General features: G+C 38.3%; 2 protein-coding genes and 1 pseudogene across 2 annotated transcripts in view; all 3 read right to left on the minus strand.

The window, feature by feature from the left end:
- The window catches only part of Rab39b (RAB39B, member RAS oncogene family), a 6,572-nt gene extending 4,824 nt beyond the window's left edge, over positions 1-1,748 (minus strand). The window contains exon 1 of the mRNA XM_052742918.1: positions 1,319-1,748. Within this exon, the coding sequence (XP_052598878.1) occupies positions 1,319-1,533 (215 nt within the window). The 5' untranslated portion in view covers positions 1,534-1,748. The remainder of the gene's footprint in view (positions 1-1,318) is intronic.
- A 591-nt stretch (positions 1,749-2,339) lies between these two features.
- On the minus strand, positions 2,340-2,483 carry LOC128118358 (uncharacterized; annotated as a pseudogene).
- Positions 2,484-59,775: 57,292 nt separating this feature from the next.
- Clic2 (chloride intracellular channel 2) lies at positions 59,776-121,547 on the minus strand. Its single transcript, XM_052750414.1, is given in 7 exon segments — positions 59,776-59,931; positions 60,191-60,257; positions 60,259-60,372; positions 61,169-61,273; positions 64,817-64,951; positions 65,076-65,185; positions 121,344-121,547. Coding segments are annotated over 7 exon segments (891 nt in total).
- Between the last annotated feature and the right edge of the window lie 2,647 nt (positions 121,548-124,194).

Consider the following 124,194-nt stretch of genomic DNA (forward strand, 5'->3'; position numbering starts at 1 on the left):
AATCAATACTGCATAATACATAATGAGTAGTAAGTATGAACAAGCTGTTCAAACAAAGACCCCAGCAAACATATACAACATACTATTCTTTATTTATGAGAACTTGTATAAAGTATTTGCCAAAGCTTTGTACAAGTGGGAAGTTAGAGGCAACTTAAGTTTGTATTTATTGCCTGTATCCTTCTTCAACGACCTAACCAGTATCTTCTATGCTCAACTAATGTTCACTGGAGAATGAATGAAAGATCATAAATATGGGGTATAGAGTCCTTTTGTTCTGGTTCCTGCTGCTCTACCATACTTTAGTTCAAACTGTTCTCTGCAAAGTTTTTTATGTAATTTTGTTTCTGTCACTTCTGTTTTTTTTATGCTCTTTCCCATCTCTGGGCATTTCCTATCTTTGCTTGAGCTTCATCTTCTCCAGTTAAACTTCTCTCCTCTGTATCCATACATAAAATCACAAATACATACTAAAAGGAAGAACAAAGGATTGTGAGAGAAAAATAAACATACTCACTGATTACCCAATAAGTGCCCAGTGGTACAGTAGGGAGTGGCATATAAATACAAACAACAAAACACTCTTTTGTGTGTTGCCTCTGTATGTGTTTCTTCCGACCATACTAGTACTGAAGTTCCAAGAGGTTAGGGGCTCTGTCTATTTAAATTATATGGCATTCCCTTTGTGAGTAACCTCACACTGTTTCCTCAGAAACAATTCCACTCTCTGGCAACTTGGTGGTTCCAAGAGAGAATCAATTAATCAGTCTCTAGTTCCTTTATATTGGGGCATATTTCCTTCTCTCTCTCTCTCTCTCTCTCTCTCTCTCTCTCTCTCTCTCTCTCTCTCTCTCTCTCTCTCTCTCTCTCTCTCTCTCTCTCTCTTTCCAAATATAAACAGAGATATAGCAAGAAGTCAATATACATCTATCTAGTTTATCTACTTACCTACCTACCTATAACTTTCAGTTACATTAAGATGACTGGGAAATATTTTTTAAACTATAGAACATAGGCTCTGATTTTGATGAATTATATAGTAGTCAATTCCAGATGATTTATTGGCTACCAAAAAGCAGGTTGATGGAGTTGTGGTGCAAACAATGTGTTAATGAATGGCCTTCCCCTGCCTGGGCGATTCTTTTCCTGCACTAAACTCCTAGCTAGCTCAAAGTGAGCTTGAGCAAAAGCCCCAGACCCTTGTTTGTCACCTGGGTGGCATCACGAAAAAGAACCAAGGAAGTCCTTTTCCCCCCAGAGACCGGATAAGCCCCAAAGACCCTCCCACTGCTCGCGCGGGCCCGTGCTGCACTCCCACCTGAACCTCTCTTGACCCGCTGTATCCCAGATCTGGAGCTTGATGCGTTTTCCTGGCTCGATCTCCACCAAGCGGGAGAAAAAATCTACCCCCACGGTGGGGTCTGAAACCTGAGCAAAGCGGCCCTCGGTGAAGCGGCGGATCAGGCAGGACTTGCCCACCGTGGAATCGCCGATGACAATGAGCCGGAACTGGTACAGCCAGATGGCCTCCATGGCCGTGGCCTGGCAGGACTCTTCGGCCCGGGCCTGGGGAGGCGGAAGGGGGCGCCCCACCAAGGCCTTAGCTCCGATCAGCCCTTATCTGGCTCAGCCGTGAGCTCATCACTGGCCTGGTAGACTGAAGCAAGGTAGGCCCAGGCGCTGGGGGAGCAGAGGGATGGATGCCGTGCTCGCAAAGGTGATGAAATGGCAGCAGCATCAGCACCACGCACTCTGACTCATCACCAAAAAACCGGGTTACTGTAATTCTTCGCGTAGATGCGACACTATCTCCACCACACTGTTTGTAAGAGGAGCGCATACAAAAACGTACAGGAAACTAGTGTATTCCTTTCTTAATTACATCAAACACTCTCCTCTTAATTTAAATATTTCTCTGCATTAAAATTGCAAATACAATTCATTTTCATTAAAGCTAGAAAAACAATACAAAAAAGTCCGTAATTAAATAATTGTCTACATGTTTCTATGCTCAAACATGCAAATATTATTATTCATGCATATTCACGTGCATTTATTACTATTTCTTTCTTGAAAAACAGACAAAAATTTACTTTTAATTTGATACTTTTTGTGCAAATAGCAAAGTATCATAGACATCTCTCCATTTCCAACTCATTTTTTAAAAACCATCCACACTGTTTTCCCTAATAGCTCTCCTAATTTAAACTGTAACCAACAGGGTGCAAGGGTTCCCCTTTCTCTACATCGGCATAGGCACTTATTATCTTTAGTTTTGTTCTACCCTTCCCCCCGCCCCCCACTATGGAAGAATGTGAACTCAGTGCTCCCATTACCGCAAATCATTACCACAAATTATGCAGTTGAGTTTCCCAGCATTTGAGGAAATCACAGGGGGTCAGCACATCCTGAGTGCCAATTGATAAGCCTCATCTGGGTAGACCCCCACAGTGATCATGGTATCTCCTCTGCCATGTAAGTATCTCTTTATCTTTTTGATAATAGTACTTCCTACCTTGATGAGGTGATATTCTGTTTTGATTAGCATTTTCTTTGTGATTAATGATATTGAATATTTTTCATATTCCTTTCATGACCATTTGCATAAATTTTGAGACACATCTGTTGGATTTAATGCTTATTTTTGAGTAGTTTTTTATTTTGCTATTGAGTTTTTGAAATTCCTCCTGTGTTTTGAATATCAACTCTTTGTCAGACGTATGCATTATAAATATTTTTTCTATTCTACATGCTGTCTTTGCACTCTGTTGAATGTTTCCTTTCTTATGAACACTCTTTAATTTTACATAACTGTTCTGTCTGTTTTTATTTTTATTTTCTGTTCTTTTGGAGGCTTTAAAGAAAAACATTGTTCACTGCAATGTTCTGAAGCATTTTTCTTGTATTTTCTTCAAGGAGATTAATAATTTCAGGTGCTTCATGTCAGTATTTAATACATCTCTGTAATGTGTGAGGAACTGGAGACTAGCTTCATTCTTTTGCATTTGAATATCTAATATTTCAGCACCAGTTATTGGGAAAAAATCTTTTTTTCCAGTGTATGTCCTTACCATCTTTGTCAAAATCATTTGGCTTCAGATGCTGGGTTTACATCTCAGCTCTCTTTTGTTCTGTTGCTGTATGTGTTTGTATTTAAGACAATACCATGGTGTTTTAATCATTACAAACTTTTCAAAATCAGGTAGCATTACACTTCCTGCTTCGTTCCTTTTGCAAAAAGTTATTTGTCCTATTCTTTTTGTGGTTCCATATAAAATTTAGATATTTTTTGAAATTTGTGAAGAATGTCATTGATATTTTAATTTTTTTTCTTTATGTGTATGTGTGTATCTCTGAGAGTGAATGGCACATGTGTGTAGGTGCTCAAGGAGGCTGGAAGCTCCTTAGGAGCTGGAGTAACAGGCACCCAATGTGGGTTCTTGGAAGTGAAATTCAAGTCCTTTGGAAGAGCAACAAGTACTCTTAACCACTGGGTCATCTCTTCAGATACTTAGAATGTCATTAGTATTTTGATGAAGATTACATTCAATCTGTAAATCTCTTTGGTTAATGTAAACATTTTAACAATACTGATTCTTTCAATCCAGGAAGGTAAGATGGCTTTCCAATTTTGTGTTCCATGTCAACTTCTTTCACTAATGTTTTATAATTTTCAGTTTAGAGCTCTTTCACCTAAATTTGTTACTAGGTATTTTACTTTGTGTAGATATTGTAAATAAGATTTCTTTCTTAATTTCTATTTCAAGCAATTTACCATTGGTATGTGATAATTTTGATTGTCAATTTGATTGGGTTGAGAATTACCTAGGAGATTAATGAAACATATTTTAGAGTAAGTTGGAAGGGTATTTTCAGGCAGGGCTAACTAGGAGAAAAACCAGCCATGAATGCAGACAGTACTACTCAATGGTTGGTGATAAACAGAAGATCTTCTAATAGAAAATTTCATCTCAATTGCTAAAGCTGAGGAGGTCACAGAGAAAGGCCATGGTAGGGAGCTCTCTGGGTCAGAGAAGGGCCATGAAGCCTCAAGACTTGTGGGCTTTGTGCCTTATTGTTTCCCATGGAAACCGTTCTGAGGAAGTTCAGGAGAAAAGCACTTTAGAGCTTGCAGCTTTTCCTGTTTAGGAACCAATACACATAGTATGAGCTCTAATAATTTGTACCTTCTTTTAGAGGGAAGAATTCGCCCAAATGCTTCTTTGAGTCTTTCCAAAGTATTTTAAAAGATGAATGAGATGGCTTCTGTTAGTTATTTAGCGGCGCTCTTACCCTGTGAGGAAATGTCACGAAACACGACAGAATCCACTAACAAGAGTTTTATTAAGATAAAGGGACAGACGAGTGCCCAGGCCTGTGGAAAAGACACGTGTGTGAAGAAGAAGAAGAAGAAGAAGAAGAAGAAGAAGAAGAAGAAGAAGAAGAAGAAGAAGAAGAAGAAGAAGAAGAAGAAGAAGAAGAAGAAGAAAGCCGGGAATATGGTGCCGGTTTATAAAGGCTGGGTGGCGTACGCACGTACACAGGTCAATGTAACTACTCCACACCTGTGCAGATCACATGGCTACGTTGTGCACACTTACACAACCATGCAAAGTCACGGATCCTGGTCACGCGAGACGCCTTGACCTGGAAGTGGCTATTTTGACCTGGAACTGGCTAGGCGGAAGTGTCCAGGTCTGCCGGGCATGCGCAAACACGCCCAACCGTGGGAGCATGTTGTGAACCCATCAGCTTCAAGTGCTTGTTTCTCAATGTCAAATGTATTGATTGGCTCTCATTCAGTTCAGCCGTTTTCTGCAGTGTCTCGCTGGTCCATCTTTGTGAGTCACAGGGTTTATGGGTGCCTCTGTAAGTTATGTTTTTCTTGTGTACTGAATTTTAACATCTGAGTGATGAAGATGATTGAAGAGCCCCATCCATCATTGAAGATTTTGCTTTTCTTCATTAGTTCTTCTTTAGTGCTGCTTCAGCACGGGCTTTGTAGTGTTTTAGAGTGCTGCGTACAAATTATATATCACTTTGATATTTAAATCAATGAATTTAAACTACTGCATAATGATTGCTTTCAATTTGCCTTCACTTGAGAAAGATGATGTAATTAAAAATGTTCATTTGATCAGGTCTTGAAAAATGAACCCATACATTTGCATTATCTCCCTATGAAATAAATTAATTCTCTTGAGATTTTTATTATTTATTGTGGTGCTACTTACCAAATACAAGGACTTACATATCCTAGGCACTCTACCACTGGCCTACAACTCTAGCACATTTTGACCTTCAAAACCATTGGAAGAAGCTATCAATTGTGACTAAGAAAATAATTTTCCCACTATTCTCATATCATCCTTTCTTTAAACTTTCTTCCATTTTTATACTTCTTTTGTTATCTTTATTCTTACATCTACTTTCCACTCCCACATCAAGAATGCTGCTAAATGTGAGAATAAAACATTAAATAACTAAAAAAAAAAGAAAGAAAATTTCATCTCTTCTCCTGTCTCCTCCCATTCCCCTTCTCCTCTTCTCTTCTCATCTCTTTTCTCTCTTATTTTCCTGGTCATCTCAATGTTGCTCTGCACTGCCACCCCACCCTCAACATGATGGAATGGAGAAACTTCTGTAACTACAAGACAGAATAAATCTTTCCTCCCCCTTTTCTTCCATCAGATAGTTGTTAAAGCAATGAAAAGTGTGACTAACACTATATAACAACACCACCATTTTTGTATACTGATTTTATATCCTACAACTGTTGGGCCCTGACCCCATTCCTTGAGTAGCTGTTGCCTTGCTTGCTGACCTTGATCAGATGTCCTCCCTATGCTAATTCCCTGCCGCTTTCCTTCCTCCTAAAACAGCTTACTGGAGGTTCCTTGTTTGTGTATCCTGCTTTTGGTGTAAATAGCTAGGATGCAAGAATGTAAAACATCTGTAGAGAACTTCTGCCCTCGGGGTTTTCCCACTGTGCTCTAAGCCTGTATGTATTTAAGGCCTCCTCCCTCCTTTAATAAACAGCATTCGGCATTCTACTGAGACAAATGACCCACTGTCTTGTCTCTGTTTTTAATCCTCAGCCCCTCGCTCGGACATGGTGAGCATGGTAGTGTGGGCCCTACATACAACTTTGATGAATTCATTTATTGCTTATAATTTTGGCTGATCTATAAACAGGGGGCAGTTTGACTTGTTTTCCAATTTGGATGACACCCCCCTATTCCTGATTGATCTGGCTAGGCCTTCAAGCACTATGCTGAAAAAAAGTGAAAGTAGGTATTTTCATTTTGTTCCAGGTCTCATAAAGAAAGCTTTCAACTTTTTTCCAATTCAATATAATATTATCTGTTGGCTTGTTCTAAAATGGCCCTAATCATGTTAAAGTATATTACTTGTATACCAAATTTGTTCAACAGTTTTATAATGAAGATGTTGAATTTTATTGGGTAACTTTTCAATTGAGATGAGCATGTAGTTTTTGATTTTCAATCTGTGGATGTTGTTTTTGTGTCCATTGATCTATATATATCTGTATATGTATCTGTATATATATATATATATATATATATATATATATCTGTATCTGTATATAATGTATATCTGTATATATTAGTTGTCTGTAGCTGGACCCTCCTTGCATTTTTGAATGAATCCTATTTAGTTATGGTGAATAATCTTTAAATTCAGTCCACAAGACTGGATGTCTCAGCTGGTCTTCAGTATATGCCAGAATCCCAAAGAAGTAGGCTCCAATACCAGTAAATGAATGGACTTGCCATCTAGAGTGAGGGCAAGCAGAAAAAGGACAAAGAATTTCCTTCTTCTATATCCTCTATATAAGTGTGGCAGAGATTAAATGTGGGTCTTCCCACCTCAAAAGATACAGTTTAAAGGTGGGTCTTCCTATTTCAAACTATTTAATTAAGAAAAAAAATCCCCCACAGGTGTTCCCAGATGCTTAGATTTTAGTTAATTCCAGATATAGTCAAATTGACACCAAGAATAGGCATCACACTTTCATTCAGTTCCTTCCATGCTCCCCCACTCTCAAATTTGTAGCCTCTTTTGTTATTATTGTTACACATATACAAATACAACTTGCTTAGTCCATTTTTGTTGTTTGTGTTTATGACTTTAGGTCTGACCACTTTATGTTGGATAAACAACAAGAAGGCTCAGTCCTGGGAGAAGCTAGTTCTTCCATTCCCAGCAGTCATTAGTTGTCTATAGTTCTTTGTCTAAAGGTGAGATGCCATGAAAATTTCCTCCTTCCAAATTAGGATGTCTATTGATATTATCACTGTTCTATTCATGTTTATGCAGCTGATTTTAGTAGAGTCTGTTCTACATTAGACTTCCTAGTATTCTGGCAGGTTTTTTGTTCACTTGTTTTTTTTAAGGTTTCTGGTAATCTAGATTTTAAAAAAATTAATATACTTTTTATTTAATATTTTATACAATATATATTTGTCATATTTTTTCCTTCCCCGGATCCTCCCCACCTCCCCACTCAACTTCAGCATCTCCCCCACTCTCTCTCCAAAACAAAATAAAAATTCAAAACAAACAAAAACCCTAAACAAAGAAACTGAGAAACAAAAAACCCAATAAGACAAAAAATACCAAAGCAAAATAAAAGCACACCAAAAGCCATGAAGTGTGTTTTGTTTTGGCCAAATTCTCCTTGGCATGGATCCTTCCCTGGAGTATGGTTGATATACCCAGTGACATTCCATTGGAGACAACTAATTTTTCTTTCCCAGCAGGTATCAATTGCAAACACCTTCTTGGTTAGGCATGGAACTTTGTTTCATATCCCCTTCTCAGTGCTGATTTTTTTGTCTACTTTGAACTCATGCAGGTTTTGTTCATGCTGTAGCAGTTCGTATATATGAGTTCATATATGTGTGTGTGTGTGTGTGTGTGTGTGTGTGTGTGTGTGTGTGTGTGTATATATATATATATGTGGCTTGTTGCTGGAGAATTTCTCTCCAGCTCTTGCCGCCAAGTCCCGCCAGTCCCAGAGCCCACTTATAAAATAAACACACAGACTCTTACATTATTTAAACTGCCTGGCCATTAGCTCAGGCCTATCATTGTCTAGCTCTTACTCTTATATTTAGCCCATTTCTATTAATCTTTACTTTGCCACGTGGCTCATGGCTTACCGGTACTTTACATCTTCCTTGTCCTGGCAGTGGCTCCAGGCAATCTCCCTTCTCCTTCCTGTTTCCTCTTTTCTCCTCTCTGTTAGTCCCGCCTATACTTCCTGCCTGGCCACTGGTCAATCAGTGTTTATTTATACAGAGTGATATCCACAGCACTTCCCCTTTTTTTTTCTTTTTCAAAAAGGAAGCTTTTAACTTTAGCATAGTAAAATTACATATAACAAAACAATTATCGAGAAAGAATTACAGTTACAATATTAAAGAAGATATCTTATCCATCTTATATTTGTGAGTTTAAGGTTTTATATCTAACTTATCTTTTATCATAACTAAGGAAAATTGTAACTATCTAGTTTTAACTACATCAAAGACCTCAGAAGGATATAATATTGCCTGAGAAATGGGAGAAGGATGCAAGCAACTTTTGGGAGTCTTGCAAGGTAGACAGAGACAGCTGGCAGCCTGGACAGTCACCTCATGTTCCTTTGTAAAGTTGGGGCATCTGTCTTTAGCCCACAGGGCTAGAGTCTCTCGGTCATTCCTTTTAGTGTCTTATAGAATGTCTGGCAGTCTCCTCTGTGAAGCAGGAAACTGAAGGACCATCTTGTCAAGCAAAGTTTAGTGGTCATCCTTCCATGGGTCCTGTATATCCAGTCAATCAAGCAGTCCAGGCAAGAACAGTTTCTTGCCCAAATGGCTATCTTTGCCAAGATGAAGATAAACTCCATATGGAGTGTCTTCAATGCCCATCCTCTTCTCTGAAGTAAATCCAGTGCTGCCAGGAGCAGACATGTCTCACTGTCCAGAAAGTCTGAATTTTTAAAAATATTTTAAATGCCATATTCTGTAGGTTTTTGAAGTATTTGAAGATTGTATACCTAGAAGACTTAACTAACATGGCCATAAGTATGATTATCATAGATGACTAATTATTAATCTACTTAATTATCCATTTTAATCTAAATGAGTTACATAAACATAATACCTTAAACTAGAATAGAAATATATATACAGTATAACAAAATTAAGTTTAAACTTGTATCAATAAACTAAAACCTATACCAATGTAAAACATTTTAAACATAAACTAAAATCTATACCAAATGTAAAACATTTTAAACAAGTTGTTGTTCTTTAATAGTAGGTTTATTAATTTACCTTTCATCTTATCATATCTATGTCCTATATATTTATATCATATCTCCTTTTCTTTAGAAAGAGATTGTATTTATAATCAACCTGTTTTAAATAAAAATATTGGTTTTTCTCTGTCCCACACCAGAGGGCTCTTTTGATATGGGACAAAAGAATCTTTTAACCTTTTATTTTAGGAATATGTCTGGGTTTAGAGAGGGAGTGAGCCGATTCCATCTCCAAAGCCACCTTGGTATATTTGGGAATTTGGGCTTAGCTTCTCTTACTACTTCCTGATGGAAGGGGGCACTGTATCTTATGGGGACACAAAGAAAATTTTAGGATTATGGAATAGTCCGTGAGGCTGTATCGTCTGAGCCAGTCGCCTTGAAACAGTTCTGGATGTTGGATCATCTGGGCCATGGTGTCATCAGAGACCTTTCAGGGGGACTTGGCTGGTCAAACCTGGTGTATCTTAATCTGGAACAAATCCATAGCCTCTGGCTTTCTGTGGAAACAAAAGCAGAGCCTCCTTTCCAAAGTAACATATCATTACATCCAAATTTTGAAGTCAAGGTACCTTTAAAATATACATATTAGTTTAATTCAACAGCTTTTACAAAAAATATTTTTCTGTAGTTAAAAATCTCAAAGACAACACAATCCAGATTCTCTGTGTAATATTCATCTTTACGTGGCTTTTTTATATTAATTTACCTTTTTTTGTCTCTTTCAAGCCTACGTATATTTTACACACATTGTAAACTATTTTATCTGAATCAGTCTTATTGTGAACCTATTGCTTTAAACTGCAGCATTTTAAGACTGAAAAGGCACTGTGGCTGCTGGCTCCACCCACTTTAGCTTCCCAACATGGTGGTGTTATGTTTTCTGCCAGCTCTGGGAGTCATCAAGTCTCAGAAATAGTGGGTCTACGCTTTTATCAAAGTAGCGTGTAGCCCAGAAACCTCTTTTTTTTAATACTAGTAAAGACTAAATCTACCACACAGCGTAATGTGCCACTGGCACACGCCTCATTCTCACCATACTGGCGGTCAAATGCACACACCAGGAACCTGCCGTAGTTGAAACCTGCGTTTTGCGGTGTCTAGCTGTCCCTATGAGACATGAAGAAGGAACCTGTTTTTGGCTCTGTTGAGAATTGTTTATTAAATATTTTAGGTTTAAGGTGGAAACTCGAGCCGTTGGGCACCATTTCTCAGGTACCATTATATTCCTTCTCAGGTCTTTGATGGGATTGAAGATTATCAATTATAGTTACAACTTAATTAATATATATATATACATATATATACATATATATAATATCTTAGATAGAACATATTAAGTATTAGATTCAGGTTCTTTAGGATACGATACCCTTTGGAATGATCTTTGTAACATACCATTTACCTATGCTCTAGACTTCTCTGGATTTTAGTATGTGTTTCTTGCTTGATATTGTTCACATTGATTGTAGTTCCATCTTATCTAGGTCATTATCCCTCATTACTCCTAGACAATATTTGATAACCATTCCTTTGTATATAGTCTTGTATTAAGTTAGAACCTTCTTATTTAGACAAAAAGGGGGAGATGTAGTGGGTAGCCATTCCAGCTTTGGTCTGGAAGTTCCAACCCCCATTGAGGTTTTGGTAACTATCACACCCACAAGGCGGGGCCAAGGGAGGGCCCTGAAGACCTGAAATCGGGACGTGCTGCACTCTCTTGCGGCTGGGAGCCCGGATGCTAGAGGTGGACAGAGGAGAGTTCTCCAGAGAACATCGCCAGACTACTGCTGCATCTTTCCCAGAACTCTCAACCTACCTATCCCTTCATTTGTAAGTTACGCCATTAAAAAAATCTCCTTTTAACTACGTGGAGTGGCCTTAATAATTTCACCAATAGTGGCTGGATGATGTTTCCTTGGAGTCATCCACCACTTCTGGCTCTCACAGTCTTTCCACCTCCTTCTGGATAGATTCCTGAGTCTGGAGGGGAAGGGTTTGATAAAGGTATCCAATTTTAGAATGACCACTCCAAAGTCTCTCCTTTGCTTTACATTGTCCAGTTGTGGGTCTCTGTATTAATTACCATCTACTCCATAAAGACACTTCTCTGATGTGGAATGAGGGAGGTACTGATCTGTGACCATGGCAATATGTCATTAGGGGTTATTTATTGCTATATTCCGTTATCAGACTAATAGTGCTAGGTTTTCCCTTAGTCCAATGACTCATCTGGTTTCAGGTTTTTGGCCACTTTAACAGTGTTAGATATGGGTTCCATCTCATAGAATGGGCCTTAAGTTCAATAAAAAGTAGTTAGCTATTCCCATAAATAACATTTGTGCCACTGTTACACCAGTATATCTTACAGACAGGTTGCTGCTGTAGGTTGCAATGTTGATACTGATGATTACCTTTCTCCTCTGGTAGCATGCAGAGTACCTTCCAGCATCATGAACTCTAATCAGTAGAAGTGAAGCTTCTAGTTAGGTACCAGCTCAACTTCTCTGTGTTTGATGACATAAGTGTTGTCATCTTTAGCAATAGGGCATTACCATCAGGTTGTGAAGAGCAACCAACACCCTTTGACATAGCCTGTAATAGTTGGGGGTTCTATGGGACCCCTTTGATGTACAACTCAACAAGATGTGACACATTCCTATCACTAGAGGTTTTATTAGTTGGGGCATTGTCTCCCCCATTGTGAGAGGTCACTGCAGGCTTTATAGCTGGCAGGGAAAATGATCCAAGTGAGGGAAGAATGAAACTTGGTTCAGCCCAATTTAGGTAACTGGTGGTGGGGCAAGACTTCTTGCAGTCAGACATCAGCTCATTTATTTTTACACATTTAAACATACCAAAGTTTTGGGAAAAAAGTTTTCAGATAACAATTAACTCAGTCCCATGAGTACAACAAAGCTTAAGACATGTTTACATTGAAGCTCTTTACAAAGTATATGTGGCTTCATCCATAAGATGGGTTATTGTTGGCTTAGAAACAGCGCTCAATATAAGGGTCTAGGGAGAATGACTGAGGTAAACATAATCCCCATGGGAGTCAGGATTTGGCCTGGTCCTAAAATAACAAAGAAGTCACTTAGGCTGATGTAAAGTACAAATGACATCTCTCACAAGGATGAGTTTTATGGACTAGAAGTAATGCTCAAGGTTTTAGGGGAAAGGGGTCTGAAGAAGTAAAACAAATTCTGTAAGATACAGGTGGAGCCTTGTTCATCAGACAGCAAGCGGTCACCAGGTTGTAATCTACATCCATTCCCAGCATTATAACACAAATCTTAAAATGGACTTTTAATCAAAAAAAAAAAAAAAAAACCTGGAGCCTGATATTGGGGTAAATGCTGAAAGATCAGAGGGACAAAGGAACAAGCCATTTACCTTTAGGACTCCTCAACCCGAAAAGCCTCTAGTTCCTGTCTCCTCATGCCTTATATACCTTTCTCTGCCCAGCCATCACTTCCTGGGATTAAAGGTGTGTGTGCTTCCCAAGCAAAGGCATGAGATCTCAAGTGCTGGGATTAAAGGTGTGTGCCACCACTGCCTGGCTCAGTTTCTCCTAGACTGAGTCAATCTTATGTAGTCCAGGATGGCTTTGAACTTACAGAGATCCAGACAAATCTCTGCCTCCTGAGTGCTAGGATTAAAGGTGTGTGCCACTACTGCCAGCTTCTATGTTTAATCTAGTGGCTTGTTCTGTTCTCTGATCTTCAGGCAAGCTTTATTTGTTATACAATATATCACCACACAGCATTCCAGGAGGAGTACAGGTTAAATATCTCTTTCCTTTGAAGGATGCCTGCTAGTTTAATATTTCTTGCTTCTCAAGTGCTTATCTGTGTACACAAGAACTTTTTGACCTCTACACTCCATATATTCTGACTCCATTTAAATTAATTTTGTATATGTATATAGTTCAAGAAGCTTCTAAGAGTTCCATATGGCTTTTCAAAAGGCCTTTAGTGTTAGTTATCCCTCTGCATATTCCCTCTTTTACTCTTCTTTCCCACCCCTTCCCCATTTAATCCTCACATTGTAGTTTCCCTTTTATCTCTTTATACACTAGTATGGTGGTATTTTATTTGTACTGAAATGTGATTTTAATTGTATGTTAATAAATAAAGTTGCCCAGGGGTCAGAGCTATTAGAGCCATAGCAGAAGCTGGGCGTTGGTGGTGCATGCCTTTAATCCCAGCACTTGGGAGGCAGAGCTAGGTAGATCTCTGTGTGGTCAAGGATACAGCCAGCATTGGAGGCACATGCCTTTAATCTCAATACCAACCATAGAAGACCTGGAGGGCTGTACAACAGACAGTGACAAGGCAGTCATGTGGTTGGTTTTACAACCAATGAGAAGGCAGAACAGAAAGTCTATATAAAGACAAACAGACAGGAAGTAGCTCTCTTTCGGAGAGGTCTCTTGGCTGAAGAGGCTAGCTGCAGCAGGCTGGTAAGGTGCTTAGCTCTGATCTCTTGGCTTTCTTCTTTGCATTGGTTCTGTGTTTCTTATTTAATAAGATGGTTGGTTACATCTACACACTAGATTCTATTTTCCATTCTTGGGAAGATTCCCCCACTGCCCCCAGTCCCTTACTGGCTGACTAACCTCTGTAGTTATTTGGATTGAAACGTTCATATCTAAATCATAAAAAGCTAACATCCTTGGGGGGTGGGCTGGGGGAAAGGTGAGGGGGCGGGAGGGGGGAGAACAAGGGAATCCATGGCTGATATGTAGAACTGAATTGTATTGCAAAATAAAAAAAATGAACTCAAAAAAAAGCTAACATCCATATATAATAGAAAATATGCAATATTTGTCTTTTGGGATCTGAGTTACCTCACTCAGGATGATTGTATCTAGTCCCATACACTTACCTGCAAGTTTTATTGTTCATAACAGCTGCACAATGTTGCATTGTGTAAATGTACCACATTTTCATTATCCATTCATCAGATGAGGGACATTTATATCGCTTTCAATTTCTGGCTATTATGAATAGAGCAACAATGAACATGGATAAGCAAATGTCTCTGTAGTAAGATGTAGAGTCGTTTCAATATATGCCCAAGAATGTGTAGCTGTATCTTGCTGTAGATGGATTTTCTGCTTTTTGAGGAACCCCTTGACTGATTTCTATAGTGGTTGTACCAATTTGTACTCTTACCAGCAAAGAATAAGTGTCCCATTTCCCTATAACCTTGCCAGCATGTGTTGTCATTGGTTTTACTGATCTTGGCCAATCTGACAGGGGTAAGATGAAATCTTAAAGTGGTTTTAATTTGATTTTCGTAATGGCTGAGGATGCTGAACACTTTTTAAGTGTTTCTCAGCCATTTATATTTCATCTTTTGAGAATTCTCTATTTAGTTCTATATCCAATTTTTAGTTGAGCTATTTGTTTTCCTGATGGTCAGTTCCTTTAGTTCTTTATATATTCTAGATGCTAACACTTTATCAGATATATGACTGGTAACTTTTTTTTACCATTGTGTATGTTCCTGCTTCGCACACATTTTGGTATCCTTTGCTATATAGAAGCTTTTTAGTTTCATGAGATCACATTTATTAATTGTTAGTCTTAATGCTTGTATTATTGATGTTCAGTTCAGAAAGTCCTTTTTTATGTCAATGAGTTCAAGCATATTCCTTACTTTCTCTTCTATCACATTCAGGGTATCTTGGCCTTATGTTGAGGTCCTTGATCCATTTGGAGTTTTGTTTTGTTTTGTTTTTCAGGGAGATAGATGTAGGTCTCCTTTTATTCTTCTATATGCAGCCATTCAGTTTGATCAGTGCCATTTGTTGAAAATGCCATTTTTTCCCTCGTGTGTGTGTGTGTGTGTGTGTGTGTGTGTGTGTGTGTGTGTGTGGTGTTGTTGCTTCTTTGTCAAAAAGTCAGAGATCTGAAGGTGTGTGGGATTATGTATGGGTTCTTCAATTCTATTTTATTGACCACTGTGTTTGTTTTTATATCAATATCATGTTATTTTTATTAATATATCTCTGTAATACAACTTGAAATCTGGAATGATCATTCCTCTAGCAGTTCTTTTATTATTTGGGATTGTTCTAGATATCATCCTATTTTGTTTGTTTGTTTTGTTTTGTTTCCATGTGAAGTTGAAGATTGTCCTTTTTTCAATTTCTGTGAAGAATTGTGTTGGAATTTTGATTGTATTGAATCTGTAGATTGTTTTTGGTAGGATGGCAATTTTGACAATATTCATCCTACTGACCTATGAGCATAGGAGATCTTTCCATCTTCTGGTGTCTTCTTTAACTTTTCTTCAATGTCTTAAAGTTTTTGTTACAAAAGTATTTCACTTGTTAGGTTAGAGAGTTGTCTTAAGGTATTTTATATTTTTGAGACTACTGTGAAAGTTACTGTTTCCATGACTTCTTTCTTAATATGTTTATTATGTCTATACAGGAAGGAAACTGGTTTTTGTATTAATTTCATATCCTGCTACTTTGCTGAAGTTGTTCATCAGCTATAGAATTTTCCTGGTGGAGTCGTTAGTGTCTTTTATGCATAAAGCCATATCACCTGAAAATAAAGATACTTGGACTTCTTCTTTTCCTATTTGAATACACTTAATATCCCTCAGTTGTCTTATTGCTCCAGCTAAGACTTCACATACTATGTTGAGTAGGTATGGAGAGGGTTGACCCTCTTGTCTCATTCCTGATTTTAGTGGAAATGCTTTGAATTTGTCTCAGTTTAGGGTGATGTTGAAGATTTTCTATTCATTTTACATATCAACCACAGATTCCCCTGTCCTCCCTCCTCCCACCCCCCAGCCTTCCCCCCTAACACTCCCCCCATTCCCAGCTCCTCCAAGGCAAAGTCTCCCATGGGGAGTCAGCAGATCCTGGTACATTCAGTTGAGGCAGGTCTAAGCTCCTCCTCCCTGCACCAAGGCTGCACAAAGTGTCTCACTGTAGGCACTAGGATCCAAAAAGCTGGCTCATGCACTAGGGACAGGTCCTGGTCTCACTGCCTGGGGGCCCCCTAAACAGGTCAAGCTAAACAATTGTCTCACTTATCCAGAGGGCCTAGACCAGTACCATGGGGGCTCCTCAGCTATTGGTCCACAGTTCATGTGTTGCCACTAGTTTGGCTAGTTGTCTCTGTACTTTTTCCAATCATGGTCTCGATATCTCTTGCTCATAGATAGAATCCCTCCTCTCTCAGTTGGACTCCTGGAGCTCTGCCTGGGACCTCGCCATGGATCTCTGCATCTGGTTCCATCAGTTACTGGATGAGGGTTCTATGATGACCGTTAGGGTATTCAGCCATCCGATTACCAGAGTAGGTCAGTTCAGGCACCCTCTTGACCTTTACCAGTAGTCTATGGTGGAGTCATCTTTGTGGATTCTTGGGAACTTCCCTAGCAGGACTTTTATCATGAAGAGTTGTTGGAGTTTATCAAAGGCTTTTTAGAAATCTAATGAGTTAATCTTATGGTTTTTATTTTTAGTCTGTTTATGTGGTGAATTAATTTTATGGATTTATGTATGTTGGACCATGCCTGCATCTCTGAAATGAAACCAACTTGTTCCTGGTGGATAATTTTTGATATGTTCTTGAATTCAGTTTGTATGTGTTTTAGTGAGAAGTTTTTCATCTCTGTTCATAAGAAATATTGTTCTATAATTTTCTTTTTTTATATGGTATTCTTTGTGTGGTTTTGATAAGAGTGGCTTGGTAAAAAGAACTAGGGAATGTTCCCTCAGTTTCTATTTTGTGGTACAATTTGAGGAGTATTGGTGTTAGTTCTTTGATGTTCTGGTAGAATTCTATGCTGAATCTATATGGCCAATGCCTTGTTTTGGTTGGGAGAATTTTAATTAATTCCTCTTTTTCAGTGGGGGTTATTAGTCTATTCATCTTGTTTATTTCATCTTGACTCAATTTTGATATGTCACATATATCAGTAAATTCATCCATTCCTGTTAGATTTTCCAGTTTGGTGGAATACAGATTTGTAAAGCATGTCCCTATGAGTCTCTCTCCTACTTTTGGTTAGTTTTATTTAAAGTTTGTCAATTTTGTTGATTTTCTCAAAAAATCAACTTTTCATTTCATTGATTCTTTGTACTTTTTGTTCTTGTTTGTTTGTTTCATTTCATTGATTTCAGCACTGAGTCTGAAAATTTATTCCCATCCACTCTTCTGGGGCATTATTTCATCTTATTTTTCTAGAGCTTTCTAGTATGTTACTAAGTTATCAGTATGAGATTTCTCCAGGGTTTTTTTTTTGTGTTGTTGTTGTTGTTGTTTGTTTTTGTGTAAACATTTAGTGCTACAAACTTGCTTCTTAGAACTGCTTTCATTGTGCCCCATGGGTTTGGGTATGTTATGTTTTCATTTTAGTTAAATTCTAAAAAGTTTTTAATTTACTTCTTGATTTCTGTCTTGACCAAATTTTCATTCAGTGGTGAGATTTTCAGCTTCCTGAGTTTGCATATTTTCTACCATTTATATTTTGTTGGTATCCAGCTTTATTCCATGATACTCATACAGGGTTCAGGGTGTTATTTCAATTTTCTTATTTCTGTTGAGACTTGCTTTGTGTCCTAATATGCGGTCAATTTTGGAGAAAGTTCCATGAGCTCCTGAGAAGATAGTTTATTCTTTAGTTTGGGGGTAGTTCTATAGATGCCCATTAGGTCCATTTTATTTAAGTGGCTATTTAATTTCAGCATTTCTTTGTTTAGTTTTTGCCTTGATACCTGTCTATTGACTATAGAATGAGTTATTAAAGTCACCCACTATCACTGTGTTAGTGTCAATATGTGATTTTTAGCTGTAGTAGTCTTTCTTTTATTAACTTGGTTACCCTTGTGTTTGGTACATGAATATTTAGAATTGCAATATCCTAGTGGTGAATTTTTCCTTTAATGAATATATAGTGTCCTTCCCTATCTCTTCTTATTAGTTATGATTTGAAGTCTATTTTGTCAGGTATTAAAATAGCCACACTGGCTTGCTTCTTGGTTCTTATCCATTTGCTTAGAATTCCTTTTGCATCCTTTTACCCTGAGGTGATGTCTATTCCTGATAGTAAGGTGTATTTCTTGTATGCAGCAGAAAGATGGATTTTGTTTTCTGATCCAGTCTGTTAGTCTGTGTCATTATTGGGGAATTGAGAATATTAATATTGAGTTATTATTGAGCAGTGCTTATAAATTCATATTTTTATTGTTATGGTGTGTGTTTCCTCCACTCTTTTGATTAAATATTTTGGGATTATTTATTTCTTGTGTATCTTTGAGTATCATTAACCTTCTCTTCAGACTGAAGTTTTACTTCTAGTGCCATCTAGTCTGGAGTGGTAGGCAGAAATTGCTTAAATGTGTTTTATTGTAAAGTACTTTTCTTTCTCTGTTGATTGTGATAGATAGTTTCACTATGCATAGTATTCTGGGCTGGCATCTGTGGTCTTTCAGAGTTTGCAGAACATCTGTCCCTACCCTTCTGGCTCCTAGAGTCTCCATTGAAAAGTCAGGTGTTATTCTAATGGGCCTGCCTTTATATGTGGCTTGGTCTTTTTCCCCCTTGGCACTTTTAGTATCCTTTCTTTGTTCTTTATACTTATTTGATTATAATATTTGATTATTATGTGTTGTGGGAAAGTTTCTTTCTGGTCCTATGTGGTGGTATTTTATATGAATAAATAAAGTTGCCTGGGGTCAGAGCTATTAGAGCCATAGCAAGTGCGTGGCAGGGGTGGCATACGCCTTTAAGGACCTGGAGGGCGGTACATACAGGCAGTGACGAGGCAGTCACATGATTGGGTTTACAACCAATCAGAAGCCAGAACAGAGAGATTAGAGACAGACACACAGGAAGGAGGGCTCTCTCTTTCGGAGAGCTCTCTTGATTGAGGAGGATCCCTGAATCAGGAAGGGTGAGGCTCTTGGCTCTGACTTCTTGGTTTTCTTCTCTAAATCGGCTCTGTGTTTCTTGTCTGATATCTACACTGAATTACATCTACATTTGGCGCCCAACGTGACAAGAATCCATTAAAAACCATTTAATTGCTGAGCTGGATTCACACCTCGGACACTAGGTGGCTGTTTTGAAATTCCCTCGGATTTGTACTGTTCTACGAGGACTTAGTTATCCAATATTTTAAAGGAAACTATTTAAAAGAGAAAATTTTTTCCACATTTAAAAAAAAAATGGGTTTTCTATGTTCATTGGAAGAAAATTGGGCTTTGTTTGCAATTTTAGACAGTCTAACAATGGAACAGCTATATGAGAAGATTAATGTTGATAGAATTATGCATTTTATTACTATATTTATTCTTATTTTACTATTTAAGAAGATAGTCAATTTAAGTGCCAGGGTGACAGCTTTAGAAAAACTTGATACACCTGTAAAAACTCAGACAGAAGAAACTAACAGTGAAGTTGCTTCAAGATTGGATCATAGGGTTACAGAAAGAAAGCCTGTTTTTACACAGTCACCTTTGGTTTGTCCAGTAACAGTACAGCAGTTGCCTGATCAAATGACTACACAAAATATTTGGGCTCCAATCGAAATGTTGGATTTACGAAGGTTTAAGGAGGCAATAGTATCTTATGGCATGCATTCCCCATATGTAAAGCAAATGTTAAACTCTTGGTCAACATATAATAGGATTGTACCACAGGATTGGCGGGAGCTGGCACAAGCTGTTCTGGAACCCAGTCAAAGGCTTCAGTGGCTAACTTGGTTCAAGGATGAAGCTAAAAACATAGAAAAACAGTGGAGGGATAAAGGAATACAAGTCTGCCAGGATCAGCTTATTGGAGAAGGTCAATATGTTTCAGACCAGCACAATGTTTATATGATGTCCAAACCCTAATTTTATGTCGAACAGCAGCCTTGAATGCATGGGACAGAGTTGAGGAACCAGGAAAAAAACTGAGTCATTTACAAAGGTTGTACAAGGCCCAAAAGAATCTTTCACAGATTTTTTACAAAGACTGGCTTCAACAGTAAAGAGAATGGTCCTGGATTCAGAAGCTGGTAAGATAATAATTGAATCTTTGGCCTTTGAGAATGCGAATGCAGCATGCAAAACAATAATCAGGCCATCAAAGGCAAGATCTGCACCTTTGGAAGATTGGATTAGAGACACGGTTAATGTTGAAGCTCATGAGCATGATGATACATGGGTAGGAGAAGCAATTTCAAGAGGTTTGAGGAATGTTAGATGTTTTGGATGTGGAAGGCAAGGACATTTGAGAAGGGACTGTAAACAGGTCATTCCTAGAAACAATGTTTCCTCAAGGAACAATGGCAACAGAATTCCCTTCCTTCTGGAGTATGCAGAAGGTGTGGTAAGGGAAAACACTGGACCAACGAATGTAGATCAACAAGGGACAGACAGGGTAATCCTTTGCCTCAGTCTTCGGGAAACTCCCAGAGGGGCCTCATGCAGGCCCCAATAGCAAATCCAGTTCAAACCTTTCCTGCAGTCGTAGAGGAAACCCCTATTCAGAGCAATTAAATAACCAAATGCCTATTGGAATAAGTCATGCTGGTCAGGATGATGAAACAGAGAGAATAGAAAATTCAGGAGAAAACATAAAGAAAATTTTTTGGCAAACTTCTATTAATGAACAAAGACCAAAATTATCGATAAAAATAAATGATGTTTTGTTGTCTGGTCTGGTAGACACAGGTGCGGACGTTACCATAATTGCATCAGAATTTTGGCATCCAACTTGGCCTCTTCAGGAGGTAAACGTTCAACTGTTAGGTATTGGGACATTATCTCAGGTGAAACAGAATGCAAGATGGCTCGAATGTATAGGTCCAGAAGGACAGAGAGGAAAATTGAAACCATATGTAGCTAACATAGCTATGAACCTGTGGGGCCGAGACTTGTTGCAACAATGGAATACTCAGATTAACATCCCTCCAATCTCAGAAACAAATCATAAACTAGCACATGTTTCTGAGAGAAATATTAGAAGGCGATATTCTGAATGGTCACCAACCATCCATGTTATTCAAGAACAGGGCACAACAACCGATAATCTTCCAAAGACATCAACAGCTCTACCTTTAAAATGGTTGACAGACAAGCCTGTATGGGTCCAGCAATGGCCTTTAACAACAGAGAAACTTCAGGCTTTAGAAGAGCTGGTAGAAGAACAGTTAAATGCTCAGCATATTGAGGAATCAACCAGCCCTTGGAATTCTCCTGTATTTGTTATTAAAAAGAAATCAGGTAAATGGAGAATGGTAACAGATCTTAGAGCAATTAACAAAGTAATTCAGCCAATGGGCTCTCTACAATCTGGAATTCCTTTGCCTACACTGTTACCAAAAGGATGGCCTCTCATAGTTATTGATTTAAAAGACTGTTTCTTTTCAATACCCTTACAAGAAATAGACAGAGAAAGATTTGCTTTCACAGTACCTACTTATAATAATTCTCAACCGGTTAAAAGATTTCAATGGAGGGTCCTCCCACAAGGAATGTTGAATAGCCCAACTCTGTGCCAATATTTTGTACAACAGCCATTGGAAGTGATATGTAAAAAATTTCCTAAATCTATAATTTATCATTATATGGATGATATTTTACTAGCTGACTCAAATGCAGATACTTTAGAAAGAATGTTTGAAGAAGTAAAGAAAATTTTGCCTTGCTGGGGATTACAAATTGCTCCTGAAAAAGATACAAAGAGGAGATTCTATTAATTATTTAGGATATAAAATAGAGCTACAAAAAAATTAGACCCCAAAATGTGCAAATTAGGAGAGATAGACTACAGACTCTTAATGACTTTCAAAGATTATTTGGAGATATTTCTCATCTAAGAACTATTGTTGGGTTAAAAAATGATGAACTGCATAATTTGTTCAAAACCTTAGAACGTGACAAGGACTTAAATAGTCCAAGAGAATTATCACCTGAAGCTGAGAAAGAATTGGCCTTGGTAGAAAAGAAAGTACATGAAGAACACTGGACAAATGAGACAACTGATCAGCTTTGAACTACAAGGTGCTCAGAGTAATTTTGAGATGACTAGCTGAGATGATCCAGTCTCAAAGACTACTTGAATAAGGACTTGAGATAAACCCTGAACTTTGGCATTATACACAGACTGGATAATGAAGGATATGGTTACCTTTCCTAGAATTTGACAATTAACCTAAAATTTTTCTTTCAGGATAAAGATAACTTCGCCCATACCCAGCAGGAAGCAATTTTAAGAATACAACGCCCACATTCCCAAAGAGGTGGAGTGGGGCGGGTGGTTTTTTGGTCTTTTTAATGGGTTTTGGGTCTGGGATAATTTTCATTGTTTAGGGGTTTGGTTACAAGTTGTTGTCAAGGGTTAGGAAAAAGGCTAAGCAAAGGAGATTAGATTTAAGGTTCTTGTTAAAAAAAAGAGAGAAAGAAAGAAAGAAGAAGAAAAAGACAATTACTAGTTTTAAGTATTTTACATTGGATTGGATTGTTTTATATTGTATACAAGTTATATATATTGGAATTCATATTGTTAGAAAATGCTATATGTATATTTCTTATTGTACTTATACCGTTCATTTAACAATGCAATTTTCTGATCCTTGAATGTTATTATTACCAACTATTAGGATATAAAGAAATGAAAGTTAGTTAGTTATAGTTGAAGATTAGTTAGTTATAGTTGAAAGTTAGTTAGTTATAGTTGAAGATTAGTTAGTTATAGTTGAAGATTAATTAGGATAGAAAGTGAATTAGATACATTTTGGACTTAACAAAATAAGATAAATAATGAAATTATTTTCTCTGAATTTGTCAAATACAAATGGACTAGAAATTATTTAGACATTTATTACTTGTATATATTGTATAAAGTTATTGTACTTTTGTATGTAGTTTTTCTTTTGTTAGTTATAACCTTTTTCTTTTTCTTTTTCCTTTTTATTAAATTAGAAAAGGGGAAATGTGGTGGTATTTTATATGAATAAATAAAGTTGCCTGGGGTCAGAGCTATTAGAGCCATAGCAAGTGCGTGGCAGTGGTGGCATACGCCTTTAAGGACCTGGAGGGCGGTACATACAGGCAGTGACGAGGCAGTCACATGATTGGGTTTACAACCAATCAGAAGCCAGAACAGAGAGATTAGAGACAGACACACAGGAAGGAGGGCTCTCTCTTTCGGAGAGCTCTCTTGGCTGAGGAGGATCCCTGAATCAGGAAGGGTGAGGCTCTTGGCTCTGACCTCTTGGTTTTCTTCTCTAAATCGGCTCTGTGTTTCTTGTCTGATATCTACACTGAATTACATATACAGTCCTATTTGGTGTTCTTTATACCTCTTGCACCTTGATAGACATCTCTTTAGATTGGAGATTTTTTCTTCTGTGATTTTATTAAACATATTTTCTGTGCCTTTAACCTGGGTTTCTTCTCCTTCCCCTATACCTATTATTTGTAGGTCTGTCCTTTTCACAATGTCTCAGATTTCCTAAAGCTTTTATACCTGTGTCTTTTTAAAAAGGATTTAACATTTCCTTTGATTGTGCTATCCCTTTCTTCTTCCTTTAAATCTTGTCTTTATTTCTTTTTTGTTAGACTTACTTCTAAGCTTTTTATTTGACTTCCTGAATTTTTCATTTCCAGTTTTATTTCAGTTTAGCTTTTCTTTAGTAATTCTATTTCTTTGCTAAATTCCATTTTCATATCTTGAATTGTTTTCATTATTTTACTCAACTATTAGTTTTTGTTTTAATGGTCTTCAATGAAGCATTTATTCATATCCTCTTTAAGGTCCTTGAACATATTCATAAGTGATATTTTGAAGTTGTTGTCTTGGACTTTAGCTAAATTGCCTTTCTCAGGGCCTATTACAATAAGGTTGCTGACTTCTAGTGGAGGCATATTATATTGGTTGTTCGTGGTTTTGTTTGTTCTGTGATCTAGGTAATGGAGTTATGATGTTTGAAGTGTTTATTAATATAAATATCTGTTCCAGTATTATTTGGATGGGTATTCATTCTATTCTTGGTTGCTGTTGCCCACTCTGGGTCTTCACCAAGTGTGGCAGCAGTGGAATCCCAGAGTCCCAGCCAAATGCGGTGGCTGTAGGGTCCCTGGTAGAAAGCTGTTCTGTCAGTTGCCAGAACAAAGGAATGGAGATGGGCTAGAAGAAAGTCTGAGAGAGGTGGTGGGGAAGAGTTAAAGAGGCCCTGGATTGTAGGGAAAAGGGGCCAGCCAAAGAATCCACCCTGGTCCTGAAACCAGGGCTAGTGAAAGAAACACACCCTGGCCCTGAGACCCAAACCAGTGAAAGAAATACTTTATCCCTGAACCCAGAACCAAAGAAACATGCCCTGACCATGAAACCAGAGCCAAAGAAACACACTTTGTCCCTAGAATCAGAGCCAGTGAAAGAAATATGTCCTGGCCCTAAAACTAAAGCCAAAAAGCTAAGAAGGGCCAGTGAAAGAAACATAGTTTGGCCCTGAAATCAGACTCTGTCCTGACCAACAAAACTAACCAATCCCTGAACAGGAAAACTAAGCAATCCCTGAGCAGAAAATCTTCTCCCTGGAGAAATTCTGCCCCTAAGAAGCCCTCTATAAGTCCCTCTGCCTGTTCAGTTGTTGGCTGTGCTTTCCCATCCTGGCAGAAGCAGGCACTCTCCTGGACTCCTCCTTCCTAAATAAATCTCTTTCTTAAAAGAGTTTTAGGTGAAGATCTTCATTTGCTGGCAGAACCGAAGAACAGAAAAAACCTTGGGGGGCTGAGCAAGGTAGTAACAACTTTTTACTGGAGCCTGAGGAGATTGCTACATTTCTGCAGGGGTTACCCCTTTAGCAGAGTGCAGTGGAAGAAGCAACATCTTGGGCCAGAGAGAACAAGCAGAGCTCTGCTGAGAAACCCCCTTAAGGCGTGGAGGGGCGGATCAAAGCTCAGCTGTAATGGCTCTGTCCAGGAGAGGAGCAGGATTGCTATATCCTGTGGGGAGACCATCCCCCACCACAACCCAGCTTCAGGTATTGCCTGGCTTCCTGACAAGTCATGATACCTTTCCCTCCAGAGCTGTCTTATTGCAGCTCTAGGTATAGCCTGGCTTCCCAACAAGTCAGAATACCTTTCCCTCCATAGCTCCAACCTCCAGAGCAGCCCTATTGAGGTTCCACCCTCCAGAGCTGTCTCCATGGACTGAAATCACAAAGGAATGGAGATGGGCTGAAAGAAAAGTCTGTGAGAGGTGGTAGGGAAGAGTTAAGGAGACCCTGAGTACGTACCAAGAGGTCAAGTCTCTAGGGGGTGGAAGTAGGCTGGGAGCTGGGGTTCCTGCCTGCAGGGCACAGTAGGACTAAGAGTAAGTCTGGAGAGACTAGATTGGAGAACAAGAAGAAGAATAAAGGTCACCTATCAGGATCCAGACAAATGTGATAACTATATGTTTCTGGTAGAGAGTGATTCTGCAGGTTACCAGAGTAACAAAGGAGTGGAAATGGCCTAGAAAGTAAGGCCGAAAAGGGTCTCAGAAAAGAACTAGGGGGATCTTGTATTCTGGCTCTTACACTCTTCCCACCCACTCTTCTGCAATGTTCCCTGAGGCATAGATACAGGAGCTGTGATGTAGTTGTATCCATAGGGGCTGGGTCCTTGTGATTGGTTAATTTCTGCATTGTGTATAGTTGTAGTGTTTTGTGATGGTCTCCATTTAATCTGAAGTTTTAGAACTAGGAGTTGTAGGTGTGAGAGAATTTGTGGCATTTGTCTGGGGTTTGGGTTACCTTGCTCAATATAATATTTTCATCCATTTACCTGTAATTTTTATGATTTCACTTTTCTTTACAGCTGAATAGTATCCCATTGTGTGTATGTACCATATTATTCACTATTCTTTCATCTGTTATAGGGTATTTAGGTTGTTTCTATTTTCTGTCTATTGTGAATAGGGCAGCAATGATCATTGCTAAGCAAGTACCAGTGGAGTAACATGTCAAGTTCTTTGGGCATATGCTAAGGAGTGGCTGGATCAGATGGTAGATTTATTTTTAGATTTTTGAAAATTCTTCGTACTGATTTCCAGAATGGCAGCACCAATTTGTATTCCCACCAACAATGAATGAGGGTTCCTCTTTCCCTACAACATCACCTTACCAGCATTTGTTGTCAATTGTTTTGTTAATATTAGCCATTCTGAGTGGGAGCAAGATGTAATCTCAAGTTTGTTTGAATTCTCATTTCCCTAATTGTTAAGGGTGATGAACATTTGAAAAAGTATTTGCTAGCCATTTTGTTTCTTCCATTAAAAACTCTGTTTACATCCTTAGCCCATTTCTTAATTGGGTCATTTGTTTCCTTGACTCTTTGGGGTTTTTTTGTTGTTGTTGTTCTTTGTGTGGTCTGAATATTAATCCTCTGTGAGATATATAGCATGCAAAACATGTCTTTTTGCAACACATCTCTCCATACTTTGGCTCTTACATTTTTTTTTTTGCCATTCTCTTTTAAGAGATTCCCTGAGATTTTAAGTGTGATATTGATGTCCCATTTAGGGCCAAGTACCCCACCATCACTTATTTTATATTTAGAAGGCAATTTGACCATACATTTATTTAGAAAACAACAGTGTCTTAGTTACTCTTCTGCTGCTGTGACAAGGCACTGTGACCAAGGCAACTTATAAAATGAAGCAATTAATTGAAGACTTGCTTACAGTTTTAGAGGATGAATACATGCCATCATGGTGGGGAGCAGGCAGCAGGCAGGAAGGCATGGTGCTGGAGCAGTAACTTAGAGCTTACATCTTGAGACAACAGCCATGGGCAGAGTAGGAAGGGAAGGAGGGAAAGAGGAGAGAGAGAGAGAGAAAGAAAGAGAGAGAGAAGAGAGAAGGAGGAAGGGAGGGAAAAAGGGAGGGAGGGAGGGAGAGAGAGAGAGAGAGAGAGAGAGAGAGAGAGAGAGAGAGAGAGAGAGAACGAGAACACACAGTATTTGGGAATGGCATGGGATTTTGAAACCTCAAAGCCTAAAGTGACAAACCTCCTACAACAAGACCACAACTCTTAATCCTTTCAAAATAATTCCATCAACAGGGGACCAAGCATTCAAACACATGAACCTATGGGAGCTATACTCATTCAAATCACCACAAACAGTACTTGGTTCCTCTCTAGGGACTATGACCCCCATTACTATGAAAGCCAGATAGCATGGAAGAAGCTTTCAGATCAATTCCAGCTTGCTATCACCATGTTTTTTTAAGAAAAGTGTGTGGTGTTTTCATCAACAGGATCACATTTTTTCAGGTTTTTTTTGTTGTTGTTGTTGCTGTTGCTGTTTATGTTGGGAGGTTATGTAGAATAATGTACCATTATGATCAGAAGTAGATGTTCCGATCCTTCAAGACCACACCTGCTCCCTGAGACACAGACTCTGCCAGCTCCCATTGGACGAAGAGCTCCCACTGAACCAAGTGCTCCCATTGGACCAAGAGCTCCCAAGGAGTGCCAGTTGGACCAAAAGAAACTTCCTCAGACACAGACACCTTTTACACTGATTGGAGGAAGAGATGGGTAGATGTCAGTACAAAAATACATCCAACAACATAAAGAGCAATATGGTACCACCAGAACCTAGTGATTCTACATCAGTAAGACCTTAAAAATGACTTTAAGAAAATGATAGAGGCTTGTAAAGAGGAAATGAAAAATTCCCTTAAAGAAATCGAGGAAAACACAAACAAAAAATTGGAAGAAATCAATAAATCCCTTAAAGAAAGCAAAAAAAAAAAACAAGAAAAAGCAATTAAACAGGTGAAGGAAACAGTGCAAGATTTGAAAACTGAAATAGAAACAATGAAGAAGACACAAACTGAGGGACTGCTGGAAAAAAATCTGAGTAAATGAACAGGAACTACAGATGCAAGCATAACCAACAGAATCCAAGAGATAGAAGAGAGAATCTCTGGCATTGAAGATACAATAGAGGAAATAGATTCATCAGTCAAAGAAAACATTAAAGCCAACAAAGTCATAACACAAAAGGTCAAGGAAATCTGGGCCACCATGAAAAGATCAAACCTAGGAATAATATGGATAGAAGAAGAAGAATACCAGCTCAAAGGCACAGAGAATGTATTCAACAAGATCATAGAATAAAACTTTCCAAACTTAAAGAAGGAAATGCCTATGAAGACACAAGAAGCTTACAGAATACTAATTAGACTGGACCCCAAAACAAAAAATTCCCCTCCCCACATAATAATCAAACCACTAAACATACAGAATAAAGAAAAATATTAAGAGCTGCAAAGGAAAAGGTCAAGTAGCATATGAAGGCAGACCCATCAGATTAACAACTTACTTCTCAATAGAGACTCTGAAAGCCAGAAGGCCCTAGACAGACATTATGCACTAAGAGACTATGGATTTCAACCCAGACTGTTACACCTAGCAAAACTCTCAATCACCATAGATGGAGTAAACAAAATATTCCATGATAAAACCAGATTTAAACAATATCTATCCACAAATCAAGCCCTACAGAAAGCACTAGAAGGAAAAATCCAACTCACGGAAGGTAGATGCACCCATTAAAACATGGGCAATAGATAATCCCACACTAACAAATACCAAAGAAGGGAAACACAAAACACTACCACCAAAAAATAACAAGAATTAACAGTCACTGGTCATTAATATCCAATAATATCAATTATCTCAATTCACCTGTAAAAAGACACAGGCTAACAGAATGGATATGAAAACAGGATCCATCCTTCTGCTGCATACAAGAAGCATACCTCAACTTCAAAGACAGACACTACCTCAGAGTAAAAGCATGGGAAAAGAATAAAATCAATTGAAAGAAATTGGAAAGGACATTGCATACTCATCACAGGAAAAATTCACCAAGATGAAGTCTCAATTCTGAACATTTATGCCCCAAATACAAGGGTAACTATATTTGTAAAAGAAACATTACTAAAGCTTAAATCACACATCAAAACCCACACACTAGTAGTGGGAGACTTCAACACTCCACCCTCACCAATGGACAGGTCTGCCAGCAGAAACTTAACAGAAAAATAAGGGAACTAACAGGTATTATGACTCAAATGGACTTAATAGATCTATACAGAACATTCCACCCTAACAAAAATGAATATACCTTCTTCTCAGCACCCCAAGGAACCTTCTCTAAAATCGACCACATACTAGGTCACAAAGCAAATCTCAACAGATACAAAAAAAATTGGAACAATCTCTTGTATTTTATAAGGCCACCATGGCTTAAAGTCAGATTTCAACAACAGCAAATATTACAGAAAGCCTATAATCTCACAGAAACTGAATAATGCTCAACTGAATCACCATTGGGTCAAGGAAGAAATAAAGAAAAAATTAAAGATTTCCTAGAATTCAATGGAAACGAATGTACAACATACCCAAACTTGTGGGACACTATAAAAGCAGTGCTAAGAGGAAAGTTCATAGCACTAAACATAAACATAAAGAAGATGGAGAAATCTCACACTAGTGACTTAACAGCACACCTGAAAGCTCTTCAACAAAAAGAAGCAAACTCATCCAGGAGGAATAGATGGCAGGAAATAATCAAATTGAGGGCTGAAATCAATAAAGTAGAAACAAGGAGAACAATACAAAGAATCAATGAAAACAAGGGTTGGTTCTTTGATAAAATCAACAAGATAGACAAGCCCTTATCCAAACTAACCAAAAGGCAGAGAGGGAACATCCAAATTAACAAAATCAGAAATGAAAAGGGAGACATAACAACACACAATGAGGATATCCAGAGAATCCTCAGGTCATGCTTCAAAAACCAGTACTCCACAAAATTGGAAAACCTAAAAGAAATGGATGATTTTCTGGATAGGTACCACATACCAAAGTTCAATCAAGACCAGATAAACAATTTAAATAGACCAATAACCCCTAAGGAAATAGAAACAGTCATTAAAACTGTCCCAACCAAAAAAGCCCAACACCAGATGGTTTCAGCACAGAATTCTACCAGAATTTCAAAGAAGAGCTAATACCAATACTCTTCAAATTGTTCCACACAATAGAAACAGAAGGAACAATACCAAACTCTTTTTATGAGCTTACAGTTACCCTGATACCCAAACCACACACAAAGATGCAACAAAGAGAGAGAATTACAGACCAATCTTCTTCATGAACATTGATGCAAAAATACTCAATAAAATATTAGCAAACAGACTCCAAGAATACATCAAAAAAATTATTCACAATGACCAAGTAGGCTTCATCCCAGGGATATAAGGATGGTTCAACATATGAAAATCTGTCAATATAATACACCACACAAACAAACTGAAAGAAAAAACCACACAATCATGTCATTAGATGCTGAAAAAGCCTTTGACAAAATCCAACACCCCTCAGGGTAAAGGTTCTAGAGAAATAAGGAATACAAAGAACATACCTAAACATAATAAAGGCAATTTACAGCAAGCCGACAGCCAACATCAAATTAAATGGAAAGAAACTCAAAGCGATTCCACTGAAAATAAGACAAGGTTGTCCACTCTCCTGTAACTGTAGTTCTTGCTTGATAATTGTTTTGTTATATGTAATTTTACTATGTTAAAGTTTGAAAAAAAAGAAAAGGAGAAGGGCTGTGGATATGCTCTGTATGCTGTGAATGTGTTGCTCTGATTGGATGATAAATAAAATGCTGATTGGCCAGTAGCCAGGCAGGAAGTACAGATGGGAGAAGCAGAGAAGGAGGAGGAAGACTGAGTGAGGAGACGCTGCCAGTCGCTGCCTCCATGAGAAGCAAGATGTAAGGTACCAGTAAGGTATGAGCCACGTGGCAACTTATAGATGAATAGAAATGGGTTATTTTAAGATATCAGAACTAGATTGCAAGAGGCCTGAGCCATTAGGCCAAACAGTTTAAAAAATATAAGCGTCTGTGTTTTTATTTGGGTCTGAGTGGCTGCAGGTCTGAGCTAGACTGGAGAAAACTCCAACTACAAATGGCATCTAACAGCTCAAGTTTCCACCTAAAACCTGAGAATACTTAATAAGAAATTCTAAATGGAGACAAAAACAGATTCCAACTTCATGTCTCATGTGGGCAGCTAGAAGCTGCAACATGTGGACTTGAGCTACTCTATGGCAGGTTCATGGCATGCGGGCTTGACCTACATGCAACATGGCAGATTCCAAGGTGTGCAGTATGCTGCGGGGTGGATATAGCTTTTGATAGTTTTTTAAAAAAAGGTTTCTGGGCTGTTTTGGTGGAAGCATAGACCCACTGCTTCCCAGAGTCGGTAGGAACCTGATTCCCAGAGCTGGCAGTAAAAGTAGTTCTGCCATGTTGGGAAACTGAGGTGAGCAGAAATGCTGCAGTTTAAAGCAATAGATTCACAATAAGACAGGATCAGATGGGATAAACCTCTAAATGGTTTACAATGTGTGCAAAAATGTACATAGGCTTGAAAGAGAGAAAAAGGTAATATATACATTTATATAAAGAAATGATTTTTAAAAATAAAGTCTTTAAAGAGACAGTAAAGGTAATATAAAAAATAAGCCACATAAAGATGGCTATTACACAGAGAATCTAGATTGTGTTGTCTTTGATATTTTTAACTGCAGAAAGACATTTGATTGTAAAGGTTGCTCAGTTAAACCAATATGTATATATATATATATATTTTTTTTTGGTTTTTCGAGACAGGGTTTCTCTGTGCAGCTTTGCGCCTTTCCTGGTACTCGCTTTGGAGACCAGGCTGGCCTCGAACTCACAGAGATCCGCCTGCCTCTGCCTCCCGAGTGCTGGGATTAAAGGCGTGCGCCACCACCGCCCGGCCCCAATATGTATATTTTAAAGGTACCCTGACTTCAAAATTTGGATCTAAAGATATGTTGCTTTGGAAAGGAGGTTCTGCTTTTGTTTCCACAGCCTATGGATTTGTTCCAGATTAAGATACATCAGGTTTGACCAGCCAAGACCCCTTGAAAGGTCTCTGATGACACCATGGCCTAGATGATCCAACATCTAAAATGGTTTCAAGGCAATGGCTCAGACAATGCAGCCTCACAGACTCTTCCAGTCAGGATTTGACCATAATTCTTAATTTTCTCAGGATCCGCATATGAATACAGCACCCTTTATCAGCAGGAAGTAGCCTAGAACACTACACCCACATTCCCAAAAAGTGGATTATGAATGTTTGTCTTTGTTTAGGTTGTTGGTTGCAAATTGTTATTGGTCATAGTCAGTCTCTTTCTAAAAGAAGAAAGGGGGATCTGATATGGAAATATAGGATATAGATATGATAGGATAAAAGGGTAGATTGTTGAACATACTTTTAAAGAGCAACTTGCTTAAAATGTTTTACATTGATATAGATTTTAGTTTATTGATACAAATTTAAACTGTATATATATTTCCACTCTTGTTTAAGATATTATGTTCACATAACTCATTTAAATTGTAATGTATATTAATAATATTAATTAATTACATTAATTAATTAATGTATATTAATAAATAAGATTAGTAATTTGTCTTCTATAATAGTCAAACTTATAGTCATCTTAAGTTTTCTAGGTATACATAGATATCATTCAGTTAGGTAGGTAATCTTCAAACACTTCAAAGACCTGCAGAATATGGCATTTAAAATGTTTTAAAAACTTAAGACTTTCTGAACAGTGAGACTTGTCTCTTCCTGGCAGCACTGATTTACTTCAAACAGAAAGATGGGCATTGAAGACACTCCATATGGAATTTGTCTTCTTCTTGGCAAAAATAGCCATTTGGACAAGAAACTGTTTTTGCCTGGACTGCTTGACAAAATGTTGTATTGACTGGACATGCAGGACCCATAGGAAGGTGACCACTGAACTTTACAAGGCAAAATGGTACTTCAGGTTCCTGCTTCACAGAAGAAACTGCCAGACATTCTACAGGACACAGAGAAGCAACTGAGAGATGCTGTGGGATGTTCTGTATGGCAAATGTGTTGCTAATTAGTTAATAAATAAAACACGGATTGGCCATTGGCTAGGCGGGAAGTGTAGGTGGGACAAGGAGGAGAATAAAGCTGGGAAGTGGAAGGCTGAGTCAGAGAGACACTGCCAGCCACCATGATGAGAAACAGCATGTGAAGATGCCGGTAAGCCACGAGCCATGTGGCAAGGTATAGATTTATAGAAATGGATTAATTTAAGCTGTAAGAGCAGTTAGCAAGAAGCCTGTCACGGCCATACAGTTTGTAAGCAATATAAGTCTCTGTGTTTACTTGGTTGGGTTTGAGCGGCTGTGGGACTGGCAGGTGAGAGAGATTTGTCCTGACTGTGGGCCAGGCAGGAAAACTCTAGCTACAAAGAGACTCTAGGCCTGTGGGCTGAAGATGGATGCCCCAACATTGCAGAAGAACTTTGGGTGACTGTCTAGGCAGCCAACTGTCTCTGTCATTCTAGATTTTTGGAAGTTGCTTTACAATGCTCTCCCTGTTTACTTAGGTCATATTATATCCTTTTGAGGTCTTTGATGTAGTTGAAGATTAGATAGTTATAATTTTTTAGTTACAATAAAAGATAAATTAGATATGAAAACTTAGACTCACATATATAGGATAGATAAAAAAATTTTTTCTTTAATTTTACAAAATACAAATAGATATTGTAACTGTAATTTTTGCTTGAAAATTGTTTTGTTATATGTAATTTTACTATGCTAAAGTTAAAACATTCCTTTTTGAAAAAAAAAGAAAGGGGGAAGTGCTGCAGATATGTTCTGTATGCTGTGAATGTGTTGCTCTGATTGGTTGATAAATAAAATGCTGACTGTCCAGTAGCCAGGCAGAAAGTATAGGTGGGACAAGCACAGAAGAGAATTCTGGGAGGAGGAAGGCTGAGTGAGAAGACGCTGCCAGCTGCGGCCACCATGAGAAGCAAGATGTGAAAGCAGAACTGGGAAAAGGTACCAAGCCATGTGGCTAAACATAAATAAGAATTATGGGTTAATTTAAGTGTAAGATCTAGATAGCAAGAAGCCTGAGCCACATGGCCATACAGTTTATAAGTAATATAAGTCTCTATGTGTTTACTTGGCTCTGAGTGGCTGTGGGACTGGTGGGTGAGAGAGATTTATCCTGACTGTGGGCCAGGCAGGACCAGGAAAACTTCAGCTACACTCTCACCATAGTTTTTCAAGATAGTGCTTGAAGTTCTAGCTAGAGTAATAAGATAACAATAAGAGTTTAAGAGGAAGCAAGTTGGAAAGGAAGAAGTCAAACTTTCACTTTTTGCAGACGATATATAGTATACATAAGTGACCCCAAAAATTCAACCAGGGAAGTCTTACAGATGACAAACTCCTTCAGTAATATGGAAGGAAACAAGATTAACTCAATCAGTAGCCCTCCTATATACAAATGATAAACAGGCTGAGAAAGAAATCAGAGAAACATCACCCATTATAATAGTCACAAATAATATAAAATACCTTGGGGTAACTCTAACTAAGCAAGTAACAGACTCATATGACAAGAATGTTAAGACTCTGAAAAAAGAAATTGAAAATGTATCAGAAAATGGAAAGATCTCCTATGCTCATGCATAGGTAGGATTAACATAGTAAAAATGGCAATCTTACCAAAAGCAATCTACAGACTCAATGCAATCCACATCAAAATCCCAACTCAAATTTTCAAAGACCTGGAAAGAACAATACTCAACTTCATATGGAAAAACAAAAAAAAAAAAAACAGTACAGCTAAAACAATCCTGTACAATAAAGCAACTTCTGGAGGCATCACCATCCCTGACCTCAAGCTCTACTACAGAACTATAGTAATAAAAACAGTTTAGTATTGGATTAAAAACCAACATGTGAACCAATGGAATCAAACTGAAGACCCTGACATTAATCCACACCCCTACGAACACCTGGTTTTTGACAAAGAAGCCAAAATTGTACAGTGGAAAAAAGATGGAGCTGGCATAACTGGACATGTAGAAGATTGCAAATAGATCCATATCTATCACCGTGCACAAAATTCAAGTCAACATAAATCCAGTTACACTGAACTTCATAAAAGAGAAAATAAGAAGTAGTCTTGAATGCATTGGAGACCACTTCTTAAGTATGACACTAGTAGCACAGACACTGAGAACAACAATTAATAAATGGGACCTCCTGAAACTGAGAAGCTTCTGTAAGGCTAAGGACACTGTAAATAAGAAAAAAAAATGACAGCCTACAGAATGGGAAAGGTTCTTCACCAACTCACACCTGATAGAGGGCTGATCTCCAAAAAATACATAAATAACTCAAGAAACTAGACTTTAAAAATACTGAACAATCCAATTAAAAATGGGCTACAGTGCTAAACAGAGAATTCTCAACAGACAAATCTCAAAAGGATGAAAGACATTTAAGGAATTGCTTAACATCCTTAGTCATCAGGGAAATGCAAATCAAAATGACTCTGAGATACCTCTTACATCTGTCAAAACAGCTAAGATAAAAAACACTGAGGACAGCTTCTGTTAGAGAGGATGTGGAGCAAGGGGAATATTCTTCCACTGTTGGTGGGAGTGCAAACTTGTACAATTCAATATGGTGGTTTCTCAGAAAATTGGGAATCAATCTTCCTCAAGACCCAGCTGTACCAGTCTTGGGCATATACCCAAGGACTGCTCAATCATACCACAAGGACACATGCTCAACTATGTTCATATCAGCATTATTTGTAATAGCCAGAAACTGGAAACAACCTAGATGGCCCTCAACCAAAGAATTGTAGCTGGAGCTTTCTCTCCGGCTCCTACCAAGCCCCGGCAGTCCGACAGCCCACTTATAAAATAAACACATGGATGCTTATATTATTTGCAAACTGTATGGCTGTGTCAGGCTTCTTGCTAACTGTTCTTATATCTTAAATTAAACCATTTCTATTAATCTATAAGTTGCCTTGTGGCTCGTGGCTTAAGGGTATCTTAACATTTGCTTCTCACCGTGGTGGCTGGCAGCATCTCTCTCCTCAGCCTTCCACTTCCCAGAATCCTCCTCTCTCCTTGTCCCGCCTATACTTCCTGCCTGCCTACTGGCCAACCAGTGTTTTATTTACTAACCAATCAGAGCAAGACATTTAACATACAGAACATCCCACAGCACTTCCCTTTTTCTTTTTTTTCCAAAAGGAAATTTTTAACTTTCACATAGTAAAATTACATATAACAAAACAATTATCAAGCAAGAATTACAGTTACAATATTTAGTCTTTTTATAATACCTAGTCTATTTGTATTTGGCAAAATTAAAGAAGATACCCTATCTATCCTATATTTGTGTCTAAGGTTTCATATCTAACTTATCTTTTATCATAACTGAGGAAATTATAACTCTGGTCTTCAACTACATCAAAGACCTCAGAAGGATATAATATTACCTGAGAAATGGGAGAAGGATGCAAGCGACATTCAAGAGTCTTGCAAGAGAGGACAGAGACAGCTGGCAGCCTGGACAATCATCTAAAATTCTTTTGTAAAGTTGGGGCATCTGTCTTCAACCCACAGGGCTAGAGTCTCTCAGTCACTTTTTTCTGTGTCCTGTAGAATGTCTGGCAGTTTCCTCTGTGAAGCAGAAACCTGAAGGACCATTTTGCCAAGCAAAGTTCAGTGGTTACCTGTAGATGTATCCAACCTTCTTATTAAATAAGAAACACAGAACCAATGCAAAGAAGAAAGCCAAGAGGTCAGAGCTAAGAGCTAAAACCTTACCCTTCCTCCTGCGGTGGTCCTACCTCTCCAAACCAGAGCTACCCCTGTGTTAAAGTCTTTATATAGAGTTCCTGTCCTGCCTTCTCATTGGTTGTAAACCCAACCACATGATCGCCTCTTCACGGCCTGTCTTTATAGGCCTCCAGGTTTTCCATGATTGGTATTAAGATTAAAGGCATGTGTATCCAATAATGGCTGTATCCCTGAACACACAGAGACTTACCCAGCTCTGCCTACCAAGTGCTGGAATTACAAGCGTACACTACCACTGCCCTGCTTTCCTATGGCTTGCTAATAGCTCTGACCCCCGGGCAACTTTATTTATTAACATACAAATAACATTTTAATACAAATAAAATATCACCATAGTTACCTTCCTATGGGTCCTGCATGTCCAGTCGATCAAGCAGTCCAGGCAAGAACAGTTTCTTGCCCAAATGGCTTTTTTTGCCAAAAAGAAGATAAACTCCATATAGAGTGTCTTCTATGCCCATCCTCCTCTCTGAAGTAAATCGGTGCTGCCAGGAGCAGACATGTCTCATTGTGCAGAAAGCCTAAATTTTTAAAATATTTTAAATGCCATATTCTGTAGGTCTTTGAAGTATTTGAAGATCTCCTATCTATATGAAATATATCTATGTATACCTAGAAGACTTAACTAACATGGCTATGAGTATGATTATCATAGATGACTAATTATTAATATATTTTTTAATTATCCATTACAATTTTAAATGAGCTGTACAAACATAATACTGTAGATGTAACCAACCATCTTATTAAATAAGAAACACAGAACCAATGCAAAGAAGAAAGCCAAGAGATCAGAGCTAAGAGCCTTACCCATCTGCTGCAGCTAGCCTCTTCAGTCAAGAAACCTACTTCCTGTCTTTTTGTCTTTATATAGACTTTCTGTTCTGCCTTCTCATTGGTTGTAAACCCAGCCACATGACTGCCTTGTCACTGCCTGTCTGTACAGACCTCCAGGTCTTCTATGGTTGGTATTGAGATAAAAGGCATGTGTCTCCAATGCTGGCTGTATCCTTGAACACACAGAGATCTACCTAGCTCTGGCTAACAAGTGCTAGGATTAAAGGCATGCACCACCACCGCCCAGCTTTTGCTATGGCTCTAATAGCACTGACCCCTGGGCAACTTTATTTATTAACATACAAATCACATTTTAGTACAAATAAAATATCACTATATTTCCCCTTTTCTATTTTAATAAAAAGAAAAAAAAGAAAAAGGTTATAACTAACATAAGAAAAACTATATACAAAAGTACAATAACTATATACAATATATACAAGTAATAAATGTCTAAATGTCTAGTCCATTTGTATTTGACAAATTCAGAGAAAATAATTCCATTATCTATCCTATTTTGTTAAGTCCAAAATGTATCTAATTCACTTTCTATCCTAACTAATCTTCAACTATAACTAACTTATCTTCAACTCCCTCAGAGACCCAAGAAGAAAAATAATATTACCTAATAAAAAATAAAAACAGGAAGTATATGCAAGCAGCTTCCAAAAAAATTGTGAGTTGACAGAAACAGCCAGCTGCCTGGACAGTCACCTGAGGTTTCTCCACAGTGTTGGGACATCATCTTCAGCCTATGGGCTTAGCGTATCTGACAGACTCATTTGTGAATTAGGATGTACACAAGGTCAATAGTTCAACCTCACATTGGTTGAGAGCAGTCCATGTACCAGAAACACCTGAATTCCACTAGTGTCATGTCATGATTCAGGATTTTAAATTCTGGAAATTGTTGATGTTTTTTTAATTCAGCTGTCCATTCTTCTTGGCTATGTGTGTTATGTGGCTTCATCTCAGCATCCCGTTCTTCTTCACATCCCTCTATTGAATGCCAGTCTACTATTGAGAGGCTTGAGCTTAGTTACTCTTCAAGAATAACTGTTTCAGCTGCTGTTCCATTGCACATCAGGAGCCATTGGCCCACTGCCTGTTCTGCTGCCTTAGAAGAAAAGGTCACTGTACCTTTACCGGATTGTGAAGGCCACTTCAGGGATGGTGCCATATTGTCCTGGCCTCAGAAGATGCCTTTTGATAAAGCCATAACCACACTTGTTTTGGCAAGAATCGGTAGTCCTTTGTTTCGTGTCCTGTCTGTCCTGTTTGTCAGCAGTTGATTCGAGGATACTTTGTTGTCCAGTGGCTAACTTTTGCCACAATGAAAGTTAATTCCATATGCAGTTTCTTCAATGCCCATATTTTCTCTGAAGTAGATTGGTACTGCCAGGAGCCAACATGTCTCAAAAAAGAAAAATTTTCTAAGTTATTAAAACATTTTAAATGCCATATTCTGTAGATCTCTGAAGGGGTTGAAGATGACCTGTCTATCTAAAATATATCTGCTCAATTTTGAAAACATACTAATATTACTACAAGTTCTATTATAATGTCTAACTACTAACTTTCATTTCTTTATATCCTAATAGTTGGTAAAAATAACATTCAAGGATCAGAAAATTGCATTACATTGTTAAATGAATGGTATAAGTACAATTAGAAATATACATGTAGCATTTTCTAACAATATCAATTTCAAAATATATAATTTGTATATAATATATAACAATACAATCCAATGTAAAGTATTTAAAACTAGTAATTGTCTTTTTCTTTTCTTTTCTTTTTTTTAAACAAGAACCTTAAATCTAATCTCCTTTGCTTAGCCTTTTTCCTAATCCTTGACAACAACTTGTAACCAACCCCCCTAATCAGTGAAAATTATCCCAGACCCAAAACCCATTAAAAGACCAAAAAAAACCCCACCCACCCCACACTACCTCTTTGGGAATGTGGGCGTTGTATTCTTAAAATTGCTTCCTGCTGGGTATGGGTGAAGTTATCTTTATTCTGAAAGAAAAATTTTAGGTTAATTGTCAAATTCTAGGAAAGGTAACTATATCCTTCGTTATCCAGTCTGTGTATAATGCCAAAGTTCAGGGTTTATCTCAAGTCCTTATTCAAGTAGTCTTTGAGACTGGATCATCTCAGCTAGCCATCTCAAAATTGCTCTGAGCACTTTGTAGTTCAAAGCTGATCTGTAGATGATATTTGTCAGCTTAATGATATTATTATTGTCCATGTGGAATTGTTGTTGTTGTGGGGCCCCATCTTCTTCCTTGAGACTTCATTTGAAGTTAGGCCTGGCCGTGATTTCCTGCAGAAAACTGATAAGAGACTCAAACACAAAGACATATATATGCAGCTGATTGAAACCTTTTATCTTTCTAGAGCTGGTTAGTACTCTATATGACCATTCATATCTTAACATAGTTCAAAATGTGTATATATCTATATATATATATATATATATATGTATTAATCTTGTAAATTTTGATATAAAATTCATACTTTAAGAAAAGATTAAAGAATCAGAATAGAATCAAAGAGTTGAGATTAGTAATAGAATAGTTCCTTAATTAAGTTGGTTTTTCACCTGTCCCATAGCAGAAGATGGCTCTTTTATTCTGGCACGATACAGGGAGTTTGCATATTCCTTTTAACAACATATTTGAGTTTAAAGAAGGAGAGAGAGAGCCATTCTCTAACTCCAAAGTCAGCTTTAAATTTTAATTGAACTGGGACTACAAGAAGACCAATAGTGTTAAATTTCTTTAGAGAAGATCAGAAACAAACATTTAGGAAGACTTATAAAATTTTTAGTTGATATACCCATATGCCATTTCACTCTGTTTCCTGGGATAGATGATTTGTCCCTTTTCTTCAGTTGTCTCATTTGTCTTGTGTTCTTCAGATTCCTTAACCTTAATTCTCCTAAAAGACAAAACAAAAACGCTTCCCCAAGATTAATTTTGGGGATGTTCCTTTTTGGCAAGTTATTATCTGATTAAATGAAAAGGCATGTGTTACTGGTATAAGTTAGTTTAAATTGGATGTTCATGCTGGTTGATGAAATATCACCTCCTCCAATTAAGAGGTCTCTCTTGTTCAAATCGAACCTTTATCAATTTTGATGGTACCCACAGCTTATCTTCTCCTGTAGAAACAAAAGTAAAACATCGTCCCCAACGTAACACATATCCTGGTTTCCATTCTGAGGTCAGCACATCCTTAAAGTATATAGGTTGATTTAATTCTGTAGTTTTTTTCTATTATCCAATGTCTCTCTGCAGCTGTTGTTCCTTTCTCATTGGCATTGAGAAAATTCAAAGTTAATAGAGCATTATGTAGTCTATTTCTGGGGGTTTTTGTTACCTTTTTTTGTTTATTTAGCATATCCTTTAGAGTTCTCTTTGATCATTCTATAACTGCTTGACCTGTAGGACTATGTGGTATGCCTGTAATATGCTTTATATTGTAATAAGCAAAAAACTGTTTCATTTTAACAGAGACATATGATGGAGCATTGTCAGTTTTGATTTGTGCAGGTATACCCATGATGGCCATAACTTCTAGCAAATGAGTGATTACAGAATCAGCTTTTTCAGAACTCAAAGCAGTTGCCCATTGAAATCCTGAATAAGTATCGATGGTATGGTGTACATATTTCAATTTTCCAAATTCTTCAAAGTGAAACACGTCCATCTGCCAGATTTCATTCCTCTGAGCACCCTTTGGGTTACATCCTGCTGGTAATGGCGTTTGATTGTTGAAGGAACAAGTAGGACATTTCTTTACTATTTCTTTGGCTTGTTGCCAGGTTATGGAAAAATCCTTTTTTAAACCTTTACTATTGACATGATGTTTTTTATGAAATTCTGAGGCCTCCAGCACATTTCCTATCAATAATTTATCAATCTCATCATTGCCTTGTGCTAGAGGGCCTGGCAGACCAGTATGGGATCGGATGTTAGTTACATATAACTCCTTTTTCTGATTGTATCTTGTAATTGGATAAATAGTGAAGTTAATTCTGAAGCATCAGGGATAAATTCTGCAGTCTCAATATGTAATACTACTCTTTCAGCATAATGAGAGTCAGTTACTATGTTGAGCGGTTCTGAAAAATCCATTAATACCAATAGAATAGCATACAATTCTGATTTTTGAACTGAATTATAAGGACTTTGAACCACTTTACTTACATTTTTTGATTTGTAACCTGCCTTTCCTTGTGTGTTGGCATCTGTATAAAATGTATGAACTCCAGATATGGGTTTTTCCCATACAATTCGAGGCAAGATCCAATCAGCTCTCTTTATAAGATCAATTCTAGCGTGTTGCTAATGTTTTCCTGCCTGGCCCACAGTCAGGGCAAATCTCTCTCACCCGCCAGTCCCAAGCCGCTCAAACCCGATCAAGTAAACACAGAGACTTATATTGGTTATAAACTGTATGGCCGTGGCAGGCTTCTTGCTAACTATTCTTACAGCTTAAATTAATCCATTTCTATTAATCTATACCTTGCCACATGGCTCGTGGCTTACCGGCATCTTTACATGCTGTTTCTCATCATGGCGGCTGGCAGTGTCTCCCTCACTCAGCCTTCCACTTCCCAGCTCTATTCTCCTCCTTGTCCCGCCTATACTTCCTGCCTGGCCACGGGCCAATCAGTGATTTATTTATTGACCAATCAGCAACACATTTGACATACAGACCATCCCACAGCACCTCCCCTTTTCTTTTCTTAAAAAGGAAGGTTTTAACCTTTACACATCTCCAAAGTCAGCTTGGTATATTTGGGAATTTGGGCGTAGCTTCTCTTACTACTTCCTGCTGAAGGGGGGCGCTGTATCTTATGGGGACACAAAGAATATTTTAGGATTATGGAGTAGTCCATGAGGGTGTATCGTCTGAGCCAGTTGCCTTGAAAAGTTCTGGATGTTGGATCATCTGGGCCATGGTGTCATCGGAGACCTTTCAGGGGGTCTTGGCTGGTCAAACCTGATGTATCTTACTCTGGAACAAATCCATAGAATCTTGCCTTCTGTGGAAACAAAAGAGACTCTTTTCCAAAGCAACATATCCTTACATCCAAATTTTGAAGTCAAAGTATCTTTAAAATATGCATACTGGTTTAACTAAGCTTCCTTTACAATCAAATATCTCTCTGTAGTTAAGAATCCCAAAGACAACACAATCCAGACTCTCTGTGTATTGTTGCTAATGTTTTCCTGCCTGGCCCACAGTCAGGGCAAATCTTTCTCACCCGCCAGTCCCAAGCCGCTCAAACCTGATCAAGTAAACACAGACACTTATATTGGTTATAAACTGTATGGCCGTGGCAGGCTTCTTGCTAACTGTTCTTACAGCTTAAATTAATCCATTTCTATTAATCTATACCTTGCCACATGGCTCGTGGCTTACCGGCATCTTTACATGCTGTTTCTCATCATGGCGGCTGGCAGTGTCTCCCTCACTCAGCCTTCCACTTCCCAGCTCTATTCTCCTCCTTGTCCCGCCTATATTCCTGCCTGGCCACGGGCCAATCAGTGATTTATTTATTGACCAATCAGCAACACATTTGACATACAGACCATCCCAGAGCACTAGCGCTTTTGGGATATTTGCTGTTAATTTCTCCCAAAAAATTACTGCAAGCTCTTTGCCAAGGTTCACTTTCTGTCCATAATTTTTCAATGTCCTCTTTAGTTAAAGGTACAACAATTTCTGCTGGTTCTATTCCTGCCAATTGACGAAGTCTCAATTTTCCTTTCCAAATCAAGTCAGAAATTTTTTCCACATAAGTTTTTAATTTTTTATTTGGTTTATTTGGTAAAAATATCCATTCCAATATAATATCTTCCCTCTGCATTAATATTCCTGTAGGAGAATTCCTAGAAGGTAAAATAACCAAAATGCAATCCAGCTTTGGCTCAATATGATCCACGTGCCCTTCATGTACTTTCTTTTCTACCAAGGCCAATTCTTTCTTTCTCAGCTTCAGGTGATAATTCCCTTGGACTATTTAAGTCCTTGTCACCTTCTAAGGTTTTGAACAAATTATTCAGTTCATCATTTTTTAACCCAACAATAGTTCTTAGATGAGAAATGTCTCCAAATAATCTTTGATAGTCATTAAGAGTCTGTAGTCGATCTCTCCTAATTTGCACCTTTTGGGGTCTAATTTTTTGGAGCTCTACTTTATATCCTAAATAATTAATAGAATCTCCTCTTTGTATCTTTTTCAGGAGCAATTTGTAATCCCCAGCAAGGCAAAATTTTCTTTACTTCTTCAAACATTCTTTCTAAAGTATCTGCATTTGTGTCAGCTAGTAAAGTATCATCCATATAATGATAAATTATAGATTTAGGAAATTTTTTACGTATCACTTCCAATGGCTGTTGCACAAAATATTGGCACAGAATTGGGCTATTCCACATTCCCTGTGGGAGGACCCTCCATTGAAATCTTTTAACCGGTTGAGAATTATTGTAAGTAGGCACCATGAAAGCAAATCTTTCTCTGTCTTTTTCTTGTAGGGGTATTGAAAAGAAACAGTCTTTTAAATCAATAACTATGAGAGGCCATCCTTTTGGTAACAGAGTAGGCAAAGGAATTCCAGATTGTAGAGAGCCCATTGGCTGAATTACTTTGTTAATTGTCTGGAATAATTTTCATTGATTAGGGGGGTTGGTTACAAGTTGTTGTCAAGGGATAGGAAAAGGGCTAAGCAAAGGAGATTAGATTTAAGGTTCTTATTAAAAGAAAAGAAAAGAAAAGAAAAGAAAAATGTAAATACTTTACATTGGATTGGATCGTTTTATATTGTATACAAATTATATATATTGAAATTGATATTGTTAGAAAATGCTATATGTATATTTCTAATTGTACCGTTCATTTAGCAATGTAATGCAATTTTCTGATCCTTGAATGTTGTTATTACCAACTATTAGGATATAAAGAAATGAAAGTAGTTAGACATTATAATAGAACTTGTAGTTATATTAGGTACGTTTTCAATATTGAGTAGATATATTTTAGATAGACAGGTTATCTTCAAACCCTTCAGAGATCTACAGAATATGGCATTTAAAATGTTTTAATAACTTAGAAAATTTTTCTTTTTTGTTATGACTATGAGACATGTCGGCTCCTGGCAGTACCAATCTACTTCAGAGAAAATATGGGCATTGAAAAACTGCAATTGGAGTTAACTTTCATTGTGACAAAAGTTAGCCACTGGACAACAAAGTATCCTCGAATCAACTGCTGACAAACAGGACAGACAGGACACAAAACAAAGGACTACTGATTCTTTTCAAAACAAGTGTGGTTATGGCTTTATCAAAAGGCATCTTCTGAGGCCAGGACAATATGGCACCATCCCTGAAGTGGCCTTCACAATCCAGTAAAGGTACAGTGCCCTTTTCTTCTAAGGCAGCAGAACAGGCAGTGGGCCGATGGCTTCTGATGTGCAATGGGAAGGTAGTTGAAACAGTTATTCTTGAAGAGTAATAAAGCTCACACCTCTCAACAGTAGAATGGCATTTAATAGAGGGATGTGGAGAAGAACGGGGTGCTGAAATGAAGCCACATACACACATAGCCAAGAAGAATGGACAGCTGAATTAAAAAAAATCAACAATTTCCAGAATTTAAAATTCTGAATCATGACATGACACTAGTGGAATTCAGGTGTTTCTGGTATATAGACTGCTCTCACCCAATGTGAGGTTGAACTGTTGACCTTGTGTACATCCTACTTCACAAATGAGTCTGTCAGATACGCTAAGCCCATAGGCTGAAAATGATGCCCCAACACTGTGGAGAAACCTCAGGTGACTGTCCAGGCAGCTGGCTGTTTCTGTCAACTCACAATTTTTTGGAAGTTGCTTGCATATACTTCCTGTTTTTATTTTTTTGTTAGCTAATATTATTTCCTTCTTGGGTCTCTGAGGGAGTTGAAGATAAGTTAGTTATAGTTGAAGATTAGTTAGGATAGAAAGTGAATTAGATACATTTTGGACTTAACAAAATAGGATAGATAATGGAATTATTTTCTCTGAATTTGTCAAATACAAATGGACTAGACATTTAGACATTTATTACTTGTATATATTGTATATAGTTATTGTACTTTTGTATATAGTTTTTCTTATGTTAGTTATAACCTTTTTCTTTTTTTCTTTTTATTAAAATAGAAAAGGGGAAATATGGTGATATTTTATTTGTATTAAAATGTTATTTGTATGTTAATAAATAAAGTTGCCCAGGGTCAGAGCTATTAGCAAGTCATAGGAAAGCGGGGCAGTGGTAGCATACGCTTGTAATCCCAGCACTTGGTAGGCAGAGCTGGGTAAGTCTCTGTGTGTTCAGGGACACAGCCATTATTGGATACACATGCCTTTAATCTCAATACCAATCATGGAAAACCTGGAGGCCTCTACAGACAGGCCGTGAGGAGGCAGTCATGTGGTTGGGTTTACAACCAATGAGAAGGCAGAACAGGAACTCTATATAAAGACTTTAATTCAGGGGTAGGTCTGGTTCGGAGAGGTAGTACCACTGTAGGAGGAAGGGTAAGGTTTTAGCTCTTGGCTCTGACCTCTTGGCTTTCTTCTTTGCATTGGTTCTGTGTTTCTTATTTAATAAGAAAGTTGGCTACATCTACAATCAGTTGTTGTGCCCTGTTCTTATATAATATGGATGGCTGGTGACCACTCAGAATAATGCCTTCTAATACTTCTCTCAGAAACATGTGCTAGTTTATTATTTGTTTCTGAGATTGGAGGGATATTAATCTGAGTATTCCATTGTTGCACCAAGTCTCAACCCCACAGGTTCATAGCTATGTTAGCCACATATGGTTTTAATTATCCTCTCTGTTCTTCTGGACCTATACATTCGAGCCATCTTGTACTCTGTTTCACTTGAGAAAATGTCCCAATTCCTAACAGTTGAACGTTTACCTCCTGAAGAGGCCAAGTTGGATGCCAAAATTCTGGTGCAATTATGGTAACATCCACACCTGTGTCTACCAGACCAGACAACAAAACCTCATTTATTTTTATTGTTAATTTTGGTCTTTGTTCATTAATAGAAGATTGCCAAAAATTGTCTTTATTTTTTCCTGAATTTTCTATTCTCTCTGTTTCATCATCCCGACCAGCATGATTTATTCCAATAGGCATTTGGTTATTTAGTTGCTCTGAGTACGGGTTTCCTCTATGACTGCAGGAAAGGTTTGAACTTGATTTGCTATGGGGTCCTGCCTGAGGCCCCTCTGGGAGTTTCCTGAAGCCTGAGGCAAAGGATTACCTTGCCTGTCCCTTGCTGATCTACATTCCTTGGTCCAGTGTTTTCCCTTACCACACCTTCTGCATACTTCAGAAGGAAGGGGTATTCTGTTGCCAGTGTTCCTTGATACATTGTTTCTAGGAATGACCTATTTACAGTCCCTTTTCAAATGTCCTTGCTTTCCACATCCAAAGCATCTAACATTCCTCAAACCTTTTGAAATTGCTTCTGGGAACTTCACTGTTAATTTCTTCTGTCTGAATTTTTACAGGTTTAACAAGTTTTTCTAAAGCTGTCACCCTGGCACTTAAATTGACTATCTTTTTAAATAGTAAAATGAGGATAAGCATAGTAATAAACTGCATTATTTGATCAACATTAATCTTCTCATATAGTTGTTCCATTGTCAGACTGCCTAAAATTGCAAACAAAGCCCAATTTTCTTCCAATGTACACAGAAAACCCATTTTTTTAATGTGGAAAAAATTTCTCTTTTACATAGTTTCCTTTAAAATAGCTGATATGTTAAGTGATTTACCAAGTCCACGTAGAACAGTATAAATCTGAGGGAATTTCAAAACAGACACCTAGTGTCCGAGGTGTGAATCCAGAGAGAGAGAGAGAGAGAGAGAGAGAGAGAGAGAGAGAGAGAGAGAGAGAACACGCAAGAAGCGTAGCTGCAAGTTCTGCCTAAGAGCTTGAATCCAGCCAAGTGTTCCCACTTGAGCCCAGTCAAGGCTTGGCTCTGACTTCCTTCAGCTCCAACCACGTGTGTTGGCTTTACAGGCAGGGGCCCTGTTCGGCAGGGCAGGCCTGAGTTGTCTGTAGCACCTGCTTTAAGCAAGTAGCTCAAGGTTAGTCTGGCTTGAGGCCAAGCCGACCTGGGCCCAGGCTAGGGAGCCAGCCACCCTGGGGGGAAACCCGGACCTGCCACCAAGCCAAGTTAAGTGGTTTTTAATGGATTCTTGCCCCACGTTGGGCACCAAATGTAGATGTAACCAAACGTCTTATTAAATAAGAAAGACAGAGCCGATTCAGAGAAGAAAGCCAAGAGGTCAGAACTAAGAGCCTTACCCTTCCTGCTTCAGCCAAGAGAGCTCTCTGAAAGGGACCTACTTCCTGTGTGTATGTCTTTATAAAGTCTAACTGTTCTGCCTTCTCATTGGTTGTAAACCCAAACACATGACTGCTTCGTCACTGCCTGTATGTACAGCCCTCCAGGTCCTCTATGGTATTGAGATTAAAGGCGTGTGTCTCCAATGTTGGTTCTATCCTTGAACACACAGAGATCTACCTAGCTCTGTCTACCAAGTGCTAGGATTAAAGGCATGCGCCACTGCCGCCACACTATTGCTATGACTCTAATAGCTCTGACCTCCAGGCAACTTTATATATTAACATACAATTAAAATCACATTTCAGTACAAATAAAATTCCACCACAGCCCAATTTTCTTCCAATGTACACATAAAACTCATTTTTTTAATGTGGAAAAAAATTCTCTTTTAAATAGTTTCCTTTAAAATATTTGATATGTTAAGTGACTTACCAAGTCTGCGTAGAACAGTATAAATCCGAGGGAATTTCAAAACAGTCACCTAGTGTCCGAGGTGTGAATCCAGAGAGAGAGAGAGAGAGAGAGAGAGAGAGAGAGAGAGAGAGAGAGAGAGAGAACAAGAAAGCATAGCCTCAAGTTCTGACTAAAAGCTTAAATCCAGCCATGTGTTCCCGCTTGAGTCGAGTCAAGCCTGGGCTCTGGCTTCGTTAAGCTCTGACCACCTGCATTGGCTTTACAAGCAGGGGCCCTGTTCGGCAGGGCAGGCCTGAGTTGTTGTAGCACCGGCTTTAAGCAAGTAGCAACAGCTGCATGTAACCACTTGGGGCTACAGTCAGTCTGGCCTGAGACCAAACCGACCTGGGCCCAAGCTAGGGAGCTGGGCCACCCAGGCCAGAAACCGGACCTGCCGCCAAGCCAAGCAGTTTTTAATGGATTCTTGTCATGTTGGGCGCCAAATGTAGATGTAACCAACTGTCTTATTAAATAAGGAACAGAACCAATGCAAAGAAGAAAGCCAAGAGATCAGAGCTAAGAGCCTTACCCATCTGCTGCAGCTAGCCTCTTCAGCCAAGAGACCTACTTCCTGTCTTTTTGTCTTTATATAGACTTTCTGTTCTGCCTTCTCATTGGTTGTAAACCCAGCCACATGACTGCCTTGTCACTGCCTGTCTGTACAGACTTCCAGGTCTTCTATGGTTGGTATTGAGATTAAAGGCATGTGTCTCCAATGCTGGCTGTATCCTTGAACACACAGAGATCTACCTAGCTCTTCCTACCAAGTGCTGGGATTAAAGGCATGCACCACCACTGCCCAGCTTTTGCTATGGCTCTAATAGCTCTGACCCCTGGGCAACTTTATTTATTAACATACAAATCACATTTTAGTACAAATAAAATATCACTATATAATATCTTAAACAAGAGTAGAAATATACACACAAAATAACAAAATTAACTTTAAATTTGTATCAATAAACTAAAATCCATAGCAATGTAAAACATTTCTAAAGTTGTTGCTCTTTAAAAGTAGATTCATTAATCTACCCTTTCATCCTAATACATATATATATATATATATATATATATATATATATATATATATGTATATATCATATCCCCTTTTCTTCTTTAGAATGAGATTGCATTTATAGAAATATTGGTTTTTGTCTGTCCTATACCAGAGGGCTCTTCTGATATGGGACACAAGAATCTCTCAATCTTTCTTTTTCAGCAATATGTTTGGGTTTAGAGAAGGAGTGAGCCAATTCCATCTCCAAAGCCCGCTTGGTATATTTGGGAATTTGGGCTTAGCTTCTCTTACTACTTCCTGATGGAGGGGGGCACTGTATCTTATGGTGGACATAAAGAAAAATTTTAGGATTATGGAGTAGTCCATAAGGGTGTATCGTCTGAGCCAGTTGCCTTGAAACCATTCTGGATGTTGGATCATCTGGGCCATGGTGTCATTGGAGACCTTTCAGGTGGTCTTGGCTGGTCAAACCTGATGTATCTTAATCTGGAACAAATCTATAGCCTCTGGCTTTCTGTGGAAACAAAAGCAGAGCCTCCTTTCCAAAGCAACATATCCTTATATCCAAATTTTTAAGTCAAGGTCCTTTAAATATACATATTTGTTTAACTCAACAGCTTTTATGATCAAATGTTTTTCTGTAGTTAAAAATCCCAAAGACAACACAATCCAGATTCTCTGTGTAATGTCCATCTTTATGTGGCTTATTTTTTATACTACCTTTACTGTCTCTTTAAAAACTTTACTTTTAAAAACTATCCATTTCTTTTATAACTGTATATATTCCTTTTTCTCTCTCTTCCAAGCCTATGTACATTTTTGCACACATTGTAAAGCATTTAAAGTCTTGTTCCATCTGAATCTGTCTTATTGTGAATTTATTATTTTAAACTGCAGCATTTCTAAGACTGAAACAGCTGCTGTGGCTGTTGGCTCTGCCCACCTCAGCTTCCCAACATGGCAGTGGTACGGTTTTCTGCCAGCTCTGGATCTGGAGCCATGTGTACCATCAACTATCAGAAGCAGTTCTATCAAAGCAGCGTGTAGCCCAGAAACCTTTTTTTTTTGTACTAGCAAAGGCTAAATCCACCACACAGTAGTGTATTGTGCTGCTGGCAGACACTTCATTCCCGCCATACTGCAGGTCAAGTATGCACGCCACAAAACTGCCATACAGTAGCTCAAGCATGCAGGCTGCAGCTAACTTGAGAGAGACAACTAGAAAGCTGTTTTAGCTCCGTTTTAGAATCGTCTTTTTCAGGTTTTAGGTGGAAACTCAAGCTGTTGGGCACCATTTGTAGCTGGAGTTTTCTCTCCAGGCCCCACCAAGCCCTGGCAGTCCGACAGCCCACTTATAAAATAAACACACTGACGCTGATATTATTTATAAACTCTATGGCCATGGCAGGCTTCTTGCTAACTGTTCTTATATCTTAAATTAACCCATTTCTATTAATCTATAAGTTGCCATGTAGCTTGTGGCTTACTGGTATCTTCACATCTGCTTCTCATCATGGCCGCTGGCAGCATGTCTCTCCTCAGCCTTCCACTTCCCAGAATTCTCCTCTCTCCTTGGCCCGCCTATATTTCCTGCCTGGCTACTAGCCAATCAGTGTTTTATTTATTAACCAATCAGCAAAGAATGGATAAAGAAAATGTAATATATACAATGGAGTATTACTCAGCTGTAAAAAACAATGACATCATGAAATTTGCAGGCAAATGGATGGAACTAGAAAATATCATCCTGAGTGAGGTAATCTAGACTCAGAAGGACAAACATGGTATGTACTCACTCATAATTGGATACTAGATGTAAAGCAAAGGATAACCAGACTATAACCCACAGCTCCAGAGAAGCTAGCTAACAAGGAGAACACTAATAGGGATGCATGGATCACCTTGGGAAGGGGAAATAGGTGAGATCTCCTGAGTAAACTGGAGGTGATGGGGGTTAGTAGATGGTAGGAGATGGGGCATGAGAAAAGAAAGGAATGAGATGGTCAAACTGGAACAGGGATGGAGTGGGATACCAAGGAATGAATACCATGATAGAGGGAGTCATCATGGGGATAGTGAGAAACAGGGTGCTAGGGAAGTTCCCAGGAACCCACCTTAGACTTCTAGCAATAGTGGAGAGGGTGCCTGATCTGGCCTACTTGGTAATTAGATTTGTGAATACCCTGTTATCACAGAGCCTTCATCCAGTAACTTATGGAAGCAGATGTAGTGATCCACAGCTAAGCACCAGGCCAAGCTCCAGGAGTCCAGCCAAAGAGAGAGAGGGAGACAGAGAGAGAGAGAGAGAGAGAGAGAGAGAGAGAGAGAGAGAGAGAAGGAGGAGGAGGAGGAGGAGGAGGAGGAGGAGGAGGAGGATTCTGTGAGCAAGAGGCATCAAGATCATGATGGGGAAATGTACAGAGACAATGAAACCAAACTAGTGGGAACTCATGAACTGTGGACCAATAGCTGTGGAGCCCCCATGGAACTGGACTAGGCCCTCTGCTTGGGCGAGACAGTTGTGTAGCTTGACATGCTTAAGGGGCCTCCTGGCAGTGGGATCAGGATCTGTCCCTGGTTCATGAGCCGGCTTTTTGGAACCTAGGGCCTATGGTGAGACAGCTGACACATCCTTGGTGCAGGGAAGAGGGGCTTGGACCTGCCTCAACTGAATGTACCAGGCTCTGCTGACTCCCCATGGGATGCCTTGCCTTGGATGAGGTGGGTATGGGGGGAGGGTTGGGGGGTGGGAGGATGGAGGGGAGGGGGATTTGTGGTTGGTATGTAAAATGAATAGAAAATTTCTTAAGAAAAAAAAAGAAGTAGAAATTCTTTTAGAAAGTATAAAATATATTGATTTATTAATCTTTGCTCCATATATTCTAATTTTATGAAATCCTCAGAAAGAGCACAGTCTTCTCATGATTATAAGCATATTTCACCATACTACTTTCAAAATTTCACTTGTCATATTCAGTTTATTATTTCTCTGTTTAATAGTAAGACACCTGCTTTAGTTTTTCAAGTATTTAAACTAATACATTTATTAAGAAAAATTAATCTTTTCCCCAAGTAGTCAGAAAGACTACTTTAGGAAGTTTTGACACTTATCTCTATGTATACATTCTCTATTTTATGACTATGAAATTTTCTCCTGAGATTCTTTCTTAATAAAGTTACCTTCCTTTCATTTAAAAAAAAAATGGTGACTTTAATGAACAAGGAAATCCTTTCCTATATTGAGCAATTTATAACATGAAGGAAAAGGTTTCTGGACTAATTTAATCCTGGACCATGATTTGAAGTCATGTGTCTGCCTACATTGGTCAAAGTGTATAGGAGACTTTTACTTACCTGGCCATGAAAATGCATATCTTAAAATTTTCATAGAAGTTGTATTATTCAGACTGTATGACTGTTGGAGCCAAACCTAGGTTTCCTAGTGACTTTACCCAGCAGGACTGCATTAAGAGGATGATTGGACCATGGGCCTGTGTACTAGGTGCTTGGAAGGGTCTATACTTGGCTGTATCAAGCAAGGGGGAGGTCTTTGCCCCTCCCCTTGGCATTGTTATAAAACGCCCTTTGTAATAAAGTTTTGGGCTGGTGGGGTTTGACCCAGGCCCTCCTGAAGCTATCCTGTGTTTCTGTCTTTCCTCTCATCATCTAGGTATCTCTTTCTATCTAATATTTCTCATTTCTCCCTACTCAAGAGTACCCTGGGTCATAAAAGTGGGGCCTGGTCCGCCACATATGACCAAGTGGAACTTGTTTGAGATCATGCTAAGGGAACACAAAGGAATGTAGTTCTAGTATGTAACCTTATACCTACATTTTCATAATGCATAATGCATTTGTTGGAAGTGTATAGCTAATTGGCTGACTCCATTATTGAACTATTCATTTTGGGGGGAATAGGTGTTATATTTCAAGTTTGAGGCAGTATATTTTTATGACTAAATATATGGGATCAAATCATAAATCTACCATTTAATAGATGAATAGGGTAAAAATGGGCTAGATATGTGACTGTAAATGGATGAATCTCTCTTGTCCACCTGTTCCTGAATAACCAGTCAGAGGCTTATTAATTACAAACTCTTTGGTCTATGGCTCAGGCTTATTGCTAACTAGCTCTTTTATCTTAAATTTTTTTAAAAACTCATTTCTATTAATCTATTGTAGCATGAATCTTAGAGGTTCTTATTAATAAAATCAAACCTGAGGCCAGTTATTGGGGTCAATGCTGGTAGATCAGATGTAGAACAAGCCACAGCTAACCTCACCTGGCCAACTTCTCAGCTGATCATGTTTCCTCAGACTGGAAGCCTCTGTGTCCTCATATCTGAATGACTCTCAGCTGAAATGTGCTGCTCAAAACCTAAAAGCTTAACCAGCCAAATGCTTCTAGTTTCTGGTCCTCACACCTTATATATCTTTCTGCTTTCTGCCTCACTCCCTGGGATTAAAGGCTCGCTTTCTGGGATTAAAGGCGTGAGTCACCATGCTTGGCTGTATCCTTGAACAGATGGATTTCTGCCTCTGGAATACTAGGATTAAAGGCGTGTGCTACCACTGCCTATCCTCTATGTTTAATATTGTGGTTGTTCTGTCTCTGACCCCAGATAAGTTTATTAGGGTACACAATATTTTGGGGAACACAATACCACCTCAATCTATATTTTGCCACGTGGCTGTGGCATTACCAGTCTGCTGGCATCTTGTTCCTTGAGCAGCTGAATGGCATCTGCCTCTGACTCTACCCTTCTCCCTCTATCTCTCTTGGATTTCCTGCCTGGATATAACCTGTCTTGCCATAGGCCAGAGAGGCTTCCTTATTAACCAATTGACCAAAGGTAGACTACTGAATCCATTATGAAAAGAAAAAAGAGAGAATATGGTTATGATAAGATAAAAAGGGAGATTATGGAATCTACTTTTAAAAAGGAGCTACTTGTTTTAAATAAGATAAGTAATGAATTTTTTTGTCTGAGTTTATCAAATGTTACTGGACTGGACATTGTTATATATTAATGGAGTTTTTTTTATCTGAATCTGTCAAATGTTAATGGACTAGGCATCATTAATGTAATCTTGACTGTGTATATTGTATATACTTACTGGATATAATTTTTCTTGTATTAGTTATAAGCTTTTTTAATTTTAGACAAAAAGGGGAAATGTGGTATTGTGTTCCCCAAAATATTGTGCATGCTAATAAACTTATCTGGGGTCAGAGACAGAACAACCACAATATTAAACATAGAAGTTAGGCAGTGGTAGCATATGCCTTTAATTCTAGCATTCCAGAGGCAGAAATCCATCTGTTCAAGGATACAGCCAAGCATGGTGACTCACGCCTTTAATCCCAGAAAGCGAGCCCTTAATCCCAGGGAGTGATGGCAAAAACAGAAAGATATATAAGGCGTGGAGACCAGAAACTAGAAGCATTTGGCTGGTTAAGCATTCAGGCTTTTGAGCAGCAATTCAGCTGAGACCCATTCTGGATGAAGACTCAGAGGCCTCCAGTCTGAGGAGACAAGACCAGCTGAGGATCCGGCGAGGTGAGGTAGCTGTGGCTTTTTCTGTCTCTCTGATCTACCAGCATTGACCCCAATAACTGGCCTCGGGTTTGATTTTATTAATAAGGACTTTTAAGATTCATGCTACAACCAATGGTAGCAACACATATTCACAGCATGCAGAAACACCATCCCACAACATATGACTTCTATGAACTTCAGTCTTTTTACTAATAAAAATAAAATAATAATTATTAAGCTACTGAGATTTTGTGTTTTCTTGCATATAAAATGGGAATGATCATAATAGTTGATTTTGAAATAAAAACAATTATCCTGAACCTAACAAAATAAAAATAATGCTATCAACACTTTGCCGTTATATCAGAGTATTTTCTGATAAAATTTATTCACTCATTGGAGAATCTAACTTTGTTGTCACATCATATTTGACTAAATATCCAAGATCATTAAAGATAAATGATTTAGAATCCTGTAAGGTTAGTACAGTAAATATGCAAGACTTGATATATTCTTGCAATTTTATAGCTACATGGAGAACTTAAACCTTAAGAGAAATATCTTACTGTTCTTCGTAAAGTTAGCCAGTTAAGTTAGTAATCAGTTGTGAGTGTCCCTTTTTTGTTCTGGTTTTTGGTTTTTCTTTTGAGACAGGGTCTCACTCTGTAGCCAAGCCTGTCTTGGAATTCATATATAGCTCATTCTGGCCTTGAGCTTGTGATCCTACTGACTCAATCTCCCAAGTACTGAGATAACATGTATGAGCCATCAAGCCTGGCTTAGCATTTCTCTTCTGACTGTTATCAATCTCTGATCCTCTGAGTCTCTTCAGATGGGTAACTTATCTTCCTATTAGTTCTCTTATAAGTAAATGACAGCATTTGAGAATTGTGTTTTATTTAATTCATAGATAACTGTACTTTTATATAATTCACAGAGTTGTTGTGGGGATTAAATAGTAAAATAATAACATAGTAAGCATTCATTAAATAGCTGCTGAATTGAGCCCTGTTAATATCATTTAAGAAGATAATTGACTGGGAAACTTCCAGGATCCACTTCAACTGGCCCTAGAATCCCCAAACAGCCTGATGGCAAAAGATAATATTTCTTTTTGTCTAAGAGTAGTTGGGCAACCACTTCCTTGTCATAAATTCCCATCCTGTTATATTCAGGATTTTACTTTATCACTAAGCTGTAAAAACAGCTTGAACTGCTTGTACAACCACTTTGGAAATCAATATGGCACTTTCTTAGAAAATTGGGAATCAATCTCCCCCAAAATCCAGCTATACCACTCTTGGGCATATACCCAAGGAATGCTCAATCATACCACAAACGCACTTGTTCAGCTATGCTCATATTAGCATTGGTTGTAATAGCCAGAACATGGAAACAATCTAGATGCCCTTCAACTGAAGAATGGATAAACAAAATGTGGTACATATACACAATGGAATACTTCTCAGCAGAGAAAAACAATGACATCATGAGGTTTGCAGACAAATGGATGGATCTAGAAAAAAATCATACTGAGTGAGGTAACCCAGACTCAGAAAGACAAACATGGTATGTACTCACTCATAGGAGGATACTAGATGTGGAACAAGGATGACTGGACTGCTACTCACATCACCAGGGAGGCTACCTGGAAAACAGGACCCCAAGAAAGACACGGGGATCGCCCAATGCCGGAGAAATGGAAGAGATCTACATGAACAACCTGGACATGAGTGGGGGTAATGAAGGGCGAGGGTCAAGGCAAAGAGAGCTTGGGGGAGCGGGAGATCCCAGCTGGATCAACAACAGAGAGAGAACAAGGAATAGGAGACCATGATAAATGAAGACCACATGAGAATAGGAAGAAGCAAAGTGCTAGAGAGGCCCACAGAAATCCACAAAGATACCCCCACAATAGGCTGCTGGCAATGGTCAAGAGACAGCCCGAAATGACCCACTCTGGTGATGGTATGGCCAAACACCCTAATTGTCGTGCTAGAAACCCCATCCAATGACTGAGGGAACTGTATGCAGAGATCCACGGCTAGGCCCCGGGTGGAGCTCCAGGAGTCCAATTAGCGAGAAAGAGGAGGGTTTATATGAGCAAGAATTGTTGAGATCAAGGTTGGATAAAGCCAAACAAATGGAAACACATGAACTATGAACCAATGGCTGAGGGGCCCCCAACTGGATCAGGCCTTCTGAATGGGTGAGATAGTCGATTGGCTTGATCTGTCTGGGAGGCATCCAGGCAGTGGGACCGGGTCCTGTGCTCATTGCATGAGTTGGCTGTTTGAAACCTGGGGCCTATGCCGGGTCGCTTGGCTTGGCCTGGGAGGAGGGGACTGGACCTGCCTGGACTGAGTCTACCAGGTTGATCTCAGTCCGTGGGGGAGGCTTTGCCTTGGAGGAGATGGGAATGGGGGGTGGACTGGGGGGAAAGTGAGGGGGGTGGGAGGGTGGAGAACAAGGGAATCCGTGGCTGATATGTAGAACTGAATTGTATTGCAAAATAAAAAAAAAAACAGCTTGAGCTAATAAATTTCAAGGCACAACAGAAACTTTGTTGAGAAGATTTGTGCCTTAAAATCATAAATCTTAAACAAATTTACTTTTTGAAATCATATTAGTGAAAATGGAAATGTAGAATATGTCCAGAGAAGTCACAGATTATAGGTGCAATTTATCAGATCAGAAGACTTCCAGTGAAGAAACAGCTTGACTTTATATATTTACTTTGACTGATTATCAAAGACAGTACATTGTACCATTTATATGCTTAGACTAGATGTTGACTCCTAACTCACTGCCTCACTTTTCTTCAAATCTACTAAAACGCTACGTCATTTAAATTTTATCTTAACTACACCCTGTTCAAAGCTTATAAAAACAATGTTTTTCTTTCTTGAAGCTTCCCATTTTCTTGTTTCTTCTTCAAAGGAGAAAGTTCAGCTTTTGTTCCCAGATTTGAGTGATACATTGACATGTGACATACAAGGTATTTATGAATTTTAATATATATGGTATTTTTAAAAATTCAATAGAAAGCTTTATGATCATCTTCCATCTACATTATAATTTAATGGATATCTCAAAAACCTCTTTGTTAACTAAGCTTCTTCATTTTCTTCTTTATATGAATGAAAGATCCAATTGACTTTGCAGCTTTGCTATGTATTTCCTCCTCATCTCTTTTTATAAAATTAAGTTTTCCCAAATGAATACTTGCTCATTTAATAAAATGGTCACAAAGGCCATAGTCTCATGTCTGTGATGTGATCATATTTCTAGATATTGAGTGCTCTTATATGACTAATTGATCTTGATCTCGTTAATGATTTTTATTTAGTTATTTATTTGAAACAGGGTCTCACTGTGTAGCTCTGACTATGTACTTGATATGTAGACCAGGCTGGTCTTAAATTTACAGAGATCTGCCTGCCTCTCTTCCCAAGAACTGAGATTAGAGAAAAATACTACCATCCTGACCTGTTTAATGATTTTTAAGAAAAAAATCATTGTTTTGGAATTCCTTCTTTGAAGCGGTCCTGCTTTGATGTCAGTTTTCATTTCAGAAACAGACTAATGTATGTATTAACCAAATGTAAAATTACTATAGTAATTTAGATGGAATTGTTTCTAAGTAGTACTTAAATTGTGGCTCTACTTACATAATTTGGAACCTCGACATGTGTTTTATTTTCATTTCTTTTTTGGATTATACTGGCTATTATTAAAACTCAAGAAAACTTCTCAAATCTTCTCATTTCCATTTTTTCACTTTTGGGACATAAACAATAAATGTTTTCACTTTCTCTAATAATACACACTCATATTATTTTTATGTACAGTTATGTTAGAATGCATAAGAACACTAGAACTTATTTCATATCTAATTGTAACTTAATACCTATTGATCAAGTTTTTCACCATTTTTCTATCTTTGTACTCTCCCAGCCTTTGATAAGTACTATCTTAGCTTCTGTGACATCAATTTTTATTTGTGAGTTTACAAATGAGTGATATCATACAGTTTTTGCCAATCTTTACTTCATCCATATATGTTTTATCTCACATGTTATGCATCCTAGGAACTCAAAAACAAAAGACGCTTTCCATGTTTTTAATATTCAATGGTTTGTCATAAGAATAAATGAAGTGAAAATATGACGATCTGTAAAATACAAAGAGGTAGATTGTTTATGGCTAACTAGATAACAGAAAACTTAAGAGTTTTTTTTTCCATTACTGAGGAAATAGTATTTTACAAGCTATTATTTCCAATAATATTTCTAATAAGGTACAAAGTGAAATTTGATAACAAAGAGAACTTTTTCTCCTGAAAGAGTTGTCTTGTCTCTACTGTTTAGCCACACTTGCATACATATTTTCAATTTCTTTGTCTTCAGGACATATGTAGGCAAATTCTTCATGGGCATAGGCATTGTGGAGATAGCACCAGACTCCTGAGAATTCTGCCAGAATGTCAAAGTCACAGTACTTCTTGGCAGTAACCTAGGGTTTTAGAAAAAAATGAAAAAAGTTGATAGTAAAATATATCATTTATGTTCTCCTATGTAGAAACACACCTCAAAGGCCAGGTACTACAAAATAAAGTATAAAATAATCATAAAGAATATTGAATTTACTGTTTTAATGTTTTGTCTACAAATGTAGAGGAAGCCATATGTTTACCTTACTAGAAGGTCACTGTGATATATACTACCAACTCACAAACCCCTCACTCTATGCAGCCACTCATCCTCAAACTTACTTTAATAATATTCAGTTTGGATAACAAACTGCAGTCAGCCAGTGTTAGTTGATCTCCATCTAAGAAGTTTTCTAGAAACTGTGTGTTTCCCAGCACTGTCTTGATCAATTTTGTCCAGAAGTGGAATATTTAAGTTGTCATTCAGATGTTTAAATTCTCTTAGCAGAGATTTTTCAAAATTTGAGACAATGAAGTAATAAGGTCACTTACAAATATATTATCTTGATAACTAAATATGTTCTTAATAAACTTTCATGGTGTACACACTGCTTGAACTAGCTCTTTTCCACTAATACACTGATGAGACAGAGTCAGCTCAAATGGTGAGTAAAATATCTTGGACTTAAGGTCCAAGAGAGGAGACTATGTTTTTATGACTCAGAGGAAAACAAACCTATTCAAGAATGTTTATTGGAGATGCTAGGTCCTTCAGTTTAAAGAACTTCAAAGGCATAGTTCTTCAGCTAGTTCACAGCTAGTCAACAAATGTTCTATTTGTTTTTTCTTTTTTATTATTATTAACTTTAAAAATTTATTTTACATACCACAGTTTCCCCTCCCTCCTCTCATCTCATTCCTTCCCCCACCTCCTTTCAACCCACTCCATCAACTCCTCAAAAAGGGTAAGGCATCCCATGGGCATCAACAAAGCACGGCATATCAAGTTGAGGCAGGACCAAGTTCTCCCCCTCCCTATATCAAGGGTGAGCGAGGCATCCCACCATAGGGAGTAGGTTCCAAAAAGCCATGAATGCTCTATTTGAACTGTGTTGGTAATTAATATATTGAATCTTGGATTCTAAATACACTAAAACTCAATGCAACGGAATTTCTGAGGACAGAACAGAAAATGAAGGGGGAAGTGGGCTGTTCCCCAAAATGCACTATATTTTTGTGAAAATTCTGTTTTAGTTGAGTGACAATGAGAGAATAAACAAATATCTGAGAAAAATAGAGTCTTAAAAAGAATTCTTACTCTTATTTGCTTTCTTTTGTATATTCTTAATATATGCAGAAAACTTGGCAAAGAGATTATAGCCCATATCAAAAGATTCCTTGTACTTGGGACTCAGATGAGGATATCTTAAAAAGGAATGCAGGTGACTATAGTTCCCAAACTGTATTATAGATCCATGGTATCCTAGACTTTACAAAGAATAGAAATTTTCTAAATTTCTAAATTGTACTGAAAATTTAAGGTATTCAGAAACCTCTCATTAGAAATATATTTTTCCTCAAATTGAGAATATTTTAGTTTCTAAAATTCAGTGGAAATTATGGCCTGGGATTTAAACCTTATATACCTATAACAATGATGCTTTAGATTCTTGATTATGTTCCTATTTGGTGCAAGGAACAAAAGCAATACATTTTCAGAAAGTAGTTGGGAAACAAGCAGGTAAAATGTCTTGCTTGTAGACTCAAGTACATAAAAAGCATGATCACCTCATTAGATGCAGAAAAGACCCTTGACAAAAATCCAACATCCCTTCATTGTTAAAGTCCTAGAGAGACTAGAGATACAAAAGACGTAACATAATAAAGGCAATTTACAGCAGCTCCACAACCAATATCACGCTAAATAGAGAAAAACTCAGTATTTCCACTAAAATCAGGAACAACACAAGGATGTCCACTCTCTCCATGCCTGTTCAATGTAGTGCTTAAAGTCTTAAACAGCAATAAGACAAGAGGTATACAAATAGGAAAGGAAGATGTCAAGATATCCTTATTCACAGATGATATGATTCTCTTCATAAAGAACCCAAAGTCTCCATACAGCTGATAAATTCATTCAGCAAAATAGCAGAATAAAAAACTAACACACAAAAATCAGTAACCTTCCTGTATACAAATGACAAACACACTGAGAAAGGAATCAAGGGAACAATAGTTTCAAAAATAAAGTATCTTGGAATAAATCTAACCAAAATAGATTGATTCTCCACAATGGAGGTAAGAAAGATTATGTCTGGAGTGCAAGGAGATACTTTAGGGTGTCTTGGTGCTACCATGTCCTGTGATCGAAGCCAATGGGAAACTATAACAGCTTAATCCAGGCAGGATGACAAAGGGCATAGAACCTTCAGGAATGGAGGTATGGGCCACTCCTCCAGGAAAAGAACCAAGACCTGCTGGGGTGCTTGCCAAGGGTGGAGGAAATACGGAATGGGATAGTAGAGGAAGGTAGTTCTAAATACCAACTAAAGCCATGTGACCAATTGCAGAAACAAGGATTAGAATTGACATGAGTGTTTCTGTCATATTTTGTTAAGGATGTGTTTGCACAGATATTTGTGTTTTCTTTCTTCAATTGCCTTATCATGTAATGTAACATCAATTAAGAGACTACCAGTGATTATCATATTTAAATTTTGAGATACCAAAAGAATGTCCCTCAAGGGACATTGCCACTTATTCTAAAACTTATAATTTGTTTGTGGTTGTACATGGGATAGTTATATCATATTAGGTGTAATTATGACCTGGTTATTGTTTTCATTTGAAAACAAAGCATGACATAAGAATATTGGTGAAATTATTAAGGCCACCTCATGTAGTTAAAAGGGAGGTTTATTTTGTGGGGTAACTTGCAAGTGAAGGGATAGTTTACAGGGTCTGGGAAAGGTGTAGCACAGTCCAGTGGTGTTCTCTGGAGAACTCTGCTCGTCTACCTCCAGTGTCCAGGGTCCAGGAACCAAGAGAGCTGGTGCATCTGGATCTCAGGTCTTCAGGGTCCTCTCTTGGCCCCGCCTTGTAAGCGTGACAGTTACCTAAGGCTCAATGGGGGTTGGAACTTCCAGATCAAAGCTGGAATGGCTACCCACTACATAAGAAGATATGATTGTGTGTCATGTTTACAAGAGGTGGACTTGTAATAGCTATTCTTGGTGTCAATTTGACTATATCTGGAATTAGCTAAAACCCAAGCAGCTCAGTATGCCTGTGAGAGATTTTTCTTAATTAAATCATTTGAAATGGGAAGACCCACCTTTAATCCAGATCCACTTTTAATCTGGGCCACACCTTCTGCTAACAGCCTATATAAAGGACACAGATAAAGGAAGCTTTTGCTTTTTTCCTGCTTGTCCTCACTCTCACTGGCGAATTCATCCCTTCACTGGCACAAGAGCTTACTCCTCCAGGATTCTGGCATATACTAAATGTTAGCTGAAGCATCCAGCCTCATGGTCTAAAACCTACTGGATTCTTGGACTTCCCTTTGATATACAGCTATTGTTAGAGTAGTTCGACTACATCCTGTAAGCCATGCTAACAAATCCCATATATATTTATTCTGTCAGTTCTGTTCCTCTAGAGAACCCTAACTAATACACCCCTGAATAATCTATCACTTTGCCTCTGTTAGCTCTTTCCTCTTAGCTAATAAATATGTTCATGTCCTGTTAAACCTAAAATCATCTTCCCTTCCTCTCCAAATATCCTCTCTTAAAGTACCATTGTATCTTATTCCTTTCTATGCTGCAAGTTTCTTCACAGGGGAACCCTCTCTTTTCTTGCTCTGCTTATTCTCCTAAGCTGATTCCATCCATTTGCACATCACCAGCAATTGTGACATTCCTTTGTCATCTATTCCCAAGGTGCTTCCAACATCTCCAGTTTTATGCACATATACCAACCAAAAAGCATGGTGTTCCTCCATGAACCAACTAGCCTTCCTCCTGTCCCTCTTTAATGCTGGATAATGCTGTCATAACTTATACAATCTGCCACTATGCCTTTGCTCTACCATCATCGACTCTAACCCTCTGAACTGTAAGCCCAATTATATATGTTCTGTAATAAGTTGCCTAGGTCATGCCATTTTGTCACAATGATAGAAAACTAATTAGTATGGAGGACAGTTTCATATAGAGAGGGATGGATGAGGGATAAAAAAGAAATGATATTTGGAAAAGCCACTGGGGAAACCTATTATATTTATATTGTAAGATTACTTAGAAGTAGTTATTCTAGGTGTTAGGGTAATGATCTCCCAAGGAGTGATGGACTATCTAACAAAAATGTCTGTGCTAGGCAGATGATTGATACTTCTCTTCAACTTGTTGGTCACAGGAGTCCAAGATACTCTCCTAAACCAGATGACTAGCGCTTATGAATTATACAGTGTTAGTACTCTGTCTCCTCACTCCCATCCCATGAGTTCTTTATTTCAAGTTTATAGAAAATTTCCTGTTTTAAAATATGCTATGAATTTAAAAATCATTTGGATCATTATATCTATTATGTATTTGAAGTTGAAGGAGGAGGTTTATGTATGTGTCTTATTGTAATCCCAGATTACCAAACCACTTTCAAGTTAGCAAGAATCCACGATCTGGAACTGGTAAGATGGCTCAGTGGATACAGGTACTTGTCACTGAATCTGAAGACTCACGTTTGATCCTTGGGACCCAATTGATGGAAAGAAATATCCGACACCCACAAGTTTTTCTCTAGTCTCCACACATGTGCTATGGCACGCATGTACGTGTGCATAAAAACATACACACACACATACACATCAATTAATCAATCAATAAGTGTAATTTTAAAGATGAGAAAAATCAATCTGAAAGTATCAATAGACCAAAAATTATCATAAGCATAATAATATCCTATAACATGTTGTCCCTTGGAGGAGCCAGTGTCTGCTCTAGAAATTCCTCAATTTTAATGAAGTCTGTTTTCAACTCCTTATTATATACCAAGAATGTGGGATTGGTACCTGGGGCTAAGTTCTTCAGTTCTTCAGATTTTCTATGATCATTGAGAATAAGAAAAGTTAGATCTCTAGATAAAGTACATGCTATCAAATACCAACATTATGTTGTTGTCTATCAATATCAAGCACCAGAATCCAATATATCCTGATTTATCTTACCTGGTCATGTCAATAATAGTTGCATTAAATTTAACTCCTTTAAGCCAGAGTATCATAAAAAGGCATTGGCAAAAGGGACAATTTCTGATACTTTCCCCATCACTTCCAGCCTAGTAAGATAAAGAAAGTCCTCAATGTACTCATTTTCTTGTTACACAAGCATGTATTAAGTCCCTGTTGGGAAATTGGAAGTGCTTAATCTCCTGGATTCTGATAGAGACAATAAATGAAATAATATAAAATTTTCAAATGTGATCTTATACTACCATAATTTATATAACAATTTTCCTACTGTGTATTTTAGCAACAAACATGAGTATATAACTTGTCTTACTTTTGAGATTTAAGTAAAAAAATACATTTTCTTATAGATCCTTTCTAATTTTCTTCTTGAAAAGATTCTTTCAATATTTCTAAAAACCATTTCATTTATTTTTTTGTGTGAGTTATTTGTTCATAACATTTTTCCATTTTTATTTTTTTTCACAGCATAACATTTTTATTTTTATTTTATTTATTTTTTGTCATTCAAACAAGAGCACCAATTATCTTTCTTTATTGATACAATTTCAATGGATGGTATGAACACTTTTGCAACCAGTTTTATTTCATTTTTTCATTTTTCTATTAAAGTTTTTTTCCAGATCAATAAGGGAAATATTATACACACGAATGAAACTGTACAGAGGCTAAATAAATAAAAATAATGTTATTTAAAATTTAAGCTTACTCTATCATGGTATCTCTTTCATTGTTTTCCCACTCCATGCCTGTTCCAGCTTGACCATCCTGTTCCCTTATGTTCTTATCTCCCATCCCTTACCCTCCATTGCCCACCCCTCATGCCCAGTTTACTCATGGAGATCTCATCTATTAGCTGATAGAGGGAGATATCATGGGGGATAGAGAGAATCCAGGTACTAGGGAAGTTCTCAGGAATCCACAAGGATGACCCCAGCTTGGACTACTAGAAATAGTGAAAAGGGTGTTTGAATTGAACTGGCTTACCCCAGTGACCAGATTGGTGAATATCCTGTCATCAGAGAGCTTTTCTCCAGTGACTGATGGAAGCACATACAGAGATCCACAGCCAAATACCAGGCGGAGCTCCAGGAATCCAGTCAAAGAGGGAGAAGAGGGATTCTATGAGCAAGTACATCAAGAGCATGATGGGGAAACCTGAGGAGACGAAAAAACCAAACTAGTGGGAACTCGTGAAATTTGAATCAACAGCTGTGGAACCTTCATGGGACTGGGCTTGGCTCTCTGCATAGTGCAACAGTTGTGTTGTGTAGCTTGATCTGCTTAAAGGGGCCTCCTGGTGTAGGATCAGAATCCATCCCTGGTGCATAAGCAGGTTTTTTGGAGCCCACTGAATATGATGGGACACCTTACACAGCCTTGAGGCAGGGGGAGAGGCTTGGACTTGCCTCTTCTAAATGTAATTCCCCATGGGAGGCCTTACCTTTTTGTAGGAGGTAATGGGAGGTGGGTTGGAAAGGGGAGGTTGGAGGGGCAGGAGGAGGGGAGAGGGGGATCTTTGATTGGTATGTAAAATGGATAAAATTTTTCTTAATAAAAAAATTTAAATTTACATAAAATTTATTATTTATTTCTACACAGCCTGTTTTCCTGATCTGCATATTCAAGATTTAAAAAACTTTTATAGTCTTACCTTGTTTAACCATAAGTATCTTCTATGATATTTTCCTCTAGGAACCTTTATTGTTTAATTTTACATGTGCTTTATCTATTTAGAACTTTTGGTGTAAGGTATATTGGGACTTCTGCTGTAGTTTTTTTTATTATTTTACATTTTAATACAATATATTTCAATTGTATTCTTCCGCTCCCCCAAGACCTCCAAGATCTTCCCCACCTCCCTATATCCACTCGACTTTGTGTTACTTCTCTCAAAAACCTCCCAATCTCCCAAACTCCAATAAAACAAAGACCAAAAAGACAACAAACACCAAATCCTATCAAAAATAGGCACACACAAAGTACATGGTGTTTGTTTTCTGTTGTTCAACCACTCCTGAGTATGAGCCTGCCCTGAAGTGTAGCTGATATACCCAGTGCCACTCCACCACAGAAAAATAAATTTTCCCTTTCCCATTAGTTATAAATTATAAACAGCTTCTTGGTTAGGGATGGGATTGTGCCCAGTTCCCCTTCTCCATCTGGGTATTTTTGTCTAGTTTGAACTTGTGCAGGTTTTGTGTGTACTGTCATAGTCTCTGTGAGTTCATATATGCACCAGCCCTATTGTGTCTGAAAGATGCTATTTCCTTAAAGTCATCCATTACTTCTGGTTCTTACAGTCTTTCTACCTCTTCTTCTGTGTAGATGCCTCAGCCTTCAAAGGAAGGGTTTGATAAGACATCCCATTTAGGATTGAGTTCTCCAAGGTTTCATTGCATGTTGGCCATTTGTGGGTCTCTGTGTTAATTACCATTTACTGTAAGAAAAAGTTCTCTGGTGTGGGTTGAGTGATGAGTGGTCTACATGTAAAGCAATATGTCATTAGAAGCCAGATTATTACTATGTTTCCTTAGCAGAATAACAGTATCAGGTTTTTCTCTAAGGTCCATAATCTATATAGTCTTCAGTGAAAGATGTGAGTTCCATCACACAGAGTGGTCCATAAAATTCAATTTTATTTGTTTTATTCTTTTTTCATTTTTTTATTATTAAGAAATTTTCTATTCATTTTACATACCTACCACAGATTCCCCCACTATCTTCCCACCCCCAGCCTTCCCCCGCAACACTCCTCCCATTCCCACCTGCTCCAAGTCAAGGTCTCCCATGGGGAGTCAGCAGAGCCTGGTACATTCAGTTGAGGCAGGTCCAAGCCCCTAACCCCTGCACCAAGGCTGCGCAAGGTGTCACACCTTAGGCACTAGGCACCAAAAAGCCCACTCATGCATCAGGGACAGATCCCAATCCCACTGCCTGGGGGCTCCCTCAAACAGTTCAAGCTAAACAACTGTCTCACGTATCAAGAGGGCTAGTCCCATGGGGGCTCCACAGCTATTGGTCCAAAGTTCATGCATTTCCACTAGTTTGGCTGGCTGTCTCTGTATATTTTCCAATCATGATCTCAATGTCCCTTGCTTATAGAATCACTCCTCTCTCTCTCATCAATTGAACATCTGGAGCTTGGCCTGGCACCTGGCCATGGATCTCTAAATCTGCTTCCATCAGTAACTGGATGAAGGCTCTGATGACAGTTAGGGTATTCATTAATCTGGTTACCAGAGTAGACCAGTTCAGACACCCTCTCAAATATTGCCAGTAGTCTAAGGTGGGGTCATTCTTGTGGATTCCTGGGAACTTCCCTAGCACTCTCTTTCTCCCTATTCCCATGTCTTCATTTATCATAGTATCTCTTTCCTTGCTCTTCCACTCTGTCCCTCTTCCAGCTTGAACCTCCCATTTCCTTATGTTCTCATCCCCCATTCCTTGCCCTCCATTTACCCCCTCACCCCTGAGTTTGCTAATGTAGATATCATCTATTTGTCCTGCACTGGGCTACATATGTGTCCCTCTTAGGGTCCTCCCTGTTAGTTAGCTTCTCAGGAGCTGTGGGCTATAGTCTGGTTATTCTTTGCTTTACATCTAGTATCTACTTATGAGTGAGTACATACCATGTTTGTCCTTCGGAGTCTGGGTTACCTCACTCAGGATGATATTTTCTAGTTCCAGCCATTTGCCTGCAATTTTCATGATATCATTGTTTTTTTTTTTTTAACTGATGAGTAGTACTCCATTGTGTATATGTGCCACATTTTCTTTATCCATTCTTCAGTTGAGGGCATCCAGGTTGTTTCCAGGTTCTAGCTATTATGAATAATGCTGCTATGAAAATAGTTGAACATGGATCCTTGTGGTATGATTGAGCATTCCTTGGATATATGCCCAAGAGTGGTATAGCTGGGTCTTGAGGTAGATTGATTCCCAATTTTCTGAGAAACCACCATACTGATTTCCAAAATGGCTGTACAAGTTTGCACTCCCACCAAGAGTGGAGGAGTGTCCCCCTTGCTGCACATCCTCTCCAAAATAAGCTGTCTGTGGTGCTTTTTATCTTAGCCATTCTGACCAGTGTAAGATGGTATCTCAAAGTTGTTTTGATTTGCATCTCCCTGATGACTAAGGATATGGAGCAATTCCTTAAATGTCTTTCAGCCATTTGAGGTTCTTCTGTTGAGAATTCTGTTTAGCTCTGTAGCTCATCTTTTAATTGGATTGTTTGGTATTTTGATGTCTAGTTTTTTGAAATATTTATATATTTTGGAGATCAGCCCTCTGTCAGATGTGGGGGTGGTAAAGATCTTTTCCCATTCTGTAGGCAGTCTTTTTGTCTTATTGACTGTGTCTTTTTCCCTACAAAAGCTTCTCAGTTTCAGGAGGTCCCATTTATTAATTGTTGCTCTCAGTGTCTGTGTGACTGGTGTTATATTTAGGAAGTGGTCTCCTATGCCAATTTGTTCAAGGCTACTTCCTACTTTCTCTTCTATCAGGTTCAGTGTAACTGGATTTATGTTGAGGTCTTTGATCCACTTTGGCTTGAGTTTTGTACATGGTGACAGATATGGATCTATTTGCAATCTTCCACATGTTGACATCCAGTTATGCCAACACCATTAGTTTAAGATTCTTTTCTCCATTGTACAGTTTTGGTTTCCTTGTCAAGAATCAGGTGTTCATAAGTGTGCGGATTAATGTCAGGACTTCATTTTGATTCCATTGGTCCACATGTCAGATTTTATACCAGTACCAAGCTGTTTTTGTTACAATAGCTCTATAGTAGAGCTTGAAGCCAGGGATGGTGATGCCTCAAGAAGTTGCTTTATTGTACAGGATTGTTTTAGCTATCCTGGGTTCTTTGTTTTTCCATATGAAGTTAAGTATTGTTCTTTCCAAGTCTGTGAAGAACTGTGTGCTGTGGGATGTTCTGTATGGCAAATGTGTTGCTAATTAGTCAATAAATAAAACACTGATTGGCCATTGGCTAGGCAAGAAGTGTAGGCGGGACAAGGAGGAGAATAAAGCTGGGAAGTGGAAGGCTGAGTCAGAGAGACACTGCCAGCCGCCATGATGAGAAACAGCATGTGAAGATGCCGGTAAGCCACGAGCTATGTGGCAAGATATAGATTAATGGAAATGGATTAATTTAAGCTGTAAGAACAGTTAGCAAGAAGCCTGCCACGGCCATACAGTTTGTAACCAGTATAAGTCTCTGTGTTTACTTGGTTGGGTCTGAGTGGCTGTGGGACTGGCAGGTGAGAGAGATTTATCCTGACTGTGGGCCAGGCAGGAAGACTCCAGGTACAAATGGCGTCCAACGTGGTGGCAAGAGTATCCACCTAAAAAATGAGAAAAAAGATTCTAAAACGGAGCTAAAAACAGTTCCTAATTGTCTCTCTCAAATGATCGGCAGCTGCCGGTTTGAGCTACTTGTGGGTTTCTGGTGTGCGCGCTCGACCTGAAGTTTGGCGGGAATGAGGCCTCTGCAAGTGGCACATTAAGCTGCATGGTGGATTTAGCCTTTGCTGATACAAAACAAAAAAAGAGGTTTCTGGACTACACGCTGCTTGGATAAAGGCATAGACCCACAATAGCTCCCAGAGCTCATGGTAAACCACCGCCATGCTGGGAAGCTGAGGTGGCGGAGCCAGCAGCCACAGCTGCTGCAGTTTAAAGCAATAGATTCACAATAAGACAGATTCAGATGTAATAGTTTACAATGTGTGTAAAATATACGTAGGCTTGAAAGAGACAAAAAAGATGATATATAAAGTTATATAAACAAATACATAGTTTTAAAAAATAAAGTCTTTAAAGAGACAGTAAAATTAATATAAAAAATAAGCCATGTAAAGATGAGTATTACACAGAGAATCTGGATTGTGTTGTCTTTGGGATTTTTAACTGCAGAAAAACATTTGATTGTAAAAGCTGTTGAGTTATGCCAAAATGTATATTTTAAAGATACCTTGATTTCAAAATTTGGATATAAGGATATGTTGCTTTGGAAAAGAGTCCCTTTTGTTTCCACAGAAAGCCAGAGGCTATGGATTTGTTCAAGATTAAGATACATCAGGTTTGACCAGCCAAGACCCCCTGAAAGGTCTCCGATGACACCATGGCCCAGATGATCCAACATCCAGAACGGTTTGAAGGCATCTGGCTCAGACGATACAGCCTCATGGACTATTCCATAATCCTAAAATTTTCTTTGTGTCCCCATAAGATACAGCGCCCCCCTCCAGCAGGAAGTAGTAAGAGAAGCTATGCCCAAATTCCCAAATTATATGTAATTTTACTTTGTTAAGGTTAAAACCTTCCTTTTTGAAAAAAAAGGGGGAAGTGCTGTGGGATGTTCTGTATGGCAAATGTGTTGCTAATTAGTCAATAAATAAAACACTGATTGGCCATTGGCTAGGCAGGAAGTATAGGCGGGACAAGGAGGAGAATAAAGCTGGGAAGTGGAAGGCTGAGTCAGAGAGACACTGCCAGCCGCCACGATGAGAAACAGCATGTGAAGATGCCAGTAAGCCACGAGCCATGTGGCAAGGTATAGATTAATGGAAATGGATTAATTTAAGCTGTAAGAACAGTTAGCAAGAAGCCTGCCACGGCCATACAGTTTGTAACCAGTATAAGTCTCTGTGTTTACTTGGTTGGGTCTGAGTGGCTGTGGGACTGGCAGGTGAGAGAGATTTATCCTGACTGTGGGCCAGGCAGGAAGACTCCAGGTACAAATGGCATCCAACGTGGTGGCAAGAGTATCCACCTAAAAAATGAGAAAAAAAGATTCTAAAACGGAGCTAAAAACAGTTCCTAATTGTCTCTCTCAAATGATCGGCAGCTGCCGGTTTGAGCTACTTGTGGGTTTCTGGTGTGCGCGCTCGACCTGAAGTTTGGCGGGAATGAGGCCTCTGCAAGTGGCACATTAAGCTGCATGGTGGATTTAGCCTTTGCTGATACAAAACAAAAAAAGAGGTTTCTGGACTACACGCTGCTTGGATAAAGGCATAGACCCACAATAGCTCCCAGAGCTCATGGTAAACCACCGCCATGCTGGGAAGCTGAGGTGGCGGAGCCAGCAGCCACAGCTGCTGCAGTTTAAAGCAATAGATTCACAATAAGACAGATTCAGATGTAATAGTTTACAATGTGTGTAAAATATACGTAGGCTTGAAAGAGACAAAAAAGATGATATATAAAGTTATATAAACAAATACATAGTTTTAAAAAATAAAGTCTTTAAAGAGACAGTAAAATTAATATAAAAAATAAGCCATGTAAAGATGAGTATTACACAGAGAATCTGGATTGTGTTGTCTTTGGGATTTTTAACTGCAGAAAAACATTTGATTGTAAAAGCTGTTGAGTTATGCCAAAATGTATATTTTAAAGATACCTTGATTTCAAAATTTGGATATAAGGATATGTTGCTTTGGAAAAGAGTCCCTTTTGTTTCCACAGAAAGCCAGAGGCTATGGATTTGTTCAAGATTAAGATACATCAGGTTTGACCAGCCAAGACCCCCTGAAAGGTCTCCGATGACACCATGGCCCAGATGATCCAACATCCAGAACGGTTTGAAGGCATCTGGCTCAGACGATACAGCCTCATGGACTATTCCATAATCCTAAAATTTTCTTTGTGTCCCCATAAGATACAGCGCCCCCCTCCAGCAGGAAGTAGTAAGAGAAGCTATGCCCAAATTCCCAAATTATATGTAATTTTACTTTGTTAAGGTTAAAACCTTCCTTTTTGAAAAAAAAGGGGGAAGTGCTGTGGGATGTTCTGTATGGCAAATGTGTTGCTAATTAGTCAATAAATAAAACACTGATTGGCCATTGGCTAGGCAGGAAGTATAGGCGGGACAAGGAGGAGAATAAAGCTGGGAAGTGGAAGGCTGAGTCAGAGAGACACTGCCAGCCGCCACGATGAGAAACAGCATGTGAAGATGCCAGTAAGCCACGAGCCATGTGGCAAGGTATAGATTAATGGAAATGGATTAATTTAAGCTGTAAGAACAGTTAGCAAGAAGCCTGCCACGGCCATACAGTTTGTAACCAGTATAAGTCTCTGTGTTTACTTGGTTGGGTCTGAGTGGCTGTGGGACTGGCAGGTGAGAGAGATTTTTCCTGACTGTGAGCCAGGCAGGAAAACTCCAGCTACAACTGTGTTCGTATTTTTATGGGGATTTTGCATTGAAACTATGGATTGCTTTTGGTAAGATTGCCATTTTTACTATGTTAATTCTACCTATCCATGAGCATGGGGGATCTTTCCATTTTCTAGTATCTTCTTCAATTTCTTTCCTTAGAGACTTAAAGTTTTTATCATACAGGCCTTTCACTTGCTTAGTTAGAGTTACCACAAGGTGTTGTATATTAGTTGTGGCTATTGTAAATGGCGATGTTTCTCTGATTTCTTTCTCAGCCCATTTTTCATTTGTATATAGGAGGGTTACTGATTTTTTTTAGTTAATCTTGTATTCTGCCACATTGCTGAAGGAGTTTATGAGCTATAGGAGTTCCATGGCAGAAATTTTAGGGCCACTTATGTATACGATCATATCATCTGCAAATAGCTAACATTTGACTTCTTTCTTTCCAATTTCTATCCACTTGATCTCTTTTTGTTGCCTTATTGCTCTAGCTGGAACTTCAAGTGCTATATTGAATAAATAAGAGAGTTGATAGCCTCGTCTTGTTCCTGATTTTAGTGGAATCACTTTGAGTTTCTCTCCATTTAATTTGATGTTGGCTCTCAGCTTGCTCTAAATTGCCTTTATTATGTTTAGGTATGTTCTTTGTATTCCTAATCTCTCTAGAACCTTTATCATGAAAGGGTGTTGGATTTTGTCAAAGGCTTTTTCAGCATCTAATGACATGATCATGTGGATTTTTTCTTTCAGTTTGTTTGTATGGTGTATTTTATTGTAGATTTTCATATGTTGAACCATCCCTGCATCTCTGGGATGACGCCTACTTGATCATGGTGGATAATTTTTTGATGTGTTCTTGGATTTGGTTTGCCAATATTTTATTGAGTATTTTTGCATCAATGTCCATGAGGGAGATTGGTCTGTAATTCTCTTTCTTTGTTGCATCTTTGTGTGTGATTTGGTATCAGGGTAACTGTAGCCTCATAAAAAGAGTTTGGTAATGTTCCTTCTGTTTCTATTGTGTAGAACAATTTTAAGAGTATTAGTATTAGCTCTTCTTTGAAATTCTGGTAGAATTCTGTGCTGAAACCATCTGGTGTTGGGCTTTTTTGGTTGGGACACTTTTAATGACTGTTTCTATTTCTTTAGGGGTTATTGGTCTGTTTAAATAGTTTATCTGGTCTTGATTTAACTTTGATATGTGGTACCTATCCAGAAAATTGTCTGTTTCTTTCAGATTTTCCAATTTTGTGGAATACAGGTTTTTGAAGTATGACCTGAGGATTCTCTGGATATCCTCATTGTCTGTTGTTATGTCTCCCTTTTCATTTCTGATTTTGTTAATTTGGATGGTCTCTCTCTGACTTTTAGTTAATTTGGAAAAGGGCTTGTCTATCTTGTTGATTTTATCAAGGAACCAACCCTTGGTTTCATTGATTCTTTGTATTGTTCTCCTTGTTTCTATTTTATTGACTTCAGCCCTCAATTTGATTATTTCCTGCCATCTATTCCTCCTGGGTGAGTTTGCTTCTTTTTGTTCTAGAGCTTTCAGGTGTGCTGTTAAGTCACTAGTGTGAGATTTCTCCAACTTCTTTATGTTTGTGTTTAGTGCTATGAATTTTCCTCTTAGCAGTGCTTTTATAGTGTCTCATAAGTTTGGGTATGTTGTACATTCAATTCTAGGAATTCTTTAATTTTTTTCTTTATTTCTTCCTTGACCCAATGGTGATTCATTTGAGCATTATTCAGTTTCTGTGAGATTGCAGGCTTTCTGTAATTTTTGTTGTTGTTGAAATATAACTTTAAACCATGGTGGTCCGATAAGATACAGGTTATTCCAGTGTTTTATATCTGTTGAGATTTGCTTTGTGACCGAATATGTGGTTGATTTTAGAGGAGGTTCCATGGGTTTCTGAGAAGAATGTATATTCTTTTTTGTTAGGGTGGAATATTCTGTAGATATCTATTAAGTCCATTTGAATCATAATGTCTGTTACTTCCCTTATTTCTCTGTTAAGTTTCTGTCTGGCATAACTGGCCATTGGTGAGAGTGGAGTGTTGAAATCTCCCACTACTAGTGTATGGGGTTTGATGTGCAATTTAAGTTTTAGTATGTTTCTTTTACAAATGTGGGTACCCTTGTATTTGGGACATAAATGTTCAGAATTGAGTCTTCATCTTGGTGGATTTTCCCTGTGAGAAATATGTAATGTCATTGCCAATCTCTTTTGATTGATTTTAGTTTGAAGTCTATTTTATTAGATATTAGGATAACTACACCAGCTTGCTTCTTAATTTCATTTGATTAGAAAGTCTTTTCCCAGCCTTTTACTCTGAGGAAGTATCTGTCTTTGAAGTTGAAGTGTGTTTCTTGTATGCAGCAGAAGGATAAATCCTGTTTTCATATCCATTCTGTTAGCCTGTGTCTTTTTATAGGTGAATTGAGACCATTGATATTACTGGATATTAATGACCAGTGACTGTTAATTACTGTTATTTTTTGGTGGTAGTGTTGTGTGTTTCCCTTCTTTGGTATTTGTTGGTGTAGGATGTATCTAGAGTTTTCCTGCCTGGCCCACAGTCAGGACAAATCTCTGTCACCCGCCAATCCCACAGCTGCTCAGACCCAACCAAGTAAACACAGAGACTTATATTGCTTACAAACTGTATGGCTGTGGCAGGCTTCTTGCTAACTGTTCCTATATCTTAAATTAATCCATTTCTATAAATCTATACCTTGCCACATGGCTCATGGCTTACCAGCATCTTCACATGCTGCTTGTCATGGCGGCAGCTGGCAGTGTCTCCCTCCTCCGCCTCCCACTACCCAGAATTCTCCTCTCTCCTTGTCCCACCTATACTTCCTGCCTGGCCACTGGCCAATCAGTGTTTTATTTATACAGAACGATATCCACAGAAGTGGGATTGTCTATTGCCCATGTTTTAATGGTTGCATCTAATGTCCTTAAGTTGGATTTTTCCTTCTAGTGCTTTCTGTAGGGCTTGATTTGTGGATAGATATTGTTTAAATCTGGTTTTATCATGGAATATTTTGTTTACTCTGTATATGGCTATTGAGACTTTTGCTGGGTATAATAGTCTGGGTTGGCATTCATGGTCTCTTAGAGTCTGCATAACGTCTGTCTAGGACTTTCTGGCTTCTAGAGTCTCCATTGCAAAGTCAAGTGTTATTCTGATGAGTCTGCTTTTATATGTTACTTGGCCTTTTTTTTTGCAGCTCTTAATATTTTTTCTTTATTCTGTATTTTTAGTGGTTTAATTATTATGTGGGGAGGGGTCTTCATTTTTTTTGGATCCAGTCTATTTGTTGTTCTGTAAGCTTCTTGTATCTTTATAGGCATTTCCTTCTTTAGGTTCAGAAAGTTTTCTTCTATGATTTTGTTTAATATATTTTCTGTGCCTTTGAGTAGGTATTCTTCTTCTTCTATCCCTATTATTCTTAGGTGTGTTCTTTTCATGGTGTCCCAAATCTCCTGGACGTTTTGTGTTATGACTTTTTTGCCTTTCGTGTTTTCTTTGACTGGCAAATCTATTTCCTCTATTGTATCTTCAATGCCAGAGATTCTCTCTTCCATCTCTTGCATTCTGTTGGTTATGCTTTCCTCCATAGTTCCTGTTCATTTCCATTTGCAGCATTCCCTCATTTTGTGTCTTCTTTATTGTCTTGATTTCAGTTTTCAAACCTTGAACTGTTTCCTTCACCTCTTTAATTGCTTTTTCATGGCGTTCTTTAAGGGATTTATTGATTTTGTTCATTTTTTTGTTTGTCTTTTTCTCGATTTCTTTAAGGGAATTTTTCATTTCCTCTTTAAAGGCCTCTGTCATCTCCTTAAAGTCATTTTTAAGGTCAATTTTTTCTGTTTCTTTTGTGCTGGGATGTTCAGGTCTTGCTGATGTAGAGCCAGTAGGTTCTGATGGATCCATATATGTCTTTATGTTGTTGACTATATTTTTGCACTGGCATCTACCCAACTCTTTCTCCACTCCATGCAAGTGGTTTCTGTGTCTCTTGGTCCACTTGATACTTTTGGTCCAATGGGAGCTCTTGGTCTAATTAGGGATCTTGGTCTAACCAGTGCTGGATGGATTCTGTGTCTCAGGAAGCAGCTCGTACTCCAATCAGTGCTGGGGGGCTCTGTCTCAGGGATCAGTTGCAGTCTCTGAGGGAGTGTGAGGTTTGCGGGAGGTGGGGCTTGAGGGTTACTGGGTCTGGTGGGGGACAGTAGTATTCTGATCTGTCTGCAGGTGACCTGCCTACTGGCCTGAAACTGGGACTGCAATGGGTGGTGGTGTGGTGTGTGGCTGGAGAATTTCTCTCCAGCTCCCGCCAAGTCCTGGCAGTCCGACAGCCCACTTATAAAATAAACATGCAGACGCTTATATTATTTAAACTGTTTGGCCTTATGGCTCAGGCTTCTAGCTATCTAGTTCTTATATTTTAAATTAATCCATTTCTATAAATCTATACCTTGCCAAGTGGCTTGTGGCTTACTGGCGTCTTCACATGCTGCTTGTCATGGCGGCAGCTGGCAGTGTCTTCCTCCGCCTTCCTGTTCTCTCTATTCTCCTCTCTGTTAGTCCCACCTATACTTCCTGTCTGGCTACTGGCTAATCAGTGTTTTATTTATTGACCAATCAGCAACACATTTGACATACAGAACATCCCACAGCATGGGGATACAGGGTTGTTCCCCTGGGCCCAAAGCCTAGAGGCTGGGGTGTTTGGCTATGAGCACAAAGACTCCCCTCTTAGTCCAGTCAGCACTCAAATTCAATTTTTAAAAGTGATTGGTTACTCCCTTAACATTTGTGCCACGATCACACCAGTATATCTTGCAGGCAAGTCATTGTTGTAGGTAGAGTGCTTCATAGCAGAGTGAGGATGTAGTACTAATCCTGATTGGTCTTAATAAAAAACCCAGAGGCAGATATAGAAGTAAATGCTGAAATATCAGAGAGACAAATACAGAAGCCACAGCCACCACCTCCTACTTGGCCAACTCCTCAGCTTGAAAGAGAGTGAGCTTCTGTCTCCTCCTACCTTATATTCCCCTCTCCACCAAACCATATCACTTCCTGTCTCTATCTTATTATAACTAATATAAGAAAAACTATATACAAAATACAATAACTATATGCAATATATACAGGCAATAAATATATCAGCAATGCCTAGGCAATTTGCATTTGACAAATGCAGAGAAAATACTCCATTATCTATCCTCTCTTTGCTTCCAAAGTCTTTTACCTAATTCACTTTCTATCTTAACTTGCATCACCATCTAATCTACTATCTTTGGGTGTCTCTCAACCTTATACATTTTACACCTCTTAGTGAATTTCTTTTCTGAGTCTCATAAACAAAGAAAACTATAACTATATAACGATCTAGTCTTCAACTCCCTCAGAGATTTGAGAAGGAAGTAATATTTACTGAGTAAGCAGGAAGTGCAAGCAAGGACTTCAAAAAATGTGAGAAATGACAAAAACAGCTGACTGCCTGTTCAGTCACCCAAGGCTCCTCTGTAATGTTGGGGCACCCATCTTTAGCCTACTGGCCTAGAATATCTGACAGACTTATCTGTGAAGTAGGATTATCTGAAGGGCTGTCCTACTGTGTCCTGGCAAAGTTCAGCAGTCCTTTCTTTTGTGTCCTGCTTGTCCCATTTGAACAGCATATTGTCAGCAGTCAAGGCAGGGGCATTTTCTTTCCCAGTGACTAACTTTTGCCACAAAGAAAGTAAACTCCATATGGAGTTTCTTCAATGCCCATCATCTTCTCTGAAGTAGATTGGTGCTGCCAGGAGCAGACATGTCTCATTGTCATAAAAAAAACCTATGTTATTAAAACATCTTAAATGCCATATTTTATAGATCTCTGAAGTGTTTGAAGATGACCCATCTAAAATATATCTGTTTGTCCTTGAAAACATACCTAATATGACTACAAGTTCAATTGTAATAGGTGACTAATTGTTAACCTGCATTTCTTTATATCCTAATTAGTTGGTAATAATAACTTTCAAGGACTAGCAATTTGCATTACATTGTTAAGTTAGCTGTACAGGTACAATACCTTGAACAAGATTAGAAATGTTTGTACAGTATGTTCTAAAAAATAATCTCAACTTTGTATCAATATACAAAGATCCACATCAATGTAAAATATTTAAAACAAGTAGTTGGTTTTTAAAAGTAGAGTCAATAATCTACCCTTTTATCCTATCAGTTCTATATCTCCATTTTTTATTTTCAAAACAAGAACTCTGAAATTTATAACTTAATATTAAGCTCCCAAGTCAATTATTTGGGAAGTGGCTGCTGGGTATTTGGGAACAGGCAGACAGGAGAGAAACTTCCACCTACAGAGAGTGGTGGTTAATTTTCTCTTCTGGTAGTATGCAAATGACCTTCCAGCACTATGGCTACTAGTCAGGAAGGGTAAAGCTTCTAGTTGGGCACAGGCTTGATTTCTCCATATTCAATAATGTAAGTGGTGTTTTTAGCAATTGGGCCTTACCTTCAGGTTGTAGAGGGCAAACAATGGCACTATTAATAGACTGTAATTTGGGAGGGGATCTAGGGAACCTCTAAGGCCAACAACTCAAAAAGAAGTTGTTCTTATGCTGGGAGTTTTACTTGTAGCAGATGATGTTCAGTTGGGATATTGTCTGAACCATACAGTAACTCCATTTACATTCCTTTTATATATTTTAGAAAGAGTCTAAAGTAGTAAGTTAACATATGGGTTTTCAAAAGACCAGTATTGTTAGTTATCACTCTCCATATTCCCTCTTTTACTATGTCTTCCCATCCTTCTCCCCATTTAATCCTTGTAATCTAGTTTCCCTTTTATCTCTTTATAACACTATATTCTATTTCTCCTTCCTTTGAAGATTCCCTCTTTAACTCTGGTCCTTTATGAGCTAATAAATTCTGTGGATATTCTAAATGAAACACACATATTTATAGATTAAAAGCTAATATGCACAGAGAAGAGAAAATATGTCTTTATAGCTCTAGGTTACTTCACTCAAAATGATTGTTTTTAGTTTCACCCACTTACCTGCAAATTTAATTTTTCTTAGCAGATGAATAATATTCCATTGTGTAAATGTATCACACTTCCATTTTCATTCATCACTTTTTAGGCATCTATGCCCTTTACAATTTCTGACTATTATGAATAGATGAGCAATGGACATGGATGAACAAGTATTTTTGTAGGAAGATGTAAAATCTTTTAGGTACATGCCCAATAATTGTATAGCTGAATCTTGTGGCAGATCTATTTTGATTTTCTGAGAATCCTCCACACTAATGTCCATAGTGGCTTTACCGGTTTTCACACCCACAAGCAATGAATATATGTTCTCCTTTCCCTAAAACCTCACCAACATCTGCTGTCATTTGTTTTATTAATCTTGGCCATTCTGATTGAGGTAACATGAAATTACAAAGGAATTTTAATTTTCATTCTCCTGATGGCTAAGGATGTTGAACAACTTTAAAATTGCTCCTCAGACATTTTTATTTAATCTTCTATGGACTCTCTGTTTAGTTTTATATCCTATTTTTAAATTGTATTTTTGTTTTCTTGATGTCCAGGTTTTTTAGTTCTTTGTATATCCTAGATACTAACCCTTTGTCAGATGTATAATTGATAAAGATTTTTGCCATTCTGTAGGCTGCTCCTTTGCTCAAATTGTGGTATCTCTTGCTGTACAGAAACTTTTTAGTTGGTCTTAATGCCTGTGTTATTAGGGTCCTGTTCAGAATGGCTTTTCCAAGGCCGCACCTACCAGAAGACCAGGTGGACTGCCTGCAGACCTTCTCCACTCTCTCTGTTACCATAGACCCAATCCTCAGGGTCGCCCATAGTTCTGCAACAGACTATCTCCCCCTGGCCTCCCCTTTCCCCAGACTCCAACACCAGCAAGTATTACCCATGAACACACCAGCTGAGCAGGCCAGAAAAACAGGCAACATACAGTCAACACACCCTCTGAAGATCCAGATAGGAAACAGAAACCAACACCAGCAACACCAAAAGAAGGGAAACACACACACACATACACTGTTGCTGGATCCTAATGGTTCCCTCAGGGGAGAAGGGGAGAAGGCATCAATGACACAGACACTGGGAATCAGTTGAAGGCAAACAGCAGACTCATTTATTCAATAATGGAAAAGGCTTTGTATACCCTCCTCCCAGCACCCCAGTCTGTGACGCAATCTGGTGGCATTGCACAGTTGTCCCTCATTGGCTGGGCATAATCAGGAACTCTGATAGGGACCAAGAACTCTGACAGCACCTGTTGCTAGGCCTTCAGGCAGACCACATGTTGGCTCATGAGGAAGTACATCATGTGCTTTCCTTGGCAACTGGTTTGAGCCAATTTCCTTGAACCTATGGGCCTGTCCTACTACAATACATCACCAACAACACCAACAATACCAACATCAACAAAATAACAGGAATTAACAATCATTTCTCATTGATACCTCTCAATATCAATGGCTTCAATTACCCAATACAAAGACACAGGCTAACAGAATGGATGTGAAAACAGGATCCATCCTTCTGCTACATATAAGAAACACACCTAAACATCAAGGATAGACATTAACTCAGGGTAAAGGGTTGGAAAATGATATTCCAAGCAAATGAACTTAAGAAGCAAGCTGGTGTAAATATTCTAATATCTAACAAAATAGACTTCAAACCAAAATCAATCAAAAGAGATGGGGAAGGATATTACATACTCATCAAAGGAAAAATCCGGTTGAGAAGTTGGCAAGGTGAGGCTAGCTGTGGCTTGTTCTGTTTCTCTGATCTTTCAGTGTTCTCCCCAATACCTAGCTCCGGGTTTGTTTTTATTAATAAGACCTTTAGAGATTCATGTTACATCTGGTGCCCAACTTGTCGGGTATGAATTCACAAAAAAGCCACTTGCCTGTGGCCTTGCATTCCCCATCTCAGGCCCAAGCTGCATGAGGCCAGTTGTGGTGGCACATGAGGTAGGATTTGCTGAAGGAGGTAGAGGCAGGAGGATCCCGAGTTTGAGGCCAATCTAAGAGGCTTGCTGAGGAGAAGCTGCAGCTCGGGTCAGGCTGGACCACAAACAGTAGCAGAGGGACCATGGAGGTGGCTCTGCATTGCCAGCTGCTTCTCATTATGTTGGTGGTGGCAGTGGTGCTGCTACTGGGGATGAAGGGTTTACCACTGCTTGTTCAGAGAACAATTGCCAGGACCATCATGTTACAAGAAAGCATTGGCAAAGATCAGTTTGGAGAAGTTTGGCGAGACAAATGGTGGGGAAAAGAAGTTGCTATGAAGATATTCTATTCTAGGGAAGACCATTCGTGGTTCCAAGAGGCAGACATTTATCAGACTGTGATTACTCCAAACTACAGAAGAGGCAGAAAAAAAATTCTGCAGGGAACCATGACCACGCCTAACAGCAATTTTCAAAATCTTCAAAAAGATGATGGGATCCCACAATGATGATTCCACATGAACTATGATAAAGCCATTAAGCTGATTAACACCACAGAAAGATTGACTTTGGACTACAAACTGCTCAGGACAATTTTGAGATGGCTAGCTGAGATGGTCCAGATTCACAGACTACTCACTCGATCAAGGACTTGAGACAAGCCCTGCACTTTCCCATTATGCAGATACTGGACAAATGATACAACTAAATCTCAGGACTTGACAATTAACCCAAAAAATTTCTTTTCAGGATTCCCTAAAGATGTCCTTGCCCCCAGAAAGCAGGATGTAATTTTAAGAACAGGATGCCCACATTCCCAAGATGTGGGGTGGGGCAGGTGGTTTTTGGTCTTTCAATGGGTTTCAGGTTTGGGATAGTTGTCATTGTTTAGCAGGGTTGGTTACAAGTGGTTGTTGTTAATGATCAGGAAAAGGGCTAAACAAAGGAAATTAGATTTAAGGTTCTTGTTTGAAAAAAAAAGGATATAGATAAGAGGTAGTGTGGTGATATTTTATTTGTGCTGAAATGTGATATTTTATTTGTATGTTAATAAATAAAGTTTTCCTGGAGATCAGAGGCCATAAACAGAAGTCATGCGGTGGTAGCACACTCCCTTAATCCTATCACAAGACACAGTGTGTTCAAGGACACAGCCAAGTGTGGTGACACACGCCTTTAATCCCAGTACAAAACCTGGAGATCTCTATAGACAGACAGTGATGAGGAAGTGATGTGGCTGGGCTTAGAGCCAATGAGAAGGCAGAACAGGAAGGCAATAAAGGCACAGATTAGACAGGAAGAGACTCTCTTGGGAAGCTACAGCCAGGTGGTAAGCTAAGGTTAGTTGGTGGCTATTACTCTGATCTCTACGGCTTACACCTCTGTATTTGGTTCTGTGTTTCTTATTTAATAGGACGGTTTAGAAATTCATCTACAATTGGTGCCCAATGTGGCAAGAATTCTTTAAAAAAAATTGGTGGCCTTACAGGCCAGGGGTTACAGGCCCCTGCTCAGCTGGAGTTTAAAGGCGCCCAGGCCCGGATGGAGCTACAAGGGATCCGGACTATATGCAGCCAGAGCTGCACTGGATCATAGCTACAAGTGGTCTAGCTACATGCAGCTGGAGATACTTGTGGCTAGATCTCCAACTCACATGACTGAAGCTTAAAGGGGCCTGAGCTACAAGCTGCTAGACTGCTTGTGGGTTTCTAGACCCCCTGGCTCAGGCCCAAAACAGTTCAGGCCGGGGCACATGGCTGGACTTTAGCTTTTAGCCTTTTTTCCTTCTCCTGGTAGGTAGTTCTCTCTCTCTCTCTCTCTCTCTCTCTCTCTCTCTCTCTCTCTCTCTCTCTCTCTCTTTCTCTCTCTCTCTCTCTCTCTCTCTCTCTCTCTCTCTCTCTCTCTCTCTCTCTCTCTCTCCTTTCTGGATTCCCATCTCAGACTGCAACCACAATAGGTAGCTGCAGGGAACCATGACCATGCCTAACAGTGACTTTGAAAATCTTCAAAAAGACAACAGGACTCCACAATGATGATTTATGGTAAAGCCATTAAGCTGATTAACACCACTAAAAGATTGACTTTGGACTACAAACTGCTTAGGACAATTTTGAGATGGCTAGCTCAGATGATCCAGCCTGACAGACTACTTGAACAAGGACTTGAAACAAGCCCTGCACTTTCTCATTATGCAGTGGCTAGACAAATGATATAGGATTTGACAATTAACCCAAAAATTTTCTTTTCAGGATCTCCTAAAGATGGAAGCAATTTTAAGAAAACGATGCCCACAAGAGGTCCCAAGAGGTGGGATGGGAGGTTTTTGGTCATTTAATGAGTTATGGATATTGTCATTGTTTATGATGGTTGGTTATAAGTTGTTAATTGTTAATGGTCAGGAAAAAAGTTGAACATGGAGATTAGATTCAGAGGTTTTGTTTCAAAAAGAAAGAAAAAAGAGAAAAGAATATAGATATGAGATAGATCACTGAATCTATTCTGAGAAAAAAGATAAAGAATAATAGGATAAATGGGTAGATCACTGAATCTACACTAAAAAGAAAAGGGGAAGATATAAACATGACAAAAGGTAGATTACTGAATCTATTATGAAAAGAACAAATACTTTTAAAAAGAACTACTTGTTTTAAATAAGATAAGTAATGAAAATTTTTTGTCTGAGTTTATTAAATGTTACTGGACTGGACATTGTTATATATTAATGGAGATTTTTTGCCTGAATCTGTCAAATGTTAATGGACTAGACATTGTTAATGTAATCTTGACTGTGTATATTGTATATACTTATTGGATATAATTTTTCTTGTATTAGTTATAAGCTTTTTAAAATTAATACAAAAATGGGAAATGTGGTAGTATTGTATTCCCCAAAATACTGTGCATTCTAATAAACTTATCTGGGGTCAGAGACAGAACAGCCACAATATTAAACATAGCAGTTAGGCAGTGGTAGCACACGCCTTTAATCCTAGCATTCCAGAGGCAGAAATCCATCTGTTCAAGGATACAGCCAAGCATGGTGACTCACCTTTAATCCCAGAAAGCGAGCCTTTAATCCCAGGGAGTGGTGGTAGAAAGCAAAAAGGTATATAAGGCATGAGGACCAGAAACTAGAAGCATTTGGCCAGTTAAGCGTTCAGGCTTCTAGCAACACAGTTCACCTGAGACCCATTCTGGATGAGGACTCAGAGGCCTCCAGTCTGAGGAGACAAGACCAGCTGAGGATCTGGCAAGGTGAGGTAGCTGTGGCTTGTTCTGGTTTTCTGATCTTCCAGTGTTCACCCCAATAACTGGCTCAGGTTTGATTTTATTAATAAGAACTTTTAAGATTCCTGCTACAGGTAGCTGCTTTGAAATTCCCTTGGACTTCTTCTGTTCAATGCAGACTTGGTGAGTCAATTAAGATATCAGATATTTTAAAGGGAGAAACCAGTTAAAATAGAAAAAATTTTTCCCACATTAAAAAATGGGTAGTATCTTTATAATGGAAGGAAATTGGTCTTTGTTTGATAACACATTAGGCAGTCTGAAAATGGAACAATTAAATGAGAGAATAATTAATGTTGATGGGATGAATGTAACATCAATTATGCATATTATTTGCTTAATTATCCTTGTTTTAACATTAAAAAAGTTGGTTAATTTAAGTGCCAAGCCAAAAGTTTTAGAAAAACCTATAAAAATGAATTATAGAAAAATTCAGACTCAGACAGAAGAATTTAAAGGTGAAATTATTTCAGGATTGAATTATAAGGTTACAGAGAGACAGCCTGTTTTCAAACAATCAAACTTAATTTATACAGTAGCCATACAGCAACTACCTGGTAAAGGACATGTACAAACTAATTGGACTCCAGTTGAAATGTTAGATTTGAGGAGATTTAAGGAAGCTATAGTATCCTATGGCATGCATTCTCCACTTGTAAAGCAAATGTTAAACTCATGGTCAACTTGTAATAGGATTATTCCTCAGGACAGTAAAGAATTAATAACAGCTGTCCTGGAAACCAGAGCACAATAGAAATGGTGGGGCTGGAGAGATGGCTCAGAGGTTAAGAGCACTGGCTACTCTTCCAAAGGTTCTGAGTTCAATTCCCAGCAACCACATGGTGGCTCACAACCATCTATAATGAGATCTGGTGCCCTCTTCTGGCCTGCAGGCCCACATGCAGGCAGAACATTGTATACATAATAAATAAATAAATCTTTAAAAAAAAAAAATGGCCGGGCGGTGGTGGCGCACGCCTTTAATCCCAGCACTTGGGAGGCAGAGCCAGACGGATCTCTGCGAGTTCGAGGCCAGCCTGGACTACCAAGTGAGTTCCAGGAAAGGCGCAAAGCTACACAGAGAAACCCTGTCTCGAAAAACCAAAAAAAAAAAAAAAAATGGTGAACTTGGTATAAATATGAGGCTAAGACAATAGAAAAATCAGTGTAGAGCTAGAGGTGTGGAAATTTCCCAGGATCAGCTTTTTGGAGAAGGCCAATATGCTGAAATACAAAGACAAGGTTTATATGATAACCAAACATTAATTATATGCCACATAACAGCCATGAATGCATGGGACAGGATTGAGGAAGCAGGAAAGAGAATTGAATCATTCAAGAAAGTTATACAGGGCCCGAAAGAATCCTTCATGGATTTCTTACAAAGGCTGTCCTCAGCAGTAAATAAAATGGTTCCAGATTCAGAAGCTAGACAGATAATAACTGAATCTTTGGCTTTTGAGAACATGAATGCAACATGCAAAAGAATAATCAGGCCATTAAATGCAAGATCTGCACCCTTGGAAGATTGCATCAGAGACACAATTAATGTTGAGTCTCATGGCCATGATATGTGGATAGGAGAAGCAATTTCAAAAAGTTTGAGGTATTTCAGATGTTTTGGGTGTGGAAAGCAAGGACATTTGAAAAGGGAATGTAAACAGGGCATTCCTAGAAACAATGTTTATTGCAGGAACAATGACAAAAGAATGTCCCTCCTTCTGGATTATGCAGAAGGTGTGGTAACTGTAAACACTGGACTAACAAATGTAGATCAACAAGGAACAGACTAGGTAGTCCTTTGCCTCTGTCCTCAAAAAATGAAACTCAGTTCAGAACTTTCTTGCCATCATAGAAGAAACCCCTACTCAGAGCAATTAAATAACCAAATGCCTATTGGAATAAACCAGGTTGTTTGGGGTGATAGAAGAGCTATAGCAGAGAGAATAGAAAATTCAGAAGAAATGATAAAGCAATTTTTTGGCAAAGTTCTATAAATGAACAAAGAGCAAAATTAAAAATACAAATAAATGATGTTCTCTTGGAAGGTTTAGTAGACATAGGTGCAGATGTGACAATAATTGCACCAGAATTTTGACATCCAAATTGACCTCTTCAGGAGGTAAATGTTCAGCTGTTAGGGATTGCAACATTATCTCAAGTGAAACAGAATGCAAGATGGCTTGAATGTATAGGTCCAGAAGGACAGAGAGGAAAATTAAAACCATATGTGGCTAACATAGCTATGAACTTATGGGGCTGTGATCAATTACAACAATGGAATACTCAGATTAACATTCCTCCAACTTCAGAAACAAATCATAAACTAACACATGTTTCTGAGAGAAATATTAGAAGATATTATTCTAACAAGTGGTCACTAGCCATCCAGATTGTACAAGAACAGGGAACGACAACTGATGATCTTTCAAAGACACCAACAGCTCTACCTTTAAAATGGTTAACAGACAAGCCTGTATGGGTTCAGCAATGGCCTTTAACAACAGAGAAACTCCAGGATTTAGAAGAGCTTGTACAAGAGCAGTTAAATGCTCAACATATTGAAGAATCAACCAGCCTATGGAATTCTCCTGTATTTGTTATTAAAAAGAAATCTGGTAAATGGAGAATGGTAATAATTCAGCCAATGGGCTCTCTACAATCTGGAATTCCTTTGCCAACTCTGTTACCTAAATATTGCCTCCTATAGTTATCAATTTAAAAGACTGTTTCTTTTCAATACCCTTACAAGAAAAAGACAGAGAAAGACTTGCCTTCATGGTGCCTACTTATAATAATTCTCAACCCGTTAAGAGATATCAATGGAGGATTCTCCCACAGGGAATGTTGAATAGCCCAACTCTGTGCCAATATTTTGTACAACAGCTGTAGCTAGAGAGTTTTCTCTGCAGTTCCCACCAAGCCCCTGCAGTCCCACAGCCCACTTATAAAATAATCACTCAGACACTTATAAACTGTATGGCCATGGCAGACTTCTTGCTAACTGTTCTTATATCTTAAGTTAACCCATTTCTACTAATCTATAAGTTGCCACATGGCTTGTGGCTTACCGGTATCTTTACATGTTGCTTGTCATGGAGGCAGCTGGCAGTGTCTCTCTGCCTCAGCCTTCTACTTCCCAGAATTCTCCTCTCTCCTTGTCCCACCTATACTTCCTGCCTGGCTACTGGCCAATCAGTGTTTTATTTATTAACCAATCAAAGAAACACATTTGATATACAGACCATCCCACAGCAAATAGTGATACGTAAAAATTTTCCTAAATCTATAATTCATCATTATATGGATGATATTTTACTAGCTGGCTCAAACACAGATACCTTAGAGAGAATTTTTGAAGAAGTAAAGAAAATTTTGCCTTATTGGGGATTACAGATTGCTCCTGAAAAGATACAAAAAGGAGATTCTATTACTTCTTTAGGATAAAAAAATAGGTCTACAAAATATTAGACCCCAAAAGGTGCAAATTAGGGGAGACCGATTATAGACTCTTAATGACTTTCAAAGATTATTCAGAGACATTTCTCATCTATGAACTATTGCTGGGGTAAAACATCATGAACTGAGTAATTTGTTCAAAACCTTAGAAGGTGACAAGGATTTAAATAATCCAAGAGAATTATCATCTGAAGCTGAGAAAGAATTGGCCTTGGTGGAAAAGAAAGTACAGGAAGGACATATGGATTGTGTGCAACCAACGCTTGATTGGATTTTGGTTATTTTACCCTCTAGGCATTCTCCTACAGGAATCTTAATGCAGGGGGAAGATATTATATTAGAATGGATATTTCTACCAAATAAACAGAGTAAAAAATTAAAAACTTATGTGGAAAAGATCTGATTTGATTTTAAAAGGAAAATTGACACTTCATCAATTAGCAGGAATAGACAACATTGGTGAAATTATTAAGGCCACTCCACGTAGTTAAAAGGAGATTTATTTAATGGCATAACTTACAAATTAAGGGATAGGTAGGTCGTGGGGTCTGGGGAAGGTGTATCTCAGTCCAGCGGTGTTCTCTGGAGTTCTGCTTGGCCCACCTCCACCGTCCAGGGTCCCGGAACCAAGAGAGAGCCCGCTGATCCAGATCTCCAGTCTCCAGGCGCCTCCCTTGGCCCCACCTTGTAGGCGTGACAGTTGCCCAAGTCTCAATGGGGGTTGGAACTTCCAGATCAAAGCTGGAATGGCTACCCACTACATCTCCCCCTTTTTGTCTAAATAAGAAAGTTCTAACCTAATACAAGACTATATACAAAGGAATGGTTATCAAATATTGTCCAGGAATAATGAGGGATAATGACCTAGATAAGATGGAACTACAACCAATGCAAACAATATCAAGCAAGAAACACATACTAAAATCCAGAAAAGTATAGAGCATAGGTAAATGGCATGTTACAAAGATCATTCCAAAAGTTGTCCTATCTTAAAGAACCTGAATCTAATACTTAATATGTTCTATCTACTAAGTTGTAACTATAACTGCTAGTCTACAATCCCATCAAAGACCTGAGAAGGAATATAATGGTACCTGAGAAATGGTAGATGGATACAAGCAACTTTCGGGAATCTTGCAAGAGTAGCCCGAGACAGCTGGCAGCCTGGACAGTCACCTAATGTTTCTCAGCATTGTTGGTGCATTCAAATTGGCTTCAGGCCTAAAGTATCTGACAGACCATTTTCAGAAGCAGGAATTCTGAAAGACCATCTTACCCTGTCTTGGCAGAGTACAGTGGTCACTTTCTTTGTGTCCCACTTGTCCAGAAAGGACAGCATTGCATTTATACTGTCAGCCATCGAGGCAAGGGCAGTTCTTTGCCCAGTAGGCCATTTTGTGCCAAGAAGACAAACTTCCAAGTGGAAATGTCTTAGAAGCCCAACATTCTCTCGGGATCAAATTGGTGCAGCCAGAGCAATTGTGTCCCACGTCAACAGAATTCTAAGTTGTTTAAATGCCATATTCTCTAGGTCTATGAAGTGTTTGAAGATTACCTGTCCATCTGACCTATGTATCTGTAAATCTGGATAACCTAACTAACATAACTATAGAGATGACAAGCATAGGTGACTATAAATCTATAAGTCTTATCTACTGAAATAACCTAAGGACTAAGGCTTCACGTAAACAAGGTAAACAGTCTATAAGCAAATGTATGGTAAAGAACAATGACTTCAAAATTGTGACAAACACAAGGTATTTATAACAGAGGTAGGAGTATATAGTGCGATATGCAATATGACAATAATCTTAAATATATATCAATATACTGAATATCCTAAACAGAAGTAGAACATGCATAAAGTATGACAGATATAAATTTACATTTGTATCAATATACAAATATTTCATATAAGAATAGAAATATATGCACATTATAACAAATATAGTTCTGTATTTGTATCAATATACAAATTATATTAAACAGGAATATGCTGTGGGATGTTCTGTATGGCAAATGTGTTGCTGATTAGTCAATAAATGGAACACTGATTGGCCATTGGCTAGGCAGGAAGTATAGGCGGGACAAGGAGGAGAATAAAGCTGGGAAGTAGAAGGCTGAGTCAGAGAGACACTGCCAGCTGCCACGATGACAAACAGCATGTGAAGATGCCGGTGAGCCACGAGCCATGTGGCAAGGTATAGATTAATGGAAATGGATTAATTTAAGCTGTAAGAACAGTTAGCAAGAAGCCTGCCAAGGCCATACAGTTTGTAAGCAATATAAGTCTCTGTGTTTACTTGGTTGGGTCTGAGTGGCTGTGGGACTGGCGGGTGATAGAGATTTGTCCTGATTGTGGGCAAGGCAGGAAAACTCTAGCTACAAATGGCGTCCAACGTGGTGGCAAGAGTTTCCATCTAAAAACTGAGAAAAAAGATTCTAAAACGGAGCTAAAAACAGCTTCCTAATTGTCTCTCTCAAATGAGCGGCAGCTGCCCATTTGAGCTACTGGTGGGTTCCTAGCATGCGTGCCCGACCTGCAGTATGGCAGGAATGAGGCCTCTGCAAGTGGCACCTTAAGCTGCATGGTGGATTTAGCCTTTTCTAGTACAAAACAACAAAAAAAGAGGTTTCTGGGCTACACACTGCTTGGATAAAAGCTTAGACCCAGGATAGCTCCCAGAGCTGGCAAATGCCATGTTGGGAAGCCGAGGTGGGCGGAGTCAGCAGCCACAGATGCTGCAGTTTAAAGCAATAGATTCACAATAAGACAGATTCAGATGTAATAGTTTAAATGTGTGTAAAATATACGTAGGCTTGAAAGAGACAAAAAAGGTGATATATTCAGTTATAGAAACAAATACATAGTTTTAAAAAATAAAGTCTTTAAAGAGACAGTAAAATTAATATAAAAAATAAGCCATGTGAAGATGAATATTACACAGAGAATCTGGATTATATTGTCTTTGGAATTTTTAACTTCAGAAAAACATTTGATTGTAAAAGCTGTTGAGTTATGCCAAAATGTACATTTTAAAGGTACCTTGACTTCAAAATTTGGATATAAGGGTACGTTGCTTTGGAAAGGAGACTCTGCTTTTGTTCCCACAGAAAGCCAGAGGCTATGGATTTGTTCCAGATTAAGATACATCAGGTTTGACCAGCCAAGATCCCCTGAAAGGTCTCTGATGACACCATGGCCCAGATGATTCAACATCCAGAATGGTTTCAAGACAACTGGCTCAGATGATACAGCCTCACGGACTATTCTGTAGCTAGAGTTTTCCTGCCTGGCCCACAGTCAGGGCAAATCTCTCTCACCTGCCAGTCCCACAGCCGTCAGACCCGACCAAGTAAACACAGAGACTTGTATTGGTTTCAAACTGCATGGCCATGGCAGGCTTCTTGCTAACTGTTCTTTCAGCTTAAATTAATCCATTTTTATAAATCTATACCTTGCCACATAGCTCGTGGCTTACCGGCATCTTCACATGCTGTTTCTCATCGTGGCGGCTGGCAGTGTCTCTCTGACTCAGCCTTCCACTTCCCAGCTTTATTCTCCTCCTTGTCCCGCCTACACTTCCTGCCTAGCCAATGGCCAATCAGTGTTTTATTTATTGACTAATTAGCAACACATTTGCCATACAGAACATTCCACAGCACTATTCCATAATCCTAAAATTTTCTTTGTGTCCCCATAAGATACAGCGTCCCCCTCCAGCAGGAAGTAGTAAGAGAAGTTACGCCCAAATTCCCAAATTATATGTAATTTTACTTTGTTAAGGTTAAAACCTTCCTTTTTGAAAAAAAAAGGGAAGTGCTGTGGGATGTTCTGTATGGCAAATGTGTTGCTGATTAGTCAATAAATAAAACACTGATTGGCCATTGGCTAGGCAGGAAGTATAGGTGGGACAAGGAGGAGAATAAAGCTGGGAAGTGGAAGGCTGAGTCAGAGAGACACTGCCAGCTGCCATGATGACAAACAGCATGTGAAGATGCCGGTGAGCCACGAGCCATGTGGCAAGGTATAGATTAATGGAAATGGATTAATTTAAGCTGTAAGAACAGTTAGCAAGAAGCCTGCCACGGCCATACAGTTTGTAAGCAATATAAGTCTCTGTGTTTACTTGGTTGGGTCTGAGTGGCTGTGGGACTGGCGGGTGATAGAGATTTGTCCTGACTGTGTGCCAGGCAGGAAAACTCTAGCTACAGGAATATAAAAATAGTTTACATTTGTATCAACATATAAGAATCTATAACAGTGCAAATTACAGTGCAAATTATCTAAGGCTGCTATTTTACTAAATTTGTTTACTAGTACATACAAAATACCATAATATCTTATACCTATCCATTCTATTTCTTCTTTTCCCTTTTTTCTCAGGTAGTATTATATCCTTCTGAGGTCTTTGATGTGGTTAAAGACTAGATACTTACAATTTTCCTTAGTTATAATAAAAGATAAGTTAGATATAAAACCTTAAACTCACAAATATAAGATAGATATCTTCTTTTATATTGTAACTATAATTCTTACTCGATAATTATTTTGTTATATGTAATATTACTATGTTAAAGTTAAAACCTTCCTTTTTGAAAAAGAAAAAAAAGGGGGAAGTGCTATGGATATCGCTCTATATAAATAAAGCACTGATTGGCCAGTGACCAGGCAGGAAATATAGGCGGAACAAGGAGAGAGGAGAATTGAGGAAGGAGGAAGAGAAGGAGAGACTGGCTGGAGCCACCGCCAAGACAAGGAAGATGTAAAGTACCGGTAAGCCACGAGCCACATGGCAAAGTGAAGGTTAATAGAAATGGGCTGAATGTAAGAGTGAGAGCTAGACAATGATAGGCCTGAGCTAATGGCCAAGCAGTTTAAATAATGTAAGAATCTGTGTGTTTATTTTATATGTGGGCTCTGGGACTGGCGGGACTTGACAGTGGGAGCTGGAGAGAAATTCTCCAGCTACAAGACCCAGCAGAAATTGTCATACCTTTAACTAAGGAGGACATTGAAAAATTATGGGCAGAAAGTGAACCTTGGCAAAGAGCTTGCAGTAGCTTTTTGGGAGAGATTAACAGAACATATCCCCAAGGCAATAGAATTGAACTTATAAAGAGAGCTGATTGGATTTTGCCTCTCATTATATGGGAAACACCCATATTTGGAGCTCATACATTTTATACAGATGCAAACAAACAAGGAAAGGGAGGTTACAAATCTGAAAATTTAAATAAAGTGCTTCAAAATCCTTATAATTCAGTTCAATAATTGGAATTGTATGTTATTCTGTTGGTATTAGTGGATTTTTCAGAACCTCTCAAAATAGTTACTGACTCTCAGTATGCTGAAAGAGTGGTTATTACATATTGAGACTGCAGAATATATCCCTGATGAGTCAGAATTAACTTTACTCTTTATTCAGTTACAAGATATAATCAGGAAAATTGAAATATGTACACCATACCATTGATACTTATTCAGGATTTCAATGGACAACTCCTTTGTGTTCTGAAAAAGCTGATTCTGTAATCATGCATTTGCTAGAAGTTATGGCTATTATTTATATACCTGCACAAATTAAAACTGACAATGCCCCAGCATATGTCTCTGTTAAAATGAAACTTTTTTTGCTTATTACAATATAAAGCATATTGCAGGTATACCACATAATCCTACAGGCGAAGCAGTTATAGAAAGATCAAATCAAACTCTAAAGGATATGCTAAATAAACAGAAAGGGAATCCCCCAAAAAATAGATTACATAATTTTTGCCTTATTGGGGATTACAGATTGCTCCTGAAAAGATACAAAAAGAGATTCTATTAATTCTTTAGGATAAAAAAATAGGTCTACAAAATATTAGACCCCAAACTCTAAAGGATATGCTAAATAAACAAAAAGAGGTAACAAAAACCCCCAGAAATAGTATGCATAATGCTCTATTAACTTTGAATTTTCTCAGTGCTAATGAGAAAGGAACAACAGCTGCTGAGAGACATTGGATAATAGGAAAACTACAGAATTAAATCAGCCTGTATACTTTAAAGATACGTGCTGACCTCAGGATGGAAACCAGGATATGTGTTATGTTGGGAACGAGGTTTTGCTTTTGTTTCTACAGGAGAAAATAAGCTGTGGATACCATCAAAATTGATAAAGTTTTGATTTTAACAAGAGATCTATTAATTAGAAGAGGCAATAGTTCATCAACCAGCATGACCATTCAATTTAAACTAACATACCTCTAACAAATGCTTTTCATTTAATCAGATATAACTTGCCAAAGGAGAACCTCCCCAATGTTAGGCTTGGGGAAGGGTTTTGTTTTTGTCTTTGAGGAGAATGAAGGCTAAGGAATCTGAAGAACACTGGACAAATGAGACATCTGAAGAAAAAGGACAAATCATCTAGAAAAAATGCCCCAAGAAAAGGAGTAAATTGGCCTATTGGTATATCATCTATAAAATTTTATAAGTCTTCCTAAATGTTTGTTTCTGCTAGTCTCTACAGACACTTAACACAAATGGTTTTTTTTGTAGTCCCAGTTCAATTAAAAATTAAAGCTAGCTTTGGATTTGGGGAATGGCTCTCTCCTCCTTTAAACCCAAGCATGTTGTTAAAAGGAAAATGCAAAATCTCTGTATCATGCCAGAAGAAAGAGCCATCTTCTGATATGGGACAGAAGAAAACAAAAAAAAAATTAAGGGAGTATTCTGTTGCTACTAATCTCAATTGTTTGGTTCTATTTTGATTCTTTAAACTTTTCTCAAGGTATGAATTTTATATTAAAATTTATAAGATTAATATATATATTTTAAACTTTTGTTATGATATTAATAGTCATATAGAGTACTAACTAATTCTAGAAAAAAAGGCTTCAACTGGCTGCCTATACATGTTTTTGTGTTTGAATCTCTATCAGTTTTCTGCAGGGAATCACAACCAGGCCTAACATTGAATTTGAAGTCTCCAGAAAGATGATGGGGCCCCACAACAACGATTCCACGTGGACAATAATAACATCATTAAGCTGACAAACATCACCCACAGATCAGCTTTGGACTACAAACTGCTCAGAACAATTTTGAGATGGCTAGCTGAGATGATCGAATTTCACAGAATACTCAAACAAGGACTTGAGATAAGCCCTGAACTTTGGCATTATGCAGAGACTGGACAACAAATGATATAGCTACCTTTATAGAACTTGACAATTAACCCAAAATTTTTCTTCTCAGAATCCCCTAAAGATGCCTTTGCCCACAAACAGCAGGAAGCAATTTTAAGAACACAATGCCCACATACCCAAAGAGGTGGTGTGGGGTGGTTAGTTTTTGGTCTTTCAATGGGTTTTGGGTTTGGGAGAATTTTCATTCTTTAGGAGGATTGGCTACAAGTTGTTGTTGTTAATGGTTAGAAAAAGGGCTAAGCAAAGGGGATTAGATTTAAGGTTTTTATTTTAAAAAAAGATATATAGTAATCATAGAATAGAGGGTAGATTATTGAATCTACTCTGAAAAGGAAAGAGGATATAGATATGATATAGATAAAAAGGTAGATTTTTTAATCTACTTTTAAAAGACAATTACTAGTTTTAAATACTTTACATTGGATTGGATTTTTATATATTGTATACAAATTATATATATATTGAGACTGATATTGCTAGAAAATGCTGTATATATTTTTTCTAATCTTGTTCAGGATATTGTACTCATACAGTTCATTTAACAATGTAATGCAATTTGCTAATCCTTGAATGTTATTATTACCAAATATTAGGATATAAAGAAATGAAAGTTAGTAGTTAGGTATGTTTTCAAGGCGGAGCAGAGATATATTTTAGATAGACAGTTCATCTTCAAACCCTTCAGAGACCTACAGAATATGGCATTTAAAAATGTTTTAATAACTTAGATTTTTTTCTTTTTTATGACTATGAGACATGTCGGCTCCTGGCAGCACCAATCTACTTCAGAGAAGATATGGGCGTTGAAGAAACTGCATATGGAGTCAACTTTCATTGTGGCAAAAGTTACCTACTGGGCAACAGAGTGCCCTCACATCGACTGCTGACAGTATGCTATCCAAAATGGACAAACCGGACCCAAAACAAAGGACTATGGATCCTTGCCAAGACAAGTGTGGTTGCGGCTTTAGCAACAGGCATTCTCTGAGGCCAGGACAATATAGCACCATCACTGAAGTGGCTTTGCAACCTGGTAAAGGTACAGTGCCCCTTTCTTCAAATGCAGCTGAACAGGCAATGGACAGATGGCTTTCTGGTGTGCAGTGGAACAGTAGCTGAAACAATTACTCTTGAAAGAGTAACTAGGCTGATGGAGTCTAACCTCTCAATGGTAGACTGACATTTAATAAAAGAGATGAAGCCACCCACAAGCCCAGAAGAATGGACAGCTGAATTCCAAAAACACCAGAAATTTCCAGAATTTAAAATCCTGAATCATGACAGGACATTGGCGGAATTCAGGTTTATCTGGTACATGGACTACTCTCACCGAATGTCAGGTCAAACTGTAGGCCTTGTGTACATCCTCCTTCACAAATGAGCCTGTCAGACATGCTAAGCCTATAGGCTGAAGATGATGTCCCAACATTGCTGTGAAACCTTGGGTGATTGTCCAGGCAGCTGGCTGTTTCTGTCAACTCACATTTTTTTGGAAGCTGCTTGTGTGCACTTCCTGTTTTACTAGATATTATTTTTTTTCTTGGATCTCTGAGGGAGTTGAAGATTAGATAGTTGTAGTTATAGTTTTCTTTGTTAAGAAATTTCAGAAAAGAAACTGAAAGTGTAAAGTGTATAAATTTGAAAGACATCATAAGATGGTTCTCTGTTACTAATACAAGTTAGGGTAGAAAGTGAATCAGGTACATTTTGGACTCACCAAAATAGGATAGATAATGGAATATTTTCTCTGAATTTGTCAAATGCAAATGAACTAGACATTGTTGATGTGTTTATTGCTTGTATATATTGTATATTGTTATTGTACTCATTGTATACAGTTTTTCTTGTATTAGTTATAACTTTTTTATTATGTTTTATTTTTATTATACAAAAAAAGGGGAAATGTGGTGATATTTTATTTGTGCTGAAATGTGGTGATGTTTTATTTGTATGTTAATAAATAAAGTTTGCCTGGAGTTCAGAGGAAATAGCAAGCCATTAACACAAGTCAGGCAGAGGTAGCACACGCCCTTAATCTGATCACTTGGCAAGCAGTATCTCTGTGTGCTCAAGGACACACTAGGGAATAGAGCCAAGCATGGTGACACATGCCTTTAATCCCAGTACCAACCATAGAGACCTGTTAGTCTGTACAGACAGGCAGTGACAAGGAAGTGAGGTAGCTAGGCTAAGAGCCAATGAAATGGCAGAACAGCTAGGCAATAAAGGCACAGGTAGACAGGAAGTAATTCACTTTTTGGGAGATGCAGAGCTGGTGAGGTAAGGTTGGTGGCTATCACTGTTTCCCTGATCTCTAAGGCTTTCACCCCTATATTTGGCTCCATGTTTTTTCTTTTATAAGACTGCTTAGAAATTCATCTACACATTTCATTTCTTAACATCTAAGCCCCAAAGACATGGGCACCCAATTTTGTAAAAGAAACACTACTACAGCTTAAATCACATATTGACCCTCACACACTGGTAGTGGGAGACTTTAATACCCCACTCTCACCAATGGGCATTCATACAGACAAAAAATAAATAGAGAATTGCTGGAACTAACTGGCATTATAAACCAAATGAACCTAACAGATATTTACAGAACATTCCACCCAAACACAAAAGAATATACCTTCTTCTCAGCACCTCACAGAACTTTCTCCAAAATTGACTGCATACCCAGCCACAAAGCAAGTCTCAATAGATACAAAAAAATTGAAATAACTCCCAGCATCCTATCAGACCACCATGGATTAAAGCTGGATATCAACAACAGAAACAACAGAAAGCTTGCAAACTCATGGAAACCGAACAACTCTCTACTGAATTAAAACTGGGTCAAGACAGAAATAAAGAAAGAAATTAAAGACCATCTAGAATTCAATGAAAATGAACATACAACACACCCAAACTTATGGGACACAATGAAAGTGGTGCTAAGAGTAAAGTTCATAGCTCTAAGTGTCTACATTTAAATAGTTGGAGAGATCTCATACTAGCAACTTAACAATACACATGAAGGCTATAGAACAAAAAGAAGCATACCCAAGAGGAGTAAACAGCAAGATATTATTAAACTGAGGCCAGAAAATCACTAAAATAAAAACAAAAGAGAACAATACAAAGAATCAATGAAACAAAGAGTTGGTTCTTTGAGAAAATGAACAACATAGACAAACCCTTATCCAAGCTTACTAAAATACACAGAAAATATTCAAATTAATAAAATCAGAAACAAAAGGGGGGCATAACAACAAACACCTAAGAAATCCAGAGAATTGTAATGACATACTTTAAAAACATGTACTCTACCAAATGGAAAAAATCTAAAGGAAATGAATAATTTTCTCGATAGGCACCATTTACCAAAGTTAAATCAAGATCAGATAAACAATTTAAATAGACCTATAACCCCTTAGGAAATAGAAGCAGTCATTAAGTCTACAAAGCAAGAAAAGCCTAGACAGTTTTATCACAGAATTCTACCAGACTTTCAATGAAGTTACTGTCAATACTCTCCAAATTATTCCACAAAGTAGAAACAGAAAAAACATTGCCCAATTCATTTTATGAGGCCACAGTTACCCTGATACCTAAACCATATAATGACTCAACAAAGAAAGAGAATTACAGACCAGTTACCCTCATGAACACAGATGCAAAAATACTCAATAAAATACTGAATCCAAGAACACATCAAAAAAACCCACCCACCATGATCACATTGACACAGGAGACAACTTTCTCAACAGAACATTGATAACACAGATACTAAGATCAACAAATTAATAAATGGGACCTCATGAAACTGAAAAGCTCCTTTAAGGCAAAAGATACCATCAATTGGACAAAGCAGCAGCCTACAGAATGGGAAAAGATTTTTTACCGACTTCACATCCCATAGAGGTCTAATACACAAAATGTATAAAGAACTCAAGAAACTAGATATCAAAAAACCAAATAATCCAATTAAAAATGGGGTACATATCTAAACAGAAAATTCTCAAAAGAGGAAATTCAAATCACTGAAAGAAATGTTCAACATCTTTAGCCATCAGGTAAATGCAAATCAAAATGACTTTGAGATTCCATCTTATACCTGTCAGAGTGACTATGATCAAAACACTAATGACAGCTAATGCTGGTGAAATTGTGGAGCAAGGAGAACACTCCTTCATTGTTGGTGGGAGTACAAAGTTGTGCAGCCACTATAGAAATCTGATTCTGTGTTTTATTTAGTTGGGAATTTTTCATTATTGCTTCTATATCACTACGGGTTATGAGTCTGTTTTAATTATTTATTTTTTCTTGGGGTTATGAATTTGTTTGAATTGTTTATTTCATCTTGGCTTAACTTTTGTAGCTGAATAAATTAATTTCTTTTAAGTTTTCCAGTTTGGTGGAATACAGATTTTTAGATTATGTCATTATTATTCTTTGAATTTCCTAGGTGTCCATTCTAATACCTTCTTTTTCATCTTTAATTTTATTAATTTGGATACCATCTGTGTGTGTGTGTGTGTGTGTGTTTTGGTTAGTTTGGATAATAGTTTGTCAATTGTGTTGATCTTCTCTTTGTTTTATTAATTTTTTGTGTTCTTTCTTGTTTCTGTTTCATTGATTTCAGCCTGAGTTAGATCATTTCTTCCCTTTTATTCTATTGGGGTGTTATTTCTTCTGATCTTTCTAAATATTTTAAGTGTACCACTAAATTATTAATAAGAGCTCTCACCAGGTTTTTTAAACTATTTTTTTAGAAAAAAAATTTCTTTTAGTTTTTGAAATGTAGCTGGAAGTTTTTCTGTGTCCTGCCCAGCCCTGAGGTCCCATAGCTGCTTATAGGATAATCACTCAGAGCTTATATTAATTATAAACTGTATGGCCTATGGCAGGCTTCTTGCTAGCTATCTCTTCCATCTTAAACTAACCCATTTCTATTAATCTGTGTATTGCCACATGTTCCATGGCTTTACCTGCATCCCATGATACTCCTTAGACGGTGGTTTGGTGTCTCCCCTTACTCTCCTTTCTCCTTTTACTACTTCTTGGATTTTTCTGCCTGGCTCCATCCTGCCCTGCCATAGGCCAATGCAGCTTTATTTATCAACCAATCAGAGCAACACATATTTGCAGCATTCAAAAAGTCCCACAGCACTAGGTTTTTTTAGAAAAATATTTCTTTTCTTTTTCCACATTAAGCTTCTTTGTTGTCTCTTGTACAGGGAACCTGTTATCTCTCCAATAGAAGATAAGACATACCATGAAATCAGGAAAGTTAGCAAGGTCAGAGAAATGAATGACTGAAGAATCAAGAAAGGCCATTCTGTGGAAGCGGTCTAAAAGTAATGAGAGCCAATAGGCTAAAAAGAGGTCTGGAAAAATAACAAAGACAAATAGGGTCTCTTTATATTGTTATTTGCATATTTAGCAACATTTTGCACATTTAAGAAAATGTTCTTGCTGTAACTGAGCTTTTATCTTTCACTAACACCATCATCACTCATAGAAACATAAATGTGACAACAATTAATAAAAAGAGGTCACAAATTTGAAAGAGAGCAAGGAGAGGTATATTTCTTTTAGTTTTTGATATGTTACTATCATTACATAATTTTTACCTCCCCATTCCTCCCTCCAAGTCCTCCCATATACCTCTCCTCTCCTCCCTGCACCAAGACTGAGCAAAGTGTCTCAGCATAGGCCCTAGGTTCCAAAAAGCCAGCTCATGCATCAAGGACAGGTCCCGGTTCCATTGCCTGGGGGCCTCCTAAACAGTTCAAGCTAATCAACTGTCTCACTTATCCAGAGGGCCTGGTCCAGTTCCATGGGGGCTCCTCAACTATTCATTCACAGTTCATGTGTTTCCGCTAGTTTGGCTATTTGTCCCTGTGCTTTTTCCAATCATGGTCTTGATATGTCTTGCTCATATAATCCCTCCTCTCTCTCGCCAATTGGACTCCTGGAGCTCCATCTGGGGTTTGGCCATGGATCTCTGCATCTGCTTCCACCAGTCACTGGATGAGAGTTCTATCATGACAGTTAGGGTGTTTGGCCATCCGATCACCAGAGTAGGTCAGCTCAGGCACTCTCTTGACCATTGTCAATAGTCTATAGTGGAGTTATCTTTGTGGATTTCTGAGGACCTCTCTAGCACTCTGCTTCTTCCTATTACCATGGGGTCTTCATTTATCCTGGTATCTCTTTCCTTGTTCTCCCACTCTGTTCCTGATCCAGCTGGGACCTCCTGCTCCCCTAAACTCACTTTCCCCCAACCCTTGCCCTCCATTACCCCCCTCACCCCCAGTTTGCTCATGTAGATCTCATCCATTTCTCTGTCACTGGGCAATCCCTGTGTCTTTCTTAAGGATGTGGAGCAAGGGGAACACTCCTATACTGTTGGTGGGAATGCAAACTTGTACAGCCACTTTGGAAATCAATATGGTACTTTCTTAGAAAATTGGGAATCAACCTCCCTCAAGACCCAGCTATACCACTCTTGGGCATATACCCAAGGACTGCTCAATCACACCACAAGGACACTTGCTCAACTATGTTCATAGCAGCATTGTTTGTAATAGCCAGAACCTGGAAATAACCTAGATGCCCTTCAACTGAAGAATAGATAAATAAAATGTGGTACATATACACAATGGAGTTCTACTCAGCAGAGAAAAACAATAACATCATGAGGTTTGCAGGCAAATGGATGGAACTAGAAAATATCATCCTGAGTAAGGTATAGATGTAATTCAGTATAGATGTAACCAATGGTTTTATCAGACAAGAAACACAGAGCCGATTCAGAGAAGAAAGCCAAGAGGTCAGAGCCAAGAGCCTCACCCTTCCTGATTCAGGGATCCTCCTCAGCCAAGAGAGCTCTCCAAAAGAGGAGCCCTCCTTCCTGTGTGTCTGTCTCTCATCTCTCTGTTCTGGCTTCTGATTGGTTGTAAACCCAATCATGTGACTGCCTCGTCACTGCCTGTATGTACCGCCCTCCAGGTCCTTAAAGGCGTACGCCACCACTGCCACGCACTTGCTATGGCTCTAATAGCTCTGACCCCAGGCAACTTTATTTAAAATACCACCACATTTCCCCTTTTCTAATTTAATAAAAAGGAAAAAAAAAAGAAAAAGGTTATAACTAACAAAAGAAAAACTACATACAAAAGTACAATAACTATATACAATGTCTAAATAATTTCTAGTCCATTCTTCTTGGCTGTGTATATATGGCTTCATCTCAGCATCCCGTTCTTCTCCACATCCCTCTGTCAAATGCCATATTCTGTAGATCTCTGAAGGATTTGAAGATGACCTGTCTAAAATATATCTGCTCAATTTTTAAAACATATCTAATATGACTACAAGTTCCATTGTAATGTCTAACTACTAACTTTCATTTCTTTATATCCTAATAGTTGGTAATAATAACATTCAAGGATCAGAAAATTGCATTGTTAAATGAACGGTATAAGTACAATTAGAAATATACATATAGCATTTTCTAACAATATCAATTCCAATATATATAACTTGTATACAATATAAAACAATCCAATCCAATGTAAAATACTTAAAACTAGTAATTGTCTTTTTCTTCTTCTTTCTTTCTTTCTTTTTTTTTAAATAAGAACCTTAAATCTAATCTCCTTTGCTTAGCCATTTTCCTAACCCTTGACAACAACTTGTAACCAACCCCCTAAAGAATGAAAATTATCCCAGACCCAAAACCCATTAAAAAGACCAAAAAACCACCTGCCCCATACCACCTCTTTGGGAATGTGGGCGTCGTATTCTTAAAATTGCTTCCTGCTGGGTATGGGCGAAGTTATCTTTATCCTGAAAGAAAAATTTTAGGTTAATTGTCAAATTCTAGGAAAGGTAACCATATCCTTCATTATCCAGTCTTTGTATAATGCCAAAGTTCAGGGTTTATCTCAAATCCTTATTCAAGTAGTCTTTGAGACTGGATCATCTCAGCTAGTCATCTCAAAATTACTCTGAGCACCTTGTAGTTCAAAGCTGATCAGTTGTCTCATTTGTCCAGTGTTCTTCAGATTCGTTAACCTTCATTCTCCTAAAAGACAAAAACAAAAACCTTTCCCCAAGACTAATTTTGGGGATGTTCCTTTTTGGCAAGTTATTATCTGATTAAATGAAAAGACATGTGTTACTGGTATAAGTTAGTTTAAATTGGATGTTCATGTTGGTTGATGAACTATCACCTCCTCTAATTAAGAGGTTTCTCTTATTCAAATCGAACCTTCTTGGGTCTCTGAGGGAGTTGAAGAATTGATTGTTATAGTTAGTTGAAGATTAGATAGTTTTAGTTATAGTTTTCCTTATTAAGAATTTCAGAAAAGAAACTCACTAAAGAGGTATAAAGTGTATAAATTTAAAAGACATTATAAGATAGTTCTCTGTTAGTAATATAAGTTAGGAGAGAAAGTGAATCAGGTACATTTTGGACTTACCAAAATAAGATAGATAACAGAATATTTCTCTGAGTTTGTCAAATGCAAATGGACATTGTTGAGGTATTTATTGCTTGTATATGTTGTATATAGTTATTGTACTCATTGTATATAGTTTTTCTTATATTAGTTATAACTTTTTTATAAATATTTTTATTTTATAATTAATTTAATTTTACATATCAGTCATGGATTCCCCTGTCCTCCCTCCTCCCATCCCCCAGCCTTCCCCCCGAATCCACCCCCCATTTCCACCTCCTTCAAGGCAAAGTCTCCCCTGGGGAGTCAGCCCAGCCTGGTAGATTCAGTTGAGGCAGGTCCAGTCCCCTCCTCCCTGCATCAAGGCTGAGCAATGCATCCCACCATAGGGAATGGGCTCCAAAAAGCCAGCTCATGTACAAGGGACAGATCTTTGTCCCACTGCTAGGGGCCACAAACAGACCAAGCTACACAACTATCACCCACATGCAGAGGGCTTAGGTTGGTCCCATGTAGGCTCCCTAGCTGTTGGTCTAGAGTCCCTGAGCTCCCATGATCCAGTTCAGCTGTCTTTGTGGGTTTCCCCTTCATGATCTTGACCTCCCTTGCTCTTATGATCCCTCCTACCTCTCTTCAACTTGACTCCTAGAGCTCAGCCCAGTGCTTGGTTGTGGATTTCTGTATCTGCTTCCATCATTTACTGGATGAAAGTTCTATGATGACAATTAGGGTAGTCACCAATCTGATTACAGGAGAAGGCCAGTTCAGGCACCCTCTCCACTATTGCTAGGAGTCTTAGCTAGGGTCATTCTTGTGGATTCATAGGAGTTTTCCTGGCACTGGGTTTCACCCTAACCCCATAATGGCCCCCTCTATCATTGCTCTCCCTCTCCGTCCCTCTCCCAACTCAGCCATCCTGATCCCTTATGTTCCTATTCCCCATCTCCACCACTCTACCCCCACCCCTAGTTTACTCAGGAGATTTCATCTATTTCCCCTTCCTAGGGTGATCCGTGTGTTCCTCTTAGGGTCCTCCTTATTACCTTGCTTCTCTGGGGCTGTGGATTGTAGCCTGGTTGTCATTTGCTTTACATCTAATACCCACTTATGAGTACGTGCATACCATGTTTATCTTTCTAGGTCTGGGTTACCTCATTCAGAATGATTTTTTCTAGTTCTACCCATTTGCCTGCAAATTTCATGATGTCATTGGTTTTTTTAGTGCTGAGTAATACTCCACTGTGTAAATGTACTACATTTTCATTATCCATTCTTCTGTTGAGGGGTGCCTAGGTTGTTTCCAGGTTCTGGCTACTATGAATAATGCTACTATGAACATAGTTGAGCAAATGTCCGTGTGGTATGATTGAGCACCCCAAGAGTGGTCTTGAGGTAGGTTGACCCCCAATTTTCTGAGAAACTGCCATACTGATTTCCAAAGTGGCTGTATAAATTTGCATTCCCACCAGCAGTGGATGAGTGTTCCACTTACTCCACATCCTTCCCAACATAAGCTGTCATCAGTCTTTTTTTATCTTAGCTATTCTGACATGTATGAGATAGTATTTCAGAGTCATTTTGATTTGCATTTCCCTGATGACTAAGGATGTTGAACAATTCCTTAAATGTCTTTCAGTCATTTGAGATTCTTCTGTTGAGAATTCTCTGTTTAAACCTGTATCCCAATTGGATTATTTGGTATTTTGCTATCTAGTTTCTTGAGTTCTTTATATATTTTGGAGATCAGCCCTCTGTCAGATGTGGGTTTGGTGAAAACCTTTTCCCATTCTGTAGGCTGCCATTTTGTCTTAGTGACTATGTTCTTTGCCTTACAGAGGTTATCAGTTTCAGGAGGTCCCATTTATTAATTGTCAATCTCAGTGTCTGTGCTACTGATGTTATATTCAGGAAGTAGTCTCCTGTGCCAATGAACCTGATAGAAGAGAAAATGCTCCTGTGCCAATGCATTCTAGGCTACTTCCTACTTTCTCTTCTATCAGGTTCAGTGTGACTGGATTTATGGTGTTTGATCCATTTAGACCTGAGTTTTGGGCAGGGCAATAGATATGGATCTATTTGCATTCTTCTACATGTGGAATCCAGTTATGGCAGCATCATTTGTTGAAGATGGTTTCTTTTTTCCATTGTACAATTTTGGTTTCTTTGTTAAAAATCAGGTGTTCATAGGTGTGTGGATTTACATCAGGGTCTTCAATTCTATTCCATTGATCCATGTGTTTGTTTTTATGCCAATACCCAGCTGTTTTTATTACTATAGCTTTATAGTAGAGTTTGAAGTCAGGGATGGTGATGCCTCCAGAAGTTCCTTTACTATACAGGATTGTTTTAGCTATCCTAGGTTTTTTGTTTTTCCATATGAAGATGAATACTGTTCTTTTGAGGTCTGTGAACAATTGTGTTGGAATTTTGATGGGGATTTCATTGAATCTGTAGATTGCTTTTGGTAGGGTTGCAATATTTACTATGTTATTCCTACCTATCCAAGAGCATAAAGAATTTTCAATTTTCTGCTATCTTCTTGAATTTCTTTCTTTAAAGTCTTAAAGTTCTTGTCATACAGGTCTTTCACTTGTTTGGCTACAGTTACCCAAAGGTATTTTATATTATTTGTGGCTATTATAAAGGGTGTTTCTCTGATTTCTTTCTCAGCCTGTCTATCATTTGTATATAGGAGGGCTACTAATATTTTTTGACTTAATCTTGTATCCTGCTACATTACTGAAGGTGTTTACTCTTGCAGGCCACAAGAATATATTATAGAGATTCAGTTGTGTATTAGAGCTATACTTTGACTGACCAAGGGTCTGTCAAATGGGAAGCCATTTATCATGGAATATTTGGTGTTTTATAGCCTTAATATTCAGCTATGCCTTGCTATGAATTTCTTGTGGGCCCATATATTACTAGACCATTTGACAAACAGTTCAGCTTCTCACAACTGCTGAACCTCTAGGTAACTAACTCCCCTACTGAGCCTAGGAGACAAGCAGGCTGTAGATGCATAGCTTTGCTTGTGCAAATGAAGCTCAGACCATCCCCTTCCTTCAGGCCTAGGGGCATGGAAGAGAGATTGACTGAGGACAATAGGGCTTTTTGCATAACCAGGGACAATAAGGACTGGAACAGAATTCCAGAGGAGACACAGAACCTCATGGCCAGAGAGAGGAGAGAAAGACAGAGATTCTGTAGAGGATAAAGCAGATCTCTTGTAGAGTTTATCAGGGCAGGGGGTAAGGAGCCAGGAAGGATATATGGAGGATGAAGGAACAGAGGATGAAGATCAGGTCAAAAGCATAGGAGCTTACTGAAACTATGAGGACAGGAAAACTGGGCACAGAGAGGAGCTGAATGTGAGGACAGAGCTGAAGCTGTATAGATAGAATTTTGTCATAGAGTAATAAAGCAAACAGACAAAAGAGTGTAGTATGTATAGATTCCTTTGCCTCAGATACCCCACACCTGACGTAGCATCTTCTCCAGGACTCTGGGAGGAATTTTCTCAGGGCTGGAACTTGGGAAAATTCTGTTATCTTTAGTTTACCAGCTGTAGGAGTTTGCTGGTAGCATTTTTGGTGTCACTTATCTATACTACCATATCATCTGCAAATAACAAAAGTTTGACTTCCAATTTGTATTCCCTTGATCTCCTTTTGTTATCTTACTGTTCTAGCTAGAACTTTGAGTACTATATTGAATAGATATGGAGAGAGTGGACAGCCTTGTCTTGTTCCTGATTTTAGTAGAATCACTTTGAGTTTGTCTCCATTTAATTTGATGTTAGCTGTCAGCTTGCTATAAATTGTCTTTATTATGTTTAGGTATGCTCCTTGTATCGCTGATCTCTCCACAACCTTTATCATGAAGTGGTGTTGGATTTTGTTTGTTTCCTTTATTGTCTTTTGGCCTGAGTGGCCAAGGGTTCTGGTGATTGGCTGGTGTCAGGTTGAGTAGGGTTGTCTCAGATGAGGTTTGTGGGATTTGGGTGCCTAGATCCAGCATATCATCCTGTTCTTCCAGCTGGTGCAGGCTTTACTTGTGCCTATGAGGTCTGTTCTTCCAACTGGTGTGGGTTGTGCCTATGCCTATGGAGTCTATTCTTCCAACTGGTATAGGTTTTTCCTGTGCCTATTCTTCTAATTAGTGTGGGTAGTGCTTGTGCCTCTTGGGGCTACTGATGCTGATGGGGATGTTTGGTCAGGGGGAGTATGATGGGTTCTGTGGGTTTAGGTGGTGGAGTGGGTCTTGTAGCTTATAGAGTCCAACGGGTGGCAGTGGTGGTAGATTGGCCTGCCCATAGGACCCAAGGAAAACATTTAATTGAGGGGGCTCACTTACATTTTCTGAGGTTCAGTCCATTATCATCATGGTGGGGAGCATGGTGGCATGGAGGCAGACATGTTGCTGAAGGAGTAGCTGAGAGTCCTACATCTTGCAGGGAACAGAAGTGAACTGACATACTGGGCAGTATCCTGAGCATAGGAAACCTCAGTGCCTCCCCCCATGGTGACACACTTCCTCCAACAAGGCTATACCCACTCCAGCAAAGCCATGCCTCCTAATAGTGCCACTCCCTATGAAATTATGGGGCCACTTACATTCAAGCTACCACTATTGACCTATTGCTAATTATGGGGTATTGAAATCATCCACTATCATTGTGTTAGGATCAATATATAATTTAACTGTAGTAGTGTTTTTTTAATGAACTTGAGTATTATTGTACTTGGTGCATAAATATATAGAATTATATTTTCTTATTGACAGATATATAGAATTATAATATCCTATTGACAGATTTTTTTTTCTTTAGTGAGTATGTAATGTCCTTCCTTTGATGTGTTGGTTAGTTTTAGTTTGAAGTTTATTTTTTCAGATATTAAAATAGTTATTCCTGCTTGCCTCTTGGTTCCATTTGTTTGGGATATTGTTTTCCATTTTTTTTCTCTAAGTTGTTGTCTTATCTTGATGGTGATGTATATTTCTTGGGTGAGCCAAAAGATGAATCCTGTTTTCTAATCCAATCTGTTAGTCTGTATCTTTTTATTGGAGAACTGAGACCATTATTGTTGAGAGTTATCAATGAGCAGTGTTTATTAATTCCTGTTATTTTGTTGCTGTTCTTGTCTTTGCCTCTTTTTCTTAACTGTTCTAGGACTATTTACTTCTTGTGTTCTCTTGGGTGTAGTTAACCTTCTCTTCAGACTAAAGTTTTCATTCTAGTGTCCTCTGTAGAGATGGATTGGTAGATATAAGTTGATTATATTTATTTTTATTATGAAATGTTTTTCTTTCTCTGTCAATTGAAATTGATAATTTTGCTATGTATAGTACTCTGGGCTGGCATCTGTGGTCTTTCAGAGCCTGTAGAACATCTGTCCCTGCCCTTCTGGCTATCACTCTCCATTGAAAATTCAAGTGTTATTCTAATGGGCCTGCCTTTATATGTGACTTGGCCTTTTTTCCTCTTGCAGTTTTCTTCCTTCCTTCCTTCACTCCTTTTTTTTGAGCCAGGGTTTCTCTGTGTAATAGCCCTGGCCATTCTGGATCTTGCTTTGTAGACTAGGCTGGCCTTGAACTCAGAGATCCACCTGCCTCTGCCTCCTGAGTGCTGGGATTAAAGGTGTATGCCACCATGCTCAGCCACAATCCTCTTGCACCTTTTAATATCCTTTCTTTGTTCCTTATATTTAGTGTTTTGATTATTATTTGTTGTGGAGAGTTCTTTTTTTTTCTAGTCCTATTTGGTGTTCTGTATGCCTCTTGTACCCTGATAGGCATCTCTTTCTTTAGATTGGGAAATTTTTCTTCTATGTTTTAAGAAATGTTTTCTGTGCCTTTGACCTGAGTTTCTTCTACCTCCTCTATACCTATTATTCACAGGTTTGTTCTTTCCTTAGTATCTCAGATTTCCTGGATGTTTTGTGCCTGCCATTTTTTTAGATTTAACATTTCCTTTGACTGAACTATCCATTTCTTCCCTTTCTTTATGACAAGAAATTCTCTCTTCTACTTCTTTTAATTTGTTTGTGATTCTTACCTCTGACCTTCTTGTTTGACTTCCTGAATGTTTCATTTCCAGTTTTATTTCAGTTTGACTTTTCTTTAGTGATTCTATTTCTTTGTTAAATTCTATTTTCATATCTTAAATTGTTTTCCTTATTTCATACAACTGTTAGGCTTTGCTTTCATGTTCTTCAATGAGGAATTTATTAATTTCTTCTCTAAGGTCCTTGAACATATTCATAATTGTTATTTTTGAAGTCCTTTTCTTATGCTTTAGATAAATTGCTTTTCTAGTTTCTGGAGGAGGCAGATTGTCCCAATTGTTCATGTTTGTATTTTTATGTTAGGATGTAGGTATCTGGAGTTATGATGTTTTTGATGTTTCTTGGTGTGGCTATCTATTCTTGCCTTCATTAGGTGGGTTTTCAGCTCTATGGTTGCTGTTACTCCAATGACAGGTTTTGGACCAGAAGAATGATGCTTGGTTTTCAATCTTAGGGCTACTCTGGGTTTTAGGGCTCAAGTTAAAAATGGTCCCAGATCTAAAGTTTTGGTTGGAATTCTGTGTTCAGACTCAAGCAGTTGATCAGTACAATTAGTGTGATCAGTGATAGGCTAGATGACTCTGAAGTTTCCTTAAGTAGGACTTGAACACAACTCCACATAGAGTGGCAGGAGCAGAATTAGGAGCACTCTGGGTCCAGCCACAGATGGTGTAGAGTCCAAAGGGAATGGAGATGGGATGGGAGAGGGGCTAAGGTACGCAGCTGTGAACAGAATCAAGGAGGGAAAGGAGGGCAGGTAGCTTACCTGAGTACCAGCTGGAAGTGTTGGTTGCAAGTACCTGGTAGAGGGCAGTTCTCTGGACTTTTTCAGGGGATCACAAAGTAATGGAGATAGGCTAGGAAGAATGGCTGAAGGGGGTGGTGAGTAAGAACTAGGAGACTCTGGGTCCACACAATGAGGCTGAGTCCCAAGGGGATAGAATTGATCTTGCTGTAGCATTTTGAAGTTTTACTGTGAAAATTGTTAATAATGGTCTTATAGCATTAATTAAATACAATACATCTTTCTCATACTGATTAAGAACAGCAATGTTTTTCTACTCTATTTTTAACATATACTGAGTTAATCTATGGACCTTCTGTTTTTCATTAATTCACTTAACATATACCCACTGAACAAATTATATTTAAAATTTGACCATCTTTATTTTATAATCTATCTATCTAATTCAGCAGCAGCTATCATGTATATATGTATATAAATATTGGAGTGTAAAGTGGTACACCTGCTTAATAAAAATAAAACATTTTGTTTCTTTGTTTAAGACAGGGTCTCATTGTGTATCCCTGGCTGGCCTGGGACTCTGTGTAGACTAGGGTGTTCTCAAACTAATAGAGATCTGCCTGCCTGCCTCTGCCTTTCTAGCACTAGGATTAAAGGTGTGTGCCACCACAACCAACATAAATATAAAAGCTTATCAAATTTAAACACATACCTGTACCTATCACATGGCCTAACAATTCTAATATCAGGTATTAACTGAAGAAAATTAAAAGCATATGACACAGAAAGACACATATATGAATACTTTGAGAAACTTTAATTATAGTATCTTAAAACTGAAAAATATCATGTGCGTATAGGGGGTGAATGCTTGAACAAATTATGACAAAATCACAAAATATAATGTTTCATCAAAAAACTATTGATAAAGAAGATAACATGAAAATCTCAAAAATAATTATGCTAACTAAAATAAGCCATGTGAAAAGAGTATATACTATATGTTTCCATGCAAAGAAAATGAAAGTCAACCTATCCTTACAGAAAGCAGATTAGTGGTTGCCTGGAGGGTCAGGGGTTGTGGAGAAGGATGGAGACTATTGGCTGCAAATTGATATATGGGAACTTTCTGAGGTAATGGAAATAGTTTACATTTTGATTGGAATGGTGTTTATATGTCAAACCTCATTGAACTATGCATTTTATTTTATTTAAGTTGTGTTTTACCTTAATAAAGGATATTAAAGCATAAAATCTCAAAAAGCATAATCCTCCTAAAACTCAAGTAAATATTATGTAGGGGTTAGAGAAAATGCATTGACAAGGGTAAGTGTGTGACTATGAGAAGCAGGTTACATGAGAGGTGGAGAATAAGATATGGAGGAGAGGAAGACAATGGGCTGAGCTATGTTGGAAAGGTCACCTGTTCAAATATTAAAATCTGCAAGAACTAAAATAGAAGTATAATACTGGAAGATTGACAATGATCTTTAATAAATAAGGGACAATAAAGACTGAGGAAATAGTTCCATCAGTAAAGTGTTTGCACCACAAATCTAAGAACCTGTGTGTAGCTAGAGTTTTCCTGCCTGGCCCACAGTCAGGACAAATCTCTCTCACCCACCAGTCCCACAGCTGCTCAGACCCAACTAAGTAAACACAGAGACTTATATTGGCTACAAATTGTATGGCCATGGCAGGCTTCTTGCTAACTGTTCTTACAGCTTAAATTAATCCATTTCTATAAATCTATACCTTGCCATGTGGCTCGTGGCTTACTGGTATCTTCACATGCTGTTTGTCATTGTGGCGGCTGGCAGTGTCTCTCTGACTCAGCCTTCCACTTCCCAGCTTTATTCTCCTTCTTGTCCCGCCTATACTTCCTGCCTGGCCACTGGCCAATCAGTGATTTATTTATTGACCAATCAGCAACACACTTGACATACAGACCATCCCACAGCACCTGTGTCTGGATCCTTGGCATTTTGTAAAAAAAACCCAGGCTTGACAATGCTGGGGGAGCAGAGACAGGCAGATCCTTATAGCTCACTGGCCAAATCAGAGACATCTCAGTTCAGTGAGAGACCCTATATCAGAAAATAAGGTTGAGAATGACTGAGAAAGATACCCAACATCAACCTCTGGCTTACACAAGCATGCACACACCCATGTGCACGTGCGCGCGCGCGCACACACACACACACACACACACACACACACACACACACACACAGAAGAGAAAGTGTCCTAGGGTTTTAGAAGACTACAGTAATAGGAGGTTAGTGGATGACTAGTTGTATTACTATGAGGTTCAGCATGGGTATTTTCCCCGGACAGAGTAGGTAAAATAGTCTAAAAATAGCAATGAGGAGTAAAGTTATTTAAGAAACATCTACCCCATATCCAGGCTCAGTGATAAGAGTAATTAGGGTGCTATAACTTATATAGTGTCTATATGGGAAATCTTGTGGTGATGTTTTATTTGTGCTGAAATGTGGTGATATTTTATTTGTGTCTTAATAAATAAAGCTTGCCTGGAGATCAGAGGAAAAAGTCCAGCCATTATAAGTAAACAAAGAAGTTAGGCAACAGTAGCACACGCCCTTAATCCTATCATTTAGCAGGTAGGATCCCTGTATATTCAAGGCCACACTGGAAACAGAGCCAGGTGTGGTAGCACATGCCTTAATTCCAACACTAGTTAACCATGGAGGTCTGGAGGTTTGTACAGACAGACAGAAAGTAACAGAGCTGTGTAGGAAGAGGAAGTAATGTAGCTGGTCAGAGAACAAATCAGATGGCAGAACAGCAAAATATATGTGTGTGTGGGTAGACAGGAAGTATCTTGCATTTGGAAGCTGCTGGTTGGTGAGGTAAGATTGGCTGGTGGCTTTCCCTATTTCCCTGATCTCTCTAAGGCTTTCACCCCTATATTTGGCTCCATGTTTTTTATTTAATAAAACCATTTAGAAATTCACCTACAAAAATCTAGGTTTGAAAGACACTTTAATTTCAGTTTCACCAAAATGAATACAAACTCAATTTTGTGTATACATGGTATATGTGCACTTGTCTTTAGGTGTGCATGTGCCAAAGCTAAAGAAGGATGTTAGGTGTCCTCTATTAATCTCTCTCTCTCTCTCTCTCTGCCTTATTCTCTTGAGACAGGGTGTCCCATTGAACCTGGAACTAAGCTGGTGGCCAGCAATCACTAGAAATCCTCCTGTCTTCATCTCTAACCCTCAGCACTGAGATTACAGATGCACAGCCATGCTGAGCTTTTGCTGTAGCTTCTAGGAATCTGAACTCAGGTCCTTGTGCTTGTGAAGTTAGCACTCTTACCCACTGAGCCATCTCCCCAGCCCTTAATACTTTTTCTTTACTCCACCCACAGACTTATTCATTCTTTAGAGCTCCCAATTCTGTGAGTGGTCCTGTAACTATCTCAGCAGGGATGAGGATATTCTAAAGAGACACTTGTCCCCCTCCCTTTGACTATCAGACTATTGAAACAATAGATCCCAAGAAATTGGAACCCCACCACCACCACCAAATCTCATACAGGGATGTAGATGTAACCAACCTTCTTATTAAATAAGGAACACAGAACCAATGCAAAGAAGAAAGCCAAGAGGTCAGAGCTAAGAGCTAAAACCTTACCCTTCCTCCTGCGGTGGTCCTACCTCTCCGAACCAGAGCTACTTTCTGTGTTAAAGTCCTTATATAGAATTTCTGTTCTCCCTTCTCATTGGTTGTAAACCCAACCACATGGCCACCTCGTCATGGCCTGTCTGTATAGACCTCTAGGTTTTCCATGATTGGTATTGAGATTAAAGGCATGTGTATCCAATAATGGCTGTATCCCTGAACACACAGAGACTTACCCAGCTCTGCCTACCAAGTGCTGGGATTACAAGCGTACGCCACCACTGCCCTGCTTTCCCTATGGCTTGCTAATAGCTCTGACCCCGGGCAACTTTATTTATTAACATACAAATAACATTTTAATACAAATAAAATATCACCATACAGGGAGAAATCTAGGATTCTTGTGTTAGCAAGAGGGGACTTCTGGTTTCCAGAACTGTTAATTAAGCTACTTAGTCAGTGTTGCTATCAATTTATTTGCCTAATCTAGAAAATTGAGGAGCCTCATTCTGCTTAATCCCAACATTGATTCTGACCTTAATTTTTGTCAATTTTATCTGTTCTATATCTTACAGATAAGTTCCATTCTCTCCTTTTCCATTTATTCATTAATTCACTCATCCATCCAATGTTTATTTGATACTTGGTATCTGTCAGACAGTTGGGTGTCAGGTACTGAAGTCTAACCTATCAGCATCTCTTATCTTTTGTAGACTAATTTTTTCTCTCTGCCCTCAAGTCTCTTAGATCCTAGTCTGTAGCTTGAAGAAGGAAATGAGTGTCACTTGCCTTAAAGCTGCTATGCCCTGCTATTTGTAGCAATATTAAGGTCATAGAAAACCTGAGTATAAGCTCAGTTGTTTGGAAAAATTTCCTTTCCTAACAGTGCACTCAATGAAGGAAATTACTGCATTTTCCTGATGTCAGAGTCAATAGGAATTGAAAGATATAACTGTAGCTTGAGTTTTCCTGCCTGGCCCACAGTCAGGACAAATCTCTCTCACCTGCCAGTCTCACAGCCGTCAGACCCAACCAAGTAAACACAGACACTTATATTGGTTACAAACTGTATGGCCATGGCAGGCTTCTTGCTAACTGTTCTTACAGCTTAAATTAATCCATTTCCATTAATCTATACCTTGCCACATGGCTTGTGGCTTACCGGCATCTTCACATGCTGTTTGTCATTGTGGTGGCTGGCAGTGTCTCTCTGACTCAGCCTTCCACTTCCCAGCTTTATTCTCCTCCTTGTCCCGCCTACACTTCCTGCCTAGCCAATGGCCAATCAGTGTTTTATTTATTGACTAATTAGCAACACATTTGCCATACAGAACATCCCACAGCACTTCCCCCTTTTTTTTTCAAAAAGGAAGGTTTTAACCTTAACAAAGTAAAATTACATATAATTTGGGAATTTGGGCGTAGCTTCTCTTACTACTTCCTGCTGGAGGGGGGCGCTGTATCTTATAGGGACACAAAGAAAATTTTAGGATCATGGAGTAGTCTGTGAGGCTGTATCGTCTGAGCCAGTTGCCTTGAAACCATTCTGGATGTTGGATCATCTGGGCCTTGGTGTCACCTTTCAGGGGGTCTTGGCTGGTCAAACCTGATGTATCTTAATCTGGAACAAATCCATAGCCTCTGGTTTTCTGTGGAAACAAAAGAGACTCTTTTCCAAAGCAACATATCCTTATATCCAAATTTTGAAGTCAAGGTATCTTTAAAATATATATATCGGTTTAACTCAACATCTTTTACAATCAAATGTTTTTCTGCAGTTAAAAATCCCAAAGACAACACAATCCAGATTCTCTGTGTAATATCCATTTTTACGTGGCTTATTTTTTATACTACCTTTACTGTCTCTTTAATGACTTTATTTTTAAAAACTATGTATTTGTTTATATAACTACATATCACCTTTTTTGTCTCTTTCAAGCCTACGTATATTTTACACACATTGTAAACTATTACATCTGAATCTGTCTTATTGTGAATCTCTTGCTTTAAACTGCAGCAGCTGTGGCTGCTGGCTCTGCCCACCTCAGTTTCCCAACATGGCGTTTTCCACCAGCTCTGGGAGCTATCGTGGGTCTCTATGCTTTTATCCAAGCAGCGTGTAGCCCAAAAAACCTCTTTTTTTTTTGTTTTGTACTAGCAAAGTCTAAATCCACCATGCAGCTTAATGTGCCACTTGCAGAGGCCTCATTCCTGCCATACTGCAGGTCGAGCGTGCACGCTAGGAACCCACCAGTAGCTCAAACCAGCAGCTGCCGCTCATTTGAGAGAGACAATTAGGAACTGTTTTTAGCTCCATTTTAGAATCTTTTTTTCTCAGTTTTTACGTGGAATCTCTTGCCACCACGTTGGACGCCATTTGTAGATGTATCCAACCTTCTTATTAAATAATAAACACAGAACCAATGCAAAGAAGAAAGCCAAGAGGTCAGAGCTAAGAGCTAAAACCTTACCCTTCCTCCTGCGGTGGTCCTACCTCTCCGAACCAGAGCTACCCCTGTGTTAAAGTCTTTATATAGAGTTCCTGTCCTGCCTTCTCATTGGTTGTAAACCCAACCACATGACCGCCTCCTCACAGCCTGTCTGTATAGGCCTCCAGGTTTTCCATGATTGGTATTAAGATTAAAGGCATGTGTATCCAATAATGGCTGTATCCCTGAACACACAGAGACTTACCCAGCTCTGCCTACCAAGTGCTGGAATTACAAGCGTACGCTACCACTACCCTGCTTTCCTATGGCTTGCTAATAGCTCTGACCCCCGGGCAACTTTATTTATTAACATACAAATAACATTTTAATACAAATAAAATATCACCATATATAACTCAAAATCTAAATGGTCTTTTAATAAAAAAACAAAACAAAAACAAAAAACCACAGCCAGATAATGTGGTAAATGCTGAAACATCAGAGAGACAAAAGGACAAGCCACAGCCACCACCTCTTACCCCACCAACTCCTCAGCCTGAAAAAAGCCTCAGCTGATAGGCCTTTAGCCAAATGAGCTTCCTCAGCCGAAAAGGCTTCAGCTGAAAAAGCCTCTAGCTGAAAGGGATGCTTCTGTTTAAAAGCCTTTAGTTCCTGTCTCCTTAGGCCTTATATGCCTTTCTCCACCCAGTCATCACTTCCTGGAGTTAAAGGCATGTGGGCTTCCCAGTACTTGAATTAAAGGTGTGTGCCACCACAGCCTGGCTCTGTTTTCTCTCCTAGTCTGAGTCAATCTCATGTAGTCCAGGGTGGCTTTGAACTCACAGAGATCTACACGGATCTCTGCCTCCCAAGTGCTAAGATTAAAGGTGTGTGCTACCACTGCCTGGCCTCTATGTTTAATCTAGTTGCTTGTTTTGTTCTCTGATCTTCAGGCAAAGTTTATTAGGGTACACAATATATCACCACAGAAAGAGGCAATAAGTCTTGTATTTCCCCTACAAAAGACTAAGAATCCAATCAAATATGAGCTTGTGAAGGAAAATATGATTAAGGTTGAGAGACAGGAAGAAGAATGAAGTCTGAAAGTAGATATAGCAGGAAGGGTGGATCACCTTTGGCAAGAGGGGAATCAAAACACTGATGAGTGGGGGAAATGCAGTGAAGTTTCACAGGAAAGTTCAAAGTTGTTTTCTCTTTAGTTATGCTGACTTAAAGTGTCATCACATGAAATTTTAGGATATAAACTTCTAACACTAAGTGACAAATTATTTCTTTCATATCTTTAGATGAAAAAGGCAGTTATTTATGAAACCAACCTTTTCTGTTTGTGATCTACATTTCTAAACATGGAAAATAATAGCCAGTATTTAATGTTTATTATGTTGTCAACCATTGTGATTTACAACTTGCTTCCTTTAATCCTGACAATGAAGATGATCCTGTGAGATAGACTTTGTTTTGCTCTTGCTTTAAGTTCAGGAAAGTGTTGCACAAACAGACTGGCTTTCTCAAAAACACTCAGCTAGTGAAGAATTAATAACAAATACACTCATCTCACTTAGCAAATCTAGGAATGTCTTATCCATTCTTCAATACTCACCCAATACTTACATTGGATTTTTATTTTAAGTAGTCATTGTAATAATCCCAAGATTGGGGATTGAAAATGGTGTGACCATTCAGGAAAGAGCAGAATCTCTTCTCTCTTATATATATTAAAATTTTTCAACAAAAAGATTGAATTCAAAATTTTGACCTAAATGTTTGATTCCACAAATTTTTTATAAATATACTACAATATAATTTTAGAGTACTTGGTAGAGAAATCAAATATTAAATTTAGCAATGAACAAAAAAATCATTAGATGAGCCTTGTATTTAGGTAAAATGAAATTTTTCACTGATATGGCTTCTTAATTGTGGCAAGAAAGTACTTAATCTTTTCTAGAATCATATTAATATGTGGCAAAAAGTTGTGGTAGAGTTTTTAAACTACAACCAATAGATTCATTTCATCTTTAAACTTGATCATTAGCTTTTTACTGTTTTTACCATTTAAGTCCTCCCCTTGTATTTTCTGTGTAATTCCTAGAGATCTGTGGAACATCTGTCTGAGCAAAGCAAAACTAGAATCTTGGTCCATGTATAACTCAAGGTTCTTTCAGAAAATTTGTAATTTGTACCACTACCATTAGAAAAGATTATATCTAAAGCATTCTATTTGATGAAATTCTGCAAGTTTTTACTAAAAAGTTCACCCAGTTGAAAACAATTGAATAAAATTAGATGTAGATCATTTAATGAATCAAGATTCAAACTCTTTGATTCATTAGTTGTATGACTTTAGACAAAGCTACCTAGGTGCTCCTTGCTTTAGTTTCTATATCCATAAAACAGGTTTAATAATAAACCTCTCAGTACATTTCCTGTCATATACTGAGTACTCAGTAGGTTAGTAAGCTAAAGGTTTTTTTTTCATTCAACATTTGCTTATCCAATATGTGTTCACATTACTATCCAAATGTGGTATGGAAATCTATGAAGATAAACACATAAGCAAGTGCCAACAACTGACTTAAGAAATATGGTTGAATTGAGGGAACAGTTTAGATAAAAAGAACACTTTGGTTTCCCTATAGAGAAACATTATCACTTGTTGGAATTGGTAGATGTAAATGGTAAGTTAAAAATTCAGGACATCTATATACTAATTGAACAGTCAATATGTTTTTCTATAATCCAGAGATAAGAGAAGTAGTTAATCAAAATTGATTTGGATTATCTTGCTGTTCAGGAATTAAAGAGTTTTTTTTTATTATAATTTTGAAAACACAGCGTGATAAAGTCTTTGATGAATATATGTGATATTATTAACCTGAAATAGTTGTGAGTATTACTTTTGCCAATAAATGTTTAACAAGTATATTTTATGACTCTGTAAGCCACTAAGAGGTTATGTAGTTTTAGAAATGTCACTGAAACTTCATTATTTTAGTATACTTACCTAGAAATGATTAGTAAAATTGTACTATAATATTGTAATAACTTACATTTTTATTGTTTAAGAATTTCATACATGCACACAATGTGTTTTGATCAAATCTACCCTTATCTGTAGATGGTACATATGTAAGTTAAAACTGTTAATAACTGGGTGGTGGTGGTGCATGCCTTTAATCCCAGCACTCCGGAAGCAGAGGCAGGCGGATCTCTGTGAGTTCAAGGCCAGCCTGGTCTACAGAATGACAGATAGGGCTATGTATAGGAACTGTCTTGAAAAAACAAACAAACAAAAACTGTTAACAAAATAGTAATTATCACCATTATTGATGTTGCTACTAGGAGTACTGTCAGAGACCAAACATGGACCATGGAAAAGTACTAGCTAAGCCAGAGAACAAGCCCCTACCCTAAACCAGATGCCCCCGAAGATAAAGAACAGGTCAGGCAGGTCAGGTAGCATAGCAACAGAACAATGGGCCCTGACCAGTGACCTTACCACCTAGCAGCCTCACGACTTGCACGACTTGCACGTAGCCCCTCACCTGCATGTCCCCCTTCACCTGCACGTACGGCACGTCGTGCACCCCTTCCCTCCTCCCCTCCCCCTCCCATACTATATAAGCCTTGCTGAGGAGAATAAACTTTGCAGCTTGATCAGAACACACTGTCTTGCTGTCGTCCTTTCGTGTCTCCCCCGTCCCTCTCATTCTCTCCCACAGGTGGGTCGCCCCCGTTGATACCCCGCTGGCCGGGGCAACTAGCGCCCAACATGGTGGCTCGACCCTCGCCTCCTTGGGAGTTGAACGTCCTTCTCCAGGAAAGCCCAGACGTCTGGTGGAGATTTTTGGTGATCGTCCGTTGAGACCACCCGACTCGACGCCCTTTCTTGACGATCCGGAGGAGAGCGGGAAGGACGAGGTTAGTCTAAATTTAGGCTTAACCATGGGATGGGGAAGTTCTTCCCATTACCTTTTTCCTTAAGGGCTTTAAAGAGGCCCTCAAGACACGAGGGATAAGGGTTCGTAAAAAAAAAAAAAAAAGACCTCAACAAATTCTTTAGTCACTTAGAGGACTGTTGTTCCTGGTTTCCCCAAGAAGGGATGATTGATGTTAAGGATATCCTAAAGGTTTATTAAAAAAAAAAAAAAAAAAAAAAAAAAAAAAAAAAAAAAAAAAAAAGATTTAGGAGACCCCTAAAAGCTGCCAACCTTTTAGAGAGAAACCTGCCGTTACTTCATTCAGGGTCTTACAAGGAGGTAACACAATATTATCACACTACCAGACCTCCTGAGAGTATAAACTAGAGTTAATGAAGTTCACTATGTTCTCCATAGCAGCAGTGTCCTGCTACAAACAGGTTTTTTTTTTTTTTTTGTGCTCAAACTAAATGGATCTAAGGACCAACTTGAGCCTAAACTTCTAAATTGCTAACTAGGAGCTCACTCCAGCAGCCATCATTTAAATAACAATGCAAGAGCCACAGCCAGAGCCGGTTTAAAAACTAATGGCAACTCCCAGCTCTCCTAAAAAAGTGTCTTTGTCTCTCCCTTTCCTCTTTCTGGGTTGACTTTTAAGTTCTTGGTAATTTACAAAAATCTTGGCCAAGTACAAGAACTTCAGTTAACTCATCGCAAAAACAGGTCCTGCTTAGGGGACGCCCTGCTAAGACCTGTATGGATTCATCAGACCTCCGAAGACGTTTGGAGGTTGGATTCCCAAACATCTGCCTTCTTCCCTCTGAACCTAATTATCTGCTATCTGCATCTCAGCTCACTTCTGCCTGTGAGTCATCTCCACCCTTCTCCTCACCTTGCCATTTCCGGTGGCTATCTGGCTTGATATAGACTGGGTGCAGCTGCTACAAAAAAAAAAAATCCTCCTTTGTTTTACTGTTTTACTGTGCTTATCTCATTTCTTGATACTCCTTAAAGGATTTATTAATGTGTTACTCTCCTCATATATTATATTCTTAAATAAGAGTTCCTGTTTCTGTATTAAAATAACTTCAGTACAAACTTAATATTTTTAAGGCTAAACCTGACAGGTATAAAACCTAAGTTCTAAGTTTATAAAGACAACTAACTTATAAATTGTTAAAAATAAGTTTACTTTAATTAAAGATAATTAAGAAATAAAACTTATTGATTGATCGGCCGACCTAAACTGTAAACTGTTAAGGATAAGTTGTACTTAAGCTATAAGCTATTAGAGATAATTATTAGGATACAAATAAAGGGTTAATCATCATAAATGATCAAATCTTCTAATGTATGCAAAATCATATTTATATACATGCTGAGTATGCTAAATGTCATATAATCAATTCATTACTTAGCCCCCTAGCATTTAAAATGTTTAAGCTTTGGACAAAACTGTCATAACCCTTATTGTCAGGGTTTTGTCCAAACTATGCTTTGAGATCATTTAGATTATATTCCCATTTACCAAGCCTAAAAGATAATTTGCCTTGCTATCCAAATTCATAGAAAAGGTAGCTTGCCAAACAGATTTCGAAATAAACTTTGACTGTTCTTTTATTTAAAGGAATTCACCACATTGGCTGCTCTCAGTAATCAATCACCTATATCTCCTGATAAATACAAAAATGCTTTTAGATGTAAAGTTTTTATAGGATATAAAGGATTAGATATAAAGAATGTTTAAGAACATTAAAAAATAGTTTATTATATGTGTAATGCAAGTCATTGGGATAGAAAAATATAACATATAAACATCTAGATATGTTATAAATGATACATAAATCTCAATAAGTAACCTAAAGATATTGAGGATATGCCTAAGTTAGATCTATGGATAAGGTTTTTATTGAGGTCTGAGATAGATATATAGGCTTTAAAAATAAACTTATGTATACCTTAATACAAAAGTCTATGGACCTCCTCAGAAGGGACACTGGGGCTAATTATAGGCCGTAGCTCCTTGGCTGTACAAGGTTGCCCTAGGGATGTGCGATTCTGACTTTACTGGAGAGATTAAGATCATTGTACAATTCAGATTCATACAGGGCAGCGCCTAAGGGAGCTGCTGGTGTGGATTCTAGTGATATGGCCTTCTGGGTTCAGAAAATTAAATATTCCAAACAACTAAACACTTAAAATATAGAAAAAGAAGATAATTGGCTTGCTAGACATAAACATAGATGTTTCTTATATTTCAGAAAAAGATTGGCCAAGTACTTAAGATGACTATTACTTCTTCGTCTCTTACAGGCCTAGGTCAAGCTAATAATGTAGCCAGAAGGTCAGGAAAATCTAATGCTCCTATCTGGATCAAACAATGGCTTTTAAATGCTGAGAAAATTATAATTGCTACCTGTCTGGTGGAGGAAAAACTTAAATATTGGGCATATAAAGTCCCCCACCAACCCTTAAATCACCCCAATATCTTTTTATTTAGGAAAATCAGGCTTATAGACTGTTACAGGTCCTTAAAAAATTAAATAAAATTTATTAAAGCCAAGGAAAGTCTCACAGCCTGGCTTGCCATCTCCCAGGGCCATCCCCAGAAATAAAAAAAAAAATAGTCATAGATATACAAGATTGCTTCTTTACCATACCTCCTCAACCTAAA

This window comes from Peromyscus californicus, unplaced genomic scaffold (genome assembly GCF_007827085.1).
Source record: "Peromyscus californicus insignis strain IS unplaced genomic scaffold, ASM782708v3 Scaffold_10__1_contigs__length_136768540, whole genome shotgun sequence".
NCBI classification, from domain to species: domain Eukaryota; kingdom Metazoa; phylum Chordata; class Mammalia; order Rodentia; family Cricetidae; genus Peromyscus; species Peromyscus californicus.